The sequence below is a fragment of the Centruroides vittatus genome, unplaced genomic scaffold (genome assembly GCF_030686945.1).
Source record: "Centruroides vittatus isolate TY-2023 unplaced genomic scaffold, ASM3068694v2 contig_298, whole genome shotgun sequence".
NCBI lineage: Eukaryota > Metazoa > Arthropoda > Arachnida > Scorpiones > Buthidae > Centruroides > Centruroides vittatus.
In genome coordinates, this window is record NW_027121900.1 from 324042 (window position 1) to 468220 (window position 144179).

General features: G+C 30.8%; 4 protein-coding genes and 1 long non-coding RNA gene across 7 annotated transcripts; 3 read left to right on the forward strand and 2 right to left on the reverse strand.

Moving 5' to 3' along the window:
• Positions 1-18612: 18612 nt before the first annotated feature.
• LOC136972599 (uncharacterized) lies at positions 18613-38152 on the reverse strand. Its single transcript, XM_067267175.1, has 2 exons — positions 37019-38152; positions 18613-18702 (listed from the first exon to the last, which is right to left on the reverse strand). Exons 1-2 carry the CDS (start codon positions 38083-38085, stop codon positions 18675-18677), a joined length of 1095 nt encoding a protein of 364 aa, XP_067123276.1. The 5' UTR covers positions 38086-38152; the 3' UTR covers positions 18613-18674.
• Positions 38153-39223: 1071 nt separating this feature from the next.
• LOC136972598 (uncharacterized) lies at positions 39224-92610 on the forward strand. Its single transcript, XM_067267174.1, has 18 exons — positions 39224-39487; positions 61295-61764; positions 62587-63402; positions 64249-64408; positions 65945-66030; positions 69872-70100; positions 72415-72583; positions 77369-78060; positions 80816-80920; positions 82196-82360; positions 83504-83604; positions 83814-83984; positions 86046-86222; positions 86302-86530; positions 90272-90503; positions 90643-90833; positions 90923-91384; positions 91466-92610. The coding sequence occupies exons 2-18, from the start codon at positions 61351-61353 to the stop codon at positions 91654-91656; spliced, it is 4590 nt and encodes a 1529-aa protein (XP_067123275.1). The 5' UTR covers positions 39224-39487; positions 61295-61350; the 3' UTR covers positions 91657-92610.
• Positions 92611-107201: 14591 nt separating this feature from the next.
• On the forward strand, positions 107202-108056 carry LOC136972600 (uncharacterized). Its single transcript, XR_010880362.1, has 3 exons — positions 107202-107403; positions 107488-107670; positions 107740-108056. It is a non-coding gene; the product is annotated as an uncharacterized lncRNA (long non-coding RNA).
• Positions 108057-121239: 13183 nt separating this feature from the next.
• On the reverse strand, positions 121240-126432 carry LOC136972601 (uncharacterized). 3 transcript variants are annotated; one of them, XR_010880364.1, is made up of 9 exons: positions 126306-126432; positions 124098-124121; positions 123907-124014; positions 123717-123814; positions 123341-123464; positions 123093-123260; positions 122241-122404; positions 121879-122161; positions 121240-121796 (listed from the first exon to the last, which is right to left on the reverse strand). XR_010880364.1 is itself a non-coding variant. In XM_067267176.1 (8 exons), the coding sequence occupies exons 1-8, from the start codon at positions 126355-126357 to the stop codon at positions 122051-122053; spliced, it is 849 nt and encodes a 282-aa protein (XP_067123277.1). In that variant the 5' UTR covers positions 126358-126432; the 3' UTR covers positions 121240-122050. The 3 variants fall into 3 exon arrangements, 1 of the variants encoding a protein (XP_067123277.1); XR_010880363.1 differs by having other exon boundaries at positions 121240-121404; positions 121604-122161; XM_067267176.1 differs by having other exon boundaries at positions 121240-122161.
• Positions 126433-130070: 3638 nt separating this feature from the next.
• LOC136972579 (RAC family serine/threonine-protein kinase homolog) lies at positions 130071-131219 on the forward strand. Its single transcript, XM_067267152.1, has 6 exons — positions 130071-130121; positions 130208-130298; positions 130359-130493; positions 130566-130654; positions 131057-131098; positions 131208-131219. Exons 1-6 carry the CDS (start codon positions 130071-130073, stop codon positions 131217-131219), a joined length of 420 nt encoding a protein of 139 aa, XP_067123253.1.
• Positions 131220-144179: the final 12960 nt, after the last annotated feature.

Below are 144179 nucleotides of genomic sequence, written 5' to 3' on the forward strand. Positions count from 1 at the left end.
ATTACTCAACAAAGAGCATCGTTTTAAAATATAACTAATTCCGAACTTAATTTAGATCATCATCATCATCATCATCATCATCATTTATGTTGTAATGCGTGATAAATTCTTATTTTTCAGTAATAATTTCTACATCTCTGTTCCTCCTCTTTCTTCTTCTTCCTCTTCCAATCTTCTCTTTTCATCTGTCACGCATCCCAACATCAAACAATTCTTTTTAACAGCCTAAAATTATTCAAATTTTCCCCTCTAAGCAGTTTTTGATCTTATTTTTTAAGCTGTACGTTTGGGTAAATTTCTTCTTTTTTTTTTATTTTAGGATACTTTATTGCCATTCAACCTGATTAAATTGGTGCAAGAAAACAAATGGAACTGATATAATGGATCTTGGAATATGTCATTTGATTCTGAACCACTTTGCAATAATTTTTCCAGAAGTGAAACGATCGCAGAAAATATTTAGATAAAGGAGGATGTGACAGAAAGATAAATCGTCAACATTAAAGATACTCATTCTTTTATTTTATTTTATTTTATTTTTTAAAGATGCAAACTTTATCTCATTAGAAAAAGAAAAAAAAAATGTCTACTTGAGACATGACCAAGTAAAAACAATTATAAAGATAGATTTATATTTGTCGAGTAAAGGAAGAGTAACCGATTTCTCTAATTTTCTTATTTATTTTAGAGATAAGAGGATGACATTAATGATAAATTTTATAGATAAAATCATTTTAAAATTGTTTATAAATGAATGAAATGTTATTATTCAGTTAAACGGAGCGGAAGAATTAATTTTTTTTTATGTCGTTCTATCGGGCTTTACCGTAGGAAGTGAATTAGAGGGGGGAAGATCAGCAGTTTCCGCTAATCTGATTGGTTAATACTTCATTGATGTCATTTACGTTAATCTTTTCTGCTGACGGATATTACCGATTCGCTTCTGTTAATTCTATTGGCGTAATTGAACCATGTTTCTACTCTAATAACCAATCAGATTAACGGAAACTGCAAATAGTTCTAGTAATGTTTCTACATGATTCATTTTCGTACCACTTATATTTATGATTTTATTTTATTTTGTTAATGTGTGTAGATTAAAATAATTTATAAAATATTATAAAAGAATAATAAAATTAAAAATCAATACGAAAGATTTAAATATTTATTATAAATTTTTGTCGAAATTGATAACAATAATAATAATAAACTTATACGCGATTATATCAAAGTCTAAGAATTGCTGAATCTTGTAACATTTATAATTAGACAAAGGAATTAATTTTAGAGAGGAGTCTCTTGAGATTTTCCTTCTGAAGATGCACTCTATGATGCTCGAGTGTTACTCCATCATTTCTACTAACAAAAGATGCAAGAGAATATTGCAAGAGGAAAATAATGATTAAATGCTGACGTTCCTTTACTTTTTGCCTGTTTATTATATCTAACAATATCTTTTAATCTGATATACACGTTTATATTCTATCTATTTTTCCCCTTCCATCACTCAATAAAAAACTCTTCAATTGTTTTCTTTGCAAATTATATTCTATAAAAGGTAAGAAGCTATATTTATTTTTTAAAAAAGTAAGTTTTAAATAATAAAATTAAATAGTTTTTCTAAGAATTTTATGATATTTAAAAGACAGTACAAGATGCTAATTTTTGGTAGAGTTAATTTAGTTTTTTAAACTACTGTATATTTAACGGGTCACGTTGAACTGGTTAGTTAAAAAAGAAAATTCAAAATTTTAGCTTACTTTTTAAGTGAAATTCAGAATAAATTCGAGGTTATAACAGAAAATACGATCCATGTAAAAGTTTACTGAAGTATGGATAAAATGTATGAAAAAAATTCCGGTTTTTTTCCTATATTTTGGTAAAGTTTCAAGCATGATAATTCTCTCTTAGAAATAAATTAAAATATTAACTTTTTAAGTTATATTTAATGATTTTAAACAGAAACAAAATCGAGGGTCGAGTATTTTAAATCGAAGGAATTCAAAGTTTGGCTCAGAGTTGACTCATTCCAGTTTAATAAATTGTTTTCTTTTTTAAAATTTAATTTAAACTAAGGATTAATAAAGAAATAACTTGAATGATGCTCTTTTGTGTGAACAGGAAGCTGTGATTTTGAATGATGCTCTTTTGTGTGAACAGGAAGCTGTGATTTTGAATGATGCTCTTTTGTGTGAACAGGAAGCTGTGATTTTGAATGATGCTCTTTTGTGTGAACAGGAAGCTGTGATTTTGAATGATGCTCTTTTGTGTGAACAGGAAGCTGTGATTTTGAATGATGCTCTTTTGTGTGAACAGGAAGCTGTGATTTTGAATGATGCTCTTTTGTGTGAACAGGAAGCTGTGATTTTGAATGATGCTCTTTTGTGTGAACAGGAAACTGTGATTTTGAATGATGCTCTTTTGTGTGAACAGGAAGCTGTGATTTTGAATGATGCTCTTTTGTGTGAACAGGAAGCTGTGATTTTGAATGATGCTCTTTTGTGTGAACAGGAAGCTGTGATTTTGAATGATGCTCTTTTGTGTGAACAGGAAACTGTGATTTTGAATGATGCTCTTTTGTGTGAACAGGAAGCTGTGATTTTGAATGATGCTCTTTGGTGCCATAAAAATGCTGCTTGAATTGATACAGATTCACAAATTGAATATTGGTCTAATTTTTAGTATAAATTTCAAGTATAATTTGAATTGATAATTTTCACTCTAGTGCTTCTAAATCAGACTAAAACTATTTAATTTCGTATGATTCAGAAACATTAATTCTAAGCTAATTTCAGAGTAAATGACGTTACACCGAACCAACTGTATCAATATTAACTTTCATAAAGAATAGTGGATCGATTGAAATATGGATACTTAAGGTTTTAAACGCTACTTCTTCTATAAAAAACGCTAAATTAACATAAAATGCAAATACAGATTTACTTCCCAATATGTTTTTTTAATCTATTGACAGTTATTAAACGAAGAAAATGCATATTAAAAATGAAAAATTAGCATATCGATACGACAACCCCCGGATAAATAAAAAAATTGCACTCTATCAAATATCTCAATTATCATAAAACTTACGATAATGTATACTTCGTTATCTCATTATCATCAATAACTTACGCGATAAGATGATAAAGGAGGGGTTAAAAAAACCGAAAAAAATAAGCTCAAATCAATGGGAAAATATAAAAAAGTAGAGCACATTAAAGTAGTTTTCAGTTTATTTTTTACCTTGTCGAGGGGTGTGTAGAAACACGAATGGATCGTCGACTTTAATAAGTTTTATGTTATTAAACAGGGAGGAAAAAATAGAAACAACTAATTACGAATTCATCAGAGAAGTTCAAGCACGAAAGAAAATTCATGCATCGACTAGGAACATATTAATCAATGTTATACTCAAATGTGACAAGAACAGCTGGTTGACGATAAGGTTAGTTTTTTTAAATTTAAAAAAAAAATTCGTTTTTAAAAAAAAATTCTACACGTTGAAAATTTCAAATTATCATTTTAATTGTTATCACCAGATTTTAGAAGTTTTTTAAAAATATTTTCTTTATTAGAATAGTTGTAACATTCATCATATTTTCCCTTGTTCACCAAGTATAGCCATGAATGAATAATGCACTGCATAAAATAATGGAATAAATATACACCTTAAAAAAAGTAATCTGTATATTATTATCTTAATTATCGTAAATTTGAATAATTTTGTAATTTTTAATTGTAATTATTTTTATTTAAAAAATCTAAATGATTATTCAAATATTTAAGTAAAAAATATAATTTAATCTCACTTATCCATGTAGTTAATTTGTAATTGTGATAATTAATTATTTACAATTAATTTTAACATGTAAAAATTATCGGTTCGTCAATTAGACAAAAAGTTATAGGCTTCGTTTAAGTTTAAACGGTTTCTTAGCTCTGATTGGAGGAAGATTAATCTGTAGCCAATTAGAGGTAAGATATCGTTTAAACTTTCAAAGCTGCTAACTGTTTATTTGATTGAAAAGCCAATAATTTTCACGTATTATAATTAATTTTAAATAATTAAAAATTATATCTAATTATCTGGATTATAAATTAATTACAAAATCAATGGTTTTTAAATTAGTTAAAGATTCGGTTAGAAACTTTACTTGTTTAAACAATCCCGTAACTTTGATTAGTTAATGATTAATTTCTATCCAATCAGAGCTGAGAAATCGTTTAAAGATACAGTGTTTTAAATCTTTCTCGACTGTTACACATAACAGAGGGCAATCAGTCAAAAAATGACCCCCAAGATTTTTACATTTTTGGACTTAGGAGACCTTGAAACATCGAGAAATGCAAGAAAAAGTTGATTTTGGGGTGTTATATATATAACACCCCAAAATCAACTTTTTCTTGCAAACCATGGATATTAGTGTGTGGGGGGCACAACTTTGTTCACCCATTTTGAAGCTTAATAACTCATGTGTCTATTGTCGAATATATCTGAAATTTTGCAGGGAGATTTGTATATTAGAGGCATTGATGCTATTAAATTTTGGTGGGTAAAGGTCCAGGAGGTGGGGAGTTAGACGGAAGTCATGTGTCATATCTCTAGTAGAGTCGGACTTAATAAAGACTTTACTCGTTATTGCATTCACAATTTAAAAAAAAATAAAATAAAATTCATCACTACCCTCAAAAATAATCAATAATATAAAAAAAATTAATAAAATCGCATAACAGATGGCGCCATATACAATTTTAACTCTTGCAGGGAAAGTTACGCAACTCGTTGCTGGATTCTTTTTTTTCTATAACGGCATTATAGAATATAGATATTTTAATGGCTCGTTTTAAATTAATAATAACTTAGATATTGATAAAGATGAAGAATATCATTCCATTAATCAATTTTATCAAATGGTTATTGAAAAATAGCTTGTCATCATAATTTCATCTAATTCATTTTTTATCGTTCTAAATCAATATAAAAAAAAATATTAAGAATTATTCCTTCAGCTGATGTATTATTAGTTTTTCTTTGTAACAAACTTTTACATTGTTTACTCCAATTATATCATGTTTGTACACTCACAAACAGGACCAATGCTACTGAGGGGTTTGAGGCTGTCTCGACCCCCAGTCGGCAAAGTCACGCTACAAAAAACAATACATTTTTCGGAACTAAGAGAAATACAGAAGTATAAAGGAGGGGCACGAAGGTGGGGAGAAAGGGGGAAGGAAAGCCAGTCTCCTGAGCTCGATAGCAATGCTAGCTTATTGCCAGATATTTTGTCATTTATTTAGTTACTTTTACTCTTCCATCTGTTATAACATAACACGGGAAAGTATTGTAATCGTCACTTTTACTTTCCTAACTTATATGACGTAACACGGGTTACTCTTCAGGCTGTTATCACGTAATACTGTAATGCTGTCATGTTTGACCCTCTGGGTTTTTAAAATCTCGACGCTTTGAGACCCCCTGAACCCAAAAAAGTCAAAAACCTGACACTCGGGTTATGTATATATGTATGTATCAGCTCCGAATCAGCTCTCAATTATTCATTTAATTCGGAATATGAAAGTGTTTAACAGAGAATCTAACTTGAATGCAATTTAAAACACTTCCGAGAAGATAATATTATTTGCAATAAACTCAAAAGCATCATTATTATCTCATGAAACTTTGTACAATTTGATAAATAAAGTACTTTCATTACCAGCCTTTATAGAATTAATACTAGAGATAAATTTGTAATATTTTCTAATTTAAATCACATTTAATTAATATTTAAAATAAAATTTTAAAAAAATTAACGAACTTTAACATTTTTAATTATTTAAATTTGAAAGTCATGTTATCAGATGTTCTATTTGCCAATTTGAAATTCTGCTTAAGTCGACAGCCAATCAGCGAAGAGAAATATATTAGAGTTTCGTGGTCAGTAATTTTTCTCTAATTGACGGACCAAAAAAATTTATATGATAAATTTTGAAAAAGAAATCGATAAAATTCAGAATTTAAATTATAAAATTGCGTATTTTGTTAATGAAAACGTCGTTAAATAAAAGTATACTTAAAAAAAAAACATCGATTTAAAAGGAATAAATCCAACTTCTTAACAAGAAGAAGAAGAGAAAAATTGGTTTGGATAGAGAATTGAGTTTATTATATTCCAAAGCTTCAAAGCCCACGTAATATATAGATTAAAGGATTAAGGATTAAAACGATATTAAAAAGGATCGATATTATAAAGATTATGGGATCAAGACTTACAATAATCTCTAAGGCAAGATAGATTTAAAGGGATCTAGTTGTGTGGATAATTGAAGGAACCGCATCAAATTAGTATAATAATCGTTATTTAAAATTAAAGATAATGTAATTATGGTAATTTGATAGAAAATTTTATTTTAATATATATTTTTATTTCCCATAAGAAAAAAAAAATGTTTTTTTGTTATTTTTCTCTCTTAATTTTGGGAAATTCTTAAATAAAACAGCAGATTCTTATTTAATGAATAATAGAAAATTGGAATAAATATTTAAATCTAATAATAACTTTTATAATAATTACGTAAATTAAATTGCTTAAACGTTATTCGCTTGTAGATCTTTCAATAAATTATTGTTAAAAATTGATTCAATTAAAATTAATGTTTAAAAGAAATAAATGAATGTTTTTAAATCATGAAAACATAAATATTCAATTAATTTTAATTGCATTCTTGATCTAATTGAGTTAATTAAACGAATTTGCTTAAAAATTGATATCGCTCTTTCTGTGTCCTAAAAATTCGTAAATTCTTCTAATTACTCTTGTTAAATTCCGCAAAATTTGTCGGAAATTTGAATCAAATTACAATTAACAAAATAGATTTTCAATTTAATTAAATTATATTTATATTAATTTATTATAATTATTAAATATTCATTGCGGATATATACAGAAATTTCATGTTTTATTATCAAGATGGAATCTGGCTTGAATAATATAAAAATAAGAGGAAAAAAAAAATTTAATTTTGTTTAGAAAAATCTCAATTAGCGAATCGATAATTAACTAATTTAAATTTTATTTAATTTATTATTTAAAAAAGTCCACAAGCGTGCCAAGAATTGTGGTTACTTTCAAGATGCATCAAGCTAATTATCGCTAAGTTTAATGAATGTGAGAGCTTACAGTTTGGACAAACATCTTAATCCCATCTCAAACTCCACAAATAATACAAGATAGCGTGTATCACAAGATCAGTTTTATCGATTTTTCTGAAAATTTCTTCAACTAGAAAGTAGGACCTCTACGAATAAAAACACTATTTTTTTTGTTTTTGTTTTCTTTTATTATTCATCCTGAAAATCCTACAAGTTCATCCAATAAACGTCAAAGTAGAAAGACATCACGTTTAAAGAAACACAGGTTTAGGAGGTCTGTAAAGCATCTTAAACTTATAATTTGATTTGGGAACCCTGATATTGTTCTGGAATCAAATAAATTGAAGATAGAAGAAAAACTCGACCTCAAGAAAAAGAAACATGGCGATGAGAAGATATGAGAGTAACTTTCAATTTTTACTACAACAGGAATTGTTGGTAGGGGAGAAGTTAAAAAAAAAAGTAATAATAAAAAAAAGGGAAGAGGGAGAGATTTTTTCTTCTATCCGAGCGAGTAATTTAGACTGTTGCTGAAACCAGCGATAAGAAGGAGAGAAAATAAGGACGAAAAGATATCAATCAAGTCGAGCCCAACTGTCGACACCAGACTTTAGTATCGTTATCTCGTGCCATTTATCGCTCCTTCCAGCTACTAACGGGGCATTGCACACTTCAGTTGCTTTCCTCTTGGCTTGAAATAAATGGTGTTTCTTATATTAACCAATGTGTCAGGCATGATTAGTTGTACGACAATGGACAAACTACGCTACGTTGTTACATGGATGCTTTTCTTCGCTCCTTCTCACTTGATATTGCCAATAACGGCTTTCTATGGATTTTCTTCTAAGCTGATGATCGATCCTCTCTCTCTCTTCCCCCTTTGATAAATTAAATATCGTTTTTAATTAACTTTAAATTCGCTGATGCGTCAATTTATTCACTTTATACTTTACGTTAGGTTGATGAATGAAGTCGAATTACGCCGCCATCGAATCGAATTTAGGAATCGCTAACGTGTTGCTGCTTTGTTTACATGCGAAAGCAAGTTATTACTATTGATTTTCATGAGTTTCTTCCTTGTGAATCATATTTTCTATTGAAGATTTTCTGGGTGCATTTTACGGAGCGCGTGGATTTTATCCCATTCTTCTACAAGGATTTAGATAGATAAATCAATTTATCTGCATTTTACATGATTCAGTTTGCATGGAAATAATACATTTAGTATTTATTAATGTGACTTATAATTAATTTATCAGGAAGAAGTAGAACATTTTTATTCTTCGAACGGGAATCGATAGAGAAGTACAATATGCGGTCTCCCAATCCATCCATGTCTGGTCAATGTAGCGACCGATGGTTAACACTTCGATTGACTACACGTTTTGAACAAAAATCCATATTTTATCGATTTCCTCTAGGATTTTAACAGTAACTAACGCGCTTAGAGCAAGAAATACAACATTTTTTTAGTTTTATAATTACAACTTGGAGATTGATTTGCATAAAAATATACTAGCAATTTACTAATTTATATATGAAAACTAGATGCTGAATATTATGCACGAAGGGCCAGACTTAGATCTGTTGTCACCTTAAGTTACATCACGTAAGAGACCTTTCTTCTTAATTAAGGAGGCCCTCTTAGCACGAGGTGTTCTCTCTCTTAACTTATATGTAAATTTGTCACTGTATCTATGAAAAATAGGTCATTTTATTGTGATGTAAAAGTACTTTCGTAGAAAATATCTAAGTTTTACTAGTGCAGATTCTTCTATTCTGAAAGTAGTTCGTTGTTTTTATATCTTTTGTAAGATAACTCTCCAAGAAAGTGCCACTCCCAGTTGACATAAGTAGAGTCTCTTTAGAGCATATGTAGTGTATTGTAAATATTGCAAGTTCAGTTTTATTTCTATAGAAGAAATGTAATGTTTTTCCATCGTTATATTCGATTTTTCAAACATTATATATTTGAAAAAGTATACTTTACTAGAATGTTAGTACACCTAACTAATGAAGGAAGGCTGTTGACGTTCTAGAGATTCACGATTCTTACAACGATTTACGAGACTTACAGATTAGAAAACAAGTCTATAAAATGTACCAAATTCCAAAAAGGGACAGCTATTTTTGGTAGCGGATAGCAGAATTTGCCAATTTAGAATTTAATTCCATTTGATGTAGATGACGATGCTTTTAAGATGCCATACCGAAGTATATATTGTCTAGAAGTGGCAAACTTACTTATCTGGTTGATACAAATAGCGGTAAGTTACAGTCGTTGGAGAAGATATTTCTGTAGTTAACCTATATTGCATCTTCTATATAACATTTATCCTCCAGAAGTGCCCTTTGCAGTTGTTTTTGTTGTTTTAGAAGTGATACCTCTTACTTGCTATATTCTTCTACGAGAGCAATTTTCAAAAGCACTCTATTGTACACTGTTTTAGTAAATTAGCTACAGAGGAAATATAATGTTTTAACAGATATTCATGAGCATACGATTGATATTTTCGTGTAAACTTAGAAATTTCTTAAAGTTTTCACTGTTATGCAAATGGAACCTCTTATAAAATGGAAAGTTTCTTGCAAAAATTAGCCGAATTCATCTCCTGAAACTTCTTCAGACCATCCTCAAGAATGGAGATTATAGACTAGAATTTTCTGAACTTTTCAAAGAGAAAACGAAAATAATATATCGTAGATTGGATCGCGTGTAACATTTCTCAGAATTAACACCTTCATTCTGGAGTTTGGAAGAGAAAAAGGAGCAAAAATCCGCACGCGAAGTGAGGATACTCAATTTAAACTCCGCATCCTGAGATAAACGATCTCATCCACGTGAAGTCTGTGCAATTTGTTTTCCCTCTTGTTTTTTCCAGATACTCAATTATTAGCTACATTTTGCATTACATCACATGATTAAAGGTTTACGATTTTATTTAATGAGCAAATCGTTAATTTTTTTCCATTTTTCTCCACTACCAATATCGAAATTATGATTATGAAACCTACGCTTAGCAGCAATCAACACTTTATAACAATAACGGGAGTTAGAAAACTGGTGTTTTATTAATCAGGTAAACTTAATCTGTGTAAATTTTTAAACATTTAATTAAAAATGCAATTATTTTAGAACAATATTAAATACTACAATAACTTTTATAAATAACTCTATAAATTATTAAGTGAGTTGTCAGAGAATATAATTTTTATTAAATTTATGTTTAATTTGTACTATCGCCATCTAGTGAAGCACGTGTAAAATATATTTTTAATACAGTTATCCCTAAATGATTTCCAGGAAACTTGACGAGAAATTTCATCCAGAAATTCCTCGAACAGCTTCAGGGAATTTCTTAAGTCAAGTTAGGGAATTTTTATGTATTTCAATTAATTTCAATAAATCATTCGAATCTCTTTAAAGAATTTCCCTAAATCAAAGAATTAAACACTTTAATATAATTTTAAGAATATCCCCAAAATACTTTAAACGAGTTTAGGAATTTACCTATATCATAGAGTAATTTTCTATTTAGGGAATATTTGGAAATATCCCTAACAACAATGTCGTAAAATTATTTTAAAAAATCCCTAAGATGCTAGGGAAATTCTTATGTAGGGATTTATGTACAGTGTAGTTAGGGAAATTTCTGCTTAGGGAACGTTGTAAGATAATTACTTAGAATTTCCCTACACTGTTAGGGAATTTTCCCAGAAATGCTGGAAATTCCCCTAAATTTCGATCGAATTTAGGAAATTCTTCCGATTGATCTATTCTGCAGCACATAAACAGAAAAAAGACATAAATATTCCCATTTACTTCCACATCAAAGGGGAAAAAGCTTTATAGATTTTTCTTGTTTCCACTTATTCCTTTTGATTAAACTAATGATTTATGTTACTTGTAATCATAAACTAAGTAAAGATATTATTATTTTTCCTCCCGAATAGCCATTTTCTTTATTTAAAACAAACACGAGCTTGATATAAACAACATTAAAGGGATTTTATTATTGGAGCATTGATGATGTTTACTCTATGTTTTTAAATCCTCTTAGTTTAGATCTTATATCTTATTTTAACTGGGGATTTATTTTTACTTTTTTGAGCTTCATATTATTCTACTGAAAATAACTTTAATTCTTTCCTAATTTAAAACAGAATGCAAATACGTGGGTTCCATGATTAGAGTAGACGATACAGAGAGCAATTCTTAATTAATTTTGTTGTTCTTTCTATTATCTTAAGAAGTAATTTCATATTTTATTTTTATTATTATTATTATTTGAAGGAAGGTATGTTGATTAATTTTATTTAGAAAAATTAATTTTGAAATGTGTTGATTATTAAAATGTTAATGTTGGATTATTTTGATGTTTTATATTGGAATTAACACTAGAGTATATAGATTATGTTTATTTAACGTTCTGGATTAAAAATTAATATTATTAATTAAAAAAACCAATGTTGGAATATTTTTCAGTGAAGAAATAGAAATCTTTATCCTTCTTATAGAAAAATACGTTTATATATGTTAATATTCAATTGTTTTGGTGAAAAAGATGTCAACTTTCGACTGATAAAAGTCAAAAAGAAACATTTTTCTCTGTTAAAAACACAGAAAATAATATTTTTCTTCTCCAAATTGACATTTTCCAGTGGTTTTAACTCAGAAAAATACCAAATTTTATAAATTTCTACGATGTAAAATGGCAATTTTTTAAAATATTTTTTTTAAGAAGCGAAAATTAAGTTATTTTTTTTCTTATTTAAAGATAAAATTTTAACTTTTATCCAATTCGAAAATTTGACAACTTTCCCTTTCTACACAGGAAAATTCGTTGGATATTTTTGTTTTCCTCCCCTTTCTATTTTTATTTTCTATTGAAAGTCATAAAAATATGATTTCTTGTTCTAGCAACAATCTAGACGAAATTTTCAATTCAGCCTTAGGCTAAAATGCTAATTTGATTCTTCATAAAAAAATTAATTTTTATTTTTAAAAAAACTTTTATAAAAAATAAAACTGCAATTTTTATTTTATTGATAGATAAAAATGCCAGTTTTAATACCGCTTTAAAAATGCATTTTTTTTTTACTTTTTTAAACGAGAAAATATACATTTTTATAGAATATTTTCATCGTTCAAGAAAAGAAAATGTCAAAATTTTATTCTTTTAAAAGTGAAAATGTCAACTTTTATTTCTTTTTCCTTTTTTAAAGAGGAATATTAACACTTTTTTTTTTTGGCTGGAAAAGTAAAAATGTCAATTCTTACATTCTCCTGAGACAAAATACAATTCGTTTTTTTAACTCAACAGACATGAAAAATGTCATTTAAAAAAAGACAAAAATATAACAATTTTTTTTTTCATTTTAAAATCTCGGTTTAAGCAATTTTTATCCGCAAAAACTTCATTTTTGCAAATTCTCTTACAAAGAAAAAATTCTAGCAACGAGTTTCGTAACCCAACCGGCAAAAAAGTTAAAATTGTGTGTGGCGCCATCTCTTATGACATTCTGTTATAATAAACTTTTCATATTATTAATTATTATAAAACAGAAAAAATGCTCAATTTTAAGGGTAGAGATGGGTTTCATAAAGTAATTGTAAATGTTAATAACGAGTAAAATCTTTATTAAGTCTGACCCCGCTCGAGATATAAAAAGTGATCCCCCTTTATTTCCTTAACCTCTCGACCCTTAACCACCAAAATTTAGCAGCGTCAATGACACTTATACACACACCTCCTTGCAAATTTTCAAAAATTTTTCACAAAAGACACAGGAGTTATTGATATTAAACTTCAAAATAGGTGAACATAATCGCGCCACCTACATATACATACGAACATCCATACATACTGAAAACTCCCCGAATTTTTTTGAATTTCTCGACGTTTTAAGGTCCCCTGAATCCAAAAATGTAAAAATCTTGGAGTGAGGGTGTCATTTTTTTTTGACCGATCGCCATACTTTCCTTATTACACGTAACAGCCAGGAAAGTAACGTAAAACTTTTAGCTGATAAAACAAAATACAGCAATTTTTATACCCGAAAAATTCCAATTTCAGCAATCTAAAACTGAATTTTATCCGTAAAAAAAAATTTAATTTTTAAAAATATATAAAATTTTTAGACTTAAATAAGACAAAATGTAACATTTTCCACACATCAAAATTTCAATTTAAGCAATTTAGTACATAAAAGAAATTAATTTTAGTAAATTCGTTTACAAAAATATAAATATTTAATTCTTAAAAATAAATAAAGATAGGGATAAAGTATATATATATATATATTTTAAATATTAATAACCACTTCAAGTTAAATTTTTTATGTAGTTTTTTTTAATATTTGCTGAGTTTAGCAAGTTTTTTTTCTTCTTCCTTTCTCTGATATAGGTCAAAAATTATGCATTAGAATTCAGCCATAGGCAATAAATCTTCACGAAATTAAATTACCTAACCTGTAATTTTGTTACCTTTTTTTTCATATATTCGTTGAACATTAAATGAAGTTTCAAATGAAATTTTCGAATTTTCATTTCTTTCGATTATTGCTAATAATTTCTGATCTTAATAAAAATTTATAAACTTTTTTCCGGTATTTATAAACATTAACTCTAATTTAAAAAAATAATGAATAATATTTTTCTTATACATAAATTAGTATTTAATTTTGCTACTTAATTAATTAAAAGTTTTGCTCCCTTTTTCTGCTGGTCCCTTTGTAGCGGTAGACCTTGTCATAGAGGACTTGTCCTCTTTTGATAGGGCCTCACATTTTCGAGTACCTCAATAACATTTGCTTTTGAGGCCCACTCATTTTAATGCTTTTGTTATGTACTGTATTAAGAAGATAAGTTTATTGTTTGTTATATTTAAAAAATATAGTGTAATTTTTAACGCTTACTTATACTTGGAAACTTAAAAGGTAAGTGGCCGAGTAGATAAAGCCACTGAACAATATGGTTCGTGGGTTTCGTCTGCCAACGGTGGAGTTTTCCATGTTTTTTCTCATGTTACATCTAAATAGGGACCAGTTTTTCACCCCGAGAGTACCACCACTTTGTTACTGAGAGACCGTGCGCAATGTTAGCATAGTCTAAGTGTAATTTAAAAGGATAAAGTAATAAAATTTCTCGAATTTCTCTCACAAATTCACAAAATTTTATTATTTTAAATTGTTCTTTGTTTTAATTCATTTAAAATATACCAGATGTCGCGTCGTCTTTAATAAATCCTCCATCTTGTTTCAAAATGGCGACCGTTAGATTGAATTAGAATGGCGCCGGTTTTCTTTCTTTTTTTTAAATTTAGATTGTAGAAAGTTTTTAATTTTTTTTAATAAATAAAATTGGAATATATTAGTAACCATTTTAGATATATTTTTTCCAAATATATGTTTGTCTGTTACGCTGAATGAATTGAAAGAAGTTATAACTTCTTAGCATTATCATAAGCGTTTTCAACAATTTAAATTTCGGATATTACACATTCACAGCACTCAGTAGTTTGACATATATCATAAAGAATACGTCTGTCTTTGTGTCTGTTCGCATAAAATCGGATTCAACGTAGCTCAAAGCTTGTCATTAGATTATAAAACCTCGACTTATCTTACTAAAAATAAATTATGAACCCATCAAACTTCTTTCTTCTTATATATCTGATTTGCCGATCGATATCTCTCATAACACTAACCTAATGGAGCTCAAAATTTATGGTAAAGTCAATAATTTAATGAAGCATTTTGACACGAATGTGGTAATTCAATATGTCCGTATGTCTGTCCGACATCTGTTTAGCCCATATTACTCACCGGAGCTTAAAAATTTATATGAGACTTCTACTCTAGACTATTTTTAGACTTTATAAGTTATGAAAACTGTTATTTATTTGGTTTGACTCTTCCGACTGTTATACATAACAGAGTGAAAGTTTGGCGATCGGTCAAAAAATGACCCGCCAAGATTTTTACATTTTTGGAGTCAGGGGACCTTGAAACTTTGAAAAATGCTTAAAATGTTGGGGTTTTTGTATGTATGGATGTTAGTGTGCGTGTATGTGTAGGTGGTCAGGTAGTAAGGTAGTCAGGTGGTCAGGTAGGCAGGTAAGCAGAAAGGTAGATAGACAGGTGGGCAAGTAGGCAAGTAGGCAGGAAGGTAGGCAGGCGGCGTGTGGGTAGGTAGGTTGATGGCATGATTTTTTTACCCACTTTTAAGCTTAATAACTCAGGTGTCTTTTGACGAAAATATCAAAAATTTTTCAGGGAAATTTGTGTATTAAGGAAAATTTTTTTCAGGTAAATCGGACCATTGGTTTACGAGATAATAAGGGGGTAGGTCATATCTCCAAAAGCTTCAAAGCTTATGAATTTTTTTGCTCGTAAATTTATACTTTTCCAAATAAAATCTAATCTTTACACTAAGTCTTTTGCTTTCTTTATTATAATTAATAATACAAAAGTTATTTTTTAAAATAAAATCTCATAACAGATGGCGCGACACGCCATTTTTTGAATTGCTGTGTTTTCGTAGACATAAATATTTTCTGCCGGGAAAGTTACGCAACTCGTTGCTGGATTTTTAAAATAAAGATTTTATAATTAAGAAAACTAATTACTCTAATGAATCAGGGTGTAAAGAATCTCCGAACACGTCTAATAAATTAAAACGATTTATTACAAATTAATCAGCGCGAGTCTAAGTATTCTAATTAATCATTTTCTAATATCTAACATTGAAAAATTATTTTTTTTTCTAGAATTTCTAGAATTTAAAATAATCTCGTCTTTGAATATTTTTTTTATTAAAAAAACTGGAGACGTTGCTGAATTTTCTGTATTCTTTATTTTCATAATTGCTACCATTACCCTTAAGTCTTCAGATTGGGAGATAGTAAGGGGATGAGAGCCATATCTCCCGAACCAATGGTCCGATTTCCGTAAAAATTCCAGAAAACATTTGTCCCTAATACACAAACTTCCCTGCAAAATTTCAGAAATTTTTGACAAAAGACAGAGGAATTATTAAGCTTCAAAATAAATGAAAAAAATTGTTTGCTCCACACATATACCAACACATCCACATCCATGACCCCATACGTATTGAAACCCCCCAATATTTACTTGCATTTTTTTGATATTTCAAAGTCCTACGAGTCCAAAAATGTAAAAATTTGGGGACGGGTCATTTTTGTCTGATCTGTTATATATAAAGGCCATGAAAGCAAAAATACATACATTTTTTTTTCCTGTATTAAAAATTTAGTATCAACTCAGCTATGTTGATTTATACTTATGTAACGAGGTATTTTGTATTATCTATATTTTCCACGGTTACCGAAATTCCAGTTAAATGGTACCAAAAAATAATAAAACAGTTTCGCTGGAGTATTATAAATCATTTGGAATATTACCGACTTAAACAAGATACCAGGAAAGTTACTTAAATTTTCCATGCATAAAATTGGTGCCAAGTTTTTTGGATTTTAGCACCCCTCCACACTAATCGATAGTCGAGGAGTGGGAACAAAAGGTGTAACTTCCCTTTTATATTCGAATCTTTTCGAAAATAGATGACGTGGACAATTTGAGAAAGGATCGACCAATAATAAATTAGCTTTATAACTTTTGTAATGTGTATTTTCAGTAATTAAACCACTTTTATTTTGTTTTATTATTATTATTTTTTTTTTTGTTAGAAAAAGTATAACTTTGTAATATCTTAATCTGTAAGTGAAGTAAGTGAAACTGTAAATAAAGTCCTGTAAGTGTAAATAAAGTCGTAAGTGTATGAACTGTAAATAAAGTCCTGTAAGTGTAAATAAAGTAAGTGAACCTGTAAATAAAGTCCTGTAAATGTAATGAACCTGTAAATGAAGTCCTGTAAGTGTAAATGAAGTAAGTGAACCTGTAAATAAAGTCCTGTAAATGTAATGAACCTGTAAATAAAGTCCTGTAAGTAGTAAATGAAGTAAGTGAACCTGTAAATAAAGTCCTGTAAATGTAATGAACCTGTAAATGAAGTCCTGTAAGTGTAAATGAAGTAAGTGAACCTGTAAATGAAGTCCTGTAAGTGTAAATGAAGTAAGGGAACCTGTAAATGAAGTAAGTCCTGTAAGTGTAAATGAAGTAAGTGAACCTGTAAATAAAGTCCTGTAAGTGTAAATGAAGTAAGTGAACCTGTAAATGAATTCAAAACTGTAATTTGTTTAAGCCGTACTTATTGTTTATTGTTTATAAATTTAATTAATTTTGTACATTTAAAAAATTATTATTAAATTAAACGTGCTAATTTCTTTTTTATTCTCTTCCTCTTCTCCTCACTTCTTCCTTTCCTCAGCATAGACTATTGAGCACACTACCCCAAATAATTTATAATTTATTTATTAAAGTTTTATCTCGCTACTTTATTTTTTTTTAAATTATTTATTTTTCATATAAATATCATTTTATAACTTTCATATAATAAATCTCTGGCAATTTATTTTCAATGAAATTATTTTCTATGCTTTAACCAGTGAATAATTTCAAATTATTAAGTAAAATAGAAATTACATTAAACATTTTAATTTTAATTTACTTAATTACATTTAAAGTATTTTTTAAAATTAATTAATTTGTGACAAAATTATAATTTTATAATAATAATTTTTAAAATTTTCTTTGGCTAATTTGCAATTTGTTTATTAAATTTTTAATTTGTTAATTTATAAACAATTTTTTTCTTTTTCCACTTCTTGAATTTTTATTAGATTTTAATTTATAAATATCAATTTTCTTTATTAATTTGTTATTAAAATTTTTGTAATTAATTTATAATTAATTTTTAAAAATTTTTCTTTAAAAATTAATTTTAAGTTTAAAGAAAATTTTATTTTTTAATTAACAAACCGTAAAGAAAGTGGACGAATTTTTCCTTTTTAGGCAGGTTTCCGTTTTGGACAGGTTTTGCTGTGTTGCATCGTAATAGATACAAAACGAATAATTTTGTACGCGTGAGGAGTGTCCGTTGTTAAGAGGTTTTAGTAAGTGATCGGAGTAGCCACTAAAACCTGCGTAAAACAGAATCGCAAGTTATTTTTTCCGTCTTGGCAGGTTTCCTTTTTGCACAGGTTTTTTTTTTATTAACATAAAAAATCGCTCCGTTTCAAAGATTTTTTCCGTTTAAGCAGGTTTCCGTTTTAGACAGGTTTTGCTGTAATAACGAATTAAACATCAGTCGGTAGCTTACAGGTGGAGAGCAACAGAATAAGCAACAAACATAGCAAAATAACAGAAATTCTCGAAAACTTTACTTCTAGAATATAGAAAATAGCTCCATTCCGTCTAGACAGGTTCCGTTTTTTACAGGTTTTACTGTCTTGCCATTTAAAAGATAATTTTGTATAACGCATTATTCTCTGCGAGTCACTTAAGGAACAGTGGACGTTGTTAAGAGGTTTCAGTGACCCGATCCGCAGTTTGGAGGTTATTCTGTACGAAAGTTTGTTCCATAAGAAGAGCTGGTCGCCGTTTACAGGTGGCCGTTATTGCAGGTTTGACTGAAAACGAGAAATAACGTATAGCCTATATAATAACGAATATATTACCTTTCAAAGTACAGGAGAAGAAATAGCAACAGGGTAAGAAACAAACGTAATAAAATTACATGAAAATTCTCGAAAGATTTGCTTGTAGATCCGAGTAAATAAATTAGAAACACTTCAACAAAATCACATTTTAAATAAACATTAATATATCAAGTTACAGTAGATTTCCCCCTTGTAAACAGGCAAACAGGAATAGCAAATCATTGGGAAATAACGCACGAAAAATATTGTATATAATTCATTATCTCGGGGGATACGGAATAAACAGGATAAACAGGATAAACCTCTGTTTTTTAAGGGATTAGAATCGGTAATGGTATCATTATAGGGTAAACAAGAAATAAGGAAAATGCCAGAGAAGTGAGGGAGAGATGGCTTACTTACATAAACAGCTTTGGGTGGTTTTGGCAGTGGTCCAACTGTTTTACTACTTTAATCATCTGTCTACTTAATCCACAAATCAAACAGAGTAGCGTGGTTCCTTTTTGGAGATATTCCAAGAATATAATAATAAATTTATTCAAATTTTCCTATTCATAAACATGAAAATAATTGTTTGATGTCCGTTCGATTTTAATGCCATTTGTCAAAAGTATAATTGAGTTATTGAATATTCATGCGTTGTGACTTGTCTTCGCTTCTACACCCCCCGAAAAAACCTAATAAATGTAATAAATAAAATGTATAATAATATATTATAATTATTTTATTATCATAATTTCCAATTCGAAAAAATTGTAGACCTATAAATTCCCACTTCGTCCGCTGGTTCGTGTGTCCGTCTGTCCTTTCTTAATCTCGAGAACGGTGTTGGATAGATAAAATTCGAAAAAAGGGATGGAAAAGATCAGGAGGAGGAGGTCCTAATTTACTATACAAGCACTTCCTGCCTAAACCGGAAGTCATGTGATTTCAATTCAAAAACTTTCCCATAACTAAGTTACATAGACTGCCGGCATAACTCTGTTGTTACCAGGTTAAGTACGATGTACAGAGGCAAGCAATTACTAATAATTTATTTTATTTAAAATATATGCTCTCCACCTCAAATTAGCAGTAGCTTTCCATCTTAATTTTACTTTAACAATAGAGTCGTGCCAGTCATCTATGTAACTTTGTTCTGGGAAAATTTTTGAATTGAAATTACGTTACTTCCGGTATTTCCCGGAAGTTCGTATACAGTTAATTGGGGCCTCCTGCCCCTACGGTTTCTATATTTATACTCGCTTTCGACTATCTGAATCTATTCTCGAGATTAAGGAAAGACAGGCGGACAGACGGACGGACGACAGTGGGAATAATAATAATAATAGACAAACAAATAAATGAGTAATTTTTTATGACGTTTCCCATTTATACGTTAGTTAAATTATATTAATAATATAATTTTTATTAACCGAGACTCAACTGTAATAAATTTTATGCAAAAAAGCAATTTATTTCGGCTTATTTTATCAATTTTTACTCACTAAAGCGCGTTTAAACGGGACGTAAACAACGTATTTGAAGTGCGTGTTATAATCCGATTTCGAGAAATTTCCATCATTTTAACACAGAATTTACATAGAAAATATCACAAAAGTAGTGTAATTCGGTTATAAGATCTATTTTAGTTCTAATTCTCACGCAATAAAAATTCCTCAACCCGTTTATATCGTTGCAACTCGTTATAGAGCTAGCTGTACAGTGTTTTCGAATTCAAGAACTGCGCTTTAACTTCTTAAAAAAAAAATTATTTTATTATTCATTTATAAAGCTTTTATATAAAATTTAATAATGAACGCATTCATTTATCATTTTTAAACGTCTTTTTTTTTAAAAAAATTATTTTCGTCTCTTCATTTCCAACGATCAATAATTCTTTTCACAGTTACAAACAATAAGAACTTCGCATTCTTTTATTAAAACAAGCAACTAAATATTGACAATTTGAAAGTTATATCTCGACCAAACAAAATTCTTTTTGTTTCCGTAAATAATAAATGAATTCTGTGAAATTTAGTGGGAAAATATAGAATTTATTTTTTTCTTTTCTGCGTATAAACAAACTGTTAAATTATAATTAAAAACCCGTTTTAATTTTAATTAAAAAAAATGACGTTCAAAATTAATTCATTCAACAAGTCTTGTCGCATTGTTTTTTGTCATTCTTCAATGACAAATTATAATTATATATGTACTGTACATCTAAATTTAATTTAATTTTTTACTTTTTTTTAACGCTGTTTTATGAGTATAATTAATGTTTTCGAGCTAAAATTACGTAAATTTACACGCTCTTTACCTTTGTATAAGTGTGGAAACATGTATAAATACATACCCCAGGTGTATATTAGTGTTTAATGTTGTATACAAAAACAATTATAAAGAACTTATACACATGTACTGTGCATACACAAGCATTAGGGGGCGAATTTTTGGGGTGTTTAGGGTGCAGTTGCCCCTCTTCTACGAGTGAAGTGGATACATCCGTCGTATAGGACTTTTTCCATCTCCTGTAGTGTTCTGTACCCGCCATTTACAGGTATGTATACGTTTCTAATCTTTAATACTGTAATATTAGTATGCATCTCGTTATAACGTTTTGCAAGATATAATTGAAAAATTCTCTGGGGGATCGCGACCCACTAGTTGAGAAAATGTGGCGCAGAAAATGAATTATTTAACTATCAACTACTCCAAGGAGCGATATCTCGTTATCTTTTTATTAAATCCCTCGAGTTCTCCTTTGAATTTATATGAAATTTTAACGTGGAAATTCTATTTTATTTTTTTTTTATTTTTTATTTTTATTTTTAAAAAAAGGTAAAGTTTTTGATAAAATTCGGTTGACAAGTATTTTTATTTTCTATTTTTATTTTATTTTTTGGTGAATTTGATCAATGGAATGAGCGGTTGAATCCGAGAGAGATTAAAAAACGATTTGGTTGTCAGACAAAAGAAATCCGGATCAAAAGATTTTATACTATTTTTCTTATATATATATATTTTTTTTTTTATATTCTAAAGATTAGAAATTGCTTTCTTCACAGAGCGATAAAAAGAGGGAAAAATCTTTAGTGTAGCGTTAAAACAAAGTTTTATTTTAGCTGATTTTAAAATCAATTTATTACAATTATTATTACTTTTTTTTTCGTCGTCCAGCATTAAAAAATCTGCACAAAACTCGAAAAAATTATATTTTTACCACTCAAAAAACATTAATTTTTGTTTTAATTCGCTTAAAAATTAAAATTAAATCTCTCAAAAATTAAAAAAAAAATCCTAGTTTTTTGCGGCTCTTCCCGTGTTTTTTGCTGGTGGTTGTGTTTTTTTTTGTGTTATAAAACAATGATATTTATTGAATTTTTTATTTTAAAAAAAGGATTAAGAATTTAATTAAATCTTCAGTCGAATAAATCGTAAATTGACTTTGATTTAGTATTAGAAAAATCGATTGAAAAGGTTGCGCTAAAATGAAATTGAACCTACTTCGCTGCATTGCAACTTCTGCTCGATCGAACGTAGAGTTACCTCCATTTTTTAATGTATATATATATATATAAAGTTTTAAACCGGATTTTTAATATTTAAATTTGATTTTTCTATTTTAATCGTTTAAATATATATCTATTATGTACGTTCCTGAATTGTTTTTATGCATTTAATTCATAAAAATGTCAAGGAAAATGAATAATTTTGAGTACATTTCGGGATCGATGCGCTGAAAAAATGCTTGGATATAATTCGTTTATACGCTATAACGGGGTGGAAATTATTACCTCGATTAAATGTATTTGAAATTTTACCTTGTTTACTACAATTTTTAAAAGGACGAAGAAGGATATTACGAAATTAACAGATAAAAAATGAATAATTTTGAGTACATTTCGGGATCGATGCGCTGAAAAAATGCTTGGATATAATTCGTTTATACGCTATAACGGGGTGGAAATTATTACCTCGATTAAATGTATTTGAAATTTTACCTTGTTTACTACAATTTTTAAAAGGACGAAGAAGGATATTACGAAATTAACAGATAAAAAATGAATAATTTTGAGTACATTTCGGGATCGATGCGCTGAAAAAATGCTTGGATATAATTCATTTATACGCTATAACGGGGTGGAAATTATTACCTCGATTAAATGTATTTGAAAGCCTGTTTTGTTTAATACAAATTTTATATAAGGGTGAAGTAGAAAATTAAGAAAATGATAGATAAAAGCGCAATAATTTCGACCTTAAGTAAGGTTTTGATGATAATAAACTTTACAGGAATGAGTAAAGTCATGAGTCAAAACAAGAAATTTAATGTATTAATCACTTTATTCGCTCAATTTTCTTCTTCATTCGTCAAGTAATGAACTGAATTTCTGCAAAGTTGCAAGTAAAATATATGAGAAACGTTAGAACGGGGGAAAAGGGCTAATTAATTACGATCTTCATTTAACAAATTGGTTAACGAAATTTACTTTAATCGGGTTTGCGCTAGTTTGTTTCTGTTAGACGTATTTAACAATAAAACATTTATGTACACATTCTGCCTCGATTTAGCACTACTACGTTCTTTTCTGTTTTAATTTTTTATTGTAAATCATCTATAAGTATTCAATCTCGATTTAGCGCTACCACTTTCTTTTGTTTTTCGATACTTCTCAGTATAATGTAATAACAGATATCATTTATAAGTATTTGGACTCGACTTAGCGCTAATACTTTCGTTTGTTCTTCAGTATTTTGCTATGTATGTAATAACAGTAATGACAAATAATTATTTTGTTTCGATTTAACGCTACTGACTCCTTTCGTTCTTCAATACTTCACAGTATATGTAACAACAGTAATGATTTGTAAGCCTTCTATCTCGATTTAACACAAATTTATTCTATATTCCTCAATACTATATTATATATTTATTTAATCAAACTTCAGTCATTCAGGAACGTTATATACGGGTATAAGCAAAAACAATAATGACCTATTCCTAATTTAACGCCATTGTGTTCTTTCATTTTTTACTATTTTACTATATAAAAAGTCAGTAGATGTGTAAAATAATAATGATGATGATTGATACGGTTATACTTACTTCGATTTAACGCTTTTTTACGTTTATATCGCGGTTATATATAAATTATGCCCAATGAAGTTACTAAGATTATATAAAAAGCCAACAATTTCGTTAACTTTGTATTAAATCGAAGTGGAGCAAAAATGAAATTATTGGCGTTAAAACGAGTTAGGTGTTGAGATAATTGAAAATTCCTCACCTCGGTTTACCGTTTTAGAGCGAGGTCATTATGTAAGAGATACGATCTTTACAGCGATTTAAAAAGGGACGAATTTACTGACCCCGATTTAACGTTTTCTGATGCTAAATCAAAGTCACGAAACATAAAAGGTAGATTATTAAAGTGTTTCCAATTAAAAACTTAGCAGCTGAGAAAATAAAAATTTAATTGCCTCGTTTTAACGTTTTAATACACTAAATCGATGTAAAGGATTAAATAACAAATACAGTATTCATTATTTTCAATTTACAATACGGCGTTAAAACGAATTTACTAGGTAAAAATAACAAAAGAACGTATTTTAAAAAGATTTACCGTATAGCGAGGTCGGTGAATCTGTAAAATAATTATAGCGTTAAATCGAGATGACCAGAGAAATTTGATCAATTTTCATTACCTCGGTTTTAAACAAATCCGATAAGTATTTAGATAGATTCATTAGACATTAAGCTAGGGTTCCCGCATATAACGTTCCTGAATAACTAAAGTTTGGTTAAAATTTTCCTAATAAACACCAAACTCTTCTGGATAATAATACGAATTTATAGATTAGAAATGAAATCTCACCCCGATATAACGCTTTCGATTATCGCAATTTCAAATTAACCTACAAAACAGTAGATTATTTCTTTTTATTTAGCCACGCGAATCGATGGATAAAGAACTGATGTTGAAACATGGATTGATTAAATAATACCCGCGTATAACGTTTTCGAATAACTAAAGTTCTATTAAAATTTCCATACTACACGCTTTTTTTTAAAAAAAAATTATTGTTTATAGTGGATAACTCTTAGTACTAATTTATATAAACTATTAACTAAATTATACCTCTATATAACGGTTTTGATCACAACGTTTTCGAATTAATCAGTAAACAGTTTATTCTTCCCACTTAAATACGCTAACAACAAAATTTAAATCGATCGAACGACAACTGACGTTAATATGAATTGATTAAGCATTACACCAATAATACCCGCATATAACATTTCCCTTAATCGATTCGTACTAACGTCAGTTATCGTTCGATCGATTGAAGTCTTGTTGTTGGCGTGGAAAGAATAAACTTTTTAGTGGGTTAATACGAGAAATTTATGGCCATAAACGTTATATGCGGGTACTATTGGTGTAATACTTAATAAATTTCTCGAATTAATCCACTAAACAGCCTATTCTTCCCGATTAAACACACTAACAATAAGACTTAAATCGACCGAACGGCAGCGAATCGATTAAGCATTACGAATTAAATAAGCATTACACCAATACAACCCGCATATAACGTTTCACGTTAACGAATTTCTCGAATTAACTCACTAAACAGCCTATTCTTCTCGATTAAACACACTTAACAATAAGACTTAAATCGACCGAACGGCAGCGAATCGATTAAGCATTACATCAACAAAACCCGCATATAACGTTTCTCTTAACATATTTCTCAAATTAACCTACTAAAAAGTTGTTTCTTCCCACTTAAACACGCTAACAACAAGACAACTCCTTCGTAAGACTATCGACGTTAATACGAATTAAATAAGCATTACACCAATAAAACCCGCATATAACGTTTCCAGCAATCTAACGCTACGATTACCGACTAATCACTACCGGAAAAACCCATTCCAAACCACTCATTAAGGGCTTTAACTCGGAAAATATCCCTCGCACCATTCATAAATAATGCATAGGAGACGACAGAATATATTCTTAAAATTCTATAAAATTATTCAGCACATTCCATATATCGAAACAAGACACTATAAGCATTAAAAATAAAGCGGAGGAAAAAAATAATAATAATAAAATAAATAAAGGTTATTCAAAGCTTGGATGGGAGTAGAAATTCCATATTTTTCTATATAGAATTTGGAATTTTCCACACGCCAAGAATACAAATAGGAAACTGGAAGATCGACTTCATTCATCTTTAAATACACGACTGAATTGGGGAATAACATAAATGCTAACCGGATATTCCCGTGAAAACGACTATCGAATTTGATTTCTTTTCCTCTTACGTCGTCTCGTGACGTAATTGAAGAAAGAGATTCGCCGTCCCCCCGTGGACAGACACACGGAGGTACACAAGTTGGCCAGAGTATACGCTCCATTTATTACGAATTAACTAGATGTTGGTGTTCTGAGTTCTTGTATACTTTGTTCATTCGTGACTCTATTTCACTTTTACTTTCTACAAAGTCAGCATTTTCAACTTCTTCTTCTTCATCCTCCTCTTTTATAAAGAAGTGTCTCTGATTCTTCAACTGAAAAAGAAAATCGCCGTAAAGTTTGTATTGTAATTTTTGTAGAAATTATGTCTTTGTACAGTAAACCTGTGTAAAACGGAATCGTACGGTATCGAATTTGTTCCGGTTTCCGTTTTGCACTGGTTTTGTTTTGTTTTTTTTAACCTGCCTAAACGGAACTTCAATAAAAAAACTTCCCTAAACAGAACCTTTATAAAGAGGAAATTTGCCTAAACGAACCTCAATAAAATGAAAACTTACCTAAACAGAACCTTTATAAAGAGGAAACCTGCCTAAACGGAACCGGAATATAAAAGAAAACCTGACTAAATGGAAAAATTCTTTCGGAACGGAGCAATTTTCTATTTTAAAAGAGTAATCTGCTCAAGACGGAAACCTGTCTAAAAGGAACCCCAATAAAAAAGAAAATCCTGCCTAAATGGAACTTTAATAAAAATAAAACCTGCCTAAACGGAACCTCGATAAAAATAATACGTGCCTAAATGGAACCCGAATTAAAAGTAAACCTGCCTAAACGGAAGAAATTCTTGGAAACGGAGCGATTTTCTACGTTTCCGTTTTGAACAGGGTTACATTTTAATATAGAAAATCGCTCAGCTCCGAAGAACTTTTTCTGTTTAGTCAGGTTTCCTTTATATTCAGGTTCCGTTTCGAACAGGTTTCACTGTAATTTATTTTCTAAAACCACTTTTCTTCTTTATTTTTCTGAAAAATAAAATAATTAAACAATACACCCGTGTACAAAAGTCTTTCTAATTTTTGCACGCCTGTAATATGTGAAAGTGGATGGCTTTCTCGCATTTTTACCCGATTTTATCGAAGTTATATATACGGTCGAACCTCCAACAACGGACACCTCTAAACGGCGGCCATTTGAACGGGAAGTTTTGTAATGCGTACGAAAGAGCCTCCAAACAATGGCCATCTTCGAACATTCTTTCTTGGCGACTTCAAGTGTCCGTTGTTCGGAGGTTTGACCGTATCGGCGATTTATTTTATAATTAATCGATTATTTATGAAAATAATAATAATCGGTTGGAATATCGATTTCTTAAACATTCTATTTTTAAAACCAGAATGTATAAACGTTGTATGACGTGTGAGAAGTTCAATTTCGATTTGTCGATTTTGAAATTCTGCAAGAAATTGTTGTAAAAATGTGGTTTAAATTCACATTTTTCGGTTCCTATACGTTATATTTTAGAATATAAAGTAAATATAACCTTAATTTTGTATAAGAACCGAACCCCCTAAGTTTTAATAATTAATTGTTAAAACGTAGGTTTAATTCATGCACGTCTACCAATGGTCGAGTGGATATAACCACTAAAAACTAGTCGTGGGTTCGATCCTGATCAGCGAGCTGGCAGCGTGCATTTTCCCCGGCTTTCTTCACGTGTCTAACACTTGAATTTTCTACACAAAGTCCTCTTCCATAAATACGGTCCAATTCCTGTATAAAATTGCTATTTAATTTCACATAGGAACCGAACCCACGTGTTTTCGTGAACTATGATAGCCGGTTTTAATAATTTAAAGTATGATAATTGTAGAATGCGAATAAGATTTATATAAAATTCGGAGTTAATTTCATACGGAAACCGAACCCACGCTTTTCAATTAAAAAAAAAAAAAAAGCGTGGGTTCGGTTTCCGTATGAAATTTAATAAACAAAGAATTTCGAGTTCGAATATCTTATATAAGTCGGAAATTTAGTCTCATTAACTTGAAATGTGGACCGAACCCACGACTTTGACCAATTTTAATAGGGAAATTAACATTGATTTCCGTATTAAAAGGAATGATATTGACGAAGGATGTGGGTTGGTTCCTAAACAAAAACCCACAAAAATTATTTTTCGAAGCGAATTTTGAAAGTTAAAATTTTAAAATTTATCAATTTAAATAAATGATTTTTCTTCCTTTCGATGAATTTTATCGCCTTTAACACTTCTCGAAGTTTTATTCATGTTCAATATTTCTCGATGTTTATATTTATTAATCAATACAGAATAAATAAAAAAAAAAGTCCCTCATAAAACTTTTATAAGGGATAAATATTTTGTTGATAAAAATATTTTTTTAAAATTACTACGAAGGAAGATTTTAATGTCAAATATTTAAAAATATTTGTGAAATATTAAATTAAAATTTATTAAAAATTAATTTTTATTTAATAGTAATTTATGGAATAAATCTTTCAAGTCGTTGGCTTTAATTGTGTATGATGATGGCGATGATAAGGAGAAGGAAAAATGAAGAGGGAGAAGAAAAAGACAAAGATTTAGGGAGGAGGATAAAAGAAGGAGGATAGGATAGGAGGAGGAGGAGGAGGTAGGAGAGGATAGGAGGAGAAGGAGAAAGAGGAGGATAGGAGGAAGAGGAGTATAGGAGGGGAGGAGGATAGGAGGAGGAGGAGGAGGAGGAGGAGGAGGAGGAGGAGAATAAGTAAGACGAAGAAATGAAGGAGAAAAAGAAAACTAAAAATGAACAGCTATGGAGGAGGAAGAGAAGGAGATAAATAGATAAAAGAGGAAGATGAAGTAAAGGAAGACGAAGGAAAGGAGACGAGAGGAAGGAAAGAAGGATGAAGAGGTGAAGAAGAGGAGGAGGAGGAGGAGGAAGAGGAAGAGAAGGATGAGAAGGAGAATAAATAGTTAGAGGAGGAGGAAGAAAACGAATAGAAAAAAAAAGGAAAACGAAGAAGAGTAGAGATGAAAGGAAAAAAGTAGGACGAAGAGGTGGCGAAAAGGAAGAGAAGGAAAACCAAGAGCTGGATCATTAAAAGAATGTAGCTTTAAATCATACTCCATCCTGTTTATCAATAAATAGGAAATAATGAAAGAAGTCTCTTTTATCCGTGGAAGAGTGTCGTGCAAATCTTGGTGATGATGATGATAATAATTGACAGTAAATTTAATAAATTAAATTAAAAATGTCAAAATAAAAATGTTTATAAAATTGTAGAATATATAAAAGTATAATATTTTTCACTGTTATAAAATTTAATTAAGTTTTATTTTTATAAATGAGAATTGTGTTAAAATTTATAAAACTTTTTTCGAATTAACGTTTAAAATTTTTTAAATTCATTACTTTTAAAATAAAAATTAAAAAATAATTTAAATTTAAATTATTTCAATAATTTTAAATTTTATAAATTTTTAAATTCAATTTATTTTATATATTTTTTATATTTTAAAAATTCAAAATGATAAAAAAAATTCATTAATTTTTTTAATCATTTAACCTGTCCAAAACGGACAGGACAATCTGAATATAAAGGAAACCTGGCTAAACAGAACCCGAATAAAAGGAAAATCTGCTTAAATGGAAGAAATTCTTCTAAACGGAGCGATTTTCAACGTGAAAATAACAAAGCAAAGTACATTTTTAACATGAAAATTACAAATAAAGTTGATTTTCAACGTAAAAATAACTGAAAACGTAGCTTTTCTGCATGAAACAAACCGAATGATATAGATTTATAATGTGAGATTAATTAAGCTGCATACAACTGCGACGTAAATTGTTTTGCATGAACATGTAAATTAATCTGCGACACGAAATAAACTGAATCTCAACATATAATTATTTATTTTTCAAAACAATTCACATCTAAAATATCAAAAATAGAAAAAAAATTTAAATCTGGAAAATGTTCACTTCATTATTTCTTCTTTTTTTTTCTTAAGGAGCAAAGCAAACAAACGTAGATATCAACTTTAATTTCAAAAAAGCATAAAAGAATTTTCATTAAAAAATAATACACCAAAAATTAATTCAGTTTATACAATTCGACCAAAAGAAAAAGAAAAAAAAATGGCGACTTTAATAATTAATCTACAAGAAAAACAACCACAAAAAAATTCCAAAATTAACTTTCTAAATTGAATTTTATTAAGAAGAAAAGAAAACTTATTTTTTTCCTCTCTCTTCCCCACCCATTACAGTATAAATAAGCAATAAACTCAATTGTTTAACATTGTCTACTTCATTTAAATAAATTTCAAAAAATCTTTCCCTAAAAAAAAAAAATATAATAATAAGTTTAATTTTTTTTTCATTCCGACATTATTTCTGCTTGTTTACTTTTAATTTTAACTGAGAACATTCGATTTTCTAAATTATAAGAAACATTTCCAGCATCCATAAAGATGCCGAAGAGTAGTGATGATACGCCGAATTCTATCCTATTTTTATAGCTAATTTCTTAATTAAAAGCAATAACTCGTACAAAATCTTGAACAGAACGTAAAAAAACACTAATTTTTAAATCTTAAATAAAAAAAAACACATTTATTGTAAATTGGAAAGGATTCATCCAGCATCTACAAAGATGCTGAAGAGCAGTGATAATGCTCCGAATTCTAGCCTATTTTTATAGCTACTTTCTTAATTAAAAGCAATAACTCGTACAAAATCTTGAACAGAACGTAAAAAAACACTAATTTTTAAATCTTAAATAAAAAAAAACACATTTATTGTAAATTGGAAAGGATTCATCCAGCATCTACAAAGATGCTGAAGAGCAGTGATGATGCTCCGAATTCTAGCCTATTTTTATAGCTACTTTCTTAATTAAAAGCAATAACTCGTACAAAATCTTGAACAGAACGTAAAAAAACACTAATTTTTAAATCTTAAATAAAAAAAAACACATTTATTGTAAATTGGAAAGGATTCATCCAGCATCTACAAAGATGCTGAAGAGCAGTGATAATGCTCCGAATTCTAGCCTATTTTTATAGCTACTTTCTTAATTAAAAGCAATAACTCGTACAAAATCTTGAACAGAACGTAAAAAAACACTAATTTTTAAATCTTAAATAAAAAAAAACACAAAGAAATGAACACACACACACACACACACACACACACACATTTATTGTAAATTTGGAAAAGACTTATTTCCAGCATCCATAAAGATGCTGAAGAGCAGTAACGACACTATTAAAAAGGAAAAAACCGTATCCCGATTTCGATTAGCTAATTTTCTTAATTAAAAGGCGATAAGTCGTATAAAATCTAGAAGAAAAATAGGAAAAAAAAAAAAAAAAGCATAAAATAAAATAAAATCATTGAGCGTAGAATGAAAATTAGGATTAAAGAACTAATTTATACAAAGTTTTGTAATTACTTTTTACTTTTCTATAAACCTGTGATGATGCTAATTATTTTTTTTTTTTCCTTCTTCTTTTTCTTTTTCTTCCTCCTCTTCGACCTCTTTTCATTCATCCTTTACGTTTCTTAATGTTGATTAAAAATACTTTTTCACAAATGAACAATTTCGTTGAAGTTTTCTGCTCATTCACCAAATCAGCACTTAGGAAAACAATTTACATTAAGTCTGACTCAGCTAACCTTTATAGGAATTTCAAATAAAAAAAAAACAAAATGGAGGAAAGTTTTAGCTGATTCAAAGTTGACATTATACAATGCGTCAATTCGACTGAGAATAAAACTAAATAAATCGAAATTAAAAGATAAATATTTCAATTTTTATTTAAAAATTTTTCAACGATTACTAATTAAACTTTCCTTAATTACCATGCTTTATTGTTTTCTTTTTTGCAGTTGTTAGTTGTAATTTAATTGTGAAATTTTATTATTATTATTATTATTAGTTCTCCCTTTTCTCTCTTAAATTGAAGGTTTAGATTTAAATTTATTTTATTCTTTTATTTAAAAAGTAAAATTAAAAAAAAAAATTCAGCAACGAGTTGCTTAACTTTCCCGGCAATGTTTGGTGGCTCCATCTGTTACGAAAATTTTTATATTTTTAATTATTATAAAATGGAAAAAGGCTTAATTTTGAGGGTAGGGATGTGTTTTATAAACAATTGTAAATGCTAATAGCGAGTAAAATCGTCATTATGTCCGACTTTACTCGACATTTACTGTTTAATATAGAAAATCGCTCTGTTTCGAAGAATTTTTTTTCCGTTTAGGCAGGTTTCCTTTATATTCAGGTTCCGTTTTAGACAGGTTTTATTGTATTTAGCTTTTAAACTTCAAAGACAAAAGTGATTTAATGAATGAAATTTATCAATTTCATTCATTTCTTTACTCGATTTTTATGTCTTTAGTAAAGTAATTTATTTCAATTATTTTCCAGATTTAAAAAAAAAAAAATGAAATTTTAACATTATTTAAAGTACATTAAAAACAGTTTTAGTTGTTTTCAAGGTTTATTATAAGTAAAAAAGAGGTAATTTTGTTCGTTCTTCTATTTCGCCATTATAATAAACATCAAAAATGGTTGTATTATGTATCAAATTACCTCAATTTTTTTAAATGAAATATATTAAATTTGATACAAAAAACAAAGTAAAATTACACAAAATAGTATAAATTTGTAAGTAGAAAGTTCCTAAACCTAGGGGGAAGTAAAGAAATTTCATAATGTTAATTAATTCACTCCTTCCCCCCTTCTAGAGAACTGTTTAGCATATTTGTAAGAGTAATTTTTGCATAAAATAAAAATTTACTGGCTTAAAAATTGTAGTATAATGATACTTAGAGTGTTTTTAGCGAAAGTAAAATGTATAATATGCGTTTTACTATGTTCTGTGGTTTAAAAGAGACACTTAAAATCGTGCGCGACGTATCGCGACGTCACGGTGTCGCTTTGCCTCTATAATAAACTGAACGAAATTGTTTTTTAATGCGAAATAAATAAAAACTACAGAAAATAACGTTAAATTTTATAATAAAGAATTTGCTTTAATGTTTTAAGATACAATAAGAAGTATCTCTACGTCTTGCACGATCCGAAAGCGACGATTTACGTCGCGGGCGACGATGGGAAAGCGACGATATTTTATTTTATTATTTTAAAGCAATTATTTAGAAAAAAACTATTTCTTGTAGCTTTAATTTAAGAATTTTTACGTTTATATTCTATTTGTTAAAGCAAAATAACGATTGGTTTTATCGACTAAAGGAAATCATACACGTCGCGTAGAATTGGTTACTCTTGAGCTTGATAATTAATTTAGTATGCATGGTTAACAGAGTAATTTTTAAGCACCTGTAAGATGAGGGCTGCTGTGTTTATAACAATGTAATTTGACCATCTGGATTGTACACATAGAGCTGCTGTGTATAGAACAAGATAACTATGACTGAGCTACTAGCTGATAGATCTAGTATCACAAGTGCTGCTGTGTCATTATCACAAGATAATTTGCACACTCAGATTTGGCCGTCTAGTAGCTGCTGTGATATTTATCATGGTAATTTGAATACTATCAACAGATTGTACACAAGAGCTGCTGTGTATATAACAAGATAATTTGAATACTAGATTGTACACAAGAGCTGCTGTGTATATAACAAGGTAATTTGAATACTAGATTGTACACAAGAGCTGCTGTGTATATAACAAGGTAATTTGAACACTAGATTGTACACAAGAGCTGCTGTGTATATAACAAGGTAATTTGAATACTAGATTGTACACAAGAGCTGCTGTGTATATAACAAGATAATTTGAATACTAGATTGTACACAAGAGCTGCTGTGTATATAACAAGGTAATTTGAATACTATCAACAGATTGTACACAAGAGCTGCTGTGTATATAACAAGGTAATTTGAACACTAGATTGTACACAAGAGCTGCTGTGTATATAACAAGGTAATTTGAATACTAGATTGTACACAAGAGCTGCTGTGTATATAACAAGGTAATTTGAATACTAGATTGTACACAAGAGCTGCTGTGTATATAACAAGGTAATTTGAACACTAGATTGTACACAAGAGCTGCTGTGTATATAACAAGGTAATTTGAATACTATCAGATTGTACACAAGAGCTGCTGTGTATATAACAAGATAATTTGAATACTAGATTGTACACAAGAGCTGCTGTGTATATAACAAGGTAATTTGAATACTAGATTGTACACAAGAGCTGCTGTGTATATAACAAGGTAATTTGAACACTAGATTGTACACAAGAGCTGCTGTGTATATAACAAGGTAATTTGAACACTAGATTGTACACAAGAGCTGCTGTGTATATAACAAGGTAATTTGAATACTAGATTGTACACAAGAGCTGCTGTGTATATAACAAGGTAATTTGAACTACTAGATTGTACACAAGAGCTGCTGTGTATATAACAAGGTAATTTGAACACTAGATTGTACACAAGAGCTGCTGTGTATATAACAAGATAATTTGAATACTATCAATAGATTGTACACAAGAGCTGCTGTGTATATAACAAGGATAATTTGAATACTAGATTGTACACAAGAGCTGCTGTGTATATAACAAGGTAATTTGAATACTAGATTGTACACAAGAGCTGCTGTGTATATAACAAGGTAATTTGAATACTAGATTGTACACAAGAGCTGCTGTGTATATAACAAGGTAATTTGAATACTAGATTGTACACAAGAGCTGCTGTGTATATAACAAGGTAATTTGAATACTAGATTGTACACAAGAGCTGCTGTGTATATAACAAGGTAATTTGAATACTAGATTGTACACAAGAGCTGCTGTGTATATAACAAGGTAATTTGAACACTAGATTGTACACAAGAGCTGCTGTGTATATAACAAGGTAATTTGAATACTAGATTGTACACAAGAGCTGCTGTGTATATAACAAGGTAATTTGAATACTAGATTGTACACAAGAGCTGCTGTGTATATAACAAGGTAATTTGAACACTAGATTGTACACAAGAGCTGCTGTGTATATAACAAGGTAATTTGAACACTAGATTGTACACAAGAGCTGCTGTGTATATAACAAGGTAATTTGAACACTAGATTGTACACAAGAGCTGCTGTGTATATAACAAGGTAATTTGAACACTAGATTGTACACAAGAGCTGCTGTGTATATAACAAGGTAATTTGAATACTAGATTGTACACAAGAGCTGCTGTGTATATAACAAGGTAATTTGAACACTAGATTGTACACAAGAGCTGCTGTGTATATAACAAGGTAATTTGAATACTAGATTGTACACAAGAGCTGCTGTGTATATAACAAGATAATTTGAACACTAGATTGTACACAAGAGCTGCTGTGTATATAACAAGGTAATTTGAATACTAGATTGTACACAAGAGCTGCTGTGTATATAACAAGGTAATTTGAACACTAGATTGTACACAAGAGCTGCTGTGTATATAACAAGGTAATTTGAATACTAGATTGTACACAAGAGCTGCTGTGTATATAACAAGGTAATTTGAACACTAGATTGTACACAAGAGCTGCTGTGTATATAACAAGGTAATTTGAATACTAGATTGTACACAAGAGCTGCTGTGTATATAACAAGGTAATTTGAACACTAGATTGTACACAAGAGCTGCTGTGTATATAACAAGGTAATTTGAATACTAGATTGTACACAAGAGCTGCTGTGTATATAACAAGGTAATTTGAACACTAGATTGTACACAAGAGCTGCTGTGTATATAACAAGGTAATTTGAATACTAGATTGTACACAAGAGCTGCTGTGTATATAACAAGGTAATTTGAACACTAGATTGTACACAAGTGCTGCTGTGTATATAACAAGGTAATTTGAATACTAGATTGTACACAAGAGCTGCTGTGTATATAACAAGGTAATTTGAACACTAGATTGTACACAAGAGCTGCTGTGTATATAACAAGGTAATTTGAACACTAGATTGTACACAAGAGCTGCTGTGTATATAACAAGGTAATTTGAATACTAGATTGTACACAAGAGCTGCTGTGTATATAACAAGGTAATTTGAATACTAGATTGTACACAAGAGCTGCTGTGTATATAACAAGATAATTTGAATACTAGATTGTACACAAGAGCTGCTGTGTATATAACAAGGTAATTTGAATACTAGATTGTACACAAGAGCTGCTGTGTATATAACAAGGTAATTTGAATACTAGATTGTACACAAGAGCTGCTGTGTATATAACAAGATAATTTGAATACTAGATTGTACACAAGAGCTGCTGTGTATATAACAAGGTAATTTGAATACTAGATTGTACACAAGAGCTGCTGTGTATATAACAAGGTAATTTGAATACTATCACAGATTGTACACAAGAGCTGCTGTGTATATAACAAGATAATTTGAACACTAGATTGTACACAAGAGCTGCTGTGTATATAACAAGATAATTTGAATACTAGATTGTACACAAGAGCTGCTGTGTATATAACAAGGTAATTTGAATACTAGATTGTACACAAGAGCTGCTGTGTATATAACAAGGTAATTTGAATACTATTAATAGATTGTACACAAGAGCTGCTGTGTATATAACAAGATAATTTGAACACTATATTGCTTAGATTGAATTGTATCCAGATAATTATTTAAATGAAAAAAATAGCAAAAGTATATAGTCAAGATAATTTAATTCAAAGAATATAAAAGTTCAAATACAAATTTTGCAATTCTTATTCCTTTATTCATCAGTTTTCCTCTTTAAATTTATAAATTTAGAAACGAAAAAATGAATTTTATATCGTTAACTTCTTTTTTTCATGTTTTATGAATCGGCCATTACTTCTGGAATAGTTACTGATCGATTCTTTTATATTATTTATATCAGAGTTTTTCTCCAACTAACAGTTTAGAAATATCATTAGCCAAAATGGTTTCATGTTATCGGAATGAAAATTGAAATTTTTACATATATTTTTAAAGTCATTTGTAGTTTATTTTCAACTTACTTCTTTTTGGTTTCTTCCGTTACGCCGTTTCTTTGGAGCATTTCCCTCGTGGCATTTTGAACGATCTTCACGCATTGTATTTTAATTTTCTCCATTTTTCTCTGCTGTAACATCCTCCAATACGATTGAATACAAAGCGATGCCCAAATTTCAAGGTATCTACCAACATTGTTACTATTTTCAACACTTTTCACCTTTTCTCTCATCAAATATCTTAAATTAGATGAACGAGAATCGCCTGTTGAACTTTCATCACAAGCAAAATTAACTTCGCTCTTATCTTGATTGATTTTGCTTATTTTATTCTTTATGAAAGATTTTCTAGATTTGCTAACACTAAAATTTTTTATCTTACTAATAATTATTTTGAAGATTTTTCTAAAAATATTCACCTTCAAGTCTTTCTTAATAATGAAATATCGTTTTCTAGAGCTTAGTATATTAATTTTTCCATGTTTTCGAACGAGGTAACCACGTAAAATCGCTTGTAAATCTTCTATATCTACAATAGTATCATCTACTATAAAGCTATTCCTCCGCCATTTTTCAATTTTGAAAATCACCGAGTCTCTCGAAATCTCTTGTAAATAATTTTCTACTAAATCCGACATCAAAGCGCGTATTTTATTGAATTTTTCTAATTTTCTGACTTTTTTATTTAAGAGCCATTTTGATAAAACCCGTTCTACTAGAATTACGTTGTCGAGATAGCGAAGGTAACTTTTACGAAGGATTCTGCTCTTGCAACATGCTTGAATGATACAAGCGGCATCCTGTATATTTTCTGTAACGTTTAACAGGAATATTTTAAGTTTCTTTCTAAGTAAATATCCTCTAACATTAGCTTGAAACCGTATAAGATTCGAAGAACTTAATTCTTCGCATGTTTCTTTTAATTTCTTTGAAGAATCGTCATAACAGAAGTCACCCATAACGCGATTTCCTTCGGATTCTTCCAAATGTTTTCTCTTAATTACATTTTGAAGGCTGCGAATCGTTAGTGGTATTCTGATTTTGTTAGTAGTCTCATTTAATTTACTTTCGCTCATAGTTTGTTCCGCTGACATGTTTCAAATTCTTTCCGGTAGCTGCCAGAGTCGCAAAAATCAAAGCGTTATTATTGTTGACGTAGTAACATTGTTGCATTCAACAGTAAAGTAACCGAATTTAAGTTAAAATTAAATGGTTAAGTTTGTTTTGGATCGATAAGAAAAGCTTTCACCAAAGTTCGTGTAGCATTTAATTTAATTTTATAAGTCTTAACAATGTTAGCGATGTAAGTTGAAGGGAGAAGAATACAAACAATATTCCGCGTGCAGATAAAAAATAATATGTATATATATAAATAATAAAAAAAATATAAATTTATATTAAATTAATTAAATGATATTAAATCTCGATTAATAAATTTTTAATTATTTAGAATTTTTTGCAATAAAGATAAAGCAAATAATTAACAATTTACAATTTATATATTAAAAAAAAATTATGTAATATAAAATCGAAAGAGGGCGCAGAAAAATATAATCAATTCTCCGTCGGCTGTAAAATTAACATGTAGCGCCATCTTTATGTGGAATAATAATAAAATTTTATATAATTTATTTATTAATGCCTTAAAATTTAAAATTATTATTATTATTAATATATATTAAATATTAAATTTTAAATTTATAATTATTAACAAAAATTATTTTTTAAAATATAATTTCAAATATATTAAATATAAGTATATTAATGTTTTTTGTAAATATATATATACAAAAATTTTATATTTAATTTATATAAATAACTTACAAAATACTTACTAATTAATATATATATACGTACAGTACATATATACATTGTCAAGTGACTAATCTACCAATAAGAGAAGACTATATGGATTTAAAAGAAGTGACGTCAGTTTAATCAATAATTTCTTATTAATTTTAAATTTTAATATTATTGCATCGTGAAAACTCGTGTATATATTACCACGTTCGCCGCTGAACGAAATTAAAAAAGTTTCGTACAATAATAGACGAAGAACAATAACTGTAAACAAATATATTATTTTTTGAGGAAAAATGATCCTAACTAATATATACGACTTATCAACTATCTATAAAGATTAAAATAGCGTCGATTAAGTCGAAAGCGAAAACTTATATTAAACATATTCGAATAATAATATATGATTGGTTCTTTTTTCGGTCACCACGCGTCGCTGTCATAAAGTCGGAGCGCATGTCAGGTGTTCGATTTCCTCGTTGTTTCGCCCCCTGAAACAAAGCATAATATCTAAAACGGCAATATTAACTTGCTGTATTTCGTTTTAAAACGAATCGATTGATCTTTTCTCGTAACGTTCACAAATTGGTTCCGTCTTAATTCCTCATCAGCTTTGAAACAATCGTTACTGGATAATCATTGGTTAATCAGATCACGTGAATTTCAGTCAGCCATCTTGAAAAATGGAGAACTGAGGTAAGCAATGATTGTGGTTTATTAAAACATATGTAATATATATTTTTTCAGGTAGTATTTACGAACTGCAAGTTGGAAGTTAGGTAATGACTGTCATATAACTCTGTAAACGTGCAGGCTTCGGGAATAGGCCAGTGTTGATGTAAAGTAAAGGTAGCCATATTAGATCTATGGCTGCCATTATAACATAAAAAGTGTGTAAATTTCAAAAAGATTTTTTTGAATAATTTTTATAATTTACAATGTAATTTTTGTAGTAAATTCATTTCTTATGATTTATTTTAACCTATAAATATATAAATATTATTAAATATTTAAAATTTTTCAATGTATGCATAAGTTGGTACTTATGGACTTACATGTAAATTTAGCTCCTCCATTCTTTGAAGTGGGAATGAATTTAATGTCTTCACAAGGTTTTGTTTTGATATTGATGATTGTTTTTTTTTTTTTTTTAAGTAGTTAACATAATTTTTATGTATGTTTTAAGAAAAATATGTCATTATTATGGTTTCAGTGGAATTTCCAAAATTACCAGATGACAAGCTACTCGCCAGTGGCCAAGCGGTTCTGTTCCCTGAATGCTGTGGGTTCGCACCTTGCTGGCCATGTGGAGTTTTCCTGGTTTTCTCCACGTCTGTAATGCTTGAATAGGGACCAGTTACCCTTAAAAAGACCTCCCGGAAGGCATTCCTCCTAGGCAGATCGCCCGAGTGTTGCATTGCCGTAACTTAACAAATAAACAGACATGCTACTTATAACTTGGAAATATTTATTTGCATAAATTACATGTTTAGTTAAAATGCCTGTTTTTATTTTTTATATAAAAACAATAAACTCTAAAACCAGAATTTTTTCAGAAATGTATTATGCAAGTGGATACTTCAACCATTATTAATATATATGAGTTGAAGTCCTAAAATATGCAAATATATTTGGCCATAGTTGGGATTTGGTTTAAGTATGTGCAATTTTTGGGCATATAAAGAGGAGGATTTATTTGACTATAAATTGTTATTTCTGTAGTGCAGTGGATTTTTAAATAACTTGGCATATGCCAATTATTTGCAAAGTGAATACTTTGTAAGCAGATTTTGAAGATTTTCAAAAGATTTCGGATTTATCACATAATTCCTTATTTTGACCATACTCGCATTATATGTATCAAAAATAATGAATTAAAATTACATAGGCCTACATCATATAAATATTTTATTTATGCATTGCAGTTGCAATTTATTTATATATTTTTTTTTATTGTAAAGTAAAATTGCCCTAAGTAAATTTTGTTTATCTAATGTTTTAAGTCAAATCCAATTGAAAAATTTTTAGTATTTATGAAATTAATCTTTTTTAACAGTATTTTAAATTTGATATCAACAGTAATTTATGATCAGTGGTAACTCTGTATTATATTTGAATAATTTTTGTATTTTTGATTATTTTTTCAATCATTGCTCAATTGTGATATACAATATATGGGATGATTCTAAATTATTGTTAGGGTTTCTGTCTTTTAATTTTCCAACCGGGAAAAACAAACTAAAATCGTTTGCAGAATATGAAAACGTAACTCAAAAAGTTTCATTTGGCATATTTAGAAGTTTTGGAGTCTTTTTTTTCTTCATGAGAAAACGGTGACAGTGGTGACCTATTTCTTTGTGATACACTAAAATCTATCACTTCATATGGTGATCCATTTAGATGGCTCATAGTCACATTTTCCAAGAATTTCTTGACATTTTCTTGGGTGCTTGGTTGATCGTGGACCAATTCCTTATATTTTCTGTGCTCAACTGTTATTATGACACCTGATTTCTTCCTATAGGAATATGTGAAAGACGTTTACACAACACCTGTGACTTTCCTCAATAAACTGAAGCTCAGAATTGTTGCTGCAATAGATACAGTTACATTGCAAATGCTGGAAAACACTTGGAGGGAAATTGATTGTTATTTGTAAATTGTATGTTCCATGAAAGGTGCACATGCTGAGGTTTTTTAGCATTTTACACTATTGATTTTACATGTAGTAAACTGCTTGAGTTACACTTTCATATTCTACAACTAGTTTTTGTTGTTTCCAGTTGGAAAATTATAGAATATAGAAACCCTGACAATAATTTAGAATTGTTCTGTATATTACATGCTAAGAGTATTTTAATGTCCTCCATATCTATTTTGTCTGATTTTTTTAATATAACAATAATACTCAGATGATTATTTATCAATATCTATTCTGAATTAATAGTTCCTTATTTGGCTTTTTCATTGAACTGAATGTTTTATAAAATAAAAATTGGATTAATGTATTAGCATACTTAAGTGTGTAATTTCAGTTTTATTTAAATTATAATAAATTATGTTTGTATGATGTTGCAACAATTTTAAAATAAACTTTACAAAATAATATAATTCCCTACAATATATGTAAATTTAACACAACTTTTATAATGAATAATTTATTATAAAATTATTCTATAACTATAATATATAATTTATAAGATAGACATTAATTGATTACAATGGAAGATTTAGTTACGTTTTGCTGGAAAAAAGAATGAACATGATTAATTCTGTTATTTTTAGGATAAGGCTATTTATACACACAGTATATTGCACAATGATCGGGAGTCGCGTCGCTCTCTTCGCTAAGTTCTTTTCACACGCCCCCGCACTCCTTGACCTCGTAGGCCCCTCACCCGCCAACACGCTCGCTATTGCTTGCAGTCGGTTAGTACTACGTGCCGGCTGCAACGGCTAGTACTATGGCTTGTCTACCCGGTTAATGTTACCTTAGGTTCCAAGATGGCAGCTCATCTCTGATTCCAGCAAGGAAACAGTGGGGATGCACGTTCTAACCTAACCTAACGTATTATAATAAATTACCATAATTATTAGCAACCAAATTATTAGAATAAGTTAGGTTAGAACGTGCGTCCCCCACTGTTTCCTTGCTGGAATCAGACGAGCCGCCATCTTGGAACCTAAGGTAACATTAAGCGTCTACCCTACCCTAAACTAAACTATCCCTCCGGAGATGACCGTCACTAGCTAGGCTAATAGAAATCCTTTAATTTCAGTGAACAAGCCACAAAGAGGCACATAGTACTAGCCAACTGTGAGCGATGGCAAGCGTGTCTGTATCAATATCTGCTGGACTGCCTGTTAAACATGCAATAGGCTTAGCAGAGAGAGCGATGCAACTCCCGATCATTGCGCGATATACTGTACATATAAATAGCCAATTGCATATACATACTATATGTATAAATAGCCACTTTCTTATTTTTAATATAGATGTGTAATTATAGTTACTGTTAAAGTGTTGTTTAATTATTATTATTCAATTTGGCTTAGGTTTTATACGTTAATCTAGGTTTTGAGTAATGGTTGAAATGAAAATTAATGCAATTTTTTCTTGCAAATTTTAATTTCAGGAATTAATGTAATATATTTTTATATTTAATTTTTCCTATTGGGTAATATGATTATATTATCATCAATAAATAATATAATTTCACACTAATATTGTTTTAAAATAAAATTTCTTTATTCAAAACACACAATTATGTAAATTTCTTTGCTAATGCTTTTGATGGCTTATTGTTCTCTCAATTAGTTGTATGTCTTTTGGAATTAGCACAAAGTTGCTGTTGAGAACAAATCACACAAGAACACTCCTTTTTTGATGGAAAAATTAGGTTTTTTTCCTCTATAATTTAGAAAGGATATGCATTTTAGGCTTTATGCCCCTCTTCAGACCTCATTTTATTAAATATATCGGCAAAAAGCTAAAAATTATTATAGTGACAGCTGGAATAACTATTAAACCCGTGGAGTAAAATAAGTAAAACTGTAGAAATAAAATTATTTTTGTTAAAATGTATAAAAAAATTTGACTACAAAAGGTAGTAAAACATTAAAACCAATTAAAACTGGTTAAAAATAAGGTGTTCAAAGCCTAGAAATAAAATAACAACCTACTACCTAATAACCTACTTTTTCCATCAAAAATGGAATGTTCCTGTGTGATTTGTTCTCAACAGCAACTTTGTGCTAATTCTAAAGGACATACAATTTGCTAATATTTTCAATCTAATTATGTTGTTTTTCTCCGGAATAGATGTTCTTAACTGGTTGTTAGTGATTTCTGAGTGGTCAATTGATATATCTCAGCACAAGTAAATTACTTGGGTTCATTTTGGAGTTAGTAGGCAAATTACATTTTATATTATTTGTGCATATTTTTAAATTTTAGTAAAATAAAACACAGTTTTAAATTTTGATTTTATTTTTAACACAAAAATTATTATTAATTGGTATTTGATTGTTTTTATTTTGTTCTACTCGTAATTTATTCTTTTTGCATACCACTATAGACGTTGATCAGCAATTAAATCTAATTTTTGAGTCAGCATCTTAATAAGGTTGGGAACCTCCTGCTCCAGACAATATGAGATTTAGATGTTACATATTTTATAAATGAAAAAATTAATGTGCGATGGAATAACAGTAAAAACTAATAATCTGCTGAATTACTAATGATGGCAATTACTACTACTGCTGAATTACTAATGATTCAGATTGTTTAAACAATGGTGATTGGTGATTTATATTTTACAAAGATTTTTCTTTATGGAGTTATTGCAATAATTATTATATATCTTCAGAGAATTGTAGAAAGTAAAAAAATTTATATTGAAGACAAAATATACATTCTTATAGTTTATAATTATTAAAAATAATACATCAAAGTATGTAAATACAGGTAACCCCCGTATAACACGGGAGTTACATTCCAAAAAATTGCTGTGTTATGCGAATCCGTGTTATATGAAACAAAGAACTAGTACAAAAAGGGGGGGTTAGGTTCCAAAAATTAAAAAAACATGTTGTTATATTTTCATAATTAAGATATCTTTATTAAAATTTTCTTAAGTGATACATGTTAATATAAATTAAACAATGTTTTTTTTGTCATCACTAAGCACTATTAACCGAGGGTGTTTTCTTTTTGGCAAGTTATCCTTATCCTCTGAGTATTTTCTGCATTATCTTCAGATCCATGCTTTACCTTTTGCAAAAAGTATGTAATTTTAGATTGCTTGCTTTTAGTTAAAAGATCTTTATAAATTTCCTTATATGGTGCTAAGCACTTACAAAGAATAAAGCAAGTATGGAATAGAGGAAAATCATCTGGCAACATCAAAAGCAGAAGCGTCGAAATCTGGCAACATCGAAACAAGTTTCGAGAAGGACCATGTGTATTGACAGAAGGCGGGAAAAGACAATTTACATACTTAAGTACTAATAGTTCACGAAAATTATTATTTTCATGAACTATTAGTACTTAAGTATGTAAAAATTGATTACATTTCATGTTGTACGAGGGTTTTACCCAATTCTCGAACTGTGTCAGAGTGAATCTGTGCTATAGAAGTGCCATGTTATACGGGGTTACCTGTAGTGAATTCACCCCAGTTTATTAATGTGGAAACTGTTGCAAATGTTAGGAAATTTTATATTTTTGAATTGTTTTTCATGTTAAAAAGTGAAATTTTTCAAAATAAGAAGTAAAAATAGCTGTTATTTAAGTTGTATTAAACATCAAGATAATGTTCAAATTGCATAAATCTTGGCATCATTTCAGTAAAGTAAAGTAAAATTGCTTTTTTAAGTATCCAAACTTTTAGAAAAGTTTTCTACCTGTCTTAGCAACTTATATTAAATGTAAGCTTAGCTGAAGCTGTCTTACAATATGTAAATTAGCATTACATATTACGTTAGCTGAAGACCTTTCTAGTCAAATAGTTTCGTTACATAAAGCAGTATTATATTTGATTTTGTTACTATCACAATAATAAAAACTGTTTAGCCTATTAGAGATAGTATATAACAGACATGGACAAATGCAGCTCCGAGAGCCGCATGCAGCTCTTTTTGAGTTACATGCAGCTCTTGCTGAAAGTGTTAATTTCTGCTTTTTATTAATATTTTTACAATTTTGTTTCCACAATTTTGTGAAAATATGTAATTATATATATGTAATATTTAGTAATTTATTTCCAAATTGGTGCAATAAATTAATTTGACATTTCAAATCTATTCTTTTAAAACGAGTTCTCGACTTGGATGGGGGACACCCTGCCTTACCATACTATCCGCCACGACAGTACAGAACTGCAGCTCCCATGCATTTTGTAAAACCTACATTTCGGCTCCCACTGAACTCTTCCTTGCCCACCTCTGGTATATAATATATTCAATAAATTATTTATTTACCACTGGTTCAGTTAGACCAACTACTGTGGCAAGTTATGGCTCCTTCTAGAACAATTTATTCAAAGTTACAATACTTCTGTTTAAGAAAGACTATATAGAATGTCAGGAGGTATGAATTTGCCCTTATGCATGAACTAATTTGCATAGAGAATATTTATTTACACTCTTCTAATAAGTTATTGATAACATTGTTTACAAACATGAATAATAAACAATTTTATTAATAATTTACTGGAAGAAAGTAAATAAAAATCTAACATTAAAAGATGATGTATTAGAATTTTCTTAAAGTTTATTTTTATTAAATGTGAATTGCACAAAATACTTTAATGTAATTAATTAAATTGTAGTGAGTACAAACTTTATTATAGTATTATGAGTAACTGTAATATCTTTTGGTATATTAAAGTGATGATGGTGAACATATGTGGCATATGTATTGAGTAATTCAAGCCATAGCACACTAAAGGATATCAGTATCAAGTAGAAAACAGTATCATTTTTTTATTTGTTACCAAGCAAAGAAAGTTTAAAGTATTATCATTTTATAATAATTACAGCTTTACTAAGGACATTTTTGCATAAAAATAGTTATATTTATGGAAAAGATAAGTCTGAATTGCGGAATTACAATTCAAGTTAAAATATTTAAATTTATGTAACAATTTTTGAAGAACTGATAAATATTTTGTGTACTTTTACATGCTTAAAATCCAATAAAGAATGAATAGTAGTATTTACAAAATTATCAAGTTTGTATTTTATAAGTTATATAAAAAATCTTTATTATTATATTCAAATATAACTTTTAAAATATAAGAAAAATTATTAAAAAATATTATTTTTATATATATATATAAGTATGGTATTTGGATACTTATTAAATTGATAAAATAAACAACTTTCAGCAGTGGGTAACAGCTTGGGAAAACACAAATGCTTTCTCCCGATTAAGGCCATTTTCAGGCATAAGAGAGATGTTACAGAATGTTAGTATGCAGAATGCAGAACAGAAGATGAATGCTAGTGTATAAGAAAAATGGAGTAGGCCAAGGGTGGGAAACTTTTTTTTTATCACAGAATGCCACTTGCTATTTTAGTGACATGTCACAAGGTTGAGTATTTTATTCCAGGTGGAAAATCTTTTTATTATAAGTTTTTATACAAAAAAAATACACATATTTAGGGAAACATTTAGGAGTGCATATAAAAATAATACAATAACAGTGCTTAAAAAATACTAAATTCCTTTTAAAAAAATGTAATGACGTATCAGCACATGTTTTAATTAAATAATAATAGTAATACAGCAATATAATAAATTAAAAACATAATGAAAATTTATTAATGATTGTTTATTATATAACAAAAACTAGGATCAAACAGGGTTATCTTCTAACAGCAAAGCATTAATTAATATAAATTAAACTCATTAACCTTATGTGGCCCTTGCATTTAATTGTGAAAACTGTTACAAATGTTTTCAGTCCACACTGTGGGCTTTCCTTAGGTGGATTTCCCTAAAAAATCGAATCTCTCCAGTGTTCAACAAAAAATTTAAAAACGAAAACGTTCAAATTCGAATATATCAGAATATTATATACATTCCAAGCTAGAATGCTAGCACTAGAGAAATTGGAATTTTAGGGAAATTTACCTGAGAAAGAACCTAGGTTTGAACTGGAAACATTTGTAGCAGTTTTTGCAATTATATGCAAAGTCCATCTAAGGTTAGTGAGTTTTATTTATAGGATCAAGCATAATTGTATGTAGCTAAGGTTGGTCCTTTAGATCAGTGGTGCTCAAACTATTTTCATTTCTGACCCCCCCATTTTGTGTAAAATTTTGTTATGACCCCTGGATAGACAGTAGATGTTTTTTGTTGTGACCCATGGATGGACAGTACGTGTTTACTGTGCTGTGACTATACTGTTGCACTTCAAGATAAATATGCGTGTGTCAACATGTTTCTGTTACAGCGTATTGTGTTTCTTTTGCTGCAATCAGTATCACTATGTCTGTTTGCCTGCTGATTGCCGAAGTATAGCTATTAGGTACTAATACAGACAATTGTTTTCGTAAAAAAGATAGTTCTATTTTTATAAATAATATAATTTTATTTGACTATTTTACTGGGACCTGATACTTGTTGAAGAAAATCATTATATTTTTTTTTTTACTGTTAAATAAATTTCTTTGAATTTGGCGACCCCAAAAAATTTTTTCACGACCCCTCTGAAGGTCATGATTCACAGGTTGCACACCACTACTTTAGATGAATGTCAATCATCTGAGTTCTCAATGGAGTCTTAATTCGTGTAAGATATGAAAATATAAATTTATAACAGTAAGAAGTTGAAAACAGGAAAGCATTCAATGAATATGTTCACATAAATGTGGATGCATTTTTCCTTATCTCAAGAGGATGTTTCATGGCATTAAAAAGAGACTTTAGAATGATGTCTTTAGAGACTTCAATCAATTCCATCTGTTTATCAGGTGTCTTGGAGACATCAACTAGAAGAGATTAAATTACTAATTTCAGTGTTTCTTAAAATCATCAAACCTGTCATGGCATTCTTCAATTAATAAATCTAAAATAGCAGTGCATTCTTTAATTGTTTTTACCTTATACTGTTGTTTACTAATTGTGTGTCAGTAGAGGATAATGCTCCAAAAGAGGTTTGATTGAATAAGGAGAATCTTCAGAAATGTTTTTCAAAATGCTGTAACTTTTTGCTGTATTTCACATATAGATTTAGTTGAATTGAATTTGAATTTATTTGACATTAAATTAAATTTACATCAAGGAACAAAAAGGAAAAAAATAACTATCATAGTCTAAATCTCCTAGCATATTAGTAAATTTAAATAGATCTTGAAAATTAGAGTTTTTTATATAATATATTTAGATAATCAAGATACGTATTATTTCCGCAGCTACACTATATATGGAAACACCATTTGCTATATTTACACAACTGATCACATAATGTGCACATGGGATAACTTTTCCTCAATAGAACACAATTTAACCTTACTCTTGCTATTTGTTTTTTTGTCAACATTCTAACTGCTATGTCTTAAATAACATGCCATTTGAAAATTGAGCTTAATAATAATATAATAATTAAACAAAGCACAATTGTTTAACAATCTCTTGTAATTCCAGTTTGATACATCTCATCACTATGACCAGTATCTGCTCTCTCCACCTATCAGCTTGTCTCTATGTAACAGTGGCGTATGTGTCATTTAATGATAGGGAAGCTGTGTTACTGTAAGTGGCCGACATCCAGGAGCAGTCAGTTAATTGCGTGTCAGTGGTGGTCTAGGGTCTATTCATATTTGTTTGTTTGATAAGCCAGTAAAAACCATAGACTTCCCTAAATGTATTTTTAATAGATTATATGACATACTTAATAGATAAACAAGTTCAATATAATTACCTCTGTTATTAAATTCAATAGATTCCCTCTAAATACCAATTCTTGCTTTGATAAAAAACATATAATATATCTAAATTAACAGATGTTATATCTATTAGCCGTTACTATCTTGTTAAAATTTTCAATATTTATTTTATATTATTTACTAATGTATATTATAGATTGTCCATTATTTGTTTTCTAACTTATTCGTTTTAGGACCAGGTGTCTATGGAAATTTCCAAAATTTACAACTCTTCAGCCACTCTCATTGAACTGGAAAAATTTCTGTCTTTATTACATCTAATATTACGAAGAAATCAGTCCCCACTGTACTCTGCTAGAGATTGGTTCAGTTAAGCTTTTAAGTAAAATTTCAACTTTCTCAGCAGGGTTTTATGTCCCTAATTTCCTAATCTCTTAATTATTTAACTACTTAAGTAGAAATAAGTCGAAACTGGTTACTTTGTACTTGAATATTTGAAGTCTTGGGAAAGAAGTGGAAAGACAAATTTTTATGACAGCAGATACATAAATCATAGATTTAAGGAATATAAATTCTAGAGCTTTTTTTGTACTCATTCATTACATTTAGTTGTAAATGATGCTGCCAAAGTAACAGTTAATTTTTTAACATTATACAAGAATTGTACACATTTTCTTCTGCATCCTCTTATAGATGGGACATACTAAATCGTAATATCACTAGTTTAATTAACATTGAAATCTGTAAGTAATACAAGGTGGGAGAGCAGAATAAATATATCAAATATTTTAATGGATTTTTTTAAAACTGTCAACTATACAGAACTATCATAAAAACATACCAGTAAATTCCTATTGGTTGGGTTAAGTTATAAATCTACTCGCGATTCCCATAGTCGAGCAAGGACGGCCAAATAATATCTAGCAGGCAGGCGGCTAACAGCCCAGAACGGGTCCTGGATAGAATCCTTGGAAGCATTTTGATGTGTAGCTTCTACCAGCTAAACCGCCTGAGGTTTGTGCTCTGTAAAGTGTATGCGCAAATGCCTATAATCTGGCTGCTTTACACCATTCAAATATTTTGGCCCTGAAAGCTGTCTTGTATTTGACAGTACAGTGCTTCCATTGGGAATGTGCATAAACGAATTTATATTCGAATATACAATAGCAATCTTATTGTTTTTCTCACATGTAGTATAGAAATTTGTAATAAGATACATAATGTGGTTATAATAAAATATTAATTTAATTTAATTCAAAGTATGTTCAAATATGAAAATAATCGCTCAATATGTATTTATTTTTTAGAAAATTCAAGGGAAGCACTGCTTCCACCACTAACAAGGACGGCGCACCACTGCTATGTAACCATTTCACCAAATCCCAGCTGCTTCAATTATTTTTGAAGTCCATGATCTTTATCTACATTCTTTCCATACTAATTCTGGGTAATTAGGGTATCTTGCTTGTTTAGTGGATCATGCTTACTCCTAAAAAAGAATTGTTGATGGCACAAATGTCCTCCTCTATATCCTTGCCACCTTTCTGAAAATTTTCACTTATCACCAATTTATCTCCTTTGAAGTTGTTAGAATCCTGATATACCTGGGTATACAGGGTACACAGTTGGGAAACAGGCAATACAATATAAAGAAAAACAAAGAACTTCACACTTTCTCATAGTGAGGTATTAACAAAGATTTATTCCTGGACCCTACAGGCTTATTTATATACATACAAAATTCTAGATAACATGAACATAAATTTACAAACTATTCTATTACCTCTCTGTGGGGTAACAAAAATTTTATAACACCACAAATTGAAAACCTTAACAAAACAGTCTTACATGTGTCCTTTTGTAGTTAATAAGGAATATCTACCCAATTCACACACGTGTCTTCAGGCAGGCCTTGGATGAAAGCGGATTGCTTCACACATTCAAACGGTCTCCAATCTCTCTTCTTATTGTACACGACAATCTCCGACGAGTCCAGTCCGAAGGCCAACAAAAAAAGGTGGTTCTCCAGTGAAGCTCCTCTCTTTTATACCATTGTTGACGTCATAACTTGCATACGTCAACTTTCACATAACCAATAAGAGACTCGTGAGGTTACACAAAAGGTGAACTCCCGACACAAACAAAAACAGGGCGCGAATAATTATACAAAAATTACAACCCGACAAAAAAAAGAAAGTCTAACATCCATAATGCAGGGGAAATACGGTTACATTAAGTGATGGATCACTACAAAGTATACAATTTTTCTGTTTTCTTCTCTGTCTTAAATTATTTATCTGTTTCCTTCTGTTTTCCCTACACTCTAAGGAATGATCTTTTCTCATATGCATAGTCTGTCTACAATCAAAGATATTGAAAATACTATTAATATTCTTCCAACTCTTTTCATGTTGAATGAAGCACAGGTGAACAAAACTGTTGCTCTCTTCATTCTATCATTTGTAAGCTTAATGTAGTCAAGAATTACATTTGATAAACCAGACATTTCTCTAACCAACTCTGAAATTGTCACTAATAAAATTTTCCCATTTATTCACCTCTACATTAAGAAAGAGAAACTTAGTATTATTTAAATTATTTTCAAGTATGTTAACTCTTTTAGTTAAACCTGTAATAACTTGTATATCGTTACACTCATGTCTGCGTTCATGTTCTGTTTGTAATTTATTAATTCTTTCAGCCAATGTATTAAGGTTTTCGTTCATTCCTGTGAAAGACTCAATATATGTAATTCCAACTGTTTTAGATTCTATTGCCTCTTTTGTTTCATGCAACATACCTCTTATTTCTTCTGGAAACAGTTCCTGATCTAAATGCTTCTTATTATCTCTATCTTTAACTACACATACAGTTAGTGTTGTCACCTTTACAAAATTGCTGACCTGGACAGCAGGTCAGGTTTGTTCGAACAGAAGTTCCTGACGCGTGCACAATGTCATTTTACAAGGCTAAGAATAACGTGCATGCTGGTTCTAAATCAGCTACAGTTAGGGACTAGGGACTTACGTAGGAGTAACATATAAGCAAAAAAAAAAAAGTTTAGAGGCAGGCTGTGTGTCACAAGTCAGCATAAACAGAGTTACATGGCGAAATGGCAGATGAGTTTCAGTGATGAAAGACCTCACACATCTTTCGTTGTTCAAATGATATAAATTTATAACAATATTTTCAAGAACTTTGTTTCATCGTAATTTCACACTTTCTACGAAATTCCCGGACAAAATTAATAGTTCACCCGGATAGTGAGTCAATTCCCAGACTGTTTGGGTGAAAACCGGACAGGTGGTAACATTGTAACATTGCACTTTTCTTAAAAATAATCACTTTTTCTTTTCTGTTAATCTTAACTTTATCGTCTTTTACTTTAACAAACTTATCCATATCACAAACTTTCTCAAAAAGAACTTATCTTTGTCTCTCTGACAAATGTGCTAGCAACCATGAAGACAGCTCCCACTATAGGTTTAGTTTTGACATGATATCACACAAAAATGCAGCATTTCTGTAGAAGTATTCTTCTAACAGTTCATAGTGTTGGATTATTCATAAAATTTAATAATTCGTTCTTGCATAGATACAATTTTGACCAGCACTTATCCTTGTGATAGCCAGGACACTTTAGAGCAATATGGCAAATCCATTCCGTAAATCTCATTATTTAAGTTAAAAAATACATCAAAAAACGTGCTCCTGTGTGATTTGTTCTCAATAGCAACTTTATGCTAATTCCGAAGGACATAAAACTATATCTAATTTAGTATGAAGTCTCGATAATAGTATTAATACAACTAAATTTATGCAATTTGACATTCACTAAAAGAGTTATTCTCTGTAGGGAATAAAAAATATATATTACATTTAAACTTTACAGAATAAATTTTTTCATTTCTTTAAAACATTTGAAAAGAATATCAAACATTTAATTTAATCTCATAATTAGGAGATTAGGTTAAATTGATTTTATTTTCATCAAAACATATGTTGTTCAAAATTATAAAAAAACATCTAGTACCATAATGTGTTTTTTTATGAAATATATACAAACACATACCTGTTAGAAGATAATTAAGTATTTTTTCAGCGTGTTATAATCAGTCAGATAACATTAATCATATAATAATAATAATAACTCTCCCGTGGTCACCACCTGGTCGTGGTGGGAGAGCCCAGTAATTTTACTGATCCATAGGGCAATGCAGGCTGGAGCATAAGCTCCTGGTAGGGACACCCATGCCAGTAAGGTCTATGGGGAGAAATGAAGCTAAGAGTGACCACGCCCACATTCTGTGGAGATATTCATCATGGTAATAACTAGATCAAAGTGTGATACCGGCTCGGACGTCGCCCGGGTTAACAAGGTCCGCGTTCGTGGGTTAGGCAGAGGCTCACGTTCGAAAAATAGGTCACAGTCTCCCTTGGTTACCGGTGGCGAAAGCAGCACCGGCCCAAGCATGGCTACTGCAATGCCCTCAACAGATGTGAGGAACCAACCCAGCCTTGGTGTTTCTGTGGCAATGCATCCACAGACCACAAAGGCTGGAAAACCACGCCAACGGATGAAATGGACAGTAGAAATGAACGAGTTTATCATCCGTACTTATTACACCATCACAAAACTCGAAACAAACATGACAGCATACAGACAACAACTACACCATAGATTCACACAACAGTATCCTCATCTCACTGTCACCGAACAAAGGGTTGTTGATCAAAAAAGAACAATTATACACAACAACCTTATTCCACAAACAACACTTGAACTTATCAAACAACAGGTTGCTGATCAAATACATCAACAGACAGAAACATCTAACATTAATGAAGATCATGTAACCTGTCAGGATAATCCAGCAACAAGCATTGATAATAACACACATACAACAATTACCACTAATGATACTACAGACACTTCCTCATCCATCACTGATAACATAGACTTGGATTTAGTTAATACGCTCTCACTTATATTTCAGGAAACACTCACTAAATATACAGGTACAGATCCCACACAACGACCACGAATACCAAAAATCAACACGTCAAAGAAAGTAGGAAAAACACTAAATTATGTAAACACTCACTTACTACCACACTACATTCATTCAATTTCTACACTCTCAGACATTCATACATTAGTTTATGCTGGGGCAGTCACAGTAGTGACACAACATGGACTGAAAGTACAATCACAGACAAATACACAGAAAACACAATTCTATCACAAACCTGCCTGGCAGAGAAGAATAGAAACACAAATAAATGACATTAGACAGCAATTAGGCAGGCTGACACAATACACTAAAAACAACATAACACCCAAATTAAGGAAACAGCTCAAAAACATTTTCAAGAAAATAAAAACACACACAAAACACGAACATCACAACACACGCATTACAGAATACATTGATACACTAAAACAAAAACTTGCTGCCAAAGCACGTAGACTCAAACGATACAAAACATGTACACTACGAAAACAACAAAATAAATTATTTACAAACAATGAAAAACTCTTTTACAGACAAATTAATAACAAAGCAAACACTGATACACAGCACAGTGGCACACCAACAGAAGAAGAACTCACAACATATTGGTCTTCTCTTTGGTCCAGTGCTGTCACGCACAATGCCGATGCAGGCTGGATCGAGGAGGAGAACAGAAACTTGCACAACATACCAACTATGCCCTGTGCTGAAATAAACATACATGATTTCCAATACACTGTTAACAGAACACACAACTGGAAGACACCTGGTGTAGACAACATTCACAATTTCTGGTACAAAAAGTTTACATCACTGCACCAGGAACTAGCTAAACACCTAACACACATCATCATCAATCCACAAGACATGCCAAATTTTCTTACTCAGGGCATCACCTACATGAAACCTAAAAACAACAATACCACAGACCCCACACAATACAGACCAATTACATGTCTTCCAACACTGTACAAATTATTGACATCCTGTATTGCAAACAAAATATACAAACATGTTGAAGAACACGACATTCTAACAGAACAACAAAAAGGTTGTCGTAGAAACCACAGGGGATGCAAAGAACAGTTACTCATAGATTCAGTCATTCTACGGCAAGCACACAGACAACACAGAAACATACACATGGCATATATAGACTACAGAAAAGCATTCGACAGTGTTCCACACAGTTGGCTGCTACATATCCTACACATGTACAAAATACATCCATCACTCATTGCATTCTTTCAAAACACTATGCAGCACTGGAGAACAACACTACATCTCAGGGTTAGTAACACTTCCATACAAACAAACCAAATTTTTATTAGGCGAGGAATTTTTCAAGGAGATTCCTTGAGTCCTCTCTGGTTCTGCCTAGCCCTGAATCCATTATCCAACTTGTTAAACAACAGGCAATATGGTTACAATATCAGACACAAAAAAACAACACAGTTTACACTGTCACATCTCATGTACATGGATGACATAAAACTTTATGCATCCACACAAAAACAACTTCATCAACTCCTACAAATCACACATTCATACACCAAGGACATACAAATGAAATTTGGCCTAGATAAATGCAAAACACTTCACATAGAAAAAGGAATCCTGAAGAAAGAAGATTTTGCACTTGGAAATGGAGACATTATTGAATCCATGGAAGAGGGTGAGCTCTACAAGTATTTAGGATTCCAACAGGCCAAACTAACAGAACATGCACAAATAAAGCAAAGATTGATTAAAGAATACCAAAGTAGGTTAAATGCTATTCTCAGAACACAGTTAAATGCAAAACACACAGTTAAAGCAATAAACACATATGTCATCCCAGTACTCACATATTCTTTTGGAGTTATACATTGGACTCACACAGATCTCGAGCAACTCCAAAGGAAAACAAGAACTACACTTACTAAGCATAAACAACATCATCCTAAATCTGCCACAGAAAGATTAACCCTTCCACGTAAAGATGGCGGACGTGGCCTGATTGACATAGTTAACCTTCACTACAAACAAATACAGTCACTGCGAGAGTTTTTCTACAAAAAACAAGAAACATCACAATTACATAAAGCAGTAACTCTAGCAGACTCAAATAACACACCATTAAACTTACACTCACATCATATGGACACAACGCAACATATAAAAAGCATAGACACCATTAAGCAATCGTGGGCTCGAAAGGCACTCCATGGCAGGCATCCTTACGATCTGGCCCAGGATTTTGTTGACAAAACTGCGTCAAACAGCTGGTTAGCTCGGGGATGCCTCTTTGGGGAGACGGAAGGATTCATGATTGCCATACAGGATCAGGTCATACATACTAAAAACTACAGAAAACACATACTCAAAGATACAACACTCACAAATGACACATGCAGAAAATGTCACATCATGTCAGAAACTATACAACACATCACCTCTGGTTGCAAGCTCTTGGCACAGACAGATTATTTACACAGACATAACCAAGTAGCAAATATAATACACCAAGAGCTTGCAAAGAAACACAAATTAGTAGACATCCACGAACCATACTACAAATACATTCCACAGACAGTATTGGAAAACAACACGCACAAAATGTACTACGACAGAGCCATAATCACAGATAAAACAATTTACCACAACAGACCAGACATCACACTCATTGACAAACACAATAAAATCACATACATTATAGACATATCCATTCCAAACACTCACAATATACAAAACGCATGCACTGAAAAAATTAGCAAGTACACAGAACTCGCCCAGGAAATAAGGCATCTGTGGAGGATGGATAGGGTGCTTATTGTACCTGTTGTTCTCTCCTCTACAGGTGTCATACCACACACACTACACAAAAGCCTGGGCACATTAGAATTGAATAGAAACACATACATCACACTACAGAAGGCCACTATATTGAATACATGTCATATTGTGAGAAAATTCCTGAATACAGACACACACACTGATACACTTCTTTAATTTCTGTTTTGGTTACTATGCCTTGACTTTGGTCCGGCATAGTACTTAGCCACCGGTGTTAACCGAGTATATCTAACTTAACCACATAATAATAATAAATCAAAATATCATTGATATTTTGTTTATGATATAGGCCTACTGTAGTTTGGAATTTTAGGTTTTCGAAATCGTAATGATGTCTGACAATCTTAATAATTTATGAAAATAATTAAAAAAAACAATAATAGTAAATAATAGAATTCTGTTTTTAATTAAAAAAAAAAATAATAATAATAATATCAAATACAAAGTTCAAATGTAAAAGAACAAAAAGCTTGTCCTTAAACTGTGTAGTGTAGGGCAAGGTTGGATATTTAATTTAATGTTTACATTTTTGTTCTTTTATGTTTGAACTTTGTATTCAAAGTTAATCAAAGAAGGCCAATTATGCTGTAATAAGTAGCCATCTATAAGTGTGAAAAGCACTCGAGGGAAACTGTTTTTAGAGTGAATGCTAATAAAGCATTTTTTTTTGTTATTATTGTTATGTAGCACATAATCAAGAACCTTTAAACTCTAGTAACACAAATTTTAATGAAAACGAACCATTTCGACTTTACAGACTTCTGCTTCAGGTTCATAACCAAGAAAATTCCAAAATAGAATGTGTAGAACAAACATATTTGAAGAACTATTTTTAAAAACATTTGGAACAAATACCAAACGTATATAAAATAATTTGAACTGTATACACTACAAAAAATCATAAAAATATAACTATCCCATATACAATAATTTTTTAAGATGTAATTAATGGTTTGGATAAATTAATATATACTAGCATTGCCCGGTTTTCATAAATGTACCTCCATGCATAGGATACGGCGTTGCCGTCTTTGTAGTTAATACATTTGCTGGTCGGGCCGGCCCTGTAAATCTCCAAGGCCTCCATGTTCCGAACACGATCAATTTGAAAGGACCACCTAACCAACCTGGTATTACAGAGGCCAGTAGCCTCCATAAATGAATCTTTAAACTCCAGCCATGTTACTGGAGTTTAAAGGTTCTTGATTGTGTTTGATTCATTCCAGTAATTCGATAAGAAGGTAGTTTAATGTTATGTAGCCATTTACAATATGTACTGGTAATATGTATACGGTATTTGGAGTCGAAATAACAAATTTGAGTATTTTATGTTAATAATTTGAAGCTTCTTATATTATAAATGCTACTCAATGAGTTTATATGTTAATAATAATTTTAGTAAGTTTCAATATTTTAATTAAATTACTGATTTAAAATCGAAGCCAAGGCCAGGTGTTTTTTTTTATTCATTACTAAAGTTTCATGAGTGACCTAAATATCCTCTTTTTTTTATTGTCATTTTTTTCAGTGTGTGTTAAGTATCTGATATAGTAGCTGCTGTAATAGTATTTCTTCTTAAATGATAAACAAAGATTTTACGATAATTATACTGTGAGTGAAATATAGGAATGTTTAATGTAACTTTTTTCATTAGCACATTTATTTATCAATTAAGAAACATTTACTAATGAATGAATTAAATTGTGTGTCTAATAAAAGCTAAAATACATCAGTAGTAAGTTTATTCTGCATTTTTCATTAGCGTCCTTGAATGGCAATTTATATAGTAGGCTAGTATCTTTAAATGACTTTAAATCAATTTCTTTAATTAACAGTAATCAGAATTATTAATACAGTTAACAATAACTTAACATTTTTCTTTCTATGTGTAGATATGTGCATAATCATTTATATGTTAATATTTAATCATTAAAATTATAGATTATGAAAAAATTGAAAAATAATTACTAAATCTAATATATAGCTATGAATTGCAATATATATATAATTGTAATGTGGAAATGATTTTAATTGTGACAAACATTTCACATATGCATACTGAAACTTCTAGCTGTGGATTTATATATAAACTCCACAGCTAGAAGTTTCAGTCTATAGTGTGACTGGTGGAGTTATCACCTGCCACATCTGATACTGACTGAAGTGACATGAACCCCACCTCAAGGCTTAGGCATCCTTCTTGTACTGTTAAGGTACACAGCTCATCAGATTATACAATATGTTCTGGTGTATAGTGTATTGGTACCCTTTTGGCAAGAGTCATTCTACCAAGACTTGATAACTTGAGGGGATATTTGTATGTATATACATGTCCGTCCATCCTCAAAATGTACCATAGGAGATCCTTTTCAGCTGGTATCAAGTCTTGGTGGAATGAGTCTCTTGCCAGAAGGCCATCTGTGCACTGTATAGCAGAATGTACTATACATTTTAGTATGCTATGAACACAAACAGTACAAGAATCAAACTCATTTGTTTCACATAATGAATGATTTTCTCACATTGATCAGTAACATTTGAAAACATCATTTTATATTTTGATACAAAAAATTTAAGTTTTTCACAATATATGCATGAATTATGCTGTTTTTGCTTCTTGGATACTTGATAACTCATAAATGTCCTGTTCTTGACTTTGTTTTTATGGAGACTTTTGGTCAGGACCACTAGAACTTCAAAATATAAAAAATTCAGCCAAATTCCCAGGGACTCATTTTCCGTAAGATTCATGTAAGATGCTTTGGAATATGAGAAATAATTTAGGTGTATCAAAGTATCATGTACAAGAGAGCAAGTTGTTGTAAAAGTCGAGGATCATCTGTATTGATAGGAGGAATTGCCAAAAACTTATTATTTTTCAAGATATAAGTTCAAGTAGAATGTAGAATAGTCAAATGTGATAGTCACGCGAGTGTACAATAGTACACGAGAGGCAGTACATTAAAAAATAACAACAATTATTTATTTTTGTCTCGTGTGATTAGCAATATACAGGATTCTTTCGGATTTCAACTCTTAATGTTATACAATATCCCAAACTGGGGCGAGGAATCGAGCGAATACAGAACAAAAGAACGTGCTCTCGACAATTAAGAAAAAACGGACTTGTAATCTTACGACTAACTTACACTAAATTACAAACTAAAATGGAAAGGAAGAATAGCAAGAAGTTTTAGTATGATAGACAAGGTTATAAGGAATACCCGGGTTTTCTGTTTGGTATTGACATTCTTCTGGTAGGGAACCACTCTAAATCGTTTCTCGCTGATCTTTTTCAGATCTATTCAAAGATTCTCCTTTGTACAAGGGATGCTCTCTCTCTCTCTCTCTCTCTCTCTCTCTCTCTCTCTCTTTACGTTAGTGGGTTCCTTTCACTTTCTGTAGGCCACCTTTGTCTTCCTTTGTCTTTCCAAACGATGAGCAGGAGCGTAATTTTCACGCGTCAACCTTTGCTGAGAGTCCGACCCAAGAATGAACCTTTTTATCGTTCTAGTAGTCTCAGGGACTTGTGAGGTTATTGTATAAGTTCAAATATCAATTAAAAAGTGAATGGACAAGAACTAAAGGGAAGGCATGCCTTTAAAATAGTTCAGAGAAAAATTATGATGATAGATGAATATGTCAGCAGTGTGCAAAGAATTTTTCAACTTTTTATAAACTTTTGGTAAGTTTAGATGAACAAAATGCTTTTTGACAAGTTTATAATTAAAAATTAAAACTGGCAGATAATCCTCATGACCTTGCTTAGCTTGCACCTTCTTTCAAATTGCATCTGTCAATTTGAAAGCAGGTGCAAGCTAAGCAAGGTGATGAGGATTATCTGCACATATATATGCCTATGTTTGACTGTATGAAAAACATTCTCAAAAATTCAAAAATCATCAAGATTAGTAGTTTTTTCCATCTATACTGTTATCATCTATACATCTACATCTGTTATATTTGATTTTATTTACCAACAAATTTATAGATATAATACATGAATGTGTTTACTTTAACTGGAATTTCATATTCATATTACATAAACTCTCATTGTCCAAAATATTATTTGTAAGAATCATTTGTTTCAGGTAATTCTTACGAGGGGAATAATAGAAAGAAATTATTAATAATGCTTTATTAATTATAAGAATTATGAAGTTTAAATTTAATATAATTATAAATTTTCATATTTTTAACTTATGGATATGTTTTAAATAGTTTATTAAGTATTTATTTTTATTGTATCTTTTTCCAGCTATCACAAGAGAAAATTTTTATTTTGTAGTGAATGTTTAAACATACGAATTGTTCATGTTTACCTTACCATTTAGTAATTTTGCAATGACAAAGGTGTGTGCTGCTTTATCTTGCAATAATACGACTAATGATACAAAACTTACATGGCACAATTTACCAAAAGAGGAATGGCTCCGTGAATTATGGGTCGATCTCTTGGGCATAAAAGACAACAAAAGTTGCGAAAACAAAGTGTGTTCTTCGCATTTTAAACAAAAAGACTTTACTAATGGCAGAAAGACTTTACTAAAAGGAGGTTCTGTTCCCGAACTGCATCTCGCTAAACCAATGAATATGGATGACACCGAAAGCGAAAGTGACGTGATTCTGTTAAGCAGCAGTGATGACGACAGGAAGGTAAATCGAAAATCATTAAAACGATTACACGAAAGAAGAAAAAAACTGTACGATGACTCATCAGACTCTGAGGTAAGTTAGGATTATGCATTAATTCTGTAACACAGTAAGAAAACTATATTGGATATAGCATGTTTTATTTCTACATTAAACTATATGAGATATACACAAAAACATGAATATGAATGTATAAAATTGACTTTATAGAAATAACTAATATTGCAAATTTGTGTATTATTTAAAACAGTGGCTGTGTGTGTCAGTGAGCTGACTAAGCCCTCTAAAAAATATAACAGTTCCTAGTTTAATCAACAGTACTCAGCATGTGCACTGTATACAGGGTGATTATAATTAAAGTTCTGATATCACAGTAATTTGAAATAAGAAGCATAAATACACGTAACCCAATAGTTATTTCAAATACTGAATGAACAGCTGAATTTTTTGTCAGGCTGTATAGCTAAATTAAATTTAATGAATTAATTTATAATTGTTATATTTTACAAGAGATATGCCTGTTTCCTGCCAAATAGCTTAGTAATTATTATTCGTATAGCCTGATAAGGAATCTGTCTGTTCATTTGATATTTGAATTGTAATAATTTTTATTTTTTTTTAAATTAAGATAATCTCTTAAAAAGTTTTATCTAAGCCATTAATGATGAGCATGTATAGCTGCAGTTTTTTTAATATTTATTTATCTTGATTCCAAGGAGACCATTTCAACATTGTTTATTATCTATACAATTATTATAAAGTTACTACATGGCATTTTTAAAATGTAGCAAAATTTAATCTTTACAATGAAAATTGAAAAGAAAGAAATAGTTTTAAGAAGTGAAAACAATTTATTTTTGTATTTTAAAAATTATCAGTTTAATTTTTTTGTCGTAGGATGAAGTAGATTCAAATTTAAAGAAAAGATGTAGGAAAGCGGCAAGAATGGCTGTTGCAAAAATATCAAAGACCGTTCAGAAATATCAGCTTGCTGAACCGAATTCTTATAAGGAAAAGAAAGATAATTCAATAGTTTTTACACAGTTTGATACAGCAAATGTAACCAAAAAGAAGGAGCCTTTAATTATTATCAAACCGGAAAATAATATTGATCTGATGATGGAGTGTTATGAAGAGTTATTAACTCAAACCCAAGTAGATGCTTATCGCAGAGCGAGACAAGAATACGATAGCGTCCTTAAGAGATTATATAATTTAAAAGTAACAAATGCCAAAATAACATATTGCACAGATCTTAGTCTTCTTCCTCCTGAAGATGCTAATATGAAATCAAATTTTCTCTCTGAAGATTTCAATATATCTGATAAAAGTATTCATGATACTTTAGTTCAAAAGACTGTTTCTCCACCTGTAAATAATTCAGTAGCTGTTCCCAAACTACCTGTTGTAACAGAAGCAGTTTTATTAACTTCTCTGACTACTCCAATTACACAAATGACCACTTTGCCATCAAAAACGGTCACCAGTAACTCTGCATTGACTTCAGGAAAGCGTATTGAAAATAATAACTTGATACCTGCTGGATCGACTCCCACATCTACAAATGTTACATCTGTGTTGCCTGTATTTTCTCAATCAAAAATGAATACTGTAAATCATATGCCTGTGATGATAGGTCAGCCACAAACACCTATCCAGTTGCTTCAAACAACTTCTCAGCCACCAACAATTTTCCTTGCTAATGCTCCTAGTGTAAGTATCTTTCTTTATATTTAAGGGAATGATTTGTTTCATAAAAGTTATCTGAAACCATATGTGAAATTCTTTATAGTTTATAATAATTTTTATTAATAATCAGTTTTATATATGATGTGGTTCCAAATTAAATTAAAACAGTTTATAAATGAAATCTTACAGTGTGTTCCTCTCAAACGTCCCTAGTTTCATGGATTAATTTTGCAAAAAGAAATATGACTCCAGTACTGTAGACTATGGTAATAGAAAGTGCAGCTACATTACATTAAATCAGTGCATTTCCATGTATTCTCCTGATGTGGCATGCAGCATGCAATCTAATGTAGCCATCATGTTAGGAGTCATGCTGTTAATGGCATTCATGATTCTCGTATACTAGGCTTTCATGTCTGGAACATGATCCTTGGCATATTCACAAAGAAAAAAGTTTAAAGAGATAATGTCAGGTGATTGGGATGGATCGAGAAATGAGGCCCGTGTTCTAGACCTTGTGGCAATGGAGATCTATATCACTGCAGTATCAGCAGCAGCAACTTTTTCAAATGTGTGCATAAGAAATTTAGAGTAGTGACCAACATTCTCTAATATATTTTTGTCATATAACTGAACAAATGGATTTTATTGAACAGTTTAAAACTAGAGACATTTGAGGAGAACATCCCTAGTTGTAAAAGTTTTATTTTAAATTTTCATGTTCAAAAGGTGAGATAATATATTTAAATATTATTTCACTTTTATAAACTTTCATAAATGTTTTTAGATGAATAAATGAAGCTTCTTTTGATAAAATTTCTGTTGCTTATCACTAAATTTAAAATTAATATTATCATTTTTTGTTTATAGACCACAACGACGACTAAATCGTCTATACCACCTCTACTGTTATCTGGAAAATTAATAAATTCTAATTCATGCAAGATCGTTGTCGATTCAAAAACTGGTACAGTGCTTGGAACAATGACCGTTGATCCTCTTTCTGGAAATTCAGTTTGTAGAGTTCCAGGTAATGTATTAATGAAAATTTTATTAACAAATTTAACAATTACCAAAAAAATCTACAATTTAATATTACAGTAGAGAGTCGTTTATCCGAAAGCCGGTTAACCGAAAGCTTTCCAGTCGGACTGTGTCGTGCTGAATCGAATGTTTTTGATACTAGATTAACTTCTAAAGTATAATTTTTTTTGTTTTTATATTTTTCAATATATTTATTTTGTTTGTACAAAATAAAGAAATAATTTTTAACGATACGATAGCCTCGATTATTATTGTAAAAATTTTCGTTAGGCTTAAAATCGACGAAAATTCAACACGAAGCGACACGCAATGGAGAAAAATTTCAACATTGGATAGGTTAATATATTTTTCCGTACATAATCGGTTATCTGAAAAAATCACTTATCAGAACAACCCCAGTCCCCAATTGATTCGGATAACGACGCTCTACTGTATATTGTCAATTTCTGGGGTTGTTTAGGTAATTTGGGTATGATTCAAAATATTTCAAGAAGATTTTAACTAAGTTTTTCTTTTGCCAAGAAAGGAGGTATCACTAATATATTTAGGAGTTTTACAGGGGGGGGTGCAAAAGTAGGTATACAGTTGAAAATCTGAGAAATACAAATGTTTGGTGTTCATTATTATTATTTTTATTATCTTTTATTAGTTTGTATTCCTTATTTGTATTATAGAATTGTATTCCTTATAGTATTTCCTTATTTGTATTCTAGAATTGCCTGATTGAATTGCTTTTGTTTGAGTTGTCTTGAATATTAATGGATTTCTGTAGTCAGAGTTAGTTTTAATATTTGTTGTACATTTATTTATTACATAGTGAAGAGTTTAAGCACAGTGAAGATAGTAATTGTGAAAAAATGTAGCAGATATATCTCTGGGTGAGTTGATATGCAGGTACAGTTGATATGATATATGGGTTTCATCACAAAAAATTGTAGTAATGTGTGGAATATAAAGTAAAAAAAGTAAAGTATAATGTGTTTAGATTTATATTAGGAGCGGAACTATGTGTGACTTAAGTTGGTTTTAGTAGTGTCTTCTTTCCAAGTTTGTTGTATCATTTTAATTGCTGTTGTATTCCAATTTATTTGAGTTTTGATGCCACTTGGCATACTTTCTTGTCATTTAGTTAAGATTTGAAGAAGAGTATTTATTTTTATTATCTCTTTGGAATTCATAATATATCATTGTAAATAATAATAAAATAACTTAAATTATTTGTCATTAATATAGATCCAAAATTAATATTTGATCTTCAATTGTATTTTATTCATTAGAAGTTTTTTCTATTTTTTTATTCTTTCACTGATAAATTGTGTTAATGATTTCTCTTTTTTCTTAAAATATTTATTAGAATTTAAATATTTCTGGAATCTAAATTTAGAATATTTAAATAAACTTGTATTCACATTAGTTAGATTAGATGACAGTATTCATAAAATATAATTGTTACTATATAATAAAAATTTAAAATAATTTTACATAAATTAATTAAAATTATTTTTATTTAATATTTTTTTAGAATCGGCAGTTTCTGGCAAAACAATTCAAGTTTTGAAAGTATCCAATGTTGCTACTCAACCAGTAATTCCTGTTCCTGCAGTTCCTGTAAGTTGTCTTGATTATTTTATAAATTATTATTCCATCAGGTCATTATGAGGATAGAAATTTTCTGTTTACTAATAATGGCAAATTATAATAAAATTTGAAAATATATTTATAAGAAATAAAATGATGCAGAAATAAAATATTCCATTTATAATACAGGGTCTTCCAAAATGAATTTACCATTTTAAATGACTGTAATTATATTAATTATTACCTGAGAAGTATGTTACACCAATCAATAGAGTAACCATAAAGTTTCATCTATTGATTGGTTACCTTGTTTGAGTCATATCCCCCACCTGTACTCCTTTAAACTATGTTTGTTCTACTCAAAGTATATAAGAAAATACTGAGCAATTCACAACTTCTGATTCACCAGGATATTGATGACCTCAACATAAATAGACTTAGATCGAGACATCCCCTCTCTTAAGAGCTAAGTCCCTGAATTCCAGCAATTTCAACCTTATTGAATCCTGGGAAAAGCTATGGGCTGATGTCTCTCCAATGGAAAGTCAACAATTCCTCTGTATTACAAAGCTGGCTTTGAATTACCCTAATATTCTTTGAGTGTGTTGAATAGGATTTGGACAAAACATGGGATATGCAGAGACAATCTTTTTAAATGGAGAAAGGTTGCATCCCCACAGTGTGATTGTAGTGCAGAAAGACAGCCTATATGACATATTTTGGAAGATTGTCCAATGAAATCCTATCTGGGAGAACTGATTTCCTGGTTGTGACTGAAAGTGCTTTAAACTATGTTTTTGATTTGGATTTATATTTGTGATTTGTGTTCTTTTTGCTTTATATCCTGTCTACTAACTAGATGTGTAGTCATACGCTAAATAAATAAATACTGGAGATTTGGAATCATTAATTAGTTTTAATAGTAACATTAAAATTCATCAATATTATTATATAAATAATAATAACCATTATGGAATTTATTAAAACTGTAATGCAAATGTAAGAATGAGATAAACAGTAATCAGATTAATATAAACAGATTAAGCAGAAATAGCAAATATATTATTCAAGTATTAAGCATTATTATTAATAAGAATTAGCAGTAACCATATAAACGTGTAATCTCTAAAATGTTAATTGTTATTAAATAAAGAATAATTATATTAATGTTGGATATCAAATATAGAACTATTGTATATGGAATAAAATAATGTGAAAGAAAAGCCTACATTTATAGGTTGTTAATGAAGCGTGAAACCTGTAATTAAGTATCAGAATATTGTAAATGAATAGAATATTATTCATGAAAAAGCTGATTTTAGTTTCTTAATGTTGTTTAATAATAATTTGAAAGATTTATTTACAGAATTTGAATTTTTTTTTTACATTTTCTTTAAATTAAAGGTTTCAAATGTATAATATATTGGGTTGTTCGGAAAGTAATTTCATTTTTTTATTACTAGAGGAATTAGATGTCATTTTTACCAGCCAATTTTATTTTAAATCACATTTTCATTATATACTTTGACAGCAGACATTTTAAGGCTTATTTGTAAAAAATTTTGTTTGATTCTGTGTAATTGTTTATTTTCGGTGACCCATCAAATATGGAAAATCGAAAGCATCATTTTTGGCATATTTTGCTTTGTTATAACTAAAAAATCAAAATGCTGTTCAAACAAGAAAAAAATTGTGGTACATGTTTGGAGAAGATGTGTTGAGAGAAAGACAGTGCCAAAACTGTTTTACAAAATTGCGTTCTGGCAATTTTAATATCGAAGATACACCACATTCTGGATGGCCATTTGAAGCCAATGAAAACAAAATAAAGGTACTGATTGAAGCAATCTGCCGTATAACAACACGTGAAATCACTAATAGATTAAATTTGTTAAATTGAACCGTTTATTATTACTTAAAACGAATTGGTTTTGTTTCAAAGCTCGATATATGGGTTCCACATATTAACGAGAGATGCTCACTATAGTTGGATTTTAAATAAATTTTTTTTTTGAGCTTTTACCAGACAATTTAACAATTGATTCGAAAGTGTACTGCCATCAAGTAAACAAATTGAGTAATATCATCAAACAGAAAAGGCCAGAGTTGATCAACAAACAAAGTGTAGCATTTTACCATGATAATGCCAAATTTGACACAAGTTTGGTAACTCGTCAGAAACTGTTATAGCTTAGATGGGGTGTGTTATCACACCAACCATATTCGCCAGATCGGGCACACTCAGATTATTACTTGTTCCGGTCTATACAAATTTTTTTTTAACTGTAAGACATTTACTTGAAATGACAATGTCAAAAATCACTTGGATCAGTTTTTTGTAAATAACGATCAAAATTTTTATGAACGGGAAATCATGCTACTACCAGAAACAATGACAACAGGTATTTGACCAAAATAGTCAATATATAATTCAATAAAATATTTATTTATTATAAGAATATTGCGCTCATTTTTCTATGGGAAAAACAAACTTACTTTCCGAACAACCCAATAAATTTAACTATAAGATTTGATGAAATATTTTAAAATATTTTATTATATATATAATATGTAAAGACATAAAGAAATATATAAAGAATTGATTTTAATGAATAGTTGTATAATAAAAATACATTAGTATTTTAATCTGTATATTATGTTAGAAAAAATATTTATTTATTTCTACTACTATGTTAATTTTAATGAAATATATATTTGGTAAAAACAATAATATAAATTTCGATTATCTAAAGATCTAAAATCAGAGAATAGATATGACTGAGTGAATCATTTAACATCTGCAGACTATCACCTGCAATGATTCTTATATTACAATGCATTGTTCAGTTTATTGCTACGATTAAAATATTTTATTTTTAAAAATAATATATAATTACATATATATTAATTAGTAGTTAGTTATTTAAATATATAGCAAGTAAAGTTCATTAGTGAATATATAAATATACACACGTGTAATTATATTCAATAAAGCTTGTTTTTTTATTTTACTCATTAAAATAATAATTAATAATTAGACTATGTTGTGCATAAAATTACTGTTACTCTTTCTGTCATAAATCAAAACAGGTGTGTTAGAAAGCTCAACTTAAAAATCAGTGACGATGATGTAATTTCAACAAAATGTTCCCAGTCTCATCACATCAACTAGTGATAAGTTCAACAGACTTACAACACACTCATCACAAACGAAAGCTGTCGAACTATGTCAAAGATACTGTGGAAGAATTTTACTTTGCTAACAATGATAATGCAAACTGATTAAAAACAATAATAATTATATAACTAACATACCTGTAAAATTGAAAAATGGTAAATTGTTTAAAATTTTACAGGTAGAATAATTTTGGAAATAATTTAATAAATTAAATTATGTTGATTCATTTTTACTTGTTTAAAGTTTGCGACAGAGTGTTATTGTCCAAGTTATTTAAAAAAAAATCAAATATTTTCTAATGATACAACAGCAGAAATTGTGAATTTTGTAAGCTTAATGTGTTTTACTTGATCTCAATCTTCATTCTAATTATAATCTTGTCTCAACAAATAGTTCTTTGAAACTGCTAGATGTCTTGATGTCCGTCCTACTAAGCTAATCAGCAGTGACTTGCAGTTGAGCTTTGGAACATACCCAAGTTTTAGCTTGCACTTTTTGGAAAGAGCATGCATTGACAGGTCTAACTATGTAATAAATTGACTTCTTATGTTAAAATGCAGTGTGTGTATGTGTGCAGTCTGATTATTTGACTGGCACACTGTACACATGTAAAATAAATTTTACACTTTGAAAAATTGATGCATTTCCTTAATAAAGAAATAAAATTTAAATTTTATTATTTTTTTAAAAAAGGTAAAATTAGTCACGTCACTACCTCAACAACAAACTAACGCTTCAGTTGCGAATGAAAATTCAGAGAATATTGGAGAACTGACTGCAGACGATACTTTAATATCATTTAAAGATATTCCTGAAGTTAAAGGTGGAAGTAAAGATTTCAGTATGCACACTATTTTATCATTAAGGCCAAAAACAATAAATGTATCTGATGATCTTTTAAACATCGAAAAACAAATAGTAGGTAAGTTAATACTTTCTTATTGATTGCTACTTAATTTTCCTTGTGTTTGTAAAGGGAATACATAAGAAGACACTTATGAATTGTCTGCTTTACTGAATTTTTTCATATTTTGTAAATTTTAAAAATTTATTTGTCCTTTTTTCAATTTTTATCAAATTGAAGACAAATTGTTTCCGTAAGTACAAAAACAATAAATAAATAAGAGAATATTTCAAATATTTCAATAAAAGAAGTTAATTTTGTTTGCATTTTCTTATCAGTATCATATGAGCTTATTGCTTGCAGAACAATATTTTAATTATAGTCAAAATCCAGTTTCTTACAAAAAAAGAAAAGGAAACTTGTATGTAGATGGAAAAAGTAAAATATAGGCCAGATTGGGTGGCATTTAGAATTCCAAAAAAGTTAATAAGAGACTCACTGTGAATTGTTCCTTATAGTTGTTTTGAACTTTCCAGTCAGTCTCGCTGAAAGACAGAGACAAAAGTAATTACTTTTCAAGTCTGTAGTTGGTGTTACTTTTTTTCTGTTTGATCTTTTCGTCAGGTTTCTCTATGGAGTTGTTTTCCTTTTCAATCTGTTTTTGTTTTTTCTTCTTTCTTTTAGTTTTAGTTCCTTTGTTTATTCTTTTACTGCAAATTTCCTTTCAGTCTAGTACTAATGCATACCATAACCAACAGGAGAGTGAAAAACTCTAATGGTTCTGTAACAATATACATATCAGCAGACTCAACAGTTTTGGAGCTGTTCAGTATTTTTCTGCTGAACACCTTCTACAGAAGTGCTATTTTAGAATATGTTTGGTGTTTTGATGTCACACTTAGTAGTGTCTTTCATTTATGCTACCTATTGCTAGCTGCAACTGACCAATGATGGCTGCTTCCTGTTCCAATGTGTATGTCACTCATTGTTCAGCTGATGTAATTACGTAGCAGATACCAATTGAAACACCTTTGCTCATTTATAACTGTTTATGCTGCTGAACACAGCCACTGTAAGGATAAATCTTCCCCAGAGTGTAATCTATTTTTCTCTACTCTTACCTGATCTAGTCTGCAGCTCAGAAAGAAGTAAAATTCTAGAATATAGAATAAAGAAACAAGACTAACAAAGAATTGGTGATAAAATATTGGTCAAAAATATCAAGTTATATACAGGCATATCTACTTAGTATACAGTGGAACCTTGCTTAACAAGCACCTCGCACAACGAGTATTTCATATAAAGAGCAAAACAAATTGTAAAAATTTGCCTCGCTTAACGAGCGATGTTTCACATACCAAGTGATGAGGAGAGGGGAAGTCTTGAATTGTGCGCATGCGGCATGCTCCATCAGTCTGTGTTTAGCACTCGTTCCGCTAGCATCTTTGTGTCGCTTTTTCCGTATTTTTCCAAACTTGCGTTCACACACATTACTTATAAACATCAACAACCATAGCCCGTTATATAATAAACACGCCAAACGATATGCCAAATTCTTGAGTTATTAAATTTAATACCGATTCCAAATTAAATTTTAGAAATGTCTGAATTAAAAATTAACTATTTATAATTATTAAATTTAATACGAGATGGAAACTTAACTGCCTACCTCTAGTCAAATTAATTAATTTCTAATACTTAATTATAGCCTTTACGTAACCCAAGAATTTGGCATATTGTTTGGAGTGTTTATCAAACATATTATCTATGATTTTCTTTTTGTTTCTGCAAATCGAATTCTTGTGCAGGATGGTTCATTCTGTGCTAGAAGAAAAGATGATGATGATTCACACTCCTTAACAGTGTATATTGTACAATTTTTTTTGAATAAACGTTATACATAAAACATTTGAGCATTTTTTCGGCATGGAACACATTATCGTATTTTACATTCATTTCTATGGGAAAAATTGTTTCGCTTAACGAGTGTTTCGCATTACGAGTAAGACTCTGGAACGAATTATGCTCGTTAAGCGAGGATCCACTGTATTAGTTTATTGATTTCATCATCATTACTTAAAAATTTTCAATTTTTTTCAATGTTTTAGAGGTTTATTGCATGCAATTCTGTTCATTTTTAACAAATCTGAAGACTTTATTCTTAATTTTAGTACCATACTTGTATTACAAATATAATTTTGTTGTTTGAACTTTAGGCAATCAATATTAAAAGATACTAAAAGATTATTTTTTATTTTTCCTATGGTATATCATACTTTAACTACATTTTAAATGGAAATTTTATTAATCCAATAAATTAATTTTACTGTACGTAGTATGTTATCAAAATAAAATTTAAGTAAATTTACTTCATAAAAATGATTTTTTTCAGCAAATAAATTATTTGAAAATGGATTCCTTGATACACCTATACATTGGTTACTGAAAATGAGGATATTTCCTTCACAACCACTATGTCGAATTTGTGCCATGGGTTTCATGCAGTTAACACCTGATGCAACTGCTCTTGATGGATATAAATGGCTGTGTCGTAATCCTAGGTAAGTTGCAAAAGAAAGAAATAATTTGACATTAAATACATGTATAATTACAAATAGAATGTAATAAACTCTTTTTATTAATTAATTTTTTTACAACTTTTTTTGTTATTGTATCAAGAAATGTAAAATATAGGTATAACTCCTTTAATAATTGATTTGAATATAATAAACATTTATAAATTGGAAGGTTTATATTCAAAGTCTACATAATATATTAATGTATAAAAGCTGTTGTCTGTGTGTGTGAATTCCTTATAACTCTCGGAATTTTTGTCCAGTCTAGATGAAATTTTGGTTATATTTGTTTTATGTTCTGATAGAAAGTATAGGCTACTTATTTTGTGGAAATATTAGGTATAGAATAAACATTTTATTGATTTTGGATCTGTGATTGCGCTTACGTTTCAGTGACATCGGTGACCTCATTTAGTTCTTGCTTGATGACAAAATTTCCCTTAAGTTGCATTTTAAAATATTTTAGCAAATGGTGAATTTTAAACTTACTTCATTAAATTTAAAATTTAAATTTAAAAAACAAAGATAGCTGCATAGTGTCACCTCTCTAACAGATTTAAAAATAATTCTTTCCATAGTGACCTAGTGATGTTCTATTATCCAATTGGAAGTAACAATCTAACAAACCCATTAATTAGAAAGTGTTATCACTCATCTAACTAACATATATACAATTCTTCTTTGTTTATCAATGTGAAATTAAAGACTTGCTATTTTGTGTTTAGGGAAAAGCATAAGAGTAAAATTGGTTGGGTAAATTCTAGATCTAAAAGAATGAGAACAACTGAGACCCTGAAACCATGAAGTCTGACTTGAGCAACATCGAGTAAGAATGGCTTTGTCAAGGGTTACAAAAGTATTAGCAACTTTTTTGAATTTCTTGAAATCTTACTCTTCTTAATTCTTCAATCTCTACTTTCTCATAAAAGGTATTCCGACATGCTTGGTGGGGAAATTTCTAGTATTATATAAATATACATATTATGATATTGTGAGATAATAGACTTTATACCATAGTGTTAACTTATCGTTGTTGTTTACCATTTAATGTAATATAGCTTTTGTGACCAAACTGTAGCTCTGCTAGACTGGTATTACGTGATTATTCCTGTATATATATATGTTACAGACCAAATGATTAATAGGGCATTATTCATAATGCCCGGTTATTACGAATAATGACTAAAATGGGCATGCAGTCTGATAAACGTTGATTAATTTATCAAATTGACCAGTCATTATGAATACTGCTATCACCTAGTTAGGCAAAGTGATGATAATACATTGAGGAGTGATCATCCAACATATGCTAGCCAATCAGCACTTGCATCTGAGTTGCGCGTGCGTATTGTGTTTAGTACCAAATTTTAAATTTATGTGACCAATAGTTATCTTGTGCAACATTTTAATTTGATTAAAAAACTCCACTTATTTCATTTAGAAATATTTATTTTTTGTGAATTATTTTAAAAAGAACATGTAATTTTTTTAAAACTAAGTACTATTAACTATATTAATTAAATGGTAAAATTTTACCTATGTGCACTGTCATAGCGGTGGTCATGATTGTTCGTGCTCCTGACGGACTCCTCCCGAGGGGAGCCTTCGACAGGATGCCAATTGTTTAATGTCACTAGTTATTGATACATGTGTTCAAGAACTACTGTGAATCAATTCAGGTGTTACAGGAAACTTCTGGAATTTCATTTTTGGTATAAATTATATAAAAAATTAAATGTTTTTTAGTTTATTTATTCAAGCAATTAAGATTTTGGTGACATTTGGAATTAAATAATTTTTTTTCTTTGTAGCATTTGCATCTATTAGATTTGCAACCAATGTTGCAGCATCATCAACTATAGCCTTGGCCTCCAGTAAAAGTAAAATGTCATACAAGATTAACTACTGGTTGCATAAATTTAAAATTTGGTACTAAATGCAATACGCATGCGCAACTCAGATGCGAGTGCTGATTGGCTAGAGTATGTTGGATGATCACTCTTCAACATATTATCATCACTTTGCCCAGCTAGTTGATAGCAATATTCATAATGACTAGTCAATTTGATAAATTATGTTAAAACATCTGAAATATATATATACACTATGTGAATTTTCAAAAATATTAAATTTTATAAATACAATATATACATGCTTATAACTCATGAATTATCTGTTTAAAAGACAGTTTGAAAAGGGGTGTAGGCTATATGCTGCTTTTAGATTGTAATTATGATTAATATATATGTTCTGTAGATATGGATATACACTGGGGCAGATTACGGGATGGTTTTGTTTTTGTTCTAGCAATTTTCTACGGGTAATAAGCACAGAAATATGGAATTATGCTGTATTATAGAAAATTGGTAATATACGCTTGGTGGATTTTATAAGTTAATGCCTTCAACCAATCAGATGACAACATGACAGATTTTAATGTTGATGCATTTTAGTTTTTGTTTGAACAATTAAATTAAAACAAAAAACTGTGCACTGCAGTTATTTGGAGTATTTTTTTAATATTTTAAAGGTATAATTTTTTGTGTGTTTCATCTATTTTATTTTCAACTACAATTTTATAATAGTTATCATCTGTTCCTTGATTAGCTTAATAAAGGTTGTTTTTTCTTTTGTTTTTGTTCAAACATTGCTGTTATTTACACTGCATCATTATAAATTTTTCATGGAATGTAACTTCCATTAATGAAGTATATAATTATAAATAAATAACGACTAACCCGTTACAAAGCTATACATCCACAAAAGCCGAATTATCGGGCTAGAGTCAGCTATAATAAATAAATAAATAATATAACAATTTGGCATTAGAGCTTGGCGTTAGGCGCCATCTCTTACTAAACTTAATAATTAAAATTAAATTAAATAAATAATTTTAATAATTTGGAACTGGAGGAAAAGAAATCGGCTCAAAGCGGAACTCAAACCCGCAACTTCTGCTATCCGTGAAGACACGTTACCAGTTACGCTACCCGGACCTTCGGTCCGATCGCCTCCTCTGGAAAGCAGAAGTTGCGGGTTCGAGTCCCACTTCGGGCCGATTTCTTTTCCTCCAGTTCCAAATTATTAAAATTATTTATTTAATTTTAATTATTAAGTTTAGTAAGAGATGGCGCCTAACGCCAAGCTCTAATGCCAAATTGTCATATTAATTATTTATTTATTATATCCGACTCTAGCCCGATAATTCGGCTTTTGTGGATGTATAGAAGTATATAATTATTGTCTGAATCATTTAAAAAAATTTTGAATGTACACTTTGATAAGCACATATTAATTATAGATGAGAAAGATTACTGCAGTAATCTTATTATCAATTCTTTGCAGTTATGATTAATATCAATTTTGAAAACAAGTGTAACTTCAGTTTATTTTTGTATTTATTTCATATGTAGGTGTAAGTTAGCCAACCTGGTGGAGATTGGGGATGTAAAATCCCACTTTTCTGACACCAGTGTAAGTTTTCCAACTTTGGAGGGAGATAGGTCAGGAAGGCTATGGTTGTCCATGTGTGGGTGGTGGTGGCAGAGACAGAGATGACAAGTGTTTTACAAAGAAAATAGTTTATTGGATCAGAAGGTTACTTACATAACAACGATAAGTTCACGATCTCGGCAATTGGTGAGGATTACATTGATGGAGTTTGGTTCCTTGTAGGGAGGTACTTGTGGTGTGCATAGATGTGATGGCAAGTGAAGATCCAAGTCCTGTCGGGATCAGTTGGAAGATGGATGGTGGTCCCAGGACAATGTTAGGAGAGTGAAGGGTGGAGAATTGTCCAAGTCCCTATTGCACAAAAAAAACTTTGGTATTCAAAACGGTACTGAGTGGATGATCTCTGTTGCACATTGACACACAGTGTCAGTGTTATCCAAAACTTTAATTGATCGAGTGTGATGTGTCCTTGATTGCTGGGGATTATATCAATCTGTGTCTTTTTATTGGCCATTCCGATTGGTCAATCTCCCTCATCCATGTTTTCCAAGTGGCCAGTCTCTCGTTACTAAGCATAATGGGAGCGTGAGGTCAAACTTGAAGCTGAATTTGACCTTTCAGTTGGAAATGGATGACAGTCCTTTTATGATTTATGACTCTGCGCCACAGTTTTAATATAAACACAGTGTGTTCGACTACAAACATTTTTTCCTTTTAAACAATTAAATTCTTCTCTAAACTTGTGATTTAGAGCTCACATAAGTTTACAATAATTTCATTGATATTAAAAATAAATATTTATCCATTAATGTACTAATGTATAAATGTTTATTTTTGTTGTTTTTTATTTGTGTATAGTAATAAGACTAGCTTTATATGCATTAAACTGTCAATTATCTAACAGAAATTATTCACTAAGAAATGCATTTTAATAATTAATAGTTTTAAATAATATTTAGTGAATATAATTCAGTGAAATTTTTTATAATCATTTATTGATAATTTTATAATATATCAAAAATTAAAATACGATTCATTGTAACTCACTGTTAAATAAAATTAATGCTAGGTTTGTTTTTCATCTGTTGTATTTTAATAGGAAATAATAATAAATTAATTTTAAATAATATAATTAAATACCAATAATAATGTAAATGTAATCAAACAATAAGATCAGATTAACTATTGGGTTAGTTCTAGTCCAGTCGGTAATTCAGTCTCGTCATTTGATAATATGAATAGTTTGGGCTTGATTGTCTATAAGTACATAAAATAAAATATAAAAAATTATATAGGAGAATATTTCTGTTTGTTTAGATGCTCAAGATTGAGTCCTGTGCGACGTCTTTTGTTCTTCGATAGATTTGGAATTCCATTAGGAAAACTGTTTGCATTGACTTATCATTGGGCAGTGCAGTCATCGATAGATTTAGTATTGAAAGAAGTCAGCATGGATATTTATCGATTGCGAACCGTGTGGAGAGCAATTCAAGAAGTTTGTGCAAGAGCTGTAGCACTAAAGGCTGATAAATTAGGAGGAGAAGATAACAAAGTAGAAGTAGGTGCTGTACGTATTGGAAGATTGATTGTTTTAGGTGCATTGGATAGAAAAACAAGAGCAACGAGACTGAAAGCTTTTCCCTCTGGTGTTGGTTGGAAGTCGGCTATTTTGGTAAAAACACTTGAACCTTGGTTACTTCAAGGTACACACATTATATCAAATATTTCTTGTCTGAAATGTTTAAATAATAAAGGTTATCGTCATAGTTTTTCAAATAAGTGTATTAATCAATCATCAGCTCAGAATGTTGATAATGTTAGTGATGTTATTAAATATTTAATGACAAAGTTGACTGACGCATTTGGTTTATATGCTGTGGATCAATTAAGACTTATAAATTTACAAGGTTATCTCGACGAATTGCAGTGGAGAGAGAGATTTGGAAAAACTCTGAATTTAAGTTTTTGGAATATTTTTGAACATATTATAGAACAAAGTGGACATAAGTGTGAGTATTTATTGTATTTAAATATATATTTAAAACATTGCTTAGATACTTAAATATTTAATTTTTAAAGATTTACAGAAGTATATTCAGGATATAACACTGACGTTTACTATTTTGAATAATATTTTGGCAATTACTATCAATCAATAATTACACAATATACCAATAGGTTGAGAGTAATTAATTTTCAATAATTATTTTGTAAGTTATGTAGTTATCAAATTTCTGTGTTACATTCTGAATAAATTAAATTATTTTGACAAATATGTAATATATTTTTGCCATTGTTGGAGAGAATTGTGTGTATTATGAAGTAAACAAAAGATGTTTCAATCCATCTGATAATAACTGAAAATTTAATTTAATGACTTCGATAATTATTAAGTTAGTTTAATTAGGAATAAAATCACAATTTGCTTCTTTTAAAAATTATTAATAAATTTTTATTTAACAATCTTCTGACTTATAATACAGTACTTAAAGTATGGTGCATCAGACAGTGTTTTTTTTAGGTCAGTTCAATTACAGAAGTAAAGAATAATTGTTTCTTTCTAAGCTCAAGTCTTCTACAGTTTATTTAAAGCCAATTATTTAATTAAGATAATAAAGAAAGAAGAAATATCAAAGATTAATATGGAGCTTTAAACATTTTGTTATGAAGTCTAGAAATATTTCAAATATACGATGTGATTTTTACTTTTCCGTCTTTATGAATTATTAAAAATTGTTCGCCTTTTAAGAAAGCTACAAGGAATATAATTAACCTAAACTGATGACTATATATATAAAAAAAGAATATTTTTTTCAGAATACCAATACAATATTTTTAGTGTAAGAATTCTTTAAGTATTTGTTTTGAATGATATAATATTTGGAATATTTACAATATCTATAACAAGATAACAACTGCAGTAAATAACACAAAAGTTCATGTATTTTAAGTAAGATAACTGAAGTTTAAAATTTAAATTATGAAGTATTCTAGTGCAATTTATATTTATCATAGTTTAATGTAGGGTCTATTACTTGGTTGGAATGTGCCAATATGCATTACTGGCAGATAACATAAAAAGTATTGACAGCTGGTATGTAGTACCAGCAGTAGCTCAGGATGAAAAATCTTACATGTTCAGATGGGAAGTCTAGTGACTGACACAATAAAAAATGAATGAAATGAACTGGGCCACTCTATTGACTGCAACAAATGCCATGGGCCAAATGAGGCCAATGTAAAAAGCTAGTGAGTTGGGTACTCCTTGTTTTGTCAGAAACCATCTTTTGATGAGTGGATAATAGTTTCTGGTAATTGTCTATCCCTGCTATGTTCTTGTATATGCAATGATGGTCATTTGAACGGGAAAAGTAAAAATGTGGTTAGCAAAAGAGTACCATTTAGCAATTGACGCCAAATGCAAAACAAGAAATAGGAAAAGAAAGTACAGATGGAGATGTACAAAACATTCAGAATAAATGTAAGTGAATGTTTATAGAATTAAAAATAAAAACACTGTCTTTAGACATCGTTACATTTTTCTTAAAACTAAATTTCAGTTTTAATCACCATACATGCATACTGGCAGTACTTTTTTTTTTAGAAAAAGAGCACTGATTATAAATAAAGTATTGTTAATTACTTTCTGCATTGATATGGATCAGGGCTTCTTAAAGGTTTTCATTTGTGACTCCCCTTTTACCCAAGTAAACTTCATGCAACCCATGGTATATAGGTAAGTTATATAAAATAGATATACAAATAAAATCACTTACTGATGATAAATCATGAAAGAAATTATTTCAAAACAGTTCTCTGATATATATACAGGGTGGGCCAACGAAAACGAAACGGCAGAGTTAACATATAACACATTATCAGCCTTAATTTTATGATCAATTTTTTTTTCCTTGCATGATTTCAGAGATGTCCCCCTCGAGAATGAAATCGACCTGTCTGAGCAGTTTGCTTAAATACAAATCCAACTATCCAAAAACTCTGCCATTTCATTTTCATTGGCCTACCCTGTATACAGGGTGGGCCAACGAAAACGAAACGGCAGGGTGTTCGCGTTCGTCCGAGCAAATCGCTCGGACAGGTCGATTTTATTCTCGAGGGGACATCTTACGCAATAAAGTTTTTGCGAATCTGAATATTAACTAAACAAACATTTTTTTTGAAATAAATGTTTGTTTAGTTAATACAAAATAAATGAGTTTTTTAAAATTTTTTGTCATCTGTTGTATTCGGAATCGCAAAAACTTTATTGCAAAAGATGTCGTTGGCCCACCCTGTATAAATAATGTGTGTGTGTATATATATATATATATATACATACGTTATTTATTAAAGATAAAAGCAAATTTTAATACTAATGAGATGAATCTGCTTGTTTATTTTTATGTAAAGATTTAAATCTTGGCCGAATATTTGATGCAGAAAATCTTATATGTTTTCAGAGTTGATTGACATTTAGATTCTATGATTATCAATGCCAAAAAGAGTGCTTTGCATAAATACTTAGTACAAAATTGTATTGTCAAATTTTCAGTTATGCTAAGGTAGTCACAATCCAAAGGAGGTTGTCCTGTGGATTGTGACCATCAATTTAAGAAGCCCAGATATAGATAAATTATGATACAATGTAACCTAAGAAATTTTAAGATTGCTATCTTTGTGTTTTCAAATAAAAAAACATAATGCACATTGTAGTATATTATTATTCATATGCAAATGTATAATTAAATAATTATAATATTACAGTTCAGTTTAGAGAGAATGCAAATGTAGGGCAACAGTTTCAACCAGACCAAACTAAAACAGATAAAATATCAAACCCCAAACCCAATAAAACTGCTACTACTAAAAGTAAGTAAAATTGTTTGTAACATAATATAGAATAATTAATATAATTTAGCTTAATTTTAATTTATATATTTTAAACCTTATAATTTTATTAATTTTAAAATTGAAGGAAAAGAATTTTTTTCCTGTGAATATAAGTGTTTTATTCATAAATTACATACTAGTTTACAGTTAAATGATTAGGAAAATTTTGCAATAGAATGTCTTAATTATTTTACTAGTACTTGTATGTCAGTAAATTTATCTATCTGTTTATATATATATAGTGTAGTGTGTTCTCCTGGAACAGTTTTAAACTGTTCTGTAAGATCCATTTGTTCAGATATGTGAATAACGTATTGGAGAGAGAATGTTGGTCAATACTAAACTTACATACGTGTATGCTTGAAAGGGCTGCTACTGTTGCATGGTGGTGATCTGGACCTCTACTGCTACATGATCTAAATCACTAGGGCTTGTGTACTGTAATGGCTCTATGATTCTTGAATGTGGGACTTTTGTGCTTTGACAATCATTGACGTACCCACAAAGAGAACAATTCAAAGAGATGATGTCAAGTGATTGAGTAGACCAAAAAATGGGACCCAGTGATCTAGACCATGTGGCAGTGGAAGTTCAGATGCTTTTAAGGTTTGTAAGAATTGACATAATTTTAATACAGTCGAACCTCTCTAAAAACAAGGTTAAATAACAATAAAACTGGGGTTGTTATAATGGGTCGAACCCATTATACAATAAGTCCCAGATACTGGAGAGTTTACATGGAATCAATTCCATGTAAACTTTCCAGTATCTTAGAAGTTATTTCTCAAATAGAAACAATTCACAATTCCTGGAATTAAAAATGAATAACTGGCTGCTCTTGACGCAGTTTATTCTGCATTTGTAACCATAGCTTGCAAAAAATGAGCCAATGCAAAATAACAAATTTTATAAAGACGACATAAAGTTCAAAACAGTGTAATACAATTTCCTGATTAATTCAGAACCAATCAGAGAGCATTATTTAAACCTGTATGATTAATATTTAAACTAATCTTTACTTTCTTAATGATCTCAGTTCTTAAATTTCAAGACTTCACTATGACAATAACACTGGTATAACAATATTAATATTCCTGGTCCCCAAAATATCATTGTAGTGAGGTTCAACTGTATTAAAGTAGTTTGATAAATATTGTTTTTGTAATTATAAATTTGGAACATTTTTTTTTAAATAAAAATTTACTTAAAGTTTTATAAATGAGAAAAGTAAATTTGAATATTTATTTCTTGTAGATGGAACAAGGGAAAAAAAGAAGAGACCAAGAAAGATTCTGAAGATGTCAAGTGACAGTGAGGATTTTAGTTCTGACAGAGAAGAAGCAACTGCAAATAATAATAAAATTATAAGAGATTCACCAGAATACAAAGATGACTCGGAGAATAATTCAGTTAAAATTTGTAAGTGCAAATTATGTAAAATTGTTTTATACATGAAGATTATTTGTTTTGAAATATCACTGGTAATTTTGAATCCTATTGTATTCAGCACTATTTTTGTTTTTAGCATATCTAAATTTTAGTGTAATTACTGAAATACTCTATAATTTAAAATGTACGTATCTTCAATTATTTTCTGACATAATTCTATCAAAATTATCATACTGTTCACAATTTAGCTTCTACAATATCTTAGGAATCTTTAATAATTGGAGTAGTTGAAAATTTGTGTTATAGAGGAGAATATCTGTTAGAATCTAATGATTTTCATTCAGCAGTTTCCTGTACATCACTTTTGTTTCTTTTAAATATAGAAATATCTTAATATCTAGAAAAATTTTTAGTTTTTGTTTTGATATTTGTTTCCTATAAATCTGGAAAACTTTTCATGTATTCTACAGTTGCTATTATATATTTATTTCAGAATAATTTTTCTCACTTGCATGATTAGTGATTATAGTAAATTTGTTACTATTTGAGAATTAAATAGGCTTACATTAACTATAAATGAAACTCACTGTCAAAAACATAAACTTTCATATTTATAATTTGGAAGAATGAAATTGGTCAGGATATCTTGTCTTTCAGTGTAGAGTAGGTTATGATCTTTGAAAGAAAGCATGGACCATTTCTGTGTTGTTCTTGTACATTCAGACAATTCTTTGTTCATTTGCGAGGATGTAAACTTCATAGAAACATGTTTCGTATTGAGATTTTTGATCAAAATTCCTCGACACAAAACTTCAAGAAATACAGTGATTTTCCCAATATATTGACAATAATGTATCAACAATATTTGAAAATGGCTTCACAGATTTTGTTTACATTTTTAACCATTTAGTTTGTTGAACGACAGTCAGAATATTGAGCATCTTCAATTAATGTTTCACTTCTGAAAAATTTCCAATCTTTTTTTAGACTTGATCCATAACTTTATCCTCAAAGGTGTGTGAGCACTGCCTGTGTTTTAGGCTGCTGTTTGGTCCAACAAAAACTTTTATCATCAATTTAAACTGAATATTTAAATTATTATTATAGCTTACACAAATTTGAAGTGTATTATATAAATAGAATTATGTTTCCGACTTCTATATTATTTTTCAGATCAAGAGGACATTGTAGCTTTAGAAGAATTTTACTATGCGCGTAAAAATTCAAGCAAAAAGTTACTAAAGGCAGAATATAAAGGAAATTTTCAGTTCAAGGTAAGTTTAATTTAATTATATAATTATATATTATATAATATCCTTTGAGAATAAGGTTTCTTAAAGATTTTTATTATTAATTACTTTTTGGATAATGTGAAATAATAAATTAGTTGCAATTTTACATATTATTTATTTACAGTGCTTGAATAAATTCCTATTGCTAATCTATATTTATATTTTATAAGTATAAAAATGTTTATTTTTAGTGCCTTATATGCAAGAAAATAGTAGAAAATAATATTAAAGTGATGAAACATATTAATGCACACATTGATAATCGGCGGCAGTGTAAACCAAATTTAAGTGACCTTACCCAATGCAAGTACTGCTTTCGAGATTTTGACACACCATTTAGTATGCAATGCCATATAGAATCTGTAAGTTTTTAATTTATTATAATTAAATTAATCAAACGTGCTGTAAAATAGCATAAAATAATTATTATATCGTCAAGTATACATTTTTCATTGTTAACTTCTGAATTATTATATGACTGTGTATAAATATTCATAGTAATGTTATAATTGTGTTATAGAACAAGACAATATATAAAATATTCTGATTTACTTAATAACACAAAATCATATTACTGTATTTTTTCAGTTCCTTTAGACTTTTTGTCTCCAAAATTGGAGTGTGCATTAGAATCTTAGAATCTGGCACAAAGTTGACTTAATGCAACTTAATTCACGGTGATTAATCCACAAATTTAGAAAACTAAATAATGTATTTTTCAATTTCTGATGTAAACAGCCACATTTATTTTGAATGACAAAGACAAGGATATCATCCAATATATTTTATTACAATTCTTGAAGCCTGAAATATATATGCATTTCAGGCTTTAGCTTGTCTTCGTATATGCTACACTGATACAATAAACCAAATCAACAACAATATAAAATAAAAGAAACATCCAAACCTCTACATACCATATTTAGTAAAATTTTTTATATATATAAAATGTTTTTGTAACTGATATGAACATAAATAAATGTCGATCCTGTTTAAAAAAATTTTTAAAATATCTTAAAGTACACCAGATCATCCTTTACCTAAACCAACAATAGACACAACTGACCGTTACATAGCTCCTAAAATACGTTATTTAAATTTATGAAATATTTGTGGATTAATCCTTAGTTTATGGGATTTATGCTCATTCATGTTGTTTATTCCTTGTTCCTCCCAACAGTTTGTACGTGTTGTCATCAGTACTTGATAATGGATTCAGTTATAAATGAATATATTCAGAAATGTGGACAATATATAGCACTGTAAACATGGCAAAAAATGTGTTTATTGTTGTTTAGGCATATTCTTTAATGTATGATCTTATAACTTCATTCAGCTGTATGTTTGGTGATATAGTGCATGCAATACATTTGTAAACTAGTGTTTTTGGATTTTGACAAGAAAACTAAGTTATGCATTAGAATAAAGAAAACACAGTATTAGCAAAAAGTGAGTATGAATTTCTGTGTAAGTTTGCTGATAGGGTGCATAAATGTCATGAGGGTTGAGAGGTTGTGAAGGGTCGTATGTTGATGATTGGCACTGAGACAGATTCTATGGTTACTAGAAACCGTTTATTAGACAAGAAAGAAGCTTACAATATTTCCGTGATCTTGAAAGTTCTATGTCAGCAGTGGCCTCTGGGTCTTCCTCTCCTTTCCAAGATAGTCCCATTTTGAAGGAGTGTCTCTGGTTTGCGAATGGCCAGTTTCCTCGATGTCTTGACGACTCTGGGACGATGCAGTCGACTTTTATTGATGGAAAGATGTCGATCCGAGGTTGGGAGACAGAGATGAAGATAGGGATGAGACACACACACACACACACACACACACAACAATAGATTTGTCACTTGGAACTTTCGGAAGAAGAAAACATTGCATCCTTGAATTTTTGGGTTTTATCTGGTTTCCTCTGATTCCACTTTCCGATTGGTCTCTCCTCGTCACCTGGTGACAATTCGAAACCTTTCAGGGGTGTGGGAGAAGTCAAAATCGAAGTTTAATTTGATTCCCATCCAGAGATAGTTGAACTTCGTGTTTCCATTGTTCTATCATTTAAAAGTTTGCATCATTTTCATTAAGAAAAACTATTTAACTTCTATTTTTTTCTCAAAAAAACATAATTTTGTCCTTAAAAATAAATCATTTTACAGTGAATTTCAGTGAGGTTTGGACTTGTCCAGAGCCTCACATCTGTAATTGTTTTCCAGAAAGAAGAAAAGAAAAATCATATTTTTCTTTGAATTAAATAGGTTTGAGTCTTGATTCTAAGATAAAAATAAAGTGAAGACTGATTTCTGTTCCTTCTCTGCATACTAAATATATAAATGCAATTATAACGTTATTATTGAAAACTAAAAATATAACATGTAGAAAGAGTTATTGTATTTCATATAGCTGGAAATTATTTTTAATTTTTAGGTGCATTTGAAGAAAGATTCATTAGTTTGTCGAATCTGCAATCTAGAATTTGCTCAGTTTAGAAAATTGTCAGTTCATATGAAGAATTTTCATGTTCAGTCTGAAATGCCATACCACTGTCATGTTTGCCATTATCGTTCATCATTTCATCAAGACGTTATTGAGCATTTTCATGAGGTGATATGTTTAAAATATATTAATTTAATTGTTTAAAATTCTGTAACTTATGATTATTATTATTATTATTTGATTTCAGACTCATTATGGAACAGATAAAGTACTTTGTCACTATTGCCTAAAAGTTTTTCACATAAAATTTTCTAATGTTGGATTAGGATTCATTCAAAATTATTCCTACCATCTGCATAAACATCAATTAAAATGTGCAACAAAAAAATGCACAAGTTGCTGCCTAATTTTTCTCAGTATTCAGGAGTTACGAGAACACAGAATACGTGATCACATCTCATATACTGAACAGAAAGGTATTTTAATGTTTTTTACTTCAGTGAAACAGTTATAAAAACGTATATGTATGGATAATTGGTTCTGCGAGTATATTATATAGGTTGAAACCACACACATCAATGTTAACAATCAACGAGAGAGTTATTTGATTTTTTAATTAGGTCATTAAAAAGTTACCTGTAATCATAATTTTTACATTTATATTTGTTTGGGTTAAGTAAAAACATAGAAAATGAAGAAATAAAATTAAAAAATGTATATTTATTGAAGAATTATTAAGTAATTAAATATTTTATACAAAGTACAGTGTAGTTGTACAAAATAATCAAAAATTATAATTGATCTTTAATTTTATTTCTAAGAGAGTTTAGACTAACAGCTACAGTTGTGAAAAATTTTACTCCCCTCAAAAGTGAAATTGCAACACTAACAAGGAATTGGTGTATGCGTGCAAAAATTGGTCAGTCAAAGAAGCTAATGGATATATGAACTGTTGAAAGTGAAATTGATGTAAATTTTTCCAAAAAACTACATTGTTGCTGAGTTTCAGTTTCTGACAGCATTATTTACATATTGTCAAGAAATGTTAACTGTATACCGTATTTTACGGACTATAAGACGCTATGGACTATAGGACGCACCTTAATTTTTAAGCAATTTAAAAAAAAAAAAATACGTATAAGATGCTATGGACTATAAGATGCACCTGAATTTTGGAGGCAATTTTTTGAAGAAAAAAGTGTGTCTTATAGTCCGTAAAATACGGTATTACTTACCCACATAACAATAAATCCATAGTAATTTTTAGATCTAAATTTCACAGTAATCACCACTTTCACTTTCAATCAAGCATATATAAATGATGACGGTTTTGTAGTGAAGGAACAAGTGCCACTAGGTTGAACAGTCTTTAAATAGGGATAAGCATACATTTAGTTTATATATCTGATGCAGGGAGGTTACATACTGTTATCAGAATATAGTCACATTCCAGCCAAAGAATCCATAGGATACAACTGCTTTCTACCCCATAGTATCTTGAACAGTTTTGAGGCCACTTAGACTCTGCTTAAAATGCTGTTTCTCAAAACTATTAACCATCTCATCGGTACGTGACAAACGGAACTAAGTATAGTATACAAGTACGCGACTAGGCGGTAAATTCCGATACGGAGTTTACCGAAGGAATAAAACAACATAGTGTCATGACACTACATGTGTAAACTCATAGCTCTCCTTCTCTTGTCTTGTTTTTGTGCATTTCTACATTTACTCCTAACAGTTGTACCTTGCAAATGCACTCATATTTTTCCATTATTCTTGGTGTTGTGATTTCAGTTTTGATCAGTGTAAAAACAAAACAATATATTTTTCAAATGTTGTCTATACTGTTGCTGCTTTCTTTTATTCTTTGTAGAGTTTTCTGTAAAAGCTGAAGAATTAAAACAGAAATGTTCACAGAAATTATACTGAATGTGAAAATAGAAATTAAACTATCCAAATAAGAGCACTGTACTAACTCTGAAGTGTTGAGAAAAGTTCAACATTGCCAATTCTATTGACTTGGCAATATTGAGTTTTCCTCACAACAGACCCACACTAATTATCACCATATACATTGAGTGTTCTGTTTATATGTTAAAAAAAAATTAACTACATAAATAAATGTATAAATATTATCATAAAAATTTTCTATCAATTGAAATTCTTATTTATGTGAACAGTATAAAATATTTAGCCATAAAATAGGATTGCTAAAGGTTTTCTTTTTTTTATGTTGATGTGAATCTTTGATGTGAAGAGTTTTGGGAAAAAAATAGCCTGTTACCCAATAACTGAATTGACTTACTAAATATATTTTGTCTCTGGTATCTGTCAATTAGCAGGATTTCATAGCAAAATGTGCTTAAAAATCAATTCAAAAATAAGAAAATTCTTTGAATTTGATTATACATGGTTCTACATATTAAAAAGTTTAATTTTGATACATGAAATTGTTTGAGAGATATACAGGGTGTCTCAAAAGTTTGGATCTATAGTCAAAGATGTATTTGAGCATTCACTATAATAAAACTTTAAATTTGAATATCTTGGACACTGTCACACTTATTTAATGTTCTTTTATTCAGAATAAACACATTTCTTACTATAGTAGAAGTGATTTTCTTACGTGCAGAGGAGATTACCTCCTTTAGTGCAATTATTATTCTAGGCCTCTTCCAATAGACAATTGACTTCAGCATTAATACCACTCAATGTTTTTCTTTGGGATCTGGAAACCTAAGAGGCCGTCTGTTGGTAGCTTCAAAGCTATCTTGGATCTTAAATGAAAACAAGTAAAACGGCAAAGCCTTCTTTGGGACAAGATTATGTCTCGTAGACTCACTACTAAGCAGGATCATTTTGATGCTCAAGGCAGATCTCATTCTCCAATCTTCTTTGGTATCACTGGTTTTGAGCGTAATCATTCAAACTTTGCCAGCCACAACCACGACCACGAGGTCTTCCATGATGCATTTTTGGTGAAATTAACCCATCCAATGTAGAAATTTCTTTCCGTTGTGTGTCTGCCTGGATTGAATTTTTGTCGATTCCTAACGAAAATTTCCCATTTTTGAAAAAGATAATCATGGCTATTGTATTGTCCAAAATTATTTTTTTACTTTGCACAAACAGTACTGGGTTGCATCCTACCTTGTCTATTGACCTTGACCACGTGTTCTGTGTCTTTTGTTATGTTGGTAAAAATTAACTGAGAAACTGATAATTTACTTAATTCAGAGCGGCTATGTGATATTTACAATAGTGTTGAGATATAATACAAATCCAAGATCGGCACAGCTGTCGACTCAAAAGGTTAATTAACATGAAGCAAAAAGATATCTCTCCTTGTTGGGGTTCGGGAACAAAGTGAGGTCAGAGGGCAAAGGTCACGTGGTGGCACCTTCTGCCCTACATGTCAAATTTTTATTGGTTCCATGATTTTACTATACTAATGTTAAAAAACCCACTTGTAATGACATAAAACCGTTTTAACGTCATATTTGAAGCACTCCCAAATTTTCAAAATTAGATTAGAAATTTTATTTAACAAAGAAAATACTGTGCTCAATCCTAAGGTCAGAGTTCACTTCTTAGAATGACTGTGGGTGGTACTCTCCCCACCTGATTTCGGTGGGGTGAGATGCCTGTTTTGCCTGTTTTAGAAGAGGGTTGCCATTTTATATTTTATTTTGACTCAGTTCTCGGTCCCCTGACTACCTACAAGTCTGGATTTTTTTTATGCGCAAATGATTTGGGCACCTAATACTCTGTGCCAAATTGTAAGTCCTGACATGTACTCCTTCATATCTCTAAGCTGGTAACACATGCCAGCAGTACGATTTTATAAACAAGACGTAGTCTTGTCAAAAAAATAATTTTTATAGAGGGGAAAAAAATGCTTATGGGTCCAGACTTTTGGGTCACCCTGAATATAGTATTATTGACGCTATCAAAATGTATTATTTTCATATTTTACACTTAAATAATTACTTTTTATAAATATATTTTTTTGTAGATATATCTTATACTGCTAAATTAGTTGATTAATTTTAATAAATTACAAATTAAATCAGATGTTATTCAACAAGTTATTTACTGAATTTCTCTTATATGAATTATAAAGCTATTTTTGATGCTTAATCAAAGTAATTTTTATAAGATGAAATATTTAATTATAATCTAATCATTTAAAATGCTATTTTAATTTTACTTAGGAGTAAAATCATTCAAATCAAATTTTGTGGTGCCAGTGGGTGAAAAGTTAGAAGAAAAATCAAATAAGTCTTATCCTGCCAGTGTTGTAACAAGTACAAAATGTGAGATAACAACAGAAAATCCTCCTAAACCATTAAATACTAAAGTAAGTTCATCTAATATAGAAAGCTTGAATATGCCGTCTTATAAATGTTGCGAATGTGGTCGTCCCATGACTCTCAGACATTTCGGGTAAGTTTCAGTAAATTCTGATTATGAAGTATTTTTACTTGTTTTGCTATTAATTCAGATTGTAGAATAATGATTAGAAAGCATGCAGTTATTTACTGATATGTAAGTATGCTGATAATGCTTTATTTAATTTTATTAGGAGATTTCTAAGTTGCGGAAGTTGTCATTATTCGACTAATTGTTGTAAAGCTTTTGTTGACCATATGATAATGAAGCATTCAAAATTGAAAAGGACTGGAAAGAATATGGCAATGGATCTGAAACCTATTGTATTGAAATATCCTGTGAATTGTGCATGTGGATATTCATCCACTGATGGAAATGTGATAGGTGTGTAAATTATATCTAAAATTTTAATTAATGCTACCATTAAATCAATTTTATTTATAAATTTTTTTACTATTTGAATTTTTATACAGCAACGCATTTGGTAAATTGTAAAAAAACAAGTTGTCATATTTCAAATTCTACCAAAAGTATGATAACTGTGATTAAACAAGTAGCCGATGGATTTTGGCATATTGATAAAAGTCCTAAAGAAAGAAAATTACCAATTTTACCCTCAAAATCTATTCAAAATGAAAAACTTTTGGAAATATCTGAAACAAAAGGAAATGCAAAATTAGTTACAGAGAGTGAAATTAAAGAAAAAACTTCCAATAAACATTGTACACTAACAATGAAGTCAATTCTGCTAAACAAAGCTGATATTCAGAATAAAGAAAAACAGATTTATCCTAAATTAGATAATGATTTTAATATTAAGATTACTGAAGTGACATCTTCAGCATTAAAACCAATGACTACCAAAGCAAATCAAATAAATCCACCTGCAGTTTTTAGTAATGCTGTTCATAATAAATTGAATACCGAATTAAAAGGTTTGTATTGTTTTTATTAATTTATATCAAGTACTTTTAAAGTTTACAAATAGTTGACATGGTTTTCTATATTATTTGTAGAAAGCAATGACAGTCCTAGCATGTTGAATGCTTTAGGACTCGTTCGACGTTCCACATCCAACACTTCAGATATCGTCGAAACTCCTAAAGACGTATCAGAAGATACCAAATTAGATTCACTGTACTGTGAAGTAGAAGAACCTAATTCCATTATGAATTCTTGGGAAGAAATTGAAATTGTGGATGATTAACTTTTATAAAATATAAACTGTGATATGGCCAAATAATATCTAGAAAAGAATTATAAATTTAGAAATTTTTATGCAAAATTGATCAACAAATAGGAAATTATTTACTATATAATCTTTTGATATAGAAACATTTAACTTACAAGTTAAAAATTGATAACATTTACAATAAAGATTCATAAAAAAATATACTGTTGTATTAAATATGGCATTTCATTTCATTAAGAAAAAATTTATTTTGACTTTTGTTATTTTGAAGGCCAATGCTGCTTCGTCGTATAAAGTTTATTTTCCCTAGGAAACAATTTTGAAAATTGAAATTTTTTTCATAATGAGTTGGTTGCGGAATATCTGAAGACAGAAGTTAAGTAAAGAATTAAATTTATTGAATGTTAAAAACTAGACTATAAAGTAAATTTTGCCTTGCACTTAAACTTTATATATAAATTATTATTGTATGTAAAGTGTTTTTTACACATTGTATCAATGTATTTCTTAAAATAGATGAATATAATTTCAAAAAATTATAGTAATGTTTTTCAGTATATGAGCAGGCTCATATCGGTTAGTTATTTCTTAACAATTCTCTATTGTCTTGCAATTTCCAGACGAATTGCTTGAGATTAACGAACAAGAAGCCGTAATAATACAGAGAAAGTAAGTCTGTTTTGTCATTGTTTATAAAGTATTTTTCATTGTCATTTTCCTTTATTTGTTCTTATGCATTTACACATACACACAACTCATTGAAAAATATACTCTTCATAATATTCAGACAATTTATTACTAATTATATGTACATTTCTTTTTAAGTTTGTAAATGTTGTAAGTATACCAAGTAAAATGGTCATTTGTACAAAATTTCTGATTTTATTGATTTTCTTTTCTCCTATTATCCATGTACACTTTGTGATATGTCAACTACTGCAATAAAGTTTTTAATTATTCTTGGAAAAATTTATTTCATTTATGCAAAAATTAGATTTATTTAATTTTATAAAATACTTTGAGCATTCTTAACGTAAATTTACAATATAATACAAGTATAGAACTTCACGGAAGATTGAAGTGCAGTTTTGTAGTTATACTAGAATTTTGAGATTTGATGCAGATATGTTTTTAATGGATTTTTTAAAACTCCTGTCAAGTATACAGAACTATCATAAAAACATTATACCAGTAAATTCTTATCGGTTGGGTTAAGTTATAAATCTAGTCACGATTCACATAATCAGACGAGGGCGGCTAACAGCCTAGGACCGATCCTGGATAGAATTGGAAGCGTGATACATGTGTAGCTTCCACCAGCTAAACCGCCTGAGGTTGGTGCTCTGTAAAGCGCATGCACAAATGAGTATAATCTGGCTGTTTGGAAGCTGACAATACAGTGCTTCTATTCTGCCACTAATATTCAAATATATAATAGCAATCTTATCGTTTTTTTCACATGTGGTATAGAAATTCGTAATAAGATACATAATGTGGTTATAACAAAATATTAATTTTAATTATATGAAAATAATCGCACAATATGTATTTATTTTTTAGAAAATACAAGGGAAGCGGCGCTTTCACCGCTTCCAATGATGGCACGCCAAATGATATTATTATAAAAAACAACTGTTAGCTAGCTATAGACAAGACGTCCTTTAGACCCACATCTCGAAGAGAAGATGCGTACGTAAACATAACATTGAAATTGTTTATACAGGTAATCCCCGTATAACACGGGAGTTACGTTCCAAGAAATTGCCGTGTTATGCGAATCCGTGTTATGCGAAACAAAGAACTAGTGCGAAAAGGGGAAGGTTAGGTTCCAAGAATTAAAAAACATGCTATTAAATCCTTCTTTAAATCGGATTTATTATCCACAAGTCGAAAGGCTTAATGCCAGGCATCAGGGCATACAAAATTACAAATAAAATAACAGTATACTGAATATTATACTTTAAAAATATAAAATAATTTATATTGTTAATTTAAATTAATTTAAATACTTGCTAGGGGCGCCCCTAGTGGCCATTTTTGGCATACATTGATAGAATTCGGTTTTTCAGCTTTATTTAGTAGATTTTTTTTATGGGTAAAATATTTAGTTATTATTTAAGTAAATATTTTACCAGAGGATTATTCATCCTATATGACGATCTCAGCTTGAGCATCATCAACTGGTAACAGTTTTTATTACATTTCATGTTGTACGAGGGTTTTACCTAATTCCCGAACCATGTTAGAGTGAACCCGTGCTATAGAAGTGCCGTGTTATACGGGGGATGTTCCCAATTCTCGAACCGTGTTAAAGCGAATCCGTGCTGTAGAAGTGCCGTGTTATACGGGGGTTATCTGTATATGAATTGTTTATCTATCAAGTAAGGGAGTAAAGAAATTTCGCCTATTTTTCCAATTTTAGGGACCCCTCCTTTTCAAACTTTTTAAATTATTGACTTAAAATAATTTAGTGAAACAAAATTAGAGTAGAAAATTTATCAATTGTTATAAATCTCACAACATACGAAAGAATAGATGAGGGGATGCTCGTCGTTTTCCCCTTTTTCGACGATGTTATATGACCGATGGCATGCTATCCATGTCACCTGGACGTACATCATTCTTCATTGACAAGAGAGGAGGAGGAGGACCACTAGATGACCGATCATGCATTTTTGCAAAATTACTTCACCTTCCTACGGAACTAAAGCATTGTTGTTCAAAAACAAAGAAAAATAGAATTGACGAAATTAAGAGAGAGTGAAAAAGAATTGATTGTGTGAGACAATAGAGAGAGTGAAAGAGGATTAAGAGACTGCCGAATGACTGGCCAGAAAAGGGATTGACCAGACAAGAGTCAACCGACCTAGGGAAGGACCTAGTGAAGGGCCAAGTAAAAAAAGAAATAAGACGAAAGGAAGAAGAGAACAGAGAAAAAAAGTGAAGAAAGAAGAGGAGACAATTCTTTTACCGGTATGTTGTGTGTCGCGCAGTTCGGATACTCCCGTTAGGTACTGTACTCCTCCGTTTTATAGATAGGAATAGGCCAATTTCCTAAATCGGATTTTATAACTTTGTTCAGAACTATGTTTTTTGATAATAAACTTCTTTTTCATTTGTATTTGACTTTGCATTCATCCTCCTGGGAGGCTCATTCCTGGACTTCGGAGTGACTCTTACCCTCGCGCCTTAACTATTTGTTATTTTTTGTCTAAATCGGAGGTGTGTCCAACAAAAAGTAACATTAGCGAAGCTTAAGATTATTAGATTGTAGCCGATGTTACCCGTTTTCAGCGAGAGTAAGAGTAAGGTCTCCCTTATTCCGAGGCTAATTAGAGAATTCTGTGCAAGCTGTAGTTTCAAATAGCTGTCATGAAATTGTATAAAGACAAGCTAATATTTAATTATTCAAATATTGTATAAAAATGGTAATTTTGAAACAAAAAACAAAATCAGTAATTCATATAATTTACTTGAAAATGTAATAATTGTTTCGATTATTGCGTTGGTGCTATTATTACAAAAATAATAATGACAATTCTTGCAGTCTAAGACCGATTATTTAGGAATTTTTATCGTAGAATGTCGTAGGACTGTTATAATTCCAGTGGAATTATTTCGTACAATAATTGAGTGCTCGAGAGCACGCTTTTGTCTGACGCGAAATCCGAGAACTCAATTCCAAGGTCTGTTAATATCGTTACGTAATTAATAAGCCATTTATTATTACAGGTTGTTAGATATTTAGCAACAGATATACCACAAATTACACGCTCCATCTGGCCTAGTTTGGAGTTCAACAACCTGTCCTCGGTGCCAGGTAAGTAGTAATCCATCAATCGTCGCGCATTTTAGACCCAGTAAGAGGTAAATAGACAAGATCGATGAAGACCTAAGAAAAAAGAATGACGATGTAACAATGGTGTTTGCAGAGGAGTGATGGAAAGCTAGAAAGACATTGAAATCCATGACCCAACCCAGGCTTCACTGTATTAAGGGTGAAGAAGTAGTAGCACGAATTTCATTATTTGAAGATTGGACGGTTTCGTCAGGCTCATTATAACACATCCTTACAAACACCCCTCACCATAACATTCACAATTGAACCATTATCTAGTTTGTTCGGAGCATCCAATTATATACATATCACTCTTCGTTACCGTAAAGTCACCGTCACATAACACCAACACTGCTTCCCAAAATCCAAACCCTGGGTCCTCTTCTTGGGAAGTGGAAACGTCACTCTATATTTTCGAGTGGCGACTAAGAGGCTTTGCTACACAAATACTTTTTCCACAAACATGAAATAGATTGTCTTGTCCCTATACCTCATACTTTTCCTGCTAGCGACATAGTCGTGGAGGTCACCTATCTCACTCCTTTCAGGTGAAAATATTTGAATTGAAATAACGCAGCTTCTTGTGTGCATCTGAAGTTTATGTATAGTTATTGGGAGTTTCCTGCTCCTATGCATCCGAACTTTGGTCTCGACTTTCATCTACCAAACTCCATTCTGACGATTACAGATGGACAGTCAGACAACTGGGATATTTAGTTGTAGAATTTTTCAAATTACAACCCAGCATATAGACTAAAGTATCTACTCACGAAATTAGCAATGTATTATAACGAACTTACCCGTGATATCTCGAAATAATCACCTGTGCGTAACATAAGGAATGTACCCTTAGAAAACTAAGATATTCATACTGATAAAAAGCAGTGCTTAACATTTTCACATGACCGTTACGTCGACAATGCCCACTTCCTCTGTTGAATTTGTCAATTCGGGTTTAAAATTATTAAATTCTTTTTCCTATTTTTTATAAATACGGGAATGAAATGTACTGTTTCACTTCAATTCCTTATTTAGCAGATTATATACTAGATATAATGTTAATGCAATGAGTGTAATAACAACAATAGTCTGCTGTTTCAACTGAAGAGGCCTGAACTTATATAAATAAATACTGTATCTATTACTGCTGTATTTATTGACCCCAAAAGTCAATAAAGAAAGAGAATAATTCTCGGAAAAAAAGGAGTACCTTTAATATTTTTTGTGAAATAATACCGACCCCGTTGATTTTTTATAACTTTTTATTTCTTAATTAATTATACAATATAAGAAATTACCGTCAACACCAAACAAACCACTTGTGTATATAAACGGAAAAATCCAAATCTACTATTAAAATACATCAAAGTATCTTGACAATTTACATAATTTTTAAACAAGTTTAAACACGATGAGTTTTCTTTAAAATATATTAAAATCGATTATTATTGTGTATTTTATTCTGTATTATCTTGTACTAAGCTATTGCATTAAGTTACTAAATAGCATTAATTTTCGTTTTAAGTTGTAGCTGAACCCCTTCTAACACTTAACTATATTTCATGCAACAAAGAAATAAATTGAATTGAATTGAAAGGAATGTTTATTACAAAATAAGAAAGATTTTGACCATTCTATATAAAACTACTATATTTTCTATTCTCTAGAAATTAAATTATTTTGTACACCCCCAATTATTGAGTTTATTTGCCCTTTTCTCATACTTTTCATCTTATATTATACAACATATGCTTTTCTTCTTGCGTTATATATATCAAGACCGAACCAAATGATGGAAAATACGACAGGAATTAAGAATAAAGCATGAAACGCAGTTTGCACCGCAATTATAACAAGTATTTTAACAAATGCTTTATTCAAAAACACAGTTTTGTGCAAAACGACCAACACACCTATACCGGTTGAGAATGCGCCCTGAAATATAGGAAATCCCACATTATATAAACTATGCTGTAATTTACCTTTTATGGTTTTATCTGACGAAGTGAGAAAAGAATAACATATGTGAGTGGGGTAATTAACACAAAACCCCATACAGATTACAAAGCAGGACATAGAGGCCATGTCCAAGTCGACACCCCACAACGACATATAACCCAGGGTTTGTATCGTAATAGACGAAATGCACAGGGCAACGACAACCGAAAAGATAATATTTGGGTTGAAGGTAATAAAAATAACAAGATTTATTAACGACGTCATCCAAAAAAATTGAAAGACCACTTCTCTAATAATGATACTTTGCTCGACGACAGGCGATATCATGGTGTGTATAAAAACGTCAAAAGGAAATTCTTCTGCCATCTTTTGTATATCTTTGATTAATTTCGACTCCGTCGTTCTATCCGAAACATTTCTTGCTATAAGAAAGAAACGACTGCAAATAATATCGGTATAATTATGGTTAAATACGATATCGTTCTGGTAATGTTTGGCTCCCGGAAATTTCAGAAACACCTGTCGTAAAGCATCGATGAAATCCTGTTTTGTGGATAAATCGTATCCCATGAAAGAGTATTTTGCTGCTGAATGTTGTTGAAAATCTTTATAAAACTTCAACCAAGATACGTCCATATCTGCCACGTTTGGATGAGACTCGAACTTCTTAATCATGTCGTCTAATGACTTCTGAACAACTGGATGTGAATAATCTAATGTTTCGTTAATGACTACATGAATGCTAAATGGATATTCAGTAAAATATTTATAATATACTCGAAATGCTCGGGTTATTTCGGAATTTTCGGGATAAAAACTAAAAACATTGAAACCTTCGTTCAAAGAAATGACTCCCCATATACCTAATGATAAACTAATGACATAGACAAGTAATATAATAATTTTACTTGAAGAATAAGACAGAAAGAGCGCAACTTTGTCCTTGAAGAATTTCATAAAAATGTCTTCTTGCTTCTCTTCTTCGTGACTGTAATTCATGCTGAATTCTGGAAGGTAATGAAAACGAATTTATGACATTTATTATAATTAGAATATTCTAAATAATAATCTAATGCAGAGGATGTTTAATATTCAAGAAAAATTTATTACACGTGATAGCTAAGGAATAGAACTGAATGTTCTACAAATTTAAGAAAACCTTTATATTTTTTGGTACATTTACCTAGTATTATATTTATTATTGTAGTATTTAATTCGTACTTGACAAATATTAGTATTAATCTATACTTGTTTTTCTTCAAGTTCTTGAAGTAAAAGAAGTATAGATTAATGCTAATATGAAGTCAGAGAAAAGCATCTACTTTAAATTAAAGAGGGCATAAATGTCCGAAGTTCATATTTAATAAAGTAGAACAGAAAAAGTATTCTTGGTATCTAAGTGAAAATGTTTCCCAAAAGGGGTGATAGGTCCCTAGATTAAAAGTCTAAACACTACAGTTCAAAAGAAGAAGCAAATTTTTATCAAATCAAAAACCACTAATATTCACACAGTACATCTTCGGGCTTTCTCTCGTATGACAAGGCTCTAGTATGAGGAATAAGATATGATGCAAATATTGTATAATCTTGCAATCACTCACGCACAAACAGTGTGAGCAGATGTGCACTCTACATTACAAGCAGTGGAGATGGGTTATATGAAAAAATAACGTATTCTATGTAGTAATATTACACAAGAAAGCCAACTTTATCTTATACGACTGAAGAAAATACATCCGTTTCAATTTCGTTTACAGTTATCTTATAGTTATCTCGTATTTTCTTGTTTCTAGTGCTTATTGTTTGAAACAGCTACATTAACAATTCCGTAATTCTACATGTAGATTATCTGGCAGATTCTTTATAATATTAGTTCTATCAGCAATAATGGGAATAATCGATTTACATTAAATAGAATAAAATATAATTGATCATTATTTAGACGAAAAAAAGTCCGTGTTATTTTTATTCTTACATTTGAAGTTATTTCTTTTATCAGAAACGTTACTTTGAAATTTATTGAGAAGAAAAAAGTTTAAAGAGATTTGCCTTACCTAAAACGGATTTACACGAAAAACGATTAAGACTTATTTCCTCTCTGTATCCACTCAATGCCAGACAACCTCCAAAAAATGTCAGCTGAAAGAAATACGTAAAACAGATGCAGGTAGCAGAATAAAAGCCGAATATTCTAATTACCGGAAAAGGGCAATTCATCGCAATGCAATAAGAACAAAAGTTGGTTAACGAAGTTATAGTTATCGATACTGCTGCATTCGAATACGTATCTTCCATCCGCTTTTCAACAGAATCACGAGTATTAGTTGTTCTCCAACACGCAATCACTACGAAAGAATCGTCCACTTCTGTCACTGAAAAACAATTTCAAAACATTAATCACAAAATGAATGTATACATTATATAACTTCTTATATAACCTACCCAAAACAGCAAATGGAAGAGCAATGTTATAATATGTGCTTTCTATTCCGCAAGCAAATAGTAAACCAAACGAGGCAGCTACAGCCATTCCGGCTGACACGACACTGGCTACACCCATCCACGGTTTGCTTCTAATCCAACTATTAGTCATGTTGCTCAGCATGCTGAAGAGACATACTACGATTATGGTGACGCTTATAAATGGTATTATCTCGTGCATATCTAATAAAACATTATCATCGGTGGCACTGAATGGTTCGAAAAAAATCTCGACATACTTCAAATTACACTCCATTATTCGTCTGTAAAATGCTTTACTCCATGCTTTATTCCACTCTGCTTTACTAGTGTTAGTATCGTCCAATGGATATGTTAAACGCATGGCGTATACTTCTTTTATATAACCGTTATCGTCAACGATGACACCTCCTAAATTGAATATCATTATCTTATATGAAAACGTTAAAGGATCCATATCTATGGGATACTTCAATTCCAGTCTCTTAGCAACCACGTCATCCGAATGATTTAACAAAATAGAAATAGAATTTTCGAAACACTTTTCATAAACTCGGCCACAAACATCGTTGTATCCAATTTGTCTTCCATCAATATACACTGTGACGTTATTTGCTATTTCGCTTAACATTTGAACTTCGAGTAAAATATTCTTCTGTAACATGTTTTTGTCTTCTTTGTGTTTTATGTAGATCGTAGGAACGACTGGACGATGAGTTATCCTTTGTAAATCGTAAAATTCCGAAGTGTTAATTGGAAATGTTTTGTCTATGAATTGTCGAATTTCAAAAATATTTCCTCTGTCGGCACATAACAAGTAATTGTTATCATAAATATACTTCATATTGAAGAATCCAATACACAGTAAAGCACAGGCGATGGAAGGAATAACGATGTAATAATACGGATGTCGTCCAATGTTTCTTCCGAGATTTCCTAAACACTTGCATAGACTTTCACTGACACATGTACATTTTGTGTTTTTAAGCATCCTTTCAAGGTTGTGCTAAAAGATTCAAAAATTCTTTAAGAATTAATTAAATTAAAGTTTCTTTTTAAAAAATTCAAATTAGATTATATTATGCTGTTAATCTGTTTTACACGAATTTGATTTAAATTGGTGTAGAAAAAATTCCATTTTTATTTTACACAATTTGTATTGACGAAATTAGTTTTAATAAATTTGCTTTTAATGTTAATTGTATAAAAGACATTCGCAATATTTTGGATATTGTGCTATTCTTTGACTGTGAGAAATAATACATCAGTCAGTCCAGTCACACACAAGTGGTCATTCATATTTTCAGGAAATAGTCTATGGCTAGGCACAATTTTATCTTACAGGAAGAATTATTATAAAAAAGGGAAGAGAAGTATGAAAAATCCTTAAATGAATGTAAATTTCGCTTCTGATAATCGATTTAGAGCTATTTCTGCGGAAGAGCGGATTTTAGAAAGACTGCAATTATATTTATGTATGTTAAAATTGTTAATCATAGCTACAGAGAATAAAATAGGTCTAAATGCATGTTATACATTTTTCGAATTGGCTCTAATGTAACAGGAATTTAGTTTAGAATATTCATATTTATCGTGTAATAGTAATGAGAAAGAAACGAGAAAAATACTGGCAATAACAAAGTAAATATTTACCCTTCTATTATTGTATAAATTCGTCTGTTAATTCACAATACTAAATAATTTCGTATTTCTTCTGTATTAAATGTCCGTTTTTCACTTCCGTGTTACATACCAATAATTCGAAAGATAAAATGAATGATTTTTTACCGAGATTTCCTTTAAATATCTGATATTTATCTAATTAAAGTATCGAACTTTCCTCGTATAAATGAAAGATTGCTTAAGATAGTTTTTTCCAACTGTTAAGTTCGTTTTTCCAATCTTCTATCGAAAATATAAATTCTTAATTTAAATAACTGTCTACTACTTCATTAGAAGAAATTAATATGAGGAAATAAATAGAATTTTTCAAGTAAATTATTATCAAAATAATGATTTAATGGCATAAGAAGGATTTAAAAGTAAGCAGATTTTATCAGGTAGAGGATATTAACAGCGAGTTTTTAAATGACCTCGTAAATAATGGGTTATTAAACTATAGTATTTACACTTCTGGCGTGTTCTGTTTTTCGTTTAGTCAATATATTATACTATTTATAAAGTATTAAATAATAAATAATAATAAACAATATTTGTAGCCATAAAAGTGATATAATTTATGTATGTTCAAATTCGTTTATTATAATGAAAATAAAGCTATTTTACCTAACAAATTACTTCATAAACTAACGATTTTCCAAGGTATATAAGTTAAAAAAATTGAAAACAAATTACAATATTATCTTTCGAATCGAATGGTTTTTAATTCAAGAATAATGTCCTAAATAAAATTATATGATAATAAATTTTAGCATTTAGAAATGTCTTAAGACATGATAAAGCACAGAGTTGAATCACCACCACGTAACCCAGTCATCTGGATTACTTGTGATGTTATCAAGAGAAGATTACTATTAATTTCATGCGTATTAAATAAAAAAATATTATTATAAGACAGAATTTTTAATGAAAATCGTTAGCTTAATTTAACTTTATTCACAGTATGAAAAGTATATTTTTTTTAAAATTCAGAATGTTTTTTTCTGAATAAGACTTCCTTCTTCTGTAGAAACAAAACACCAGTATAATAAGTCCTAAGTAGACATTCATATAATAAAAATCTTTCTTAATTGTTTTGAATGTAATATAAGAGGCAGAAAAACCTGCATATTAAGTTTCCTTAATTCATACGTTTGTACTATTGCTATGTGACATTGTGAACCGGATAATATATTATAATGACTGAATCTATCTTCCATGACACAAGTTTGTATTTTTCCTGGAAGAAAATAAGAAAAGTTTAACTGTTCAATACAATATCACGAAAATTCTAAAAGTGCATATGTTGTACGTCATAGAGCTTAATGAATCTCTTCAGAAACTGTGCCATTGGTAAACTGAACCGTCATAAAAAAAATATGTCTCTTATATTGTATAGGCTACTATTGTCATTAGCTCTTTGTATACATTTTTCAGGCGAATTCCTACGTATGGTATCTTGACATTGACAATTTCAAACCAAGTGCTTACTCGGTATGATGTCAATGAACTTTGCTGTTGATTCATAATCAAAAACATGCTTTTCCCTAATTTTCGCAAATATATACAAAATTTTCAATGCTAGGGCGGCATTTCGTCTTTCTATAATGGAAGGATTAAAATATTTTAAACATAAATCAATTCCATATTTAATTAGTGCTTGACTACAGTTCTGATGCGTGTTTCAGAGCTGTGAAGGGTTCACTGACCAATATACGATATTTTTCGCCTTCAGAAAAATTACCATTGGAAGAAGGAAGGCCATATTCAGAAATATAAAGATTCTAAAGTGGTTTTTTTTTTGTTTAACCAATCATTTCTGATAGATTTTAAGATATGTACAGTATCTAAAAGAAAACACAGAGATCATAAAGTATCCGTTAGTCGAGGATAAACAAGTGATATTTTAGAGAGATAAGTAAAAAATGAAACAACATTTAAATTAATAGCCACAAAACCAAATTCTTTCAAAATTTAGATGACTTTTTAAATAATAAATAATTATTTAGCAGTAATTCTAGATACTAGTAATATATGTACAGTACTGTACAACATGTCTAAAGATAGAACATTCTGTGTTGTTAAAACGATTCATAATCGGATCGAAATTATTTGTTATAATTAAGCAAATGACAATCAGTAGCTTTCGGTGAATATGACCGTTAAAAAACGACTTAATTCGTTTGTTCTTATTTCCAAATTGAACAGAGCATTTTATCAATCACCAGTCTACATGTTATGAGTAGAAAAAAGAAACACTCAGTTCAATAATAGCACAGAAAGATGAAATTTAGACAGGATCTTCTTCTTTAGTCGAGATTGAACGAAACTTAACTTTTGGATATTATTATTCGCTTAATTATAACAAATACTTTCGATTCCATTAGGTGTCAAAGTGACTTTAGTATTAAAAATCCAGTTTTTGACGAATCTTTCAGTATTGATTTTTAATGTTCACAAATACATTTAGGTTCTAATAAATGAATGTAACACTGTAGATAAGGCACTAATCATTATCAAATTTATTAAATAAGTCAAATTAAGCATAATACTGTTTATTACAATTAGAGTAATATACGTCAGATTTTACACGAATGGCAATGAAAAAGAAATGTATATTTAACACAATGATATAATTTCATCAAATACCTCATTTTCATACTGGATATGAAATTTCAGATACTTAATCACGTGTTTTAATACGAAATGTAAATTTCACAACAAAGAACTACAACAATTGCTAACAATACGCCGCATTTAACGATACAGTGGGTGATCGGTTATCGAACATAATCCGTTCCAAGACTTTGTTCGCTATCCGAATTGTTCGTTAACCGATTATCGATTTATCATAGGTTTTTATGAGAATTTGATTAAATCGTTCTGGAGATACCCAAAAATGAAAATATATATATATATATAATTTCTCACTACGTTTATTTATACATAATAAGGAAAATACGTATATACACAGTTTTGCATTTTTATTACTCATGTTTTTCCGTTTGTAGGGGTTAAAGAATCTGTGTAATGTCGATTGCTTTTCTCTCTTCTTCAGGATTTTTCAAAAGTAATTAATAGCATTGTAATTGTAGAGACCCCAAGCCTGTTAACCTCAACCTGGTTTAGATGCCATTCTAAGACCGTTGTTCTGACATCCTCCCACTTCTTTAAAAGATGTTTAATAGCGGATATCGGCAGTAATCCTCTTTTTCAGAAGAAAACACATCTCGCCGAGTTTTTTGGTGTTCTTCATTCAAGAGTTCTTTGTGTACTTCAGTTCTAATGTCCATTTCAGGTTCCATTATGAGCTCTTCAATGTTCTTTATTTCTCGGATGTGATTTTTGTTACTCCTTTAGTTAATCTAGAATATACTGTATCTTTCTTAGATAAGATTGAACTGCGGCCGACTGTCTACCTTTTAAAAAAGAGGAGTCACAGTTCGAAGAAAAGAAACCCAAAAAGAGAGGAAAATTTACAGAATTCTACAGAAATGCATTCTGTAAACTTTTGTTGTGTGTTAGACGAGATTTCCGGTTCTCAGGTATGACGTCGTTCTTTTAGTCGAGTGGCCATAAAAACAATACAAAAGAAGCGCTTTTGTCTTCAACAAGTATATTTTTTGCATTATTCAGAATATCCTTGGCCTAAAAGTTAATACGTCAAGTTAATAAAGTTGATCCAATTAAATAATTAACTACCTTTTTATCATTATCACAGAAAATATTTGTTCTACATCTGAAAGAATTATTATTTAAAATGTTATTATTTATTAACACTTTCAAAACTGCACATATTAATGGTACACGAAGAAAACACAAATTGATGTTATATAAGCATTAATTGCTTGATAACGAGAAAGGAGCACAGTTAATCGATTTCGGTCTCTGCACTGTAAGTAATGTATAATACAATATCCTAATTTTTATTGGTTGATTTTTTCCGTCGGTTTGATCGTAATCCGAAAAAATTTTGCTGGACTTTGTTCTATCTTTGTCCAGAAATTATTGAAGGAAAGCCTTATGGTATAGTGTTCTAGTCGAATTTAATCACACCATTTTGTTCACACTCGTGTAAACAATATATTATTTTTAAATGCTTACTGCGATTGGTGGGCATTTGCCACCGTGTTATACCAAATGTTAATCGGAGGCACCCCAATATATTTATATATGTCAACATTAGAAGCATTATTACATTATTACATATACCCAATATATGTCACATAATACTCAACATATTGAGTATTGTTATGTGACATATTTCATGTTTACAATTATATTTCTCTAGTAGATAAGCCTGGCATTGCTCGGGCAAAAAGTAACGATAGCGAAGATTAAGATTATTACATTACAGCCAGTGTTACCCGTTTTCACAGAATGAAAGAATTAGGTTTCTCTGTTTCCATACTAATTAGAGAATTTTTAGACGGGTCTAAAATTATGTTCGCTTTCCAGCAAAATTGCAAAAAAACCGCACCTGCGCCTATAAATCTTGCATGTCGCTTTCTCTTAACACTTCCATTGTTACTGAACACTTCCATTCTTAACACTTCCATTGTTAAGGAATACACTTCTTTCACCCTCCCTACTGTTCACAGCTCTTTTGTTTGCCTCAGGATTCTTTTCTTTAAATTTTTGTGATGCTTCTCATATTTTCTTTTTATGTGTAGCGCCCGTAAATCTTGCACGTCTCTTTCTCTTATTTTCCATTGTTCACACTTCCATTGTTAACACTTCCCCCGCAGGGGAACTGTTAATAACTCTCCGCTGAAAATAGAGAAGAATTTGCACGGAATTTTGTTGATAAAATGTAATAAATAAAATAAGTTAGACTTATAAGAATACGAAATTTATTGAGCCTACTGTACTTATGTGCAAATACTTTGTTACGTGATTATATACTCCCTTCATTTTAGGACATTCCAGAATAATTAGAAACAAACCGTGGGTGGGTGTAGCCAGTGTAATGTCAGCTGGAATAATTTTAGCTGTCTCATTTAGATTACTATTTGGGTAGTTATGTAATAGAATTATCTGTAAATTTATTATGTTATTAACATGTTGAAATTAATTTTCAGTGGCAGAAGTGGATGATTTTTTCGTAGCGGTTGTGTGTTAGAAAACAACTAATACTGAAAATTCAGGTGAAGAGCAGATAGAGAATACGTATTCCAATGCAGCAATATCCATAACTATAGCTTCTCTAACGATTTTTTGTTCTTATTGGGCTTTCTTGTTTACGAATAGAAGTAATAAAATGGTGTCTCGTGACGAAAGCCGAATTTTAACATTAGACATAGATAGAACTGGAGATGCCGGACACAAATATCATCCCTATGTTAAGTCAATGGAAAAATTTTGGTTTTTCTTAAGTATTTGGACGTGTTAAACACTAAAGCTTTTGTATTGTTAAACATACAAGTGTTAGAATAAACCTTGAAGATCTAATATTAGAAAAAATTAAACAAACGAAACAAAATTAAAGCATATAGATATAAATATAGGTTATAACAAGCAAATAAGTTTTTAGAAAATAATAAATTAAAATGAATGAAACTCGATAAAACTGAACAAATGTTTGCAACATGTCGAGAAATGTACGTAATAATTGCATTAATAAAATTACATAATTGAACAATAATTAAGCTTCTCGAAATCGTTGTTGAAATTTTATTGTTTCCGAGACTTTCATCAAATTATGGCAAAAGTAAAAGTTCAATATCTTAATTTAGGTGAAAGTCTCTCTGGTATGTATGCTTCAGACACCAGAAGAGCTCCTTCTGTACCAGATGTCATCAAGGTTATCATCATAATGTTTGTTGTGATTTGCCTCTACAACAACAGTAAGTTAATAGATTATGATATATATATATATATATATTATTTATGAAATAACAATAATAATAATGAATATGTTATGAGAATAGTGAATTTCTGCTCGACTCAAATCGGATTCCTTCCTTGTCTGAAAATAAAAATAAAAAACTTTTGCCGAAAATGCTTGTGCTCTGAAGATCCCTGTTGGATGTCCTGCGTGATTCCAACGTTTTGCAACTGTAGAAGAGATTGCGATCTGTTGCTCGAATTCAAGAACGATTTCGTCCGGTGTTGTTAGTCTCGTTCGTACATTTTAAATTAAAATACTGCTTTAGTTATAATACGATGATTTATATTTGCAGTTTGTCGCACGTCTCAACAATTCTGTTTTCCCTGTTATCCAAATGAAAGCAGAAACTGTTTTATTTCGTGCTTTACGTGCTTTGCACAACTTCCTTTTATAGTCATGCCGTATATCAGAAATTGTGTTCTAAATTTCCTTTGTTGTTTTTGCTGCTTACTAAACCGTTGTGTACCTTTGGATGGATGCATATGTTTAATTCTTATAGGATTCGTCGCTTTTAAAGTATTGAGATCAATATCTGCTAAGAATAAAAAGAAAAAACAGATAATACGTTATTCTTATAAGTAATCACATCTCTTTAATTACTGTGAATAAATTTCGTTTAATTATTATTACATTTTTTTTTTTGTTTTAAAAAGATGAAATAAATTTCATTTGATTTCCTATATATTTAAATAGAGATATACGGTGTATAAAAGACAATAAACAATATTTTCTACAAAATTAGCATTAATTCTAATTGAGAGTATGCACCACGAGAAATGTTTTCATAATAATATTTAATACTTATAATATTATTATAAAAATAACTTTTTTATTGCGTCTATTTTTGCTGTAATTTGTTTTTATTCTATACTCGATAACGAAACAAAAAGAAAAATCGCAGAAATAAGCACGAGAAATTTGCCAATTTCTCTTGTCACATTTATAATACTATCAGCTTGCTGTTTACTGACCAGCTGTGTTGTGTTTACTTTTATTAAGTTTAACTCTCGATAGAAGTGTGTGGTGTGTTGCAGAACTATCTTAAACTTGAAGCTTTTATTTATTAAGAGACTGGAGACATAACAGTTGAAACTGCTTTTGAAACATGCACTTCGTGTGCTTTATTTTCTAATGTAATCTATATATATAAATGATGATGTTTGTTTGTTCGCTATACATTTCTAGGCCGTTCGACCAATTGTTAGAAAACTTGGCAGTTATGTTTAGATACTTCAAACTTAGATAATGACGTACATCACACTTCAAAATATTCATTGAATTTCTATGAATCAACTAATTTCTATCTACATTCGACTTGCTGAGTTACACGTATCGCCATCTATTGGCAAAAAAGTTAACAAGATAATAAACTTAACATAATTTTTATAAAAGAATATAATTTTTTAAAAATTATAATATATTTACTTAATTACTGCAACAATGATATAACGCGAAATACGCGAGCTATATAATTACTGAAATAGATAGCATATAGCAATCGCCTACTGGAATCAGGTGTTTAAGCCCGTGAAAGCCTATGAATAGCCTATAAGCAGTGGTGATATTCAGCAAGTTCGCACAGGTTCGGCCGAACCCGTTGGTAAAATTTTCAGTTTTCCGAACCTTGTTAAACACACGTAACATTTCTCAGTGGTTTTGTTTCTTTTAAAAAATATATTAAAATATACGTATTATACTCTGTAACACTACTAAACTAGAGCCTTATACCCCGTTCGCACCGAGCATTTCAATCTAGATTGTGAACAAGGTCGGGGACTATTCCTTGGTGCGATCTCTCTCGACCGTTTCAATCTCGACTGAAACGAGGTTTAATCGCGATCGATTCAAGAGAGTTCTTGAAACTAGATCCAGTCATAAGAGAGATCCCACAATCTCACGCGCGCGAGATAATACAAGATGGTTGTGGAACACGTGTCGGGCTATGGACAGCGAAATAAAAAGGATATTGTATTTCGAGAAACGATGACATCTGTCTATTATCAGCAGTGCCATTTGGGGTGAAAAGTAAGTTTTTCTGCCCAAAAAAAAGGTCGAGAGCACTAATATACTATTGTTACCTGGTCTTCGCTCAGGGCTCGTTACGTTCCAAATACGCCACTGATTATTAGATATATCGCAAGAAAAGGTATTGTATTTATTTCTAGCCAAAACTTCCGTTTTGTTTGTCGGTGATTGTTAGGGAAAAATTTTCTGCTAGCGAACCCTTTGTTAAATATTTCGAATATAACCACTGCCTATAAGTATTTAACTTTCCCAATCTAACAACTTGGGTGTCTTTATTTCTGAACGGTATTTTCTTAATTCTAATAAGAGTCCTACAGAAGCCGAGTGGGTAAAACCTCCGAACACTGGTAGTTAGTTAGTTGTGGATTCGGGCAAGGCTAACAGACAGGCCCCATGAAGTTCTCCGTGTTTTCTTCACGTAAGTAAAATTTAAATAAAGTGCAGCTTACCATAAAAGTCTTTTTGGAATGCGTCCCCCTCAGCATATCGCTCACGTGTTACGTTGCCGTAACCAAATAAACCAAGCTAATTCTAACGAGCGATTATTTATTATGACACTGTCATAATGCTGGGCTGCAACTTTTCGTCACAATGTTCTCAATTCTTTTAGTTATCCCTGCACAACATACTTTTCCTGTTAGCAATAGAGTGATGTCGGTCATCTATCTTACTCTGTTCAGAGGAAAATTTTGAATCGAAATGATACGAATTCCATTCCAAACCGTATATAGTTCATCCGGGGCATTCTGCCAGTGGCGTAGCGTAGTGGGGGCGGTAGGGGCGGCCCGCCCCGGGCGGCACTTAGGGAGCGGCAAAATTTCACAATAAATAATAATATCTTGTAAAAATACCTAAATAAGGGGGCGGCAAAATTTTTCTCCGCTCCGGGCGGCTGACGCCAACGCTACGCCACTGCATTCTGCCATAAGCCATATGAAAGTCGAGACCAGATGGGCATTCTGCCACATCTGGTCTCGATTTTCATATACTTTCCAGTAGTTTATACAATCTATTGCAAAAATTTAAACAATTTATTATCACACAAAAGCAATTATTCTCGCATTTTTATAATATTTTTTAAATTTAAACAAGTCATATGAAATCTTTCGGACATTAAGATGAGTAACTTCAATCATGTGCATATTACAATTCATCCAGCACTGATTACACATATTAATTAATAGTAGACTGGAATTAAGTAGTGTAGCATTGACCAGCCTCTCTTCTAGGAGGAGGTCAACGACTACTTTTGGTCGATTTACTTTGACTCCTTTCCAAAACTGTCCTTTTTTTATGTTTTAAGTGGTTATCGAAGGTGCAGAGTGTAAATATTTGGTCCGTTTTGGTCCGTCCGAAGGTACCGTCGAGTAGCCCAGTTGACTGTTCGTCGAGTACTTGATGTTACATAATTTTAGAGGGTGTAGGGCTCGTTCCCGCCTGGGCGCTGAGATGCAGGCTACAGCTAGCACCGAAGCGCACGATGACATGGGGAGCATGGAAAATATGTAGTAGTACTAGTACACGGGAAAAACTGTTTTCGGTCAGTAGAAATTAATGCATTTATTATTTGTTATAGGCACTGATCGTCGTGTCTATAACATCACTTGCTTGCAAGCATGGCGGCGATGGGATCTGCCGCTGTTGGGTTCCGCATTTGAAGGCAAATATCTCGTAAAGGGTTCGGTATCAGATATTTCTTTATTCATTGTCGATAAATATCGGGCGGATGCCCCATTGATGTGATAGCGTTTTTCGTGAGCGATTAGACAGTTTTCGGCGATTATTTGCCTGCGTTTTAGTCTAGCGAGCTCTTTTGTGACGCTTTAGTTTCATATCCACGGGGAAGCAGAGTTGCACCTCCTCGTGGTACCGCCCGTGAGTAACCCCTAGTGGACGAAACTGAGCAACTTCTGCGTCTTTTAGCAAACGTTTGACATCAAAGTCCTTATCAGGACTATGGCCAAGAGGCCACACATCTCTGAGTCGGACGACGAGGTGTCGTCTCAAGGAGAAATGGAAATCTCAAGAGAGGAAGGAAAAGTCAAAGTCGCGGAGAGGATTCGCGACGAAGTTAAAGCGTACATGGTGGAAAATAGCACCTGCAAACTTGGGACGGGAGAACACGTCGCCTTTGTCTGCGCTCAAATCGATAGAATTATAGACTTGCTGAGCGAAACAACGGTGGATCCACTGCAAGCAGCAGTAGACGAACTAAGAGTCAAGATTGACAAGGTTTTAGAAACTAGGAGTAGTGCGGGACCAAGTTATGCCCAAGTTACCGCCCAAAAGGCTACCAAGCCAAAGAAAGAAATTATTCTCGTAGAACCGGAAAAGGAAAACGAAGATGCCGAACTAACTAAATCGATACTAAAGAAACATATCAGCCCAAAACAGATGGGAATAGGCAAACAAGCCGTTCGGAAGTTGAGAAGAGGGGGGTGGCTATAGAAGTCGGCACACCCGAAGAGAAGACGAAGTTGAAACAAGTAATTAAGGAGAAGACAGGACTAAAGACCAAAGAACCGTTCAAACGAAAACCGAAAGTTGTGTTATATGGCGTGGGAACAGACATAACAAAAGAAGAGATCAAAGAATGCCTTTATGAACAGAACGACATCATTAACAGCAATGTCACACAAGAAGAATTTAATGGCCAAGTGAATATAAAATTCCAGTTCGGAAATAAAAACAAGAACTCTACAAATTGGGTTATCGAAGTGAACCCAATCATAAGAAGACTAATCCTGAAGACGAAAAAAGTAAACCTGGGTTGGTCCAGGTGCGGTGCAGAGGACTACATCTCTGTCACTCAATGCTTTAACTGCTGTAGAATAGGACATATAGCCCGTGATTGTAAAGAAAAAGGGCCCACATGCAGCCAGTGCGGCCATAATCACAAGTTTAAAGAATGCCCGAATAAAGAGAAAGCAGACTGCGTAAACTGCAAACGAGAAAAGCTAAGGGAAACAAATCACAATGCCTGCTCGAAACGATGCCCACTAGTCCAAAAGGTACGCAAAATGATCATAGCAAAGACAGACTATGGAGAGTAATACCATAAGTCAACAACAAGACCGCCCGTTCAAAGTAGTACAAATCAATGTTCAAAGATCGATTAGTGGTATGTCGACCTTATTCAAGACGTTAGAGAAGGTGGATATGGCGATAATTCAAGAGCCGTACTGCCGGAGAGGAGAACCAGCGTGTTTACGCACCTCGTATAAAGTTATTTATAATAAGGACTATTGCCCGTCTACGGCTGCCATCATCAGCGACCCTAATATCCCGGTGGTTTTTCACACCGAAGAGAGCGATAAGTACATAACTTGCCTAGAAGTCGGAAATAAGAGCACTAATTTTCTCTTTGTCAGTGCATATTGTCCCATAACTATGGAATTAAATCCGATACTGCATAAATTGCAAAAACTGATACAACGTTTCTCTAACAAGCATATAATCATATGCGGAGACCTTAATGCGCACTCCGAGTTATGGGGAGACCCAGACAACGATGGACGTGCGGATCAAATTATAGAGTTTACCAATGCCAACAGCCTCTTTCTTTTAAACCAGCCGGACTCTCTTCCAACTTTTGATGCGCCCATTGGCCAGAGCTGGATTGATCTGACCATTTGTAACGGGAAAGCACTGAATAAAATCAAGTCCTGGCATGTCTCTTCGCTGTGTAGTCTAAGTGACCATAGCAACATATTTTTTGAAGTGGGTGGAGATGACTGGTCACAAGATGCAGAACTAAGTGCTCACTACGCAATGAACAAAGCAGACTGGTCGAGTTTTAAAAATAAGATAGCAGCGGCAATGAATACAACAAATCTAAAGAACTGTAAAGACAGAATGGAAGTGGAAGGCGTAATAACCACCTTTAATGAAACACTCATAAAGGCCTGCGAAGAGGCCATTCCTAAGAAGCAGAAAAGACAGAAAGCAGTGCCTTGGTGGTCAAACGAATTAGCAGAAATGAGGAGAAAGAATAACAGGTTACGAAGGAGATATCAGAGAGCCCGCAATGAGAACGAACGCAGGGCTAAGAAAAGAGAGTATTTGGATAATAGCAAAACGTATAAAGACACCATCAAAAAACACAAACTACAATCCTGGAGAAAGTTTTGCACTGAAAGCTCAGGCAAGCCATGGGGCTTTATCTACAAGGCCTGTGCGGGGAAACTTAAGACCCCGGCCTTTCTAACATCGATCCAAGACGGCGGTACGTACACTGAGAGTGTTACAGACACAGTTTACAAGCTCATGGATACATTCTTTCCTAAGGACGATTGGAATACTGACACGCATACACAAAGGGTAATAAGAAATAAAGGAGAAGAACGGTATGAGAGCGACGTGGACCCAGAGTTCACAACAGAAGAAGTGAAAAACGCCATCTACAGGCTTAAATCGGGGAAGGCACCGGGCCTGGACGGCATCGTCGCAGAGATTATTTACAAAGTCTGGGAAGTAAACCCAGAGTATATGGTACAGATGTATAATCAATGTCTAAACTATCATCTCTTTCCATCAATCTGGAAAGAAGCAAAGCTAGTCATAATCCCTAAAGGGAATGACCAGGATAAAACACTGGCAAAGAGCTACAGGCCGATAAGCCTGTTACCGGTTCTCGGAAAAGTCTTGGACTTCTTAATAAGTCAAAGGATAATGGCTCATATCAATAGGAATAAATTTCTAAGTACAAAACAACATGGCTTCCTTCCCAACAAGTCGACCGATGATGTCATCTGCAAAGCTGTGAATGAAATAGATCAGTTGCTAAACAAGTATAAGTATTGTTGCGGAATAAGCCTCGATATTAGAGGGGCATTTGACCACGCATGGTGGCCTCTTATCCTACATACTCTCAGAGAGGCTCAAAGCCCGATGAACATCTACTACATAGTCAAAGACTACCTTCACGATAGGAAAATAACTTACGGCTCAAATAACAAGAAAATCACAAGGGAATTAAATAGAGGATGCCCACAAGGCTCCAACTCTGGACCACTATTCTGGAACTTGGTCTACGACCAGTTCCTAAGGATTGATAAAGGGCCAGGGATTCTTGAACTGGCCTACGCTGATGACACTATTCTAATCTATGGAGCCGACTCCCGCAGGGAACTCGAGCGGATAGGTAATCATGTGCTTGGAAAAGTTAAGAAAATAGGCGAAGACATCAAACTTCTACTTTAATGCCAAAAAGACAAGAGCCATTGTATTCTCGAGAGGCCGCACTCCTGACCTCTACAAAAGGCCTCCGATGATAAAGTTGGGAGATGAGACCATTCAAATAGAAAAACGGCTCCAATATCTTGGGGTCATACTTGATAACCGGTTAACCTGGCTACCACATACTGAAGCAGTGAAAAACAACTGCGTCAACATGTTTAACGCCCTCGCCAGAGTGGCCAAGTCCAACTGGGGACTAAATAGCGAAGCAATAGAAATAATCTACAAAGGGGCGTTCATCCCAAAGCTGACATATGCGGCAGCCGCCTGGTATAAAGCGGCCGAAAAAGAAGTCATTAAACGAAAACTAAGATCGGCTCAAAGGTGTGCATTATTGCGGCAAACTAAAGCATACCATACTGTGTCCACGGACGCACTACAAGTAATGGCGAAAACTCCGCCGATAGACCTTATACTCAAAGAGAAAGCGGCCCTATACCGCTGTAGAAGAGGCCTCGATATCAACATCGCTGGAAGAGATTACTCAGGAAAGGACATAGACCTAAGCCCGACTGCAGAAATGCTCCCCATGCCTTATGAACGAAAGGCCATAGAGATTGCAGAGGAGAAGGAACAAGGGGAGATTGAGCTGTTCACGGACGGCTCGAAGGTAGATGGGTGTGTTGGAGCCGCTTTTACAGCGATCAAAGAAGGCGTGGAGGTTCATACAGAACAATACAGGCTTAATAACCTCTGCTCGGTCTACCAGGCCGAATTATATGCGATAATGAAAGCAATAGAGTGGGCAACGGCAACCCAAACTGCCACCCTCATCATTGTGAACACCGACAGCAGATCGGCATTATGCACTCTTCAACAATTTACGGACACTAACATGACTGCATATTACATCAAATGAATAATCAATCAAAGCAACAACCACATAAAGGCAAGATGGATAAAAGCCCATGTCGGCATTAGTGGTAATGAGCGCGCTGACCTTCTAGCAAAAGAGTATGGTGGTGACTCAAAGCAAGATACTGATCTCGGGCATTAAGAGACTAGCCCGAGAAGAGACTATTACCGAATGGCAAGATCGCTGGACCTACTCAGAGAAGGGTAGGCACACTTACTGGCTATTGCCAAGCATAGAAGAGCGGCTAAAAGACCTAAGCTGGCTCCAAATTGACCACATTACCTGTCAAATGCTAACAGGACACGGTAATACTAATGCCTACCTAAAGAAAATAGGGAAACGAAGAAGCGATAGCTGCGACTGCGGCGAGGAAACCCAAGATATTAACCACTTACTCCTAGAATGTTATAAGTACGAGAAAGCAAGAACGGAAATCTCTTTACTTCACCAATTTAAAACAAGCAATCGGACACTAGAGCTCTATAATCTAATAAAGAAATCAAGACATCTCTAACGAGCTTTGGACCGTCAAGTAACCGGTCCCGATTTGTCAGGCAAGACAATTATGTTGTAAATAGTTTTTAAATTTTTAACTGTATGTATTTAAGTTAAACTCTGTTGTTATGCTATGTATTATGTTTAATAAATGCAACGTCCTCCTTGTGATGCTTTGCGGGACAAGGATGATTTTGATCCCCGAAAGGGGAAATGATGATTATCAAATGAAAAAAAAAAAAAAAAATGTCGATAAATATCGTTAGAATGTCTGATCACCGTGTCGTACTGACTGTTAAACACATGATAGACTTAACGAAACACTCAGCGTGACTCCATATAGTGCCTGGAAGTAGGCATTAGGCTAATTTCGGGGGTATATCTCGGAAAGGGTCCGAAAAGGATCACATTTAGAGGTATGGTTTCTTTGACTTTTTTGTTGCTATGGACATAGACCTAAAGACATAGTTTACTCTACAGCTTTGTTAATTAAGGTCACAACAGCGTCAATCACATCTGCAAACTTACCATGTATTCAACCTTCCAGTTACATTCCTTTTTACATGATGAAAATTTAAGAAAAGAAAAGGTAACCAATCTTTCATATACTGTATATCCAGCTAGATAAATAACATTTCCATCATTAGACACACAAGTTCATACAGAATGATGACATGCAGATATGGTTTCTGATGTTCTACATTTGTCTTAGGGACATTGATATTTTGTGACAATTTATTAATTAAAATTTCATCTACTTTAACCATTTGAAAAATAATTACGTATAAGAGTTTTGACTCTTATAATTAAGCATTTTTTGGTAATCATAGACTTTATTTTTAATAAGTTATTCAAATATTGCTGGATAGTCCAAAGGTGGCAATTCTCATGTCATTATTCTACGATTTTATAGAACTAATTGATGAAAATAAATTAGAAGATACAAGTTTGTAGATGAAACTACGCAAAAATCCGAAAATTTCTATTAGGAATTTCAAAATCAATTAAATTCTCAATTCTACAGTTCTGCAGTTCCGTAGTTATTGTAGTATCTTGATGGCGGCGACGGTGTCTCTACAGTACGAGAAAATACATAAACATTCTCTGGAAATTTGTAGATACTAAATTTGTAGTGCAAAAAGAGTTGGGCGTTGGGTTGTTTCATCTTAGTGTACTTTAAGGGAGATCCACAAGACAAAACATCATGTTTTCTTCATTTGTACTAAAGAATTTTTAATAAATATAAATATGTAATAGAAGAAAATGATGCGGATATAATTACTGACAACTAAATTAACCATTCTCATCCCTTTTCAAGACAAAATGAGCAATTATTTATTTTGAGGTATTCACAATGCCGGGCGGTAATTTTTAGTCATATTTTTAATTTATTTAGGCCTAATTATAACATTTTAATCTTACTTTTTACTTAAATTTAATATTAAAGACAAAGGTCTGTCTGTCTCTAACAATATACGGGTATATGGATAGACAAAGTCTATTCTCGGAAGTCAGACTATTTATATACTATTAAACCTTGGATACCTAGCCGAACTTCGCAACACACAACATATCAGGAAAAGAGTTGTCTTCTGTTCAAAGACCTTCTTTCTTCTCTCCGGGTCCTTTTCTCCCGTTTGCACTGTATTCTTTTCCTCCCTTATTTTGACTGTATTTTCTCCAGATTTGAACTCTCCTCTAGTGCGGCTCTCTACTGTTATGTTGGCTCTCTTTTCTACAGGTTGACTCTTTCTGGATGTTGTACTTACTTTCCTCTCCTCTCTTACATTTTCTCTCACTTTCTGCTTTTTCTTCCTCTCTCTTTCTCGGAGTTTTTCGTCATTCCCTTGTGTTTTATTCTTTTTTTACCAATTGTGATTTTATTGCGGAGGAATTTGAGATAATAAGAGATAAGCCTGGTTGGTAATTCTTAATTGTCTTTCTCTCTCTCATTTAATGTGAATTATATGTTTCTACGTAATATCGATAAAGTAACTACTGTTACGTAACACTATTGGAAAAGGGGGAAACGACGGTCACCCCTTCGTCTTTTACTCCGAATGTCATAAGACCAATAATAATTAATTGATAATTTTTTTTATTCTAGTTTGTTTCTCTTAGTTATCTTTAATCGTTACAGCTAAACATCAAGTTCAATATATTTATGTACTCAATAGTAATTATTAAAAACTCTTCAGTTTGAAGTCATCTTGGAAAAGTATCAGTTTACCTTTATATGCCACAAGCACGTGCTTACTCTCCATAACAGTTAATCCAGCCATGCATACACCTCTTCAACTGCGGTCTAAGGTTGCTAACTCTTATCTAAACACGAAAAAGTGTGGGGTCACGATTTTGTTCACTCATTTGAAGCTGAATAACTCCCGTACTTTTTGTGGAAAATTTCTGAAATTTTGCAGGGAGGTTTGCGCATTAGAGGATTGTTGGTATTGAATTTTTGGTGGTGAAAGTTAATTAAGTCCGACACCACTCGAGATATGACACGTGACTTCTATCTATTCATACCACCGTGACAGTGATGTGGATAGATTAGGTGCCTGGCGTCATATCTCGAGTGGGGGCGAATTAATGAAGATTTTACTCGCTTATAGGTTTTTTTAAAAAATAAAACCCATCTCTACTTCCATAATTAAGTGTTTTTCCATTTCGTAATAATTTATAATATAAAAAGTTCTTTTAAATAAAATATCATAAAAAATAGGTCCAGACAGTTTTATGTTTTTTTGCTGGAAAATTTAAGCATTTCATAACTGGATCTTGTATACATTTTACAATTAGTACACGCCCACCCGATGCCAAATAAAACGAAACCAGAAGTAGAGAGAAGTAGCGCGAGTTCTACTTTCATCACATCATCCGGTATATAAATATTTGTAAAAATATTTGGAAATATTTAAAAATTATTCATATCATTACGTCTTTTATCATATCATAGAGAACTGATTACATAAGTGATGATATATAGTTAATTAATATTTTAAAGTTGACATATATTTTATGCAATTAATATTAATTTATTTCTTCATTATTCATTTACTGAATTAACGATTTAAGATCGAACTTTTGCTGCAATTTATTTTAGAAATAAAATAAAAAACTAATAGAAGTAAGTAAAAGAAGTACTAAGAAAGTAAAGAAAAACTAGAAGTAAATAAAAAAATTCGCAGGATTTTAGTAGAAACATAAGAAGTTAGCTTAAATTTTGTAAGTTTAATATGCAAATTTCTAAGTTCGATTCTTTTTTAATGTCTTCATACATACCTAGCTGCATATTTCTCATACATTACTCTTTAAAACATTGGTTATACTGTTAGAAAATGTGTTTTCAAAATAACTTATTTCAGTTCATTGTTGTTTAAATTTTAAAAACAAAAATAAACAAAATATTACAGTAAAAAAAAAAAACATATACTTAATATAAGATATCTGACAAATAATCGATGAAAACATTTACAGTTTATGATAAAGGTCATAGAATAGGATAGGATTAAATTGTCTTGACAAGATAGTACAATGCAACACCTGGGAAATTTGCTGTAACGGTACTTCATGGCAAAATTTTCTGTAGAAAACTCGCTCATATGTAGACGTTTGTCGGGTTTTTCACGTATCTAATTCCCCGCGACTATATATACTACGAACTATATATACTAGCAAACGATATACTATAGAAACCAACCGCAAGAGCATATATAATTCTATCTAAATAATTAAATTAATTATCAAATTTTTCACAATTATATATGCACCCGAATATCCAAAACTAGTGATATGTAGACGCAGGCAGAGTCATAAGACAATAATAATAACCGCAAATAACCACAATATTTAGGAAATAAATAACTCATATTCATCTCTAGTAAAAACCGTCCATAAATTATCGACAATATGTTAATTTTAATATATTTGCATTCAGTTTGAGACGACTATTAATAAATTTTTGAACAATTTAATTAGTTGGCTAATAATAAATCATATCATTAACATTCAGTTTAATATCGATGAATATAATTGTTAATTAGAGCGTAGGAAAATATATTTAAATAATAATAAAAACTGCTTTGTTTCTTTCACAATCATAACTTATTTACGATATTAATAAACCTATAAACCTAATAATATTAAAGGTATATATATATATAGATAAAGTATTGTTGTACCATATAATAAATTTACCGAGTCTGACATATTGAAGAAAACCATGAAGATGATTATTAAAGCAATGATTGCTGCAGGCTTTCTAGTATTTACCGAAGGACAACTCGTAGATAAATTAGTGGATGTATATTGTAGTAAGTATATTAAGCAGTAGAAATTTATAAATAGCTTAATTAATTTATATGAGACGAATTACAGAGATTGAAAGTCAAGCTGCATTTCGCTTCTGTGCCATAGAAAATAAATTCGAATATGTAAGTTAAAAATTTTAACGGTCTCTATCCAAATTAATTAAAGTAAACTTCATTCGTTTACATTAAAATATTGTTAGGGACTAGATGTATTTAAGAATTGCATGCTTCAAGTGAAAAAATTCTATACTCTGGATGAAATGAGTGAATACATATGCAATGGCATATCTACTGAGGTAAGTTATAATTACATATAATTTAAATCACTTATCACAGTTAAGTATAGTGATATAATGTATATTTTAGGAATATATGAAATTTATAAAGTGTATGGATCCGGCGTTTGAAGCTGAAATGAAAAACAATTTAAATCTTCTCCCTGTTATGTTGGTAAGAAATATTTTATTAAGTTTTCTTAATATAAGTAATCCAGATTTCAAATATGATAACAGAAACGCAATTAAAACATTTGTAGTTTTATTAATTAACAATACTTGCTTTACTCCTCATTTTAGAGATGTTTAGCTTTTAACGGTGGAGACGTTGATTCGTTGAACGAGTCCCTTTAGAAAAAGATATTTTGATTCAAAGCTTTTGTAGTGATCAGTATTAACTACATATATTTAAAATGTTAAAAATAAAATTTGTATTTCATTTTACGTTTGCGATTTTTAAAATATTTTTTATTCTTTCGTAAAGTTTTCATTAAATACAGAAAAATACATTACTGACATATGTACTCATCGGGTAAGATTTCGTTGCCGAGTGTTATTACTTTATTAAAGAAACAACAAAATTTAAAAGTGTATCAGAATGGAAAAGCGTTTTATTTAAATCGAACTCTTCATCGAACAAAACAGTTAAATACATATTTGCAGGGTCCAAAAACATCGAAGGAACGATCCTGGCATAAGAGTTTGTATAATATCTAAAATGTGTATTAAACAGTAAATGCCAGTACTGGATCTTCTGACTACAAATAAAAGTTTTAATTTTATCGTCGATAATTCGTATAAAAGTCAAATATCACAAATTTCAATACTATAGTTACAAGAAAAAATTTATCATTAAAACAAAATTTTTAAAAAGTACAATAATTCGGACACGATTGACCTGATTAGGAGGAAGAATCAACGGAAATAAGATCATTAATAAACACTTTAAACACTTACAATTCAACAGCTTAATACTGCTCAACAAAAGTGAGGACTGGCTTGTACTACAAAAATTCCGTGTGATGTGTCAATCAGAGGAACACGCTACAGACGTTTCTTAATTAACTCCATTCATTCAAAAAGACGTCGCAATTAAAAGAAGCTTTATTTATATCATTACATGTTCGGAACATCAAAAATCTCTGCTCTTCTCAGAATGTAACAAAGAAAAGAAGTGTACGTAATACAGCAATTTTTCAAAGAAAAAAACGAATATTTTCAAACCAACTTACTGCGTATCGAAGATATGATTATAGATTAACCAAAAAGATAATTTTGAAAATTTACACACAAATATTACACCATAACGATACGGTATACGCCGTATTCTTTTTACTCACTCAATACTTTTTGTAGATAAGTAGATAAGTAGATAAGTAGAGATAATTGTGTAGAGAATGTCGTTCAGCAAAACAAATGCCAAGGAAGTACTGTGAAGTAAACGTGTAAAGTAGTAAATCCTCCAGCCTTATCATATTCTTTGTTTAAGCACATGGGAACAGGATCCAAAATTCTCTATAAAAACGGTGAATATTTTGTAAAATTTTATATATAAAAATGTTACAAATTGTTATTTTTATTTTTATTTACTTACCGATAATGAATCTTTGTTTGGATGTTCATATCTACTAGTAAATTGGAAATTTCCAATAAGAGCAAACCCAAACCCTGTTAATTTTCCTCTGTTGTACATCAAAAAGAATGGAAAGAACTTATTGCAATCCATATCTTCCGAGAGTTTATACCAATAATGTTGACCTGAAAAATAAATAAAATGTAAAAAAATAATGATATACAAGCAGGGTTATACGGTAATTATGGGAGGATGGCTTTATGGAAACAAGATGGATGAGTGATTGAAAACGAATCCTCACTGATACCAAACAATGATCACTTTAGATGTTATTCCATCTTACCCTATGAACTTACTCTATTATAACCCATGATATTTATGGTAAATCATAACACATGCTATGATAAATTGTGGAAGCTGAAGCGAATCGAAACTGAAAATACTATAGCGGTAAGACTGAGCCTCTGGCTTACTTTCCGAATAGTGGGCAGAAATTCTAACAAATAATAATGAATAATGGAGACTCGGTTCGAATTCGGGGCCAAATTTTTCATGAGTATTTTATTCTAAATATGTCACCCCATCCCTCATTACTCAGTCGACTTTATTGTGTGTCCGACCGAACTCATAGTGGACATGGAGAAAAGAACCTCTTGCTGAAAGAAATCATCACTAAGCCCCCATGGCAGAAAGAAATATCACGTAAGCCCCCATGGGCAGAAAGAAATTTTCGAGTATGTCTCAATGTGCATAAAGAGCTCATTGAAAACAGATAACTGTTTTCACCAATGTGCAAAAAGTATGCCCATTGAGAAAGCAAGTGAAAACCGAAAACAACTTCTAGTAAATCAATAAATATAAAATTCATTTTACCCATTGATCGAAAACAGCCTCCTTTACTCCACTTTTCATCAGTAACATTTTTTTTATATAAAGGAACCTTTATGGCATCTATTGGATTGAGACCATTCTGAAACCATAAACCATTACCAATATTTTCTTCGAATTCCTCATGCAATCGTTCACTTCTGCAGATTGTTTCTATAAATTTTATATTGATTAATATATGATATTATATTATTAATATATATTTAGCAATAAATAAATAAAATTAAGTTTACGAGGATCCACAAAATAAGCTGTCAAAAAGTAAACTTCTTCGTCATCGATTTTGTCTAACTGGAACGAAGGGATTTTGGAATACGGATAATCGGTGTTCATTTGCTTAATGAAATAGGCTGGTATCTACAAGAGGACATGTGCATAATGAAACTTTAAGATTTTTCACGAAATTCCACAAAAATAATAAATCTGGCCGAATAATCGCGAAGGTAAAGAAAAGTGTTGGCCTGCCTCTCGGTAGGATATTATTAGAATTGGGATTAATTGGAGAATAATTGTAGACCTTACAAGAGGCTTAAATTCTAACTAATGAGTATTGAAAATTTCTAATAAATATTTAATTATTCGTATAAATTATAATTAAACGTGACTTACACCCGTTTGTATTCCTGCTACGTAACCTGTAGAATCATAGATCAATACGACCGCAGAATCTTGCCCTTTGATAAAACGATGACCGTAAAAATTTCCACCTATTGAAAATATTAAATTTAAATATTACATTCGATTGAAATTTCATAAATTCGGTTTAATTTCTGTTTAAATTATAAAAATTGTTAATTACCAGAACATTTTCCGGGTAATTTCCTGAATCCCTTTCCTGAAGCGTCTCCAATTGTTAGAGGCATCTTAGAAAAATTAATGGAACTTAAAGGATTTCTTCCCCAAGTCACTAGTGATTTTTCAATTGAAAAATTAATGAAAAAAATATAATAGTATATAAAATTAAATAATATAATAAAATTAAAACGTTACCTCTTAATGTGTCCCATGTTGGCTCTATAAAAAACAATAAAAGTCATTAATTAATACATTTTTATTGTCTATCTGTTATACACTTAAATTTATATGGCATTGTTGGCATTCTGTACCAGTGAACACGCGGGTTCTCACCTTCCCAACGGGCTGGCCACAAGGGGTCATTCTAAATATGGGCAATTTTCTATAGAAGGTCCTCCCAAAAGCCGTGTTGCGTGCCTCACTCCATCGAACCAAACCAAAACACCATAAGTATAGAAAGGACAAATGATAATTCTGTGTTCTTAAATGTTTTTAAAACCATAATTATCCTCAATTTCGTGGCTATTTCTTCCAGAATTATTGTCTATTCGAGTCATTTCAACGACCCATAATTTTCAAACAGCATGGAAACAATGATCCATAGTCGATGAGGTACGAACCCACGACCAGTATTCAGTGGTTTTTATATATTATATTATACCACTGATGAGTAAATGGAATGTTCGTCAGTCAGAAACGTGAGGCCTCAGCTCCGTTTATAAAGTACACGAATAAAATTAATAAAAAAATAAACAATAGATATTTTCACTCCTTATTGAAAGAAACTTCAATTTAAATCATGTTTTTACATGACTTAAATTTGTAAATTTATGGGCGATCTGCCGAGTGGGTGTGCTTTCCTGGAGGATTTTCTATGGAAAAATTGCCCAAAAATTCTCTGGTAGGTCTAGATGGGGGGGTCTAGATGCTCGAGGCTGTGTGAAATGTCCTGTATAGTTCCCTTTATGTGGGTTTCGTAAGTTGTAATTTCTAGATGAATAGTTTTTAATTAATAATTTAAATAAATAGAAAATTTTAAATATTTCATAACGATTCAATGGTCCTTGTAAAGTGTCTAACCTTCAACCAAGCATAAATTAAACCGAAATAATTTAATTATGTTACGATTGTTATAATTATACTGTATGTAAACAATTTTAAATTAGAGACTTATTTTACAATGAAGATTATTTTGTAAAAAGGTCAAGCTCCATATTTATGACTGGTTTGCATAGTTGCAAGTTCACCATTCTCAATCTTACCATAAGAACTACGCTTTAAATAAGCTTAACAGATAAAACATTATGAAGGGAGAAGAAGGCATGTCCTACTTTTGGTAGGACGTGTCCTACAAATGGACGTAGTGGAGAAAGTGTCATCTAAGTTGCATCCAAATATAGGACCCTCTACTTTTGCATGTTATCACCGCTTCATACTTCTTACGTTTCTAGTTGGTGTTATTTCCAATAAGTAAGGCGAACCCACGACTACTGAACACTGGTCGCGGGGTTCGTGCTTCGCCAACAGGCTTGTCATGTGGAGTTTTCAGAGTTTTCTTCACGTTTTTAACACCTAAATAAGGGTCAATATACAATAAAAGTTATCCTGGGAGGCACCCCCGTCGGCAGATCGCGTGTCGTAACCAAATAAACTAAACCAAACCCTTAATTTTCGACCCATAAATCTAATTTTAACCCCATCCAAGGTACAAAAATGCATCTTTTGAAGCAAATTTAGTTACTTTAAGAAACCAGTTTTATCGTCCTTATTAAAGGAACATCACACTATAGAATAGATTATACTATAATCTAGTGTTTCATAACAATACTACAGTTTTCATTAAATTATTATTATTTTTAATATAAAAATATAAGAAAAATCACTAATTAAAGGCGAATTTAATGTATTTTTTATTGTATAAAATGTCAGGAGATCATAATTACTTCATTATTAGAATATCCTCTTGGTGTTAGGTAACTACACTTTAATACGGATATACTATATTAAATATATGCGTATATTAACCTTGAAATAACTTTTAACTCCAATTTCTTTATAAAAAAATAATATTTTATGCAGTAAAATTATAATAATTTAATATACATATAAAGAAAATATTCAGCTATAAGCTTCATTTACTTTTTAAAAATTAATTTAAATTTAAATATACAGCCGAACTTGTCAAAACGGCCCCTCTATACAGTAGTCAGTTTTTCAGAAACGTTGAATACAAAATAACCTCCAAACGACGACCAACTCAGAACGACTTCACCTTTTAGTGGCCGTCGTTCAGAGGTTCGACTGTGTTAATTTTAACTTAGGAATAAATAAATATAAAGTCTATTTGCTATAATAAAATTAAAATAAAGTGTATATATTAAAAATGCAATTATAATTAATTACCTGTCATGCAGAATGTAAAAAAACAACTGAAAATTATCCAACGTAAAGACATTTTGTTCTGTTCGAGTAGTTTTAAAGACTTTGCTGAAAGGCAGGGAAGGAGAACGTGCTACATTTATATCCTCTCCAATCGGAAATGACTTACAAGATGACTCACTACACTACGAGATCTGCAGATAAAATACAACGTAGTTAAAGTTTTTATAAATTATCGCAAAATTTAACTCTTTTGTGAACAAATGGCGTACTTTACAGTATATATATATATATACAGTCAAACTTCTAATATCGACTATACCTGTAAATGAGGACCATTTTCAGGTATTCTCCTCGAATGCATACAAAATGACCTGCAAACAATGGCCGTTGTTTAGAGGTAACTAATAGAGGTAATGGCCGTTATTGTAACTAACTAATATATTGTTCCTGTTGATAAAAAGGGACAAAATATTTGTCTATTTAAACTAGTGTATTCAAAATAGGTGGATAAGAACACTGATTGTTGGTCGCAGGTTCGCACCTCACCATGCTAGCCAGCTGCAGTTTAGTCAAGTTTTCTTTACGTATCTGAGACGTAAACATGGACCAGTTTTCCATGTCGTGGGTTCGCCCCTCACCAAGGCTAGCCAGCTAAAGTTTTCCAGGCTTTTATTGTGTAAAATCTGAATAGAGGCCAGTTTCCCATAAAAAGTCTTTTCAGGAGGCACCCACCCGTAACAAATAACTCATGTGTTTCATTGCCTTCCATCTCAATGCAATGGGTTACAAACATTTGCTTAAATTTGCAATATAAATAATATAGTTTGAGTATAAGTAATCAGAGTTGTGTTAAAATATTCATATTTTATTATAATTAAGTTATGAATTTATCAGTGGCGTGCCGTGACATTTTATGACAGGGAAGCTGTGTTTCTGTAAGAAACCGACTTCCAGGGGCAATCAGTTAATTGCGCGTCAGTGATGGTCTAGGGCAGTGGTTCTTAACCTTTTTATACTCGCCGCCCACCAAATATTTCATAATTTTTTTGTGACCCCCATTTTTAATAATAATTTATATTTGATAATTTGATAATTTATCTATAATAAATTGATTTTTTTATTATTGCTTTATTTTTTATATAATAAATGTAAATCATAACTTTATTATTTCATTATCTATTTAAATAACATTCAAACTTCACAATTGAACATGAAAACTCATTAATTTTTAACAGAAAATAAAATAAGAAACATGTCGATAAATCGATCCAATGTCGATGCTAAAACTAAACTAAAACTAAAACGCCCACTTGTCGTAAGGATTTTGCATATCTTTTGCAAAAATATTTAAATTTTCAAAGCCTACTATTTTTCCTAATTATTTTTAAAATTCCAAGCATTAATAGTTTCTTAAAATCGCTTTGGAATAAAAGAAGTAAATACTGCGGTGTAAGTAGCATATTTACATTTATTTCTTCTGTACTAACAAAGTTGTATGTAGGAAGAAATACAAAATAAATAAATAAAAACTAAATAGAAAAACTTTATCTTTCTTATTTCACTTTTCAATACGATATTCGGATTATACATCAATTTTCTTTTTATTATATTCTGAAGAAAATTTTGCATAATTTGGCGGCCCCCGGCAAACTTCTTATGGACCCCAGGGGCCGCGGCCCCCCTGTTAAGAATTACTGGTCTAGGGTCCATTCGTATTCATTTGTTCGATAAGCCAGTAAAAACTGTAGACTTCTCTAAATGTATTTTTAATATCACAATTACATTCTGAATCGCTAGCCACGATATAAGGGCTAAAATTAAAAATAAATTATAAAAACTTACTCGGTGAAATAAAATGTGCGGTGGATATACATACCTGGTACAATGTATTGTTCGATTGTATTAATATACTTTTAAAGAAAATTATAATTAAAATATAGCTTTGTAAAGAAACGTACATAAAAATAACATAAAATATTCTTTACTTTTTAAATCTTAAAACAATCCACTTAGTCAAATATCTTGATACGAGTAGCTAATGGATGGAACTAGTGACGGTCCAGGTAGGTGTGTAGTGAGTGTGTGCGTGCCAAATCCCGAGGGTGCCGATACCGGTCAATGTCAAATGCCTCTTTTGTCGCATCACTAGTATATCTCAAAGGACGCCACAGGGCTGTTGTAAATTTTAAACGTTTCTCACCGTAGCTGTAAAAATCTAACTATGTTAAACTTAATAGTCATTCGTTTTCTAACTAATTCGTTTTAATACCAGGTGTACACGGAAATCAGTTTCCCACTGTACTGAGCGAGTGATTGGTTCTGTTAAGCTTTTGTTGAAGTAAAATTCTGGCTCTTTCAACAGGGTTTTATTTATGTCCCCATTCCCTAATCTCTTAATTATTTAGTCACTTCTTAAGTAGAAATAAGTCGAAACCAGTTACTTTGTACCTGAATATCTGTAGTCTTGGGAAAACAGTGGAAAGACAAATTTTTATGACAACGGATATATAAATCGTAAATTTAAGGAAAATAAATTCTAGAGCTTTTTTTTGTACCATTGTATGTACTGTACGTCTCATTCATTAAATTTGGTTGTAAATGATGCTGCCAAAGTAACAGTTAATTTTTAACACTGTACTAGAATTGTACACGTTTTTTTTGCATCCCCTTACAGATGGACATACTAAATCGTAATATCACCGGTTTAACATTGAAATCCGTAAGTAATATAAGATGGGAGAGCGGAATAAACGCAGAATAAATATATCAAATATTTTAATGGAGTTTTTTTAAACTCCCGTCAACTATACAGAACTATCATAAAAACGTGCCAGTAAACTCCTATCGGTTGGGTTGTTATAAATCTAGTCTAGGGTGGGCAACCCTTTTTATAACATGGGCCAGAATAAATTTTACGTTTTTTTCCGCGCCGTAGTAGTTAATTGACGCCTTCTTGTGACTCGTAATTTTTTTAGTCTGCAAATATGAAATAAATAAATAAAAAGTTAATTACTACATTTATTTCTCTTATCGTTTTCGAAAATTACAAAGAATTGGAAAAATAACTATTAATTAGTTATTTTTCCAATTTAATAATCTATTAAAGATCTCGCGGGCCGGATAGAAACTTTTCGCCAGCCGTAGCTGGCCCGCGGGTTGCCCGTTGTTGATCTAGTCTCCTCGTTATTCACATAATCGGGCGAGGGTGGCCGAATATCTAGCAGGCGGCTAACAGCCCACAACCGCTCCGGGATATAAAGTCGCGTACTCTTTACGCGTGTGTCGCTTCTACCAGCTAAACTGTGACGTTTGTGCTATGTAAAGCGCATGCGCCAATGCCTATAATCTGGCTGCTTGGAAGTTGACAGGCAGGCGGATAACAGCCCACAACCGCTCCGGGATATAAAGCTGTACTCTTTACGAGTGTGTCGCTTCTACCAGCTAAACCGGGTGAGGTTGGTGCACTGTAAACCGCATGTGCTAATGCCTATATAATCTGGCTGATTGGAGACTGACCCGGTTTCGACATTCCTTCCGCCACCGAATTATTCGACTATACAATAGCAATCTTATCGTTTTTTTCACATGTAGTATAGAAATTTGTAAAAGATACATAATGCAGTTATAATAAAATATTAATTTTAATTAATTCAAAGTAGGTTAAAATATGAAAATTTATATTTTATAAAATTCAAGGGAAAGTCATTGGAAGGTGGAATCGGCGCTTCCATCGCTTCCAATGACGGCACGCCACTGATACACAGAAACATCAGTGCCAACAACATTATGTTAGACGTATTCAAAGGTGCACAAGTAATTGATTTCGGACTGTCCACTGTAAGTATTATACATAAAATATACACTGTAATATTGTCGAACAGTAGATTCTTTAACGATCTATTAACTATTATTACGTTTTTCAGTACGAACGAAACCCAACAGAGTTTTGTGGAACTTTATCATATCTATGTCCGGAAATTCTGCAGAGGAAGCCTTACGGTAACGACAGGATTTGTATTTTCACAACCGTTTCTCTCGTATTGTTCGATGTATTAACGAATGTATTGTTTGCAGATTCCTACTGTGACTGGTGGGCTTTCGCCATCGTATTATTTCAAGCGTTGGTTGGATCAACCCCTCTGAAGATTTATGTGGAAAAAAGATTTAATATTGATGATGTGTATTTGCCGCGTAACGACTGGATAAGAGGTAAAGTATCAAACCTGTTAATTTAATAATAATAATAGTAATATAAGATAATTAATATAAAAATGTTTGTAGTTGCAGTAGCCGCTGTAGATGTGCCTGTGTCGTATCTTGCTACATTATCGGATGATGCCAGACATTTCATTCACGACTTATTGCAAAAGGTAAGTTTATAATTAGCTGTAGTTAAAAGTTGAGATTTGTCTCCCTGTTGTATGCAAGGAATGACATTTATTTACATATCGAAGCATTAAATAGACACATTGAATTCTTTTGTTGCATGATGCAACGAATTAATCTTATATATTTAAGTCACGAGTATAACTTCATTTGTTCGAAAAAAACTATTCGTTTAATTAATATCGTTAATTATATTAAATGATATTTAATCAAATGTTGAAAACTTGTTTCATATCATTAAGTAAATTATTAACGACGATTAAAAACAGAATTTATTGATGATTATTTAAATGTCCTTTCTCTTAACCGAAATAACACATAGACGAAATTATATTCATTCGAATAGTGAATTTGAATTAATTATTGTTTGTTTTTGATCATTTCAGGACCCGCAAAAACGTCCTCTCGAAACTGATATCCTGGAACAAGTATTTTAGTGAAGTGCCTTGTCCCGTAACTGTAAGTTTTATTTTTCAACATCCCGATTGAAATGTTAGTATTTTACGACATAAAATAATTGATTCATTTGTATTTCAGACTGGGTTTTGAACCGAAAAAATTCGAAATAAAGAACTTTCGAATAAAGAATTTATTCGATTTTATTTGGCTTTCATTTGGCCAAAGTTTTATTTTTTCTTTTTAATTTTAAATAAATCATTGTAAATATGAAATTAATTGCTTTAAATTAAACGTTTCAAATAAAAATGATTTAAAGGAAATCGATAATGCGTGCAACAGGTTCTCTAATATCGTATAAATTACCCGAAAACTCTTCATAAAGTAAGAGAATAAGATGAATCTTACAATTATTTGCTATACTCCAGTGCTTCAAGAAATTATTTGCGTAACTTTCCCGGTCGTAGCTATTAATTCTGATGTAGTAAAAATTAAATATAATTCTTTGAATTCGTACAACTTGAATAGCTTTTGCTCTCTAGCCCGTTGACGACTTGCGGCTCGAGGCTCGTGCAGCCTGCATTTAGTGCCCTCAAGCCGCAGTTTGAGGCATAATCGTAATTGCAGTTTACGTTGTGAAACGTAAACTGCAATTTCTTATTAGTTTATTAATGCAATTTCTGAATTGCATTAATAAACAACAGTCTTTCTCGAAAGCCAATCTGGTTTAATTTCCCTGGTAACAGAGAAAGACCGGTCGAGGATCGAGAAATAACCAATAAAGTAACGATTTTCGAGTTTACAAGATATTTAAACCCAGGCCACAAGGACACTACGTTCTTTGCCATGTCGTCCCGCGAGGCTATGCCCCTCGCTGGGGTGTTTCCCGAAAGAACCCATTTTCGTCCTTTTCTTATATATATTTCAAAAGTTATAGAATTTCGTTGAGAGAAACATTAGAAATTCCATCTGCATTCACCGGATATCTTTTCCAGTTCGAAAACTGGACATAGAATGCAGCGTCCGTTCAACGATAGAAAACCATCTTTCATCCCTCTGCTACTTTTGAATAAGGTTTCTCTAACAGGGAATCACCAGCGACCGACGAGCAGACTCTGTCCCGGCATATTGAGTGGACTGGTCCAGGAACACTGTGAGTTTGGTAGTGGGTTCGCGTCACGCTCGGACAGGCTGGCCACGTAAAGTTTTCTGGGTTTTCTCCATGTCTGTAACGCCGAAATAGAAACCAGTTTCCTTTTAAAAGACCTCCCAGAAGGCACCCCCTAGGCAGATCGCCCAAGTGTTACGTTGCCATAACTGAAACGAAACGTAAACAAAAGTAAATTGATTTATAGAAATGCAATCGATATTTCCGAATGGGATGTAAGACATGATGTACAGTACGTTAGAAGTATTTGAAAAAAAGTACCGATTTATTTAGCAATTGATCAGACGACCTAGAAGTGTATACTTCTAGGCCGTTCTAGCGAACGAACAAACATACATACTCATTTATAATCGCACACGTCTTTCTTTATAGTTACCCACCAAAAAAAAACCCCAAAATAAAATTGATTGACATGCGTAATGTTTAGCACGCGCTGCGATTCCGTAAGCGCGTTTTTTATTGTTGCATAAACAATAAATTTTAAGATTGTTGAAAAGCGATTGTTCGGCGATTGTTGAGAAAATTTATTGAAAGCGAACGGAATTTATCGAAATTACGCTGTGTTTAAAAGATGGATTTCATAAGTAAGTTAAATTCTTTTTATTCTATAATTATATTAAGTCTTTAATAACGTGTTGGCAATAAATATAAAGACATACAATTAATAGTAATTTTCTACGGGATGTCTAAAAATCCCAATAAAAATGTCATACGGTGAAACGATATTTCACATTGCATTCATTTTCTGCTGGAGACAGTCACAGCATTAAACGACTTTCTGTAATTGAATAACAATTTATTACTTTATTTTTGCATCTTTTCTAATGTTTAAATATACGGTTCCATTAAGATAAATAAAAAGAAGCAAACAGAAATTACATTTTTGTAATAAGATAAGATATTCAAAAATAAAATTAGAATCTCTTGTTAATCTAAAATAGTCTTATAAAAAGTTGTTACATCTGTAATCTGAAGACTATTGTACTACTGTTCAATGTATACTTACGACTTGATTTTAAGTACATTTCGAGTTTTGCTCATTGAACAATGCTTTATTTTATATTTACAAAATGTTTTGGTCTATTACATTATTTATCGATATTGCCGAATACAGATACAGCAAATAAGTCGATTTTCACCGCTAGATAAATGCAAACAGTGCTCATTTATAAGACAAAACTTGAAACGAAAGAGTAAGAAATGTGGCAATTATTTTTAATTGGTTAAAATTATCCATCGATTTCCCTTTATTTTTATCGTTGTTTCTCGAGTATAAAGATATAAATGAACATTTGATTATTTACATTTTTGAAGTTAATCTACAAACTGAATATTTAAAACACATCTTATCAGACTTTTTATTGAATTGTATCAATGAAGATAAAGTAAACTTCTGAGTATAGGCTAATAAATCGATTGAGTATAGGCTATATATTTCAAGTAAGAATATGTTTTCAGTTGACTTTGTGATTGAAACAATTTAGACTTTCCACACAATTAATAATGTCAAATAACAGTGCAATATTTACGCTTTTATATCACGTTTAAATTAAATAATTCCTAAGCAGAAATTAATTGATTTTTTTACTTTTAATTTTAATTATTGTGGATTTGCTATAGAATAAAGTTTCAAAATATTTTTTAGAATAACAATTTCATCTGTTTATTTGGCGTAAAGTGTTTGTCATTTGCTTTGTTTTTTTTCTCAAATTCCTATATAATTTTTAATTCAGGCAAGGAGAGTGTTGGAAAAGAAGATTGTGAGCAAAGAGAAAGAAGATTGCAAGAATCGGTAGAATGGGACATTATAGTAAGCATCCTCATGGATTTGGCACGCAAAAAAAGAGAAGAAGCAAAATGGTCTTTTTCTGTAAGTTACAGTTCAATGGAAATAATTGAAACTGATTTCATAATTCTTATCATTTAAAGGTTTACAACTAAAAAACCCATCACAATCTTATAAAATGTATTATTTAAAATGGCTGCAAATTGTTTATTTATTATTAAATAAATTAATATTTTCTGAGTCAATAAGAAAAAACGGTTCGAGTACTGTAAGATTATTATATCAAAAATCAGAATTTTTCACTTTTTACAGGCTGCTGATGAAAAAATGAGCACAGACCATCAAGCATTGGCGTCAAATGGAAAAAGAATAGTATGGGGTGAAGGTGAGGTCACAAAGAGATTATAAAATAATTTATTTAAAAATGATTAAATAATAATTTGATGTTAAATTCATAGTGTTAAAATCTCTTTAAATTAAGAAAGTTAATATTAATTATTCATCCGCAGTCTTTGACGTGTGTTAAATGTCGTAGTCGATATTCGAAACAATTCAAAATATAGCATTAATTTCAAAATGTTTATTTATACAAAGATTGAATTTATTTCGTCAAAAATACTTTAGAAAATTATTTTTGTTACTTAAGTGTAATATGTGTCTGTCTATTTCGTTTAATATCTGAGAATACGCTAACATTAAGAGAAAAAGTTTGCACAATAACTTCTATGTAAGGGGCATCGATACTATTCAATTTTGGTAACTAAAGGTCGAGGGGTGGGAGAATAGACGTAGTTCGTGCATGATATTTTCAGAGGGATCACACTTAATGAAGATTTTACACATTTTACAATATGTAAAATGTGAAATAAACGCTTGTGGAACTGTGAAATGGACAATTAAAATCGAATTGTCGTGTCTTCTGAAAACTTTTATTATCTCAAAAAACGCCCTCGTAAGTGTACACGAACTTCCGGTCTAGACCAGAAGTCGAGTGATTTCGATTGAAATATTTTCCTCCCAACGCAGTTACGTAGATTCTGTCATTATTAAAAAAGTATGATGTACAGGGGCAAGACACTGCTAATTTGAGATGAAAAACGCATATTTTAAATTAAATTCATAAAGAATACGATGAAAAATTGCAGTCCGGATGTGTGGCATCACAATATCTTCACAATTAAACTTGTTTAATACTTAAGAAATGAAATTAATTATTAATAAACAATTTTTGGTGCAGATGTTTGGTCTTTTACTTTAGTGTTTTCGATTATCAGAAACAAGAAAATATGCCTTTGTATTATCGACGCAAATTTCTATTTTTGAATGTCTACCTCTCAATTTGACGCGATGGCAAACGAAAATTCAATTTAATTACGTGTATATAAACTCAATGGGCTTGTTATAAATAACATCCGGTATATCAGCACAAAATGTAACAATGAAATTAACTTTAAAAGAAGAGATAATCCGTGAAACACAAACAGAGAAACACAGTGCACTTCACTCTTAATACTCCGTTTATTGTATGTTTGATTTTTTGATTCATTCAGAACGGGAAAATCCTGAGCATATATTTATATTCACAGTGATTGTATTTTTGTAACTTACTGTTTATACATGTGTACTGCTTCGTCATTTCATTTATAGTTTAAACATTATATGTGTATATATTTATAAACGTTTTATCCTGGCTTAATTTGTAAGAATGAAGGAATATTTAAATAAAAACGAATATTTCACAGTAACAAAGATATTTTACAATGCTACATTTGTATTTTCTACCATTAACTTATTTATAGTTAATAGCAGAACTATGATATTATATTACAAAAAGACTAAAATGCAAATTATAAAATTATTTTCTTTTAGATAATACAATGGAAGCGATCAGACAAATGTCTGAAGCAGTGGAAATGTCCAGAGTAATAATAGAATTTGATAAAATGAAAGATAATGACAAAAGATTTTTAGGTGAATCCATACCAGAAGATGAGGATGATGATACAGTAAGATAATATTTTCTAATTTTCCTTACTTTACACTTATAAACCCATTGTCGTTCCTTGCTAAACTTTCAATCGTATTTTGGTATTTTAAGATTTTCATGTCTAAAATAATCTCATACATTTTATATGATTCACCTTACAAAGTTTATGATCAAATTTTGAAAATATTTAAATATTGATTTGAAAATGGCCAATTTAACGAAAAGACTAATCGAGATATTTAATTCTTCGAAAATTTATTGTTACAGCGGAATGATTGCATTCGATTAGGAATATCACATAATTCCAAGTTATCTGCAGCACAAAATATGTTTTAAATGGTTTTCCGGAATATACACTAAAACTAACCTTTATGTTGACTTTGGTACAAAACCAGAAGGTAGCAGCTTTTAAATGATCTTGGGGTTTTTGATTTTCTAATCATAAGTAACTTTATATTTTTCTGAGGTGTTTGCATAAGGCATTATTGTAGCATACTCTCTGAACATTTTTTGAGTATGTACCAAGTCTTCAATTTTGTGAACTAGTTTTCTCTAATAATGACCTCCAACACAGACCATTTTCATCCACATTATAAATTTGATTAGTGGTGAAGTTTAATTCACAAATTGTTTTTTTAAAAAAAACTTTTGGAATGATTTGGCAGTGGAAACAACATTAGACAGTTTCCTTGTTGATTCCTTTCTCAATTATTCACATTTGTTTCCTGTCGATAAAGTTGATTGTCGTTCCTTTGTTCTTGTGATGGAAGGAAGTTACTGTCACTGTCAAAGTGTGTAATGGATCTCTCTACTCATGGTTGGGCATTGTTGGTTTGTCAGAAGCTCAGATTTTGGTCTGAAAATTGATTATTTCTTGCAGGTTTTGCCAATTAACATTTTTGTTAGTGTATTTGTTTTGTGGGGCTCTTTTTAATTTTCTCAACTGTGTCTGCAATCTATTTACAGCTGTTTTTAACAACTTTATTCTGTTTCCAAAATTTTTTGAGGTGGGCTCTCTTTACCCATGACTTTGCCTAGGAACAACTCAAATAAACTGTAAAATTTTTATATCTTTTTCTCACTCATTGCCACTTTCAGTTGTGATCGAAGGTGGCGGATTCTCTAGACATGAGTCTCTGCTTTATTCAACCATGAATGCTGTTTAGAAATTGTACCTTAAGGGGACACACTACTGAAATTTCAAATTGTTTTACTAATTGATCTAAATCAATAACATAATCATATGTTGTTAAGCTTAATGCGGTTTAACAATTTTTATATTGAATTTAAATTTGTTTTTATAATTACCTAAATCTTTATTTTTTTGTTTTGCTCCAAGAAAATCTATTTTTAAAAAATTATAAATAAATAACTAGTATTCTAGTTATTAAATTAATCTTTAATGTTGTAGGAAAAGTGTAAAATAAGTATTTTTGGTGTATGAGATAAATACATTTAATATTGCTTAAATTATGTTTAATACCAAATATTTCAGACTCTTTATACTTAATTATTTTTTTATATTCATAAATTTATAAGTTTTACATGAAATAAAGTAATTTCCATACATATTAGTGCTGATATGTGCCAAATTTCACAAATCTACATCCAGCAATTCTTAAATTATAGATTTCCCAAAACTGTAAAATCAACAAAAATAACGATTTGAGAGAAACAAGTTTAAAGTTTTGAGACAGAATTATGCATATAAAATTGTTAATTCTGTTCTAGAAACCTCCTGGTTTGTATACTATGTCTTCTGTAGCTTCATCTTTATCATTTGTTTTTAATCTTTTCATTTTTTATCTTTTCTATCTCTTTTGGCCTTCTCAGTCGAGAATCTAGTAGTATCAGATAATTTTCTTTTCAATGTGTAAAAATTGCTGCTTTCAGATGATGATTTCTTATAGAAATACTCACTTTAGTAAGTGTGTTTATAAATGCAGTAGGACTCCTATTAAACTGTATAATGATCAAGGAAGTAGCTGTAGAAATTGTTTTTAATGATGCAAAATTAATTATAGGATATTTTTGCCAAATAAGTGAATGAAGAGTTTCATTGTTGTTTTGGGTCTTATTTCTAGTACAGTGGAATCTCAGTTAACGAACTTAATCCGTTCCGCGAGTTTGTTCGTTAACCGAATTGTTCATTAACTGAAGCAATTTTTCCCATAGAAATCAATGCAAATACAATTAATCAGTTCTAGCTGACCCGTTCATCCCACTAGATGGCGGGAATTTTGGTTTTTGTCGAGAGTTGGCAACAGCAAAAAAAAGTTGTTAAGTTCCAAAAGGCGCGGGAACATAGTGGAATGCTCTTGTAACCGAATTAATGTAAATAGTTGATTTTTGTTTTGTGTGAATAAAATCTAAAGATAGATTTAGTGGACTTTTTGCTTGATTGGACATACGACAGGGAACCTGGCGTACGAACAAGACGGTCAGGTGAGAGTTACGAAAATTAATTAATCATTACACGAGACTAGGATGGGCCTGAAGCGACATAATGGCGCCCGAACAGGGACGTCAGGTTCTAACTGATTTTACTTATAAACGTTCTACAATTGTTGTACGAACATTGTTTACGTTTGGAAGTATTTATTTAACTGCGGAAAATGAGTACTGATTGGAGGATTTAGTGGAAATACATCTCTGCATTATTTCTATTTGAGCTTGAATCGAGGTTTTCTCTATGTCTATCCTTGTCTGCGTTTGTTCTTTGGGTTAATTAATAAGATTCACGTCATGGAGCCCTCAATCAGATTACGTGGATCCTACCGAGGTGCTTTCACAAAGTTCACCGATAGGGTGCAGGAATTTCTGACTTCGAAGGTTGAAGATTTCGATTCATGTGCTGGATTTTTGGCCCAGTTACAGGAAAAATATTCTAAAATAGAAACCATCGATAAAGAAATATTAGATAAGTTACTCCCTACACCCTGCATTATCAACTAAGAAAGAAGACTGCAAGAATCCGTGGACATCATAGTAAGCATCATCATGGATATGGCACGCAGGAAAAGAGAAGAAGCAAAATCGTCTTATATAAGTTACAATTCAATGGAAATAATTTAAACTAATTTAATAATTTTTATCATTTAAAGGTTTCAACTAAAAAACCCATCACAATCTTATAAAATGTGTTATTTAAAATGGCTGCAAATTGTTTAAATATTATTAAATAAATATTTTCTGAGTTACTGTAAGATTATTATATCAGGAATCAGAGTTTTTCACTTTTTACAGACTGCTGATGAAAAAGTGAGCGTGGACCATCAAGCATTGGCGTCAAATGAGGAAGGAACAGCATGGGAAGAAGGTGAGGTCACAAAGAGATTATAAAATAATTTATTTAAAAATGATTAAATAATAATTTGATGTTAAATTCATAGTGTTAAAATCTCTTTAAATTAAGAAAGTTAATATTAATATTCATCCGCAGTCTTTGACGTGTGTTAAATGTGTAGTCGATATTCGAAACAATTCAAAATATAGCATTAATTTCAAGATGTTTATTTCTACAAAGATTCCATTTATTTCGTCAAAAATACTTTAGATAATTATTTTTGTTACTTAAACTGCAATATGTGTCTGTCTATTTCGTTTAATATCTCAGAATACGCTAACATTAGAGAAAAAGTTTGCACAGTAACTTTCATTTAAGGGGCATCGATACTATTCAATTTTCGTAACGAAAAGTCGAGGGTAGGGAATATACGTAGATCGTGCATGATATTTTCAGAAGGGTCGGACTTAATAAAGTTTTTACACGCGAATATGTAAAATGTGAAATAAACGTTTGTGAACTGTGACATGTACAAATGAAATTGAATTTTTCTGTCTTCTGTAAACGTGTATTGTCTCAAAAAACGTTCTAGTAAGTATACACGAACTTCCGATCTAGACCGGAAGTCGAGTGATATCAATTAAAATATTTTTGAATGTCTACCTCTCAATTTGACGCGATGTCAAACGAACAGACAATTTAAATACGTGTATATAAACTCAATGGGCTTATTACGAATAACATCCAGTATATAAGCACTAAATGAAAAATTGAAATTAACTTTAAAACAAGAGATAATCCGTAGATCACAGAATGAAAAAAACTGTGCACTTTACTCTTAATATTCCGTTTATTATATTTGATTATTTGATTCATTCAGAATGGAAAAAGTCTGATGTTATTTTTATACTCATAGTGATTATATTTCTTAAACTTACTGTTTATACATGGTAGAAACAGTAAGTTTAAGAACAGAAGTTTAAGACGCTTTGTCGTTTCTTTTATAAATTTAACATTATGTGTATATATATATATATATATAACGTTTTATTCTGATTTAATTTGTGATAATGAATGAATGTTTGAATAAGAACAAATATTTCACAGTAACACGGATAGTTTACAATGTTACATTTGATTTTTTTAATGAACTTATTCATAGTTAATAGCAGAACTATGATGTTAAATTACAAAAAGATTGAAATGCAAATTATAAAATTATTTTCTTTTACATAATACTACGAAAGAAATTAAAGAAATGTCTGAAGCTATAGAAATGTCTAAAGTAATAAGAGAATTTGATAAAATGAAAACTAATGACGAAAGATCTTCGGACGAATCCATACCAGAAGATCAGGATAATGATACAGTAAGATAATACTTTTTAATTTTCCTTACTTTACACTTACAAGCCCATTCTCGTTCCTTGCTAAACTTTCAATAGTATTTTGGTACTTTAAGATTTTAATGACTAAAATAATTTCATACATTTTATATGATTCACCTTACAAAGTTTATGATCAGATTTTGAAAATATTTAAATATTACTTTGAAAATGGCCAATTTAACGAAAAGACTAATCGAGATATTTAATCCTTCGAAAATTGATTGTTACAGCGAAATGATAGCATTCGATAAAAAATATCACATAATTCCAAGTTATCTGCCAGCACAAAATATGTTTTAAATGGTTTTCTGGAGTACGAGTTTAAATATTTGTTGTATTTTTCGCGAAATTTCATCAATCGGCAGATTACTGTTTAATATTCGGCTGCGAATGGAACAGTTTGTCAGAACTGACTTTAGAAATTTAGAATTTATTCTTAATTGGTGTGTACTTCACCAATGAAATTGTGCCATTTCGTTCCATCCGAGTATCGCTAAAAACGTAATAAGGATACAATAAAATAAGTATTTTTTATATGTCATTATATCTCAGTATTTGATTTATATAATTACGTAAGGATTTAACACACCGAGTGACCAATTTAACATATTACAAAGATTCTTTATTTTCCTACTGTACACAATTTCATGAGTTTTTAAAATGTGTCAGACTGGTCGCTCGGCGTGATAAACCCTTACATAAGATAACCTTTGCAATTATAAATCAAATACTATGATATAATATAATAGAACAGTTAGAAGTACGAAATAATGTAATAATCTTCATCTTTGTTGTAGTAATTTACTGGTTTACCAATATATTTCTACTTTTCGCAGAAACCGACGAAATGTTCGGGTTGTTTTTCATACGTATTAGGCAAACTTGTGTCTATCTTTTCATTTTGCAAAAAGAAAAAGTAAAGTGCCAATGCTGAAAAAGGTACGTTAAAGATTACGTAAATTTTAAATATAACATGACTCTTATTAAATAAAAGTAAATCGGTGTACGATTTGGAATGCTTATGTTAATTATCGAAAACAAAAATAAAAATTTACATAAAATTCAATTCACTTTGACACTACGTCATTCTACCACTAAACAATTTATTCAGAATATAATGCTGTAACATCGTATCGCAAACACGAACAGGAAGAAATCATTTTGTTACAAAAATGATGCTAAAATAGCCCAGTTATAGGCGTGAAAAATAAAATAAACAATTGAAAACGGGTTTTTGATACCAATTCAATCATTTTGTATTAATTGGTCTTACAATCCGAGGGCACGACTTTAAATTCGATCGTCACTTTAGTGTCCGTCTACATCGTGATATCAACGGAATGAATCCACGTTTCTCGGCACATCATCAGCTTCATTGTGAATCACAATTGATTCTGTCGTTTGTCGATTCAGATAAACGGTGAATAACAGTTACATCTACACGAACATCTTTATCTTGCTATCACCGTACTTTCATTGTGTATGAAGTACCCGTGACAATAGAACACACTGCTGTTACTCCTAAAGAACAGATAAGTTAATAGAAACAGTTGATGCGACAACAGAATATTTTAGCCTTATCTTATAACTGGCTTTACTCTCTTGATTATAAAGACACTTTGTTATAACCGTATCTGGTTTTATCGTTAGGCTTAATTTGATACTCTGGGTATTGTTGTCTATGGTTATTTGTCCGAATTTTACGTTTTATTTTTTAATTGAATATATAATATTAAAACATTTAACACTCTCTCGACAAAAGTATAATATAATGTGAGTTTAGCAAAATTAAAAGCAGCGGTTTACAAATAATGAGTTTTACGAATTTGCTGAAATCACCAAAAAGGCTTTGATTTGTCTACAATTTTACATAAAATTTACGATTTAATTTGTGATCTCTGCCAAGTTTTGTATTTGTTTTGCCCGAAATTTACTCTGTGGCTCTACTTGTATGTTTCTGTATATATCTACACGTCTGGTTGTCTGCGTGTTTGTACATACAAGCGAGTAAACTAAGTTTTTAAAAAAAAGTTTAAAGTTTTGCATAAAAGACAGCTTCATAAAATATGTTATAAAATGAAACTCATATTATGACATTTTAAACACCACCGAGTCTTAAGAAATTAAGGAGCACACATTTAGTGAATAAGTTGGTTAACTGATCTAAATTATGTATGTGTTTCGGTGTTTTTTTCTAATACAGAATCCTGTGGAGTTGTAGTCTCGCGACACTGCGAAAGCAACAGCATAAATAAATGTATAGAAAGAATATTTAGTAACTTTATGTTATACGAATCTGATTTAACAGTAATATAACTTGATACATTATAAATACAACTACGCAGTGTTGCTTTATTGCTTATAGTCAATGCCTCTTTACATTTTCGGTATTCTTCAGGTCGAACTGTTATGGGGTCTTTCTTAAACCAGCAACGAAAGGTTACAGTTCAAGCTGCAGAATACCGAAAATATAGTTACTTCGTGGACATCCGGGATTAGTAACTTTAAGCATAAGTTTCGTTAATTTCATAGTAGATACGCCACTGCTAATATAACTCCGTTTCAATCGTACACATTTGTATTTTTAAAGAATATAAAAATGTTAATTTAAAAAATTATTGAGATATTTTAATATTTTAGATAAAAATATTAATTATTTTTATTTTATTTTTACAGATTACAGACGAATTTTAGAAATTTTCGTCTATTGTAAATAGTTATTTTTTGAATTAGTTTCTAATTTATTTTTAATTCGTATTTGTCCATTTTCAATTTCATTTTTCTTTACTTCTTAAATAAGAATTCTTGTGACTACACAGGACAAAAAAATTACAAAAGTTAAAAACTACAAAAAAATCTACAAAATAGAAAATTAAAAAAAAACTTGAAAATCTAAAACTGAAAAAACAGATTTATTTTCTATTTGTTTCGTTGTCTTTTTTTCATTTCTTATTTTATTTGGTTTTTCTCTTCTTTGTTTTTCATTTGTTTTTTTAAAAAAAGTTTTTTGTATATTGAAAAACTCGTTGCAGTAAAGAACAAAAATAAAGTTTTTGCGAAAAGAGAGAGAGAGAGAGTGACGGCGAGATACTTGAGTATCTCTGTCTCTTATTGGTCAATCTATCCGTAAAAGTTACGACATTTATCTCGTCTCTAATCACCTGTACCATCCTGCAACGTATATATTAAGGTTAACGAGTAGTGTTTTTTAAATCGTGCTTTTTTCGAACGGTATAAGGGTTACGTTTCTCTCTTAATTTAACTTAATTAATTAATAAATAACCCATTAAAACAAACAGAAGATGGGATGACGTAAAGCGAAAAAGCCAAGCTCTTCAATAAAATAATTAACGCGAAAAGAGCTACATAATATCTATTAAAACATAAGTTTGATTTGTCAAAGTGCAGTGATTTCTCTACCCCCAGCACATTACATGGCAATGTGTTTCCTATTGTCCAGCTCTTGTCATTGCTAAACTGATTACTCTAATTATGGATT

Coding starts and splice junctions, on each gene's coding strand:
- LOC136972598 (XM_067267174.1), top strand. CDS start 61,351: ATGTTTACCTTACCATTTAGTAATTTTGCAATGACAAAGGTGTGTGCT. Junction 82,361..83,503: donor GAATAATTCAGTTAAAATTT/GTAAGTGCAAAT, acceptor ATTATTTTTCAG/ATCAAGAGGACATTGTAGCT. Junction 83,605..83,813: donor AAGGAAATTTTCAGTTCAAG/GTAAGTTTAATT, acceptor GTTTATTTTTAG/TGCCTTATATGCAAGAAAAT.
- LOC136972599 (XM_067267175.1), bottom strand. CDS start 38,085: ATGTCAGCGGAACAAACTATGAGCGAAAGTAAATTAAATGAGACTACT. Junction 18,703..37,018: donor ACGGAAGAAACCAAAAAGAA/GTAAGTTGAAAA, acceptor TCTCGTTTTCAG/TCAAACCTGCAATAACGGCC.
- LOC136972601 (XM_067267176.1), bottom strand. CDS start 126,357: ATGTCTTTACGTTGGATAATTTTCAGTTGTTTTTTTACATTCTGCATG. Junction 123,815..123,906: donor ATTACCCGGAAAATGTTCTG/GTAATTAACAAT, acceptor TATTTTCAATAG/GTGGAAATTTTTACGGTCAT. Junction 123,465..123,716: donor TAGCAGGAATACAAACGGGT/GTAAGTCACGTT, acceptor GTCCTCTTGTAG/ATACCAGCCTATTTCATTAA.
- LOC136972579 (XM_067267152.1), top strand. CDS start 130,071: ATGTTAGACGTATTCAAAGGTGCACAAGTAATTGATTTCGGACTGTCC. Junction 130,122..130,207: donor TTGATTTCGGACTGTCCACT/GTAAGTATTATA, acceptor TACGTTTTTCAG/TACGAACGAAACCCAACAGA. Junction 130,299..130,358: donor TTACGGTAACGACAGGATTT/GTATTTTCACAA, acceptor TATTGTTTGCAG/ATTCCTACTGTGACTGGTGG.